This window comes from Eschscholzia californica, unplaced genomic scaffold (assembly GCF_041429995.1).
Source record: "Eschscholzia californica isolate CP2 unplaced genomic scaffold, dmEscCali1.0.p SCAF_3, whole genome shotgun sequence".
NCBI lineage: Eukaryota > Viridiplantae > Streptophyta > Magnoliopsida > Ranunculales > Papaveraceae > Eschscholzia > Eschscholzia californica.
This window is the reverse complement of record NW_028238420.1, coordinates 1,724,886-1,846,781: the sequence shown is the minus strand read 5'-3', so window position 1 is coordinate 1,846,781 and position 121,896 is coordinate 1,724,886. Positions and strand designations below refer to the sequence as shown.

General features: G+C 37.4%; 15 protein-coding genes, 3 non-coding genes and 1 pseudogene across 23 annotated transcripts in view; 9 read left to right on the top strand and 10 right to left on the bottom strand.

Moving 5' to 3' along the window:
• Positions 1-311: 311 nt before the first annotated feature.
• LOC147547583 (small nucleolar RNA snoR137) lies at positions 312-456 on the bottom strand. Its single transcript, XR_015239078.1, has one exon. It is a non-coding gene; the product is annotated as a small nucleolar RNA snoR137 (small nucleolar RNA).
• A 591-nt stretch (positions 457-1,047) lies between these two features.
• On the top strand, positions 1,048-1,119 carry TRNAT-UGU (transfer RNA threonine (anticodon UGU)). The gene has a single exon. It is a non-coding gene; the product is annotated as a tRNA-Thr (tRNA).
• An 11,437-nt stretch (positions 1,120-12,556) lies between these two features.
• Positions 12,557-15,454, top strand: LOC147547581 (uncharacterized). The gene is made up of 5 exons (XM_086670572.1): positions 12,557-13,211; positions 14,073-14,109; positions 14,210-14,446; positions 14,610-14,657; positions 14,749-15,454. Exons 1-5 carry the CDS (start codon positions 12,910-12,912, stop codon positions 15,274-15,276), a joined length of 1,152 nt encoding a protein of 383 aa, XP_086526698.1. The 5' UTR covers positions 12,557-12,909; the 3' UTR covers positions 15,277-15,454.
• Positions 15,455-16,685: 1,231 nt separating this feature from the next.
• LOC147547580 (S-adenosyl-L-methionine-dependent methyltransferases superfamily protein) lies at positions 16,686-18,436 on the top strand. Its single transcript, XM_086670570.1, has one exon. It carries the CDS (start codon positions 17,072-17,074, stop codon positions 18,212-18,214), a length of 1,143 nt encoding a protein of 380 aa, XP_086526696.1. The 5' UTR covers positions 16,686-17,071; the 3' UTR covers positions 18,215-18,436.
• Positions 18,437-18,492: 56 nt separating this feature from the next.
• LOC147547579 (glycerol-3-phosphate dehydrogenase [NAD(+)]-like) lies at positions 18,493-22,038 on the bottom strand. Its single transcript, XM_086670571.1, has 11 exons — positions 21,570-22,038; positions 21,245-21,321; positions 21,098-21,170; positions 20,769-20,986; positions 20,566-20,673; positions 19,934-19,997; positions 19,818-19,855; positions 19,605-19,725; positions 19,446-19,500; positions 19,078-19,126; positions 18,493-18,957 (listed from the first exon to the last, which is right to left on the bottom strand). Exons 1-11 carry the CDS (start codon positions 21,745-21,747, stop codon positions 18,787-18,789), a joined length of 1,152 nt encoding a protein of 383 aa, XP_086526697.1. The 5' UTR covers positions 21,748-22,038; the 3' UTR covers positions 18,493-18,786.
• Positions 22,039-31,867: 9,829 nt separating this feature from the next.
• On the bottom strand, positions 31,868-34,046 carry LOC147547578 (uncharacterized). Its single transcript, XM_086671031.1, has 4 exons — positions 32,903-34,046; positions 32,669-32,794; positions 32,447-32,588; positions 31,868-32,328 (listed from the first exon to the last, which is right to left on the bottom strand). The coding sequence occupies exons 1-4, from the start codon at positions 33,784-33,786 to the stop codon at positions 32,143-32,145; spliced, it is 1,338 nt and encodes a 445-aa protein (XP_086527157.1). The 5' UTR covers positions 33,787-34,046; the 3' UTR covers positions 31,868-32,142.
• A 2,039-nt stretch (positions 34,047-36,085) lies between these two features.
• Positions 36,086-36,781, top strand: LOC147547577 (GDSL esterase/lipase At1g28600-like). The gene has a single exon (XM_086665756.1). It carries the CDS (start codon positions 36,086-36,088, stop codon positions 36,779-36,781), a length of 696 nt encoding a protein of 231 aa, XP_086521882.1.
• Positions 36,782-37,650: 869 nt separating this feature from the next.
• LOC147547576 (peptide methionine sulfoxide reductase-like) lies at positions 37,651-38,810 on the bottom strand. Its single transcript, XM_086670241.1, has 2 exons — positions 38,236-38,810; positions 37,651-38,133 (listed from the first exon to the last, which is right to left on the bottom strand). Exons 1-2 carry the CDS (start codon positions 38,542-38,544, stop codon positions 37,870-37,872), a joined length of 573 nt encoding a protein of 190 aa, XP_086526367.1. The 5' UTR covers positions 38,545-38,810; the 3' UTR covers positions 37,651-37,869.
• A 2,602-nt stretch (positions 38,811-41,412) lies between these two features.
• On the bottom strand, positions 41,413-59,166 carry LOC147547575 (uncharacterized). Its single transcript, XM_086667573.1, has 3 exons — positions 59,045-59,166; positions 57,417-57,512; positions 41,413-45,233 (listed from the first exon to the last, which is right to left on the bottom strand). The coding sequence occupies exons 1-3, from the start codon at positions 59,052-59,054 to the stop codon at positions 44,509-44,511; spliced, it is 831 nt and encodes a 276-aa protein (XP_086523699.1). The 5' UTR covers positions 59,055-59,166; the 3' UTR covers positions 41,413-44,508.
• A 2,035-nt stretch (positions 59,167-61,201) lies between these two features.
• LOC147547574 (BTB/POZ and TAZ domain-containing protein 1-like) lies at positions 61,202-65,748 on the bottom strand. Its single transcript, XM_086667572.1, has 5 exons — positions 63,690-65,748; positions 63,457-63,590; positions 62,774-63,077; positions 62,303-62,622; positions 61,202-61,529 (listed from the first exon to the last, which is right to left on the bottom strand). The coding sequence occupies exons 1-5, from the start codon at positions 63,873-63,875 to the stop codon at positions 61,361-61,363; spliced, it is 1,113 nt and encodes a 370-aa protein (XP_086523698.1). The 5' UTR covers positions 63,876-65,748; the 3' UTR covers positions 61,202-61,360.
• A 6,124-nt stretch (positions 65,749-71,872) lies between these two features.
• Positions 71,873-76,664, top strand: LOC147547573 (T-complex protein 1 subunit epsilon). Its single transcript, XM_086670569.1, has 9 exons — positions 71,873-72,471; positions 73,321-73,639; positions 74,034-74,382; positions 74,727-74,859; positions 74,957-75,009; positions 75,128-75,230; positions 75,478-75,644; positions 76,017-76,130; positions 76,245-76,664. Exons 1-9 carry the CDS (start codon positions 72,273-72,275, stop codon positions 76,413-76,415), a joined length of 1,608 nt encoding a protein of 535 aa, XP_086526695.1. The 5' UTR covers positions 71,873-72,272; the 3' UTR covers positions 76,416-76,664.
• Positions 76,665-76,991: 327 nt separating this feature from the next.
• LOC147547572 (ultraviolet-B receptor UVR8-like) lies at positions 76,992-81,060 on the bottom strand. Of its 5 annotated transcripts, XM_086670567.1 has the most exons (8): positions 80,765-81,054; positions 80,374-80,444; positions 79,925-80,002; positions 79,548-79,836; positions 79,091-79,440; positions 78,617-79,018; positions 78,126-78,510; positions 76,992-77,546 (listed from the first exon to the last, which is right to left on the bottom strand). In XM_086670567.1, exons 4-8 carry the CDS (start codon positions 79,776-79,778, stop codon positions 77,304-77,306), a joined length of 1,611 nt encoding a protein of 536 aa, XP_086526693.1. In that variant the 5' UTR covers positions 79,779-79,836; positions 79,925-80,002; positions 80,374-80,444; positions 80,765-81,054; the 3' UTR covers positions 76,992-77,303. The 5 variants fall into 5 exon arrangements, with proteins under 5 accessions (XP_086526693.1, XP_086526691.1, XP_086526694.1 ...); XM_086670565.1 differs by lacking the exon at positions 80,374-80,444 and having other exon boundaries at positions 80,765-81,060; XM_086670568.1 differs by having other exon boundaries at positions 79,548-80,002; positions 80,374-81,033.
• A 2,134-nt stretch (positions 81,061-83,194) lies between these two features.
• On the bottom strand, positions 83,195-83,752 carry LOC147547571 (uncharacterized; annotated as a pseudogene).
• A 3,125-nt stretch (positions 83,753-86,877) lies between these two features.
• Positions 86,878-92,096, bottom strand: LOC147547570 (ALBINO3-like protein 1, chloroplastic). Its single transcript, XM_086667280.1, has 11 exons — positions 91,326-92,096; positions 91,128-91,238; positions 90,621-90,695; positions 90,408-90,468; positions 89,637-89,710; positions 89,444-89,548; positions 89,010-89,117; positions 88,276-88,379; positions 87,859-88,068; positions 87,447-87,786; positions 86,878-87,276 (listed from the first exon to the last, which is right to left on the bottom strand). Exons 1-11 carry the CDS (start codon positions 91,692-91,694, stop codon positions 87,166-87,168), a joined length of 1,668 nt encoding a protein of 555 aa, XP_086523406.1. The 5' UTR covers positions 91,695-92,096; the 3' UTR covers positions 86,878-87,165.
• Positions 92,097-93,045: 949 nt separating this feature from the next.
• Positions 93,046-99,290, top strand: LOC147547569 (tetratricopeptide repeat (TPR)-containing protein). 2 transcript variants are annotated; one of them, XM_086665986.1, is made up of 11 exons: positions 93,046-93,519; positions 93,784-94,003; positions 94,492-94,584; positions 94,701-94,802; positions 95,187-95,354; positions 95,472-95,560; positions 96,290-96,411; positions 97,605-97,786; positions 97,891-98,175; positions 98,525-98,672; positions 98,777-99,290. In XM_086665986.1, exons 1-11 carry the CDS (start codon positions 93,293-93,295, stop codon positions 99,160-99,162), a joined length of 2,022 nt encoding a protein of 673 aa, XP_086522112.1. In that variant the 5' UTR covers positions 93,046-93,292; the 3' UTR covers positions 99,163-99,290. The 2 variants fall into 2 exon arrangements, with proteins under 2 accessions (XP_086522112.1, XP_086522113.1); XM_086665987.1 differs by having other exon boundaries at positions 93,091-93,519; positions 93,787-94,003.
• Positions 99,291-99,724: 434 nt separating this feature from the next.
• PSBY (photosystem II BY) lies at positions 99,725-100,629 on the top strand. Its single transcript, XM_086665985.1, has one exon. It carries the CDS (start codon positions 99,864-99,866, stop codon positions 100,455-100,457), a length of 594 nt encoding a protein of 197 aa, XP_086522111.1. The 5' UTR covers positions 99,725-99,863; the 3' UTR covers positions 100,458-100,629.
• Positions 100,630-106,096: 5,467 nt separating this feature from the next.
• LOC147547567 (uncharacterized) lies at positions 106,097-107,089 on the top strand. Its single transcript, XM_086672626.1, has one exon. The coding sequence runs from the start codon at positions 106,307-106,309 to the stop codon at positions 107,066-107,068; it is 762 nt and encodes a 253-aa protein (XP_086528752.1). The 5' UTR covers positions 106,097-106,306; the 3' UTR covers positions 107,069-107,089.
• A 12,843-nt stretch (positions 107,090-119,932) lies between these two features.
• TRNAI-AAU (transfer RNA isoleucine (anticodon AAU)) lies at positions 119,933-120,005 on the top strand. The gene has a single exon. It is a non-coding gene; the product is annotated as a tRNA-Ile (tRNA).
• A 305-nt stretch (positions 120,006-120,310) lies between these two features.
• Positions 120,311-121,896, bottom strand: part of LOC147547565 (uncharacterized) — a 5,721-nt gene continuing 4,135 nt past the window's right edge. The window contains exons 3-5 of the mRNA XM_086671126.1: positions 121,670-121,896; positions 121,302-121,356; positions 120,311-120,737 (exon numbers count right to left, since the gene is read on the bottom strand). The exon at positions 121,670-121,896 is cut by the window's right edge and continues 3,002 nt beyond it. Coding sequence (XP_086527252.1) covers positions 120,608-120,737; positions 121,302-121,356; positions 121,670-121,896 — 412 coding nt within the window. The 3' untranslated portion in view covers positions 120,311-120,607. The remainder of the gene's footprint in view (positions 120,738-121,301; positions 121,357-121,669) is intronic.

Genomic DNA, 121,896 nt, shown 5'->3' with positions numbered 1-121,896 from the left:
CCCCACCTCACAGCCCATCAGTGCCCTAGTCACTCTATTGGCCATATCTTGCTCCACCACCATTTTTTTCTCCATTCCGGTAAAGACTATTCTGGCCCAATTCTGTCAGAGATATGTGCCCTGCCAGGATTTTAAGAACCAAAGTAAACAACATTGCTAAATCACCCTTAGTTTAATCTCTACACATCTTATCTTATAACATAATTTAAGATCAAAACAAATTCAAAATCAAAAAGTCAAATACCAAAATTGAGTAAATCGAATAGAAAAAAATAACAAAATTGTGTGGGATAAAATGTGAAAGAAAAGAGAGATATGCCAGGAGACAGGTAACATGATGAAGATAAAATAAAACATCATGCTGTTTAATACTGACTTTATTTTTTTAATCTATGCTTCTGAAACTTGAAATTTCCTTCATTCATTTTTTAAAGGACTTCACCAGTAAGAAGCAACATTATCCTTAATCAATCAAATTGAAACCCTAAAATCAAATTGAATCCCTAAAATCAAATTGAAACCCTAAAATCAAAAACACTTAACAAAAACGAAATTGATTAGAAAAACAAATGACAGAAAGCAGATCATTAATGACTATTGAAAGATAAAAGTCATTAATTGATTCAATGGAAATGAATCAAAAAATTGGGGAGGGGGAAATTTAGATCTGCTTTTCTTCTCTTCTTTGAAGAAGAGATTGATTTACGCTTTCCGTGACACGTCCATTGGTTATTTATAAAAATCTAATGAACGCAACGCCTATAGAAAGCGATAATACTATCTTTATCAATCAAACCCTACTTGACTCTTCATCAGAAAATAAAAGAACAAAAAAAAAAGAAACCCTAATTTTGAAGAGAGAAAAAGGAAGCAGAAAACATCCCTAGCCATAATTCATAAACCCTAATACAAGTTCGGCGTTCTTTGATTCTTGACAGATAGTATTTATAGACGAGAATGAAGAGATAGCCTAGGGTTTCAATTTGACCTAATTTTGTACATCAAAAAAATTAAAATAGGTTTCTAAAGGAAGAAATAAACGTGAAGGCCCCTATAGCTCAGTGGTAGAGCGCCAGTCTTGTAAACTGGAGGTCTGTAGTTCGATCCTGCATGGGGGCATTCATTCCTTATTTTATTTTTTTAAATTGAAGTTTTTGGTGGATTTTTTTTTTTTGTCTTTCTCCCTCAAGCTCCCCACAACCACAATTTCTTCTCTACTCCGATAAGGGTTGTCAGCCGGTGGTTAGAAGTGGTGGAAGGAGAAGAAGAAGTGTCGGATTTTTCCATTAAAGAATTTGTCTCTCAAAAAATATTTTTATTCCTTCGAACTCCAACCTTTTTCATTTTCAAATCGAACATTCTTTTTCAGAGAATTAATCTTTAAAGAGCCTGGGCCTTGTAGTCTATGACAATGAATCTTAATGGGCAATTGGGCATTGTCATGTTGTGACAAAGTTGAGGAGTGAGAGGTCTAAGGTAGTGTTCGTTTGTCAAGTCATTTATCCCCACGGTCACCACTGCCACCACCACATCTTCTCTGCAAGGGTTGTCGTTGCCCGTTTGTACGAGTGGTGGTTGAAGATGGACGGAGATGATACAGAAGGGATAATGTTTGATTTATCCACCAGAAAGTCTCTAATCTCAAAAAAATATTTTTATTTCTTCAAAATATCAACCTTTTCTTCAAATTAAACATTTTTTTAGAGAACTAATCTTTAACGAATATGTTCGGATTTGTAGTTCATGAGAATGAATCTTAATGTGTTTTCCCATCGTTAAGTTTGTGGCCATCCAACTCAAAACTAATTCTTTCAACAAAAAAAACTCAAAACTAATTGGTAATGAGTGGAGAGAACCTATGCTTTATATTCTTGGTTGCGAGTTACCCATTTTCTTATGTGAGACTATTCTCACACGCCCCCTCACGTGTGGCGAGATTAGCCTAACACATGTGTTTTTTTTTGTTTCGGGTGACGTGGAGCACGTGTGGGTTTTAAGCCTATCACGTGTGGACCTAGTTCTGATACGTTATATTCTTAGTTTGCTAGTTACCTATTCAACTATGTGGGACTATTCTCACACCCATATTGTGACGGTGTTGATAGAATTGAGGAGAGAGAGAGAGACAAATATTGTTTTTGTTTGTCAAGTAATATTTGAAATTGTCACTTCAACTTAAAATTCAAATGAGGGGTGATTTAATGAGCTCGAGCTCATACCCTGATGTATGAGCTCGAGTTTGTAGCCGTGGATTTCGAGAGATCAACGGTCATCGAAAAGATACCGCTGGCCTCCTCCTTAAGTTAAGGGAGAATGAAAACCAACAGAAATTGGGCCTTTACTTGTATATAATTACAAAATTACCATTGCTTCTCTCCACTGCCGTCTTTTTAATTGTCCAATTCCACAAACCACAATCATCAGTTTTCCATTTCTATATCTTAGAAAGGATCCTCACAGTTGCTTCTCATATTTACCAAATCTTGCAACTCATCCCTCTCACTAACCCTCATCTCCCCTTCCATCTTTTATGTATCAAACCCTCTCTCTTCTCTGTCTCTCGGTTGACTACTCAACTTCTCCAAGATATCATTAATACATATTTCTTCAATTAGGTTCCTTAATCCTACTCAATCTAAAACCCAAAATTCCAGTAGATCAAAGATAAATCTCAATTTCTTTTTCTAATTAGAGGTTACATTTCTTCATACAAACAATTACTACTACCAGTAGTAGAATTACTAAACCATTATGAGAGAAATTTGATTATTAAACCCCAAAACCAAATATCTAGAAGGCTATGAGATTTATTAAGGCAAATTATAAATCCTCTCATAAACATCTGTCAATTGAATAAACCCCATCAAGTATACAAAATCTACCAAAATAAATCAAGAATTTATTTTCAAGGTAGAGAGAGAAAGAGAAAAACAAAAAGAGAGAAAACTCATTAGGAAAATTGAAGGTTTTGGTAGAGTGAAGCAATGGCAATGTTGTAAATAAATGTAACTAAATGACTCAATTTCTGTTGTTTTTAATTTCTCCTTAACACAAGGAGGAAGACAGCTGTACTTTTTTGGATGAGAAGAAATCAACGTCCACACAGCTAGAGCTCATACCGTGCGGAATGAGCTCAAGCTCATTAAATCACCCCTCAATTCAAATTTTATTTTAGTTTCCTAATTGGTCCGAATGACTGAGTAAACTGATTTTTTAATCCACTTAAATTAGATTATTCAATTTCAGCCAACTAAATAAAAACAAACATCACCGCGAATAATTAGTGATTGGAGTGTTGAGTTGCTCTCACATAATAACTGATATACCATTAAAAATCTAGATGAATCGGAAGTCATTGAGTAGTCAACATGGGGGAATGATGAAAGAGGGCATGACTTGTAATGGGTATGAGTATGGACTTGGTAGGACCCTGACCCACCCCAAATTTCCCCATGGATGAGGATCTCAGTCTTACCCCATGAATGGCTGAAAATAATCAAGTAGTAATTTCTCAAGTCCCTTTGGTTAACATGATACCATCTAAATAAGGAAATTAACTTTATTTCCACATGAGAAAACGAAATTTTTGTTGTGTGAAAATTAAATGTTAATAGTATTTGATAAGATATGGAATTTAAAAGAAAAACAAATAGAAAGAAATTATGAGAATGGAGAGAAGAAAACAAGTATAAAAATTGGAGAAAAGAAGAACAAGAAAATGAGAGTAAGAGAAACAACAATTACAAAGACGATTCAAAAAGACTACAAAAGAGTTACATAGACGAACAAATGACGAAGAGTTAGGAGAAAGGGTTTCTGTGTGTATTATTGAATATGAAACTTTAGTGAGTTTAGAGTTGTAGAGATATGGAAAAATTTGTGATAATGTATATTTAACTTCGGGATTTTCGTGACAAAGGCGAAGACGACTATTCTACAAGATGCAGTTCGTTAATTCAGGACTATTTTTTACTAACCACAATAGATTGTTTCTTCACACACAACATGGTCTTAGTCTTCTATTGCCATATTTTTTTTAGACGGTTGATATAGTTTTGACAGAAAACTAACAAATTGTGAATCTTACCCAACGTTATAATAGATAAATGTTACAACCCTATCAAAAAGGCATTTATCGCCTAGTATCATATTCAGTGGACCTTGATCAGTCGGTGGAACGCAGATAGTCAAGATGTTTTGAATCTTCAATATTTGTGACCCACTCCAATTATTAGAAGGCCGACAACTTAAACTGTTGAACCAAACATTTATGAATGTGGCTTTGGCCCTTACTACTAGGTTGGATTAATATGTTAGCCCTAGAAAATGAGTGGTAGATAGTAGTATAGTACCAAATATAATAGGTTTGTTTGAAGACTGGGGTTGTCATATCATACTCTTTTATACTACCTTATTGAGTATCAACTAGTACTGCTAGTATCTTATTTGGATCATTGATTAAACTTTCACTAGTTATAGCAATTTTTTATATGGATCATGGATGAAAGATTGGTGAAGAACTCCAATGAGACTTAGAGATGGGCAATCTATTCTTCCTCATCAACCCTCAGCCCAGGAACTACCGCACTGTTTACCCTTTAAAGTGAATTGGACCAACCTAAATCTGTTCTAGAGAGAGAGAGAAATGAATTTTTTTTTAAAAAGAGAGAGAAAAAAAATGTTCTTTTTTTTTTCTAGTTTGAAGGTCGCCGGCCAGACAATTTCCGGCCGGCGACCTCTGCCGGAGAAGGTGATGAGGTGGCATAACAGATGATGTGTGATAGGCCTAAAAATAGGTCTATTCCCGCAAGTATACGGGGTCAAGTTATAGTATTGAAAATAAGATCGAGTATCGTCCCAAGGGATAAGTAGGAAATTTCGGATATTGACGGCGAGTTTAGCCCAATAATCAAAATGTCAATAGCTAACTTAGACTAACACACACACACTACACTCATAAATTTGATGATTGATTTGTAAAATAAAGAAACAAATAAAACTAAATAAACTAACTAAGAGAGAGGTAAAATGATATCTAAGGTTATAAAATCCACCGCATAATTTCACTTTATAAAACAAGCACTTAATTACTTAAATCTCTTTTGTATTTACTCGGGATCCAATATAATGAACTATTTGGGTTCCGGATGATATTCTAGATGAAACAATTTTATAATTAAGAATGTATGATTGACTACCATATAAAACTAATTTCCTACACTATCATTCAAGATCTAAAAGGCATATCTCATCTAATAAATCAATAAAAGCATGAAATATCTAATTATAATACATGAATGACAATAAGGTTATAGAATCAACATGAAATGACAATCAATAGGCATTAAAGCACATCAAAGGATTTAATTAATCAAGAACAAGTATTATAAAGATCCAAAATGGGTTTCATTTACAACCTTAGATTGCTAAATTAACTATACATGGAATCTAGAATAACATTCATTGACATTGTAAAATAAATGAAAATACTAAGAAATTAATGGAAAGAAATCACCAAGAATGCTCAAATTCCATATTCCCATGTATCTCCATTTTGATGTCCAAGATTTGCTCCATTTATGTTCAAGAATTGTACTCCAAGAAATCCAAGTAATAGCTATTTTATTGCAACCCAAATAAGAAAAAGAAAGGGAGAAGAAGAAGACTATTAATGGAAGAAAGAATAGTGGTAGAGAAGAAGATAGAAAAAGATGGGTTTCATAGAAGAGGGATTGAGTAAGAAGAGGTTTATTAATGGTAGAAGAGGTAGATAAGAAGAAGGAGTACAAGTCTAGGGTTTAATGGAGGAGAAAGGGACTTATTTATAGGTGGGTTTTGGCTTTGGTTGGGTTAAATGGTAAAAAGTGGGAGAATGGGGGTTAGTTTTGGAATTTTAGGGGTTAAAAGCACAATCTGGTCGGCGGCTAGGGTTTGGTTGGGGTTTCGGATGATTTGGTGTACCTGGTTATAAGATAATAGGGTGAGACGGAGCAGAAGCCGTTGGATCGTTACGCGCGCGGATCTGGACGGACAAGAGATAGACACGCGTCTGGGAGCAAGGTAATAACACACTTCGGGTAACACGGGATAACCAATAAAGGAGCAAATGTACAGCAGCCGTCCGATCTCAAAAACGCGGAAGGGAGAGGCTGAGATTAAAACGTGAGATCGGGGCTACGGAACTAAGTTGCAACGGGCTACACAGAAGCATCAACCGTCGATCTAGGACACGCGGATAAGAACGGTCAAGATTAAGACGTTGAAGTGGGGCTACGGATTCTAAGTTGCTACGGGTACACTGGATCAAGGTCATAAGAGCCACTTCGCTGCGGAGCGTGAATACGGGAATTGGATACACCGGTCCCTAGAGCGCGCCACGTGTCTTCTTGTATCACGCGTGCCCGAATTTGCACCGATTGTATCCCACCTGGTCAACAGAACATGACCCATCTTTGACTTTGAATATTTCACTCGTCCGGACTCCGATTTGACTTCCGTTTTCTCCTACGAACTCGTCTCGACCTCTACTTTTCAACCACGCACTGACCTTGGCCAAATTTCCAGAATGTCCTTGACTCCAAATAACCAAAATACCCTTTATGCATTTTTTCCTCGTTTTTAACCATTTTTTACACCTAACTGCACAAAACACACCTAATCAAGAAAATCAACCATTTTATTATAATAAAGACCCGAAACGAACTAACTCGACTAAATTAAACGACTTAGATGGGACATTTTCATGACCCATCAATGTGGCGTGAGTTGGCAGAGAGAGAAAACATGATGGGGGAGAGAGAGTGACGGTGTTATAACGGAAGTGGGCCATATGGATATTTCTCGTAAAGTATGGGGCCAGGCGGGAAGCTGGTCACAAAGTTGGGGGCCATTAGGGAAATAACCTTTTTTTTTGTTGAGATAACAAAGATAAGTTGGGCTTGCAACGAAAAAAAAACAAATATAGGTTGGGCAAACCTCTTCAATATTTAAGCAATATATGTTAGGGACTTTAGACAATGCATACTAAGATTTAAGCAACACTTTCGTATTTTGGAAATTCATAGATTCACCACTTTGAAATCTATATGTAAGAAAAGCTGTAGAATCTCCTTAAAAGAGAACCGAACACTTTCTCCATCTCCTCCACCCAATATAGAATTAATATACAACACATTTTCGGAAAAGTAAAGTTTTATAGGTGTCTCCCAATTGTGTCATTGGAGCCTTTGCACCCCGTTCGACTAGGTAAATTTAGTTTGACTGCATTTGGTTAGAAGCAACCCCAAATCTGTAAGCCCAGATTGAATTTTGTAACAAAACTTGGCTCTCGGTCAATCAAAGTTAACTTCAATGTTCTAGAGTTGAAACTATTGGACTTGAGGTAAATTTGTAACAAAATGCGGCCCAAATCCATTGATTTTTGTCGTATACAGTAGCGGTGGTAAGGTTCGACTACAAAACCGGTTCGAACCTACTAAATTTAGAATTTGAAGACTTGAGCCGATTTTGTTACCAAATTCGCTCGAGTCCACCGATTTTAAATCAAAAGGAAAATTAAGGGGAGTGCATGTTTGAGACGGAGCGGTTTTAACCATTTTCTTAAATATGAAGGACACCGATAATGAGGAGGTGCCATAACACTATTGAGAGATGCCTTTAACTCCCTCCCCAAATTACATCACAACAGGAGTTACCGTGTTGATTGTGTTAAAATTGTGTGAACCAACTTGCTAGGTTGCTAGTGTTAATGTCATGTTTGGCATTTCAATAGCTCATGTAAAACGCGCCACTAAGAAAGGATGTTGAGTATCTTATAGACGATATTTCACTTCTTTTCTTATCGATACATTCTTTAGATTACAATTGTTGAGCCAAATATTGATCAACTTTGACCAGTCAAGCAGTCTGATGAGCCTAGAAAGTTTCTTAAATATGTCACCACCCGCAAGTATACGGGTGTCAAGTAGTAAACCCGGTAAGACCAGAATCGATCCGCGGAGACTAAGTCAAACTCACTCTTAAACCTAAGACTAACTTGAATTTATTTTTTTTCGATTTTGATTTTGTGATGAAATAATAAAGTTACTAAACTACTTAAATAATGAATAAGTAAATAATCAAGAAACTTGTAGAGGAAACAACCTAGAGTTTCGGAATCCCACTTAATATGTAGATATTATGACCTAATAACTGAAATCATTTTTATAACTCAAGAATTGGTGACCACTTGCTCCAACCTCGGAATATCATATTTGTTAAAACCCAATAAGCAACTTGTACGTTAAATCTAACACATTCACGCAAGAAACTTAACTATTAGCTATCAAACCCTAAGCATGAACCATTAAAGACTTTAAGTCTAAATATGAAACATCAAAATGTAAGAATAACTAATGAAAGAGATATCATGAGTCAAGTGTGAGGAATTTAAACTTGGTAACATTAAAACTCATTCAAGATGTTGTGTTAAAGAGGCCACATACTCATACATAATCAAGAGTTCATCCTAACTCTAAGTGATAAGATTAGCTACACATAATTAAAGAGATCATACTCATGGTAGGAGAAATAAAAATCAATCAAATAAGAGAGGGAGAAAAGAATCGGCAAGGAAACAACCTTTTTCTCGCGTATTTTTCTCTGGCAGCCAAACAGAGCCTTAGGGAAGTGTATTTTCCTTCTGTTTTTGCTATTTTCCAGAGAAACAGGCCAAACAGACCCTAAAAGAAATCAAATTTCTCGTCTTCTTGGAAATGATTTCTCTGTGGAAAAATTATTTTCCCACTGTTTTTCTCGTCTTCCCCAACTCTTTTTCTTTCTCTAACTTTCTGTTTCCTTCTTTATCTCTTCCTGTAATCTCTCTCTCTCACTAAAAAAAAGAATACAAAGGTAAATAGCGTAAAAGTTTACTCAATCCGAGTGATGGTTGAAGATGATGAACAATACATTTTCCCTCTCTCTCTCTACAATTTTTTTTCTCTCTTTCTGTAATCTCCCTCTCTCTCACAAAGAAGAAGGAACAAAAACTCAAGAAAAAAAATAGTTTGAGATGATAATGGTGGTATTTCTGTTTCTTTAACCGTGAAGAGCTAATAATCCTAGTTGCCTCCTGCTCTTTGTTTTATATCTCTTTCTTTCTAAGCCGAGATTTCTGATCCCTCCCAAAATCTCCCTCAATTGCTCCTTTTTCGGTAACTCCAGCCAACCTTCCGTTTTTACTCCCCTCTCTCTTCTTCTGTTTTCTTATGTTTAGAAAGAAAGAAATTTGCACCTCTCTTTCTTTCCTTCTCTTTGTTGCCTTCCTGTTTTTGAAAGAAAGAAAAAATATACTCTCCCTCTTTACTTACCGTAAAGAAATGGCTGTTAAGATAAGGGAGGAACAGGAAATATGTGATAGCTGGTCTTGGTTTGATCAAGTGCTTCTCGGCATAAGTTGGATGCTTGCGCCAGAGAGTCAAAACCGTGGGATCCACTAGACAGTTCCGCAACCGTCAGATTTGAGAGGTAACGACTCGGGTGTATGGTAATAGCTTGTCCGCGGTTGTAATGAATCTAAAGTCCCTGGAATCCCTAAAGTACAACCGTGTCTGACCGAAACTAATCCGAGCTCTATCCGAGCCGTTCAGATTGAGCGGGGCCACTGAAAATTTCTGCTCCATGAAGTACCAGATCATCTGCCTAGTACTCTGCTGTCTTGGTCAAATTGACTCTACTCCCAACTTTGACTTGCTCCAATTTGATCTCTCGGACTCCGATTTGACTTATGTTTTCACCGTTGGGTTCATATTTGATCCCGTTTCTCACCCGAACACCAATGTTGGCCAAAATTACCAGAATTCACAAATGACCATAGTACCCCTAACAGTTATTTCTCTCGATTTCATCCGTTTTTCACACTAAACCCTGTAAAGACACCTGAAACAGAAAAACAAGCAATTTGTTAGAGTAACGGCTCGAATTGGACTAACTAATCCGTGTTAGATGACTCAAGTGGGACATTTTCATGTCTCATCACAGTCAACAGATGAGTTGGGTCATACATGCCCGTGCTCACATGCACACAAATAAACTCTCGATGGAGTTACCTGTAGCGCCCCAAATCCTAAATCTCAAGCTAACCGCCTTGAAATCGAAGATTTGAGACCTTCAAACTGGATCCACGAGCAACACCTACCATGAGTGCACAATCAATACTTGAAAAACAAAATAGCTGGGCTAAAACCCAACTGCAGTAGATTTCCTCAAACCTAAGTCTCGGGTAGGCAAGCTCAATCCCCAATCAAGGAAGCATTGCATTTATATTCATTATTGGCATTATCTGAAATTTAACGGTAAATACTAACATAATATATCACATTTATCAAATCCCTCTCGAAACTAATAATTTATGTCCTTTGATTAATTATTAGGTTTTCAGGTTCTCGTATTTCAATCTAATACTAACCTTGATAATGCAACAATCTTTCCTCCTTTTTCTAGTAGATATAAATATCATGCCTTTAACTAAGGTAAACCTTTATAGCACCAAACTTGACATATACGTCGACAAACATATTATGTCAAAAGACACAAATCATCAAGCCCTTGTTCCGGTATCTCAGACCAATACATAACAAACATTAACCCTTATCAAGAATGACAAACAAGTTCACCAAACAATCCAAGTCAACAACACATGACAAGTTAGAAGGGATGATGCGCACAGTAGATCCTCACGTGGATCGCAACCTCAAACAAGCAAATAACAATAATAATTAACAATCATAGACTCAACACTAGAAGGTATCTACCTAGAAGATACATTGCCTAAAGAACAGAAACCATGTGAATTATCTCAATAAACTCGTCCATTGGAGACTGTCTTGACACCTTACACAAAAACTATCACAACTTTCCATTCCGAACTCTGATTAACGCACCGTTTAAACTACTAGAAAGTAGATAAAGATACCTTTCCAACCATATAAGAATAACGACGAGATTCATCATATATCAATACCAGATTCAATTTTAATATAGACCTACGTATAATAGAGACTGTTCTGACACCTTGTACGAAAACAGTCATAACTGCTCACTCGAAACTCGGATTAGTAAAACGTTTGAACTAATAGAAAGTAGACAAAGATACCTTTCCAACCATATATGAATCACGACGAGATTCATCATATATCAATACCAGATTCAATTTTAATATAGACCTAAGTACAGTAGAGACTGTTCTGACACCTTGTATTAAAACAGTCATAACTCCTCACCCGAAACTCGGATTAGTAAACCGTTTGAACTACTAGAAGGTAGACAAAGACACCTTTCCAAAAATTTTAGATTCACAAGGAGATTAATCATATATCAATACCAGATTCAATTTTTATATAGACCTACGTACAGTAGAGACTGTTCTGACACCTAGTACGAAAACAGTCATAACTCCTCACTGGAAACTCGGATTAATAAACCGTTTGAACTACTAGAAAGTAGACGAACAAAAATTTCCAACCATATAAGAATCACGATGAGATTCTTCATGTATCGATACCGGATTTAAGTTTAATCTAGACCGAAATACTGTCCTCTATAGATGTTTTATGGGATTCTAGATAAAACTAATGTTTAAACCATTTAATCGTTCTTTAGTGTGATTAATAATTCTAAACCTATGATGGAATAAATTGAAAGAGGTTACAAAAAAAATTAGGAGATAGGAAATCTACCTCTTTTCGCCTTAGATGACTTTAAGACCACAATCATGTCTTGTCTCTCTAGAGAACTCTATAGCTATTTCTTTTCTTCTTTATTCTTCCTTCTTTCACTAAGGAGTGGCTGCACCATCTCTCTTTTCCATATAGTTTTTTTCAAAAGTGAAGAGGATTAGGATTTTTGTAAACCTACTAGTATTTTATCCAACCTAAACTAACCTAAAGTTTGTTATTTCCACCCAATTTGATATATAAAAAAAATAGAGGTGTTACATTACCAGGGAGTGGATCCGGCAGAGCTCTAACACCTTAGTCTAACTCTAATCAGAGAGATTGTTGAGAGCTCAACATGAGTTTGTTAGGCACCTTAAACTCTCCGCTAACCAGAGGCAAGCGAAGAGGTGGATCTGTGCCAAAACAAAGTAGAAGATATGTAAACAGAGAGGTGGATCTGAGTCAACTTTCCCTTGAGCCATGCTTTAGTCAGATAGTCAAATCATCAGCTTTGCGCGAAACAACCGGTCGTTTCGTGAAGGGTCAGACAACGACAAATATCCGCTTTCATAAACGAATCGTTATGTCAGAGGATTTGCCATTGTTAGAAGATACACACCCAAGTTAGTGTCTTCAGACCACAACATTTCAGTCGTGTCTTGCCATCACTTGCCAAACCTATATAAGCATATGTAGTTTGTCTTAAAAAAATGATTCTTCTACGGCCTCACTGAATTACTTCATTTAACCATGAAAATAACATTATTTGTTCTATTGGTTCAGTTAATTTTTTTTTGTAGTGAAAAGAATAATTTGTCTCATTTTTGATGTCATAAATAATAGCCTAATTTGGTAACCCCATTATAGAAGAAAAACACGTTAGGAATGAAAACGACATAAAATTGAGAAGACAATTTATCAAACTTTCATTCTCTATCATCATCTTCTTCCAAAAAAAGAAAAAGTTAACCCTTTTTCACCCTTCCCCCCCCCCCCCCCCTCTCTCTCTCTCTACTTTCTTTCCCAAGTCTCTCTTTCTGTGATGAGTAATCTCAGACGTGTGAAGACAACAGCAACCAGATCAAGAAGATGATGTCTTCTTCTTTAAGTTTCTCCTGAGTGAGTAACAAAGGTAGAAAGAAAAAGAAAAAGGAATGTTCATCTGGTTCTGATTTAAACAGAGGAACAAAGTTAGAGAGAGAAAGTAGAGAGAGAGATGGGTGGAGTGACTTCATCCATGGCAGCCAAGTTTGCCTTCTTCCCCCCAAACCCACCTTCATATAAAATACTAACAGATGAAATCACTGGTATAATGACTATTACTCCTTACCCACACAGAGAAAACGTTGAAGTTCTTAAATTACCTACTCGTAGAGGAAATCAAATTGTCTCTGTTTATATTAGACATCCAATGGCAACTTCTACTCTTCTTTATTCTCATGGTAATGCAGCAGATCTTGGTCAGATGTATGAACTTTTCATCCAATTGAGTATCAATTTGCGTGTTAATCTCATGGGGTAATCCTCAACTTCTCTCTCTCTCTCTAAAACCCTTTATTTGAGTTCTTCTTGTTTAATGTTTTTTTTTTGTATCTGGTTCTTGCTTGTGGGTTCAAGGAGAAAGTTAAATACTTAATTTATGAGCTAATTAAGCTCTACCCACTTCAAATTTCATACCCAATTTGTCTTTCCTTACCCCAATTTCTAGGGGAAAATGATATGTGTGAGTTGATTGAAGTTTGATTAACTAGTTCAAGAATTGCATTTTGATGGGTTTTAATGAAATTAATTGGTTGATGTTACTGAATTCAGTCTTCCACATTTAGGTATGGGTTTCTGCAATTAGATTGTTATATGAACTAGATTTGATTCAGGATGATGATTTCATAGTAGTTTGTTTAAAAAATCAGGTGAAATTTATAAGCATTTATTGCTAAATAAGTTGATCTGATTCAAAGTAGGAAAAGTTACAGGTTTTAGGTCAGTCATTTGGAGTCTTATCCTTGCTAAGATTTTACTTTCTACTTTTGATAACATTTTGGATCTGAACTTAATTTGGTGAAAGATGCTATTTTGATTTCTCTCCACCAAACATGGAAGTTCGATAGAAATCGTTGTGCCAAATATGGTTAGAACTTGGCATCTAGCTCTTTAATGAAATACTTTGGCTAGTCACTTGGCAATGATAGTTAAGTTTCTATAATTACTCGTACACTATAGATAGTATCTAAGACAACGAACGTGGAGATAAAGGACTAGACTATAAATCATATTCGCCTAACCGTTATCTTGACCTTCGTATATTAGTCTTAAAAGTTTAAGTTATACCTTGAAGCATATTATGATTTAGTAACTAGATATTTGACATATGCCTTGTAGGTATGATTATTCGGGGTATGGGCAGTCATCTGGGAAGGTAAGTTTCCGGCCGATTTTTTTCTTGAGTTGATATTCTATACAATATCCGATGCATAATGACATTATGTCCTAATTTCATTTATGTCTTGGGTATACAGCCAAGTGAGCACAACACTTATGCGGATATTGAAGCTATATATAAATGTCTTGAAGAAAACTACGGTGCTAAACAAGAAAACATCATTCTTTATGGTCAATCTGTTGGAAGTGGCCCTACTTTAGATCTAGCCAGTCGCTTACCTCGATTAAGAGCCGTTGTTCTTCATAGTCCTATACTCTCTGGTTTAAGAGTCATGTATCCTGTGAAGAGGACATACTGGTTCGATATCTATAAGGTTTTAACCTATATTCTCAAGAAATATTATTATATTATTTTCTTTAAGGTTTTATTTGATTTGTCTAAATGGCTGACTCGTACTAATTTTGAGGCCACTTAGTGAGACATAAAGTAAGTCGAGCCTATTGTCAAAAATAACATTTTATTTCCTCTTGTTTCAGAACATCGAGAAGATCCTGCTAGTTAGTTGTCCTGTACTGATCATTCATGTAAGTATTTATCGATTCTAATTACCTTCCATACTGTATAACTGTTCAAAGTGATCATGAACCTGAATCTCTCTTCTACGTCACTATGCAGGGAACATCGGACGAAGTTGTGAATTGTTCACATGGGAAGCAACTTTGGGAATTATGCAAAGAGAAGTACGAACCTTTATGGATTAAAGGAGGAAATCACTGCAACCTGGAGCTATACCCTGAATATATTACGCACCTCAAGAAGTTTATTCATACAGTTGAGAAATCAACTTCACGTAGAAGCAGCTGCAGAAAGAGCACAGATAGGTTAGACCACAGTAGAAAGAGCACAGATTGTTTCGAAGCTTCAAGGAAGAGCACTGACAGCAGAGAGATTAATGTGAGGCAAAGCACGGATAGGCCTGAAAAGCTGAAAGGTCTTCAATACAAGTCGGGTTATGTAGATAAACTAGCAAAGTTTAGAATGTCTTTTGATCAAATGGAGAGGTCTCGGAGAAGTATTGACTATATTGAACCATCACGGAAGAGTATAGATCACCAGCCAGAAAAAGCGCGGAAAAGCATAGACCACCAGCTAGAAAGAGGGCGGAAGAGCATTGACCAGTTGGATAGAGTATGGACCGGGTAAATTATCTCACTTAATGTATTAATAATAAGAATTCGGTTTGTGAAAATGATAAAAAGAAAATCATTCAGCATTTTATTTTATAGTTTCGTGCTGTGTAGTTTGCCTGTCAACGGTTCCTTACAATTATGGCATGAAATCAGAAATGGTTTGCAGTTATTAATCTCATTCTTTTTGTACATTTCATGCTTAACGATTTATTTCAAAACTTGTACGAATCTTCATTGCAGAATGGTTATCCTTTGTTCTGTGATTTTATTTTCATTGACAAATGGGACATGTAATCTTAGGATTCTAAGCTTGTAGACTTTTTTTTATCAATCTCTATGAACCCTTTCATGGGTCGTAAAATCTCTCAATCAGGGCAATTATGGTAGATCTCCCTGCACTACTGTCGCCGACGAGTGCCATCCTCTTTACCTGCTTCAATCTTAAGATTTAGACCATCGAAGCTCTGTCGAGTCTTTCTGGGTAAGAGAAGGAAACATTTTTCAGCTCAATATGTCCTTTAAGCATCTTCTGATCTTCATAAGTTGAAATCTCTCCAAAGTCCAAATCCTCAGGTTCAATTGCAGTTTTCCTATCTAGGATAGCAAAGACTGATCTAATGGCATAGGAACCCTTGGCTATATCTGAAGTTATTCTTACTACACCTGCTATGTTCTTACTCTTTTTTCGCGACTCCGGAACCTGGGGTAGCTTGAAATGACTATTGTGCCCTTGACAGAAACAGGTTTCGTGACTCAAATACAGACAAGTCAGGCTCAAGCGAGTCTCTGCTTCATTGAAGCTCCTTCTTTTCCAAGCAATATATTCCTTAATTATATTGCCCACCCCTCTGAACTATAACTTGATTGTGGTCTTGTTACTTCCTTAATTGTATTGCCCAACTAAGACACCACCACTTAGTGGTACTTATTGGGGCGGGCCGGTACAATAAAGACTTGTTTTAGGGTGGCCCGACCCCGTACAGTAGACGGGCCAAGCTAGCCCGGGAATATCCATGTACCGGGCTTGCTTTTGATCTCGGTGGGCCAATCTGGTCCAACCCGACAGTAAGCCAGGTTGGGGCAAAGCACGTGGGCCCGATTAAATCGCCCCCTCTCCCGATACTTGTAACCATTCGTCACGAATCTAATCATTTATATACTTACCATTTAACCATAACGTGTCTCTTTATTTTTTCTGGACAGTGATGATTTATGCACTTAAAAGTATTTATGTTTTTTCGAACCGACTTGATAAACACCACCATAAGTATTTATGCCTCTTTGTTTTCTTTTTCAATTTAGATAAGATGTTTCTAATGAATTTCAATGATTTCTAAACAAACTTCTCTTGTAAATGATTGTTTGCGAAAGAGTTTTTTGATCATTTCTTTTCGATGATTTTCAGAAACAAACTTCGATGATTTTCAAGTTGAAGCCCCAGACGGCCCGGCCCGTTCAGTTTTGTGTCGGGCCGGCCTGGACCGATTAGAACCACTACCAAGTACCACCTCTGGAGAAGAGAATCTGGTTCACAAACAAACACCGACCTTGACTTTGAAGCCTCATACTCTTCACACTCTCACAGTGGCTTTAATGGCTTTATGCTCTCTATTTGCTCCATAAAAAAAAAAAAACTTAAAGTTTATAAATCAACAAAGCAAAGATCTAAAGAAAAAAGAGATAGATCCCCTCCCCCCAATCAGCCCCCTCCTTAACAAGGAGTGACAGACAGATCTAGAGAGAGAAACAGAGAGAGATCTTAGAGAGAGAGAAAGAGAGTGAGTGAGGTTAGAGGGGAATTTGATAGAATGGGTTTAGGAATGGGGTTGAATTTTCTACTTCTTTTGGCTATGGTAGCTACTAATATCCTCTCTCTCTACCATCTCTCTACTTCTCTCTCTAACAATTCATCTCCTTCTTCATCATCTTCTTCTTCTGCTTCTACACCCATTCCTGATCATCTTCTTCACCAGTTAAACACCATACGAGCTACCATTAATCACCTAAACCACCTCCGTTCCACCACCACCGACGACACCACCACCAACAACAAACCCACCGCCCCTTCAGATCTCCTTCTCTACGCTCAAATCTCTCCCATTGCTTCAGCTTGTCATGAACACCCTGAACTTCTCCACCGTTTCATGAACTACACCCCTTTCTCTCTCTGCCCTCATGACTCTCATCTCTCTGAATCTCTTATCCTCCGTGGCTGTCATCCTCTTCCTCGCCGGCGTTGTTTCTCTCCAACCCCTTCAAAACCCACTTCTTCTTTACCCACTGACCCTTTCCCTTCTTCTCTCCCTGATTCTGCTCTCTCTTCTTCTTCTTACTCCTGTAAGAATTTTCAATGTCTTGCTTCTAAATTCCCTGGGTTTGATATGAAAATTGAATCAACTAAGTTTTTGAAATCTTCAAAATCTGATCTTGACCTACCCATTCCTCAATTACTTCAGATCTCTAAATCTTCTTCATCAATTCTTCGTCTTGGACTTGATGTGGGTGCTGGAACTGGTACATTTGCAGCAAGAATGAAACTTTATAATGTCACTGTTCTTTCAACCACCATGAACCTTGGTGCTCCTTATAATGAAGCTATTGCATTAAGAGGTTTGATTCCACTTCATGTTCCTTTACAACAACGATTTCCGATCTTCGATGGAGTTCTCGATATCGTTCGATGTAGTCATGCTGTAAATCGTTGGATTCCTATTACATCAATGGAATTCTTGTTTTATGATATTGATAGAGTTTTAAGGAGTGGTGGGTATTTTTGGTTAGATCATTTCTTCTGTAAAGGAACTGATCTTGATAACATTTATAAACCAATGATTGGGAAATTAGGTTATAAGATTGTTAAATGGGCAACTGGTAATAAGACTGATACTAGTGGATTGAAGTTTGGAGAAGTTTATTTGACTGCTCTTCTTCAAAAACCCACAGTGAAGTAAGAAGAAGAAGATAGAGATTGAGAGAGAAACCAGGTGTGAAAATATCGATTCCTTTTCTCTTCCTTCAGTGCTAGTCTCTCATATTATTAGTTTTAGGTTACTACTATGTATTGTTCTTGAGGCACTATGATTCCTTTGTAATTTATGTTTTAGCTAAATCTGTTTGTTTTTGTAATGTAGAACAATTCCATGAAAAAAAATCTCTTTTTTAGTTTGAAGTAATCTTCGAAGCAATATAGCCATATTTTGATGTAGTTTTGATTACCTTGTTAAAACCATTGATACGAGAAGTACGAACTGTAAATTAGTTGGCATTTGTTCATGAACAAAAGAAATCTTAAATGTAAAATGGTAGCATTGATAGTGACAGGGTTAGACTCAAGTAATTTTATTTCGGTCGTATAGCCTAATCTATTTCCATTTCCGATAATAAAAGACCCAATTCGTCTGCTCGAAGTTTGGGATATAGGCTATCCCGGGTTTGACGCAGATTGAGTTTTGCTCCATGGGGGCCCCGATCAACAATTCAATTTCTCCGAGAATGTAGGTCTCTCAATGTTATATCTTGTTGCTCAAAGCCTTCCACCGATAGGAATTTTGTTTTCAGTCCTGGGATGCTGTACTATGGCAGAAGGAGGAAGACTGCCGATGCAAATTTCGTGAACCGTCCTGAAAAGTGGGAATAACTCTAGCCATCCACGTTGACTTAAGACCTCGTAGAGTTCTCTAGCTGTTGATACACCCTTCAAACAAACAATAGCAAAGTTCAATTAGATCAGACTACGCTGAAAAAATATCTGGGGATATAGGGTTAGTTGAATAAGTCCTGGTAAATGAATGAAATAAGGCTCTTGTTATCTAACCTGAAGTTTCTGACCTTGCAACAATTCTGCTTCAAGGGCGATGAACGACCTGATTATGGGACAACGAAGAAAAGTTAGTGAGTGATCATCAGCTTTCTGAAGATGACTTTTACTGTGTTAGAGTATATGATTGCATTTACAAGCTCCGTAACTGAAGCTAAGGTATTAGGGGCAGAGAAGGGGCCGGCTCCAAAGGTGGGGAATTGTGATGTGAGTCCCACATCGCTTGGGAGAGCATCTAGAGCTTGGGCTATAGGTGGGTGTCTGAGGTCTTTTAGGTAGGCTCCTGGATCACTAGACGCCATACGCATGTTGGACGGGACAATATCGATAACTGCCAATGCTTGGGTCATTACAAATGGTATTACCTCTTTCCTCCTGCCCTAGCAAAAGCCTCTGCTACTTTTCTGTTTCTTCCTCCTACTGCCACAAAAAATAGAATAACCTTTTAGTACCAGATCTTAAAGGACTTCACTAACATTTTCAGAAATCAGAACAAATCACTGAAAGAATATCTGTTTACTTACAGCATGTTGTGATGAGATCAGCTACACCACAGCTCTCGAAGAAGGTGCTGTCCTGAACAGATGGGAACATAAGTTTTGAGAAGGATTTCATCTCTTTCAGACCTATTCTCATTATTGCTGCCTGTTGTTTCATACCATATAACAAGAATCAGAGATCTTTAGTATGTACACGTATAGAATATATCGACATGGAAGACTAAATAAATTTCGTACCTTTGTATTATTCCCCATATCCAAACCATCGACAAGACCTGGGACATTTTAGAATTAGTTTTAGTATTTCGGTTGTTTGTCGTGGAACATTAAGAAGATTTAGAGTATGAATTAACCTGCTGCCACAGCCACAACATTTTTCAGTGTTCCACATAATTCAACTCCTTCGACATCTTGTACCTGCACTTAAGCTTTTATAGTTAATTCATGGAATCTATCATATGTTCGTGGTATTAAGCAATGTTTTAAAACATGTTCTTAAGCCTCAAGGCTATTTGCTCTCACTAGGCGAGCTAACGCCTCGATTCGTAGGCGTAAATTTTATATATTTGTAAGGAAAATGATATAAATTACGTTAAAACATAACATAGTTCTTCTACTTTACTTGCGTAACATAATCCTAAGTGTTTAATAAAAATACCAATACTTTTGTGTTGCTCAACTACTCAAAAATAACATGTGACTTTCAGATGCATACGTTTATTCTCGAGTTCATATACGTACACCTCGAGGCATGAAAGTGTTTTGAACATCGATATTAGGTATATTTTATCAAGAATATATTCGTTACCCATTTTTAGCGCTGTTACTAATTATATCTTTACAGCTATGTCTATAGTTACACTAATGCAGTTTGTCATAATTAGGCTTCTGTTGTCTGCAGTCTCTCTCTACACGCGCGCGCACACACACACTGGTATACATATGATGTAGAATCTCTTCGAATTAAACAATTTAGAGGACTCACAGGCGACACAAGGAAGTAGGAAGTAGTGAACAACCGAACCCATCTTTGTGCAACCTCTTTATTTTCTCTGTATCCAACTGTTGCTTCGCTGAACTTTTCCAAGGCAATCTACATAACCATACCGAACAAATGAACTAATTTTACTTATGAGTTATGGATTTATACTTATGATATGTATTAGATTAGAAACTCTATTGTATAACCTCGTTAGCGATATTTGCTCCCATTAGAACACAACAGTTAACACCAAGTTGTTCACTAATCATAGTCGAAATCATTCGTGGGCCTTCCGTCTTGACTTCCATTCCTTTGATAAGCGAAATTGCTTCTACGTCGCCTTTTATCTTGCCAACTAGTCTTTTGCATATACCCTCCATGAACTGATGGGGAGTTACAAACACCAACATATTTGCATCTTTTACTGCCATATTCAAATACAACATAAGACTGCCTTTTTTTCAAGTCTGAACTTTTGATTCTCATGATTTAGTCTGTCATCCTGAAAGGGGAATGAAGTAGGAAAGGAAATTACCTGCATTTTCTAGATCAGGATCTGCAACCACATTCTTCCCTAGCTTGATTCCAGGAAGGTACTTGACATTTTCCTGTTACAGGGGTAAGTTAGAGAGAGAGAGAGAGAGAGAGAGAGAGAGAGAGAGTTTGGTAATGGGATCTTTACATTTGACAGGTTGATGATATCTGTGAGTTTATCACCAGTAGGCAAGGTTTCCTCAAAGACCCACATCCTGACTTCATCTGCAGTTTCAAATTTCAACAAATTTAACATGGTATCAGACCTAAGCCCATACGTAATCGCCACAAAACAGCGCCACACGTGGGGGTGCGTGTGAAAATAGTCTGAAATGGAGAAGGGCGATCTATCAACCAATAATATAATGATGTCTTGGTCCTCTGAACTTATTGTCAATTGGTTTTGAGTTAGATGACCACAAGAAACGGAACCAGAAACAAAGAGAAGGGTAATTGAAGATGAAATGACTAACCATGAAAAGAGCTTAGCTTTAAAGTATTTGAAGCTATTAGCTTAGCAGCAACACTACCCCAATTACCACTACCAACAATGGTTACTCTGTATTTCTTCTCCATCATTTCCCTGCAGGAACCATTATCATGACCTAATAATAGTTGATTCTGTGAAGAACCCATTAGAGATGGGGACATGAATTGAGCAAAGAACAGAAAGAAAGAAAATTGTTGATGTAATAAGGTTAGGTAAGAAAAGGGGTTCTTTAGAAGAATGAGAAGAAAGGGTTTTCATGGTGAAATGGGGAGAAAGATTATATGGAGAAGATGGTATTGAAAGACACGACACGTTTCCTGGTGTGTCTGAAATTAGGAAATGTGAAAGCAGATGAGCTGAACCAGCTGTTAATAAAAAGTTTCCATGGGAAATATTATGAATTCTATTTTTGACTGTTTCAAAAGTCAAAAACAGTTTCCATATTTTTTGGCAATTTATTGTTGAATGGTTTCATATGATTATTCATTAAATAACAGTCACGTGAGAAATAATATAATTGTCATTTTTGGAGTTATTTTTTTTTTCGTTTTGGAAATGTACTAGAAAAGTCATTGTTACAAGACATTTATACATCATGAAGAGATGATACGTAATACATCGAATTTCATGAATTGATAATGCACAATAACTGTCTGATTTGAGCTCTACAAGTATATACATTTGTCCTTAAACGCCACCCTAAAGCCTAAAGCCTAGGATTGTACATTTAGTATCCGAACCGACCAAATCAATCTGATCCAAACGGATTTGGACGGTTTGGAAACTGATCGAATAGTTATTTGGATTGGTTCGGATACTAAAAAGTCAAAATTGAGGGTTTTGGTTCAGACATGGATTTGCTTGACGGATAACCGAAAAACTGAACCAAACCCTTTATTATTATCTTTTATACTCCCTCCGTCCCAAATTAAGAGTCCCATACAGGGAATCTAACATATTTTCATGTTTTCTCTCATTCCATGTTTGACCTTATTTATTTGGTAACTTTTCTTGAAGTAATCCAAAGAATGCAATTTTCATTCTAGAAATACATGTAACCATATTAATTTCTCACCCGATTAATCCAAAAGAATGGATTTGTTCATTCGAAAAACAAGATTTGTATTTGAAATAATCAAATGTCTTAATTAACTTAATTAATGACCATGTATTAGAAACATATAAGAAAGGGTATTTATGGAAAAATAAGGATTTTTATGTGATAAGGAATGTGACTCTTAATTTGGGACATCTAAAAAAGGAATAGTGGATTCTTAGTTTAGGACGGAGGGAGTATATATATATATATATATATGGGCATGACAAATGTCGGAGATTCAATTGTTTATACTCTCTCCGTCCCAAATTAAGAGTCCCATATTGGAAATCCAACTTATTTTCATATTTTCTCTTCTTTCAAGTTTGTCCTTATTTATTTAATAACTTTTCTTGAAGTAATTCAATGATTACAATTTTCATTCTACAAATACATGTAATTATATTAATTCTCACTTGATTAATCTAAAAGAATGGATTTGTTCGTTGGAAAAACAAGTTTTTGTGTTGGAATTAATCAAATGTCTTAATTAGCTTAATTAATGCACCATATATTGGAAACATATAAGAAAGGGTATGTATGAAAAAGTAAGGGGTTTTGTGTGATGACTGTGATGAGAAATGCTACACTTACAACTAAAAATCTGGAAATAAAATCCAGATCCTATGTGGCAACTTTGAAAATGAAATTCCATTTAACACCACATTCTTCCTTCCTAAAATACCCTTTCTTTCTTCTCTTCTTTCTTTCTCTCTAAACCTTTCTCTCTCTTAATTTATAGAATTGTTTCTAAAACTTCATCTCTTCCTAATCTCCTCTTTGCCCTCCAATAATCCTGAACATCTTGACGATAATTGTGATTGAGCTCTCAATTGGGCGGAGAGAAGGAACCATTTTAGTTGGGGAAGAACATCGTAATTTTTCTTTTGATTATGAAGTGTTTTATTTATAATACTCAATTTTTCTAATAAAACTTAACTGATTTTCCATACTCGTTAGCTTTTATGTACCCTAAAATTTCCCATTAATGAAATATCTTCTAACCCACCTTGAGATTTATGTTTTCTGAAATTTAATTCAAAAAATAAAACAGGAAAGATGAATAAGTGATCATCACACAAATCATACTTGGTTGGATTCACTTTTCATGTTCTACAAAATAAATGAAAGAAGGAGAAACATTTAGAGAGAAAAACAAGAGGAAGGTAGTGGTAATTAACACCAAATCACCAGAAAAAGAGAGAAAAAATTAGATATAGAAACATTCCCACATAAAAAAGTTAGTGAGAGAAAGGACGATCGGAGATGAGGGTATTTTAGGAATGGAGGATCCCGTGATAAATGCAATTAAATTTCCAAGACTCGCCACGTAGGATCTGGATATATTTTCTAGATTTTTGTTGTAAGAGTAGCATTTCTCTTGTGTGATATATAAGGAATGAGACTCTTAATTTGGAGCATCTAAAAAAAGAATAGTGGACTTTTACTTTAATACGGAGGGAGTAGCTTTTTTTTATCTTCCTCGAATGTTGATAAACTATGTCAGATTATAATAACCGAATATAGATAGGTCCAAAAATATCGAATACTGAACCAATGTTCACCCCTAGTAAAGCCTATCAAACCTACCTCTATTTTAAACCATATGATTGTAGCCAGGCAGAGACGGAATCAGGATCAAAGATCAAGGGGGGCCAATGTAGGCTAATCGATAACCTTGGTTAAAATGTTAGAGAAAATAGATTGTATATCCTTTCTAAACACATCTAGAGAACTCTTGAAATACAAAAAAAAAAGAAATATGCTATCATGTGGGGTCAAACCCAGGTCACTTGAGTTATAACAACTAAGTCTTACTAAGAAGCTACTAAGAGTTCTCAACAAAAAAAAAAAAAAAAGAAGAAGCTACTAAGAGTTGATGTCATGTTTTCAGTATTATATGTATTAATAGGTTATTTTTTTGTGAATCATGGTTTTTGTAGTTGATCATGGAGGTCACTACAGCTAGGTCGAGGGGGGCATGGCCCCCTTCGGCCTAGCTGTAGTTTCGTCCCTGTAGCCAGGGGTGGCATTGGCCCATGGGTAGGAATGGTATACGCCGACTTTGGTCTTTATTTTCATACACGATAAGGATTTAGAAGATTTGACACATATTATATGATTGAACCTGATAAGATAAGACGGCGCCAATTTGGTATATCTCATCCAATTTTAGTAGGTGATTAAGTCATTATTTTACAAATTCGAAGGTCTATGTTAATTGTGTTTATGTGAGTATAACATTCTGATAATCAAAATATATTTAATTATAAAATTTATATTAGTATCATATCTCTTGGTAAATAGGTCTAATAAAATAATTGGGTTTTTGAATAAAATATAACTTTCATAATTAGCGGTAAGATTGAATTGGCAACTCTAGGGAAGTTCTGGTGAAGCAATAGTGGCGGTTGCGTCTTCGACTAAGCGTTAATCAGTTATCTTGCATGAACTTCAAGATGTATCGTTAGGCTTACGACTAGCAAGGTGATATGACCAATGTAAGATTATATTGGCGGCTGACTCGACAATGATAGCAGCAATTCTTTTCTTTCTAATGTTAATTTTCCACCTCCATGAAAAACAATACGAGTATGGAATGAGATACGTTATTTGTCGGATTTGTTTAAAGAGTGTCGGATAATCCATATATATAGAGAGTTAAATCAAGCATTAGATTACCTATCGAAGATGAAACCGAATAACAGTGTCCTAGTTTTAGAGGGTAATGAGTTCCCACAAACAATAGTAGATATTATAGAGGCAGATAGAAGCAAAACTCTTAGACTCTGGAGGACTTGGTGTATTTCTTTCAGTGTTTTTTTTGTTTAAGGGGCAGGGACCTTTAATCCGCTGACCAATGCAAAAAAACAAAAACAAAAAAAATAGTAAGTCTTGAAAAGAACTGATAATTAATTACCCGATATTCGAAGTGTATGGGTGACAATGGTCGCCCAAATCGACTAGGTCAAAGTTGGTTGAACCGGACCAAATGATTTGTAGGTGAACCGAACACTGTTTGGCTCAACTTGACTGAAAAACCAATCAACCATTCTCAATTTGGATCCCAATTTGGTTTGACTTCGGCTTTTGAAAATATAGTTCAAAGGTTGAATTTAAATGTATATTCTTACTATTTTAATAGATTTTCTTTTCGGTCGAACGTCCAATCGAACCCAGTCAAGTCTAAGTAAACTGCACCGAAAGGGGCGGTTGACAGGTTTAATTGGTTTAACTTTGGCCGAAGATTTAGTCAAATCGCCATTGATTGTTTTGACTTTGGTTTGATCTTAAAAGTCGGCAACAACCCATTGCTCACCCCTTAAGGACAACCACCCCTATAGGTAACTATTGAGAGTTGAGACCCCTAGCCAATTGGAATATGCCATGCCCATAAACATTTGACGAAGTATGAAACTTGTATATATAGTTGAATGACGTGCTATTGCATTTATATTTGGCTTTCTCTTTACGTCCGTTCTTATTTTTTTAGCTTGCAACACACTTTTTTTTTAGAGAGGAAAATTATAAGGCCCAAAATTCGGGTCAAAATAGCAAATGAAACCCAACCCGGAATAATAATGCAAAAAAAACCCAAAATTTGAAATTACAAAACATTTATGAAAATTTCTGAACAAAACACAATTTGCTCTCAACAATTTTGTATTTGCTCTCAACAATTTTGTAAATGTATGAACAAATTTGTTTTTGTTCACACATAATTATATATGTTGTCACAGTTTCAAAAGTGTTGTAATAGTTTCAAAAGTGTTGCCAACAGTTTAAAAATTGGGTTTTTTTTACATTATTATTCCCGAGTGGGTTTTTTTTCGTATTTGGGCCCAAATCTTGGGCTTTTCTTACATAGTTTCTTCTTTTTAATTCCATTAGAGTTCGTATAAATGGCAATGTGCAAAGAGAAATTTTAAAGTTTAGTGGTAAAAATGGTCATTCCAAAAGCCCAAAATCATCTACGTATTACAACCCACCTAAAAAGTAATAGTTCAGAGGACATCCAAAGTTTTGTATCAGCCATGTTGAAAGCAGGGGCGTGCAGGGCCGGTCCTGAGATTTCGGTGGCCCGAAGCGAGTTTAAAGAATGTGGCCCACATGTGTTTCACAATATAAAAAAAAAATTATACGTTGGAATTTCTTCGTTTTCCTTACCTCTAATGTCGAGTTTAAACATGAAACTTACGTTAATTACTATGCAGTATGACTCAAACGGTCTAATCGAGGTACTTGAAAATTCGCTCGGATTCGAAGTCAGTCCTTAATCGAACTTCTGATTCAATGGTTCAACAAGACTTGTAGGGAAAAAAATTGAGGCATAAGTGTTGTGGTAATGGAGGTTTGATAGTTGTTTAGCAGAGACTAGACCAAGACAAGAAAATTTAGTCATAACTAAATAGCCTATTTTTTTTTGTAAAAATTAATTGTGCTCGTAATGCAACTTTCTTGTAGTGATAGCTTTGTCATAATAAGTTAATACTATATAAATTCGAGTCGTTCAGATTACTTAAGAAAATAGTTCGTGTATTGTTATATAAAAGTTATTTTGAGTCTATTACTAAATTTACGAAATAAAAATTTATAACCAAGAACTAATAGCTAAGTTGGTAAATATTCTAAAACTCTGGAGCTCCCAAATTCGATTCTCAGATGTGGAATATATGGTTCATCGAACTGGAGTTACTAAAGTACAAATAAAGTAGTTTGATGACCTTTGTAATGATTGTGTAACTAAAATAAAATTTATATTTATGATAATATCAATAATGATGGTTTTTTTTTTGTTGAAATTCTATAATGATAGTTTTTTGGTTAAAAGCTCTATAATGATAGTTAGTATGAATGTATGATGATAGTGATAACAATTATAATTCCTTGAATATGTGTCAATAAATCAAAATAACAAGCCAAAAAAAATAAAATTAATTAAAATATATATAATATAACTAGAGGGAATGTGAGAGAAAGGTGGGAGAGAGAAATAGTATGAGACTGATGAGAGGAGAGGAGAGGAGAGGGGAGGAGAGATTAGCAAGAGTATAAATACACTGCTGTGGGGACCATATATGGTTACTTTGCATTGGATTTAATTAAAACAACATTGTTGTGGGCTTGTGGCCCTACTTTCCAAGAAAATACATTATTGTAGCCCTTTCATCTACAAAGTTGTGAGTATGACGGAAGATTTTAAAGGCACCTCAAAGTTGAATTCCTCCTAAATGTGGCCCCTAAATTTGGGGGCCCAAAGCGACGCTTTGTTCGCTTTGGGCCCAGGGCCGGCCCTGGGGGCGTGGGTGAGGGGGTGCGAGCGGTGCGACGACACCGGCCCCCCTCTCCCTGAGGACCTCTTTTCTGAAAAATTTATACAAAGATAATATAATAATTTAAACGCCACTCTAAAACATATCAACAAAACAGCTCAGTTGGAGCTGGTTTGTTACATGGCTCACGCAACAGAGGTCGCAGTTTCAAATCCGACCAGGAGCATCCGAATTTTTTTTTAGAGCACGGAGACTTCATGTTATTTTCTTTGTAGGCACTCTAAGGCCCAATGTAATTATTTTCGCACCGGACCCCTGAATTCTCAGCCACGCCACTGGTTGAAAGACAATTACTAAACAAAATAACATTGTCAACGTCTCAACGAGATTAGGGAAAACTAACATAGGCCAACGGTGTTTTTCGATATAGCTCTGAACACGGCTCATTTATTGTGCTAACTCAAGGCTCGAGGAACCACAAAAACCACTCAAGAAAATCACGAACATATTAAGTTAGAAAACTTATTATTGATCTTGCAACAAAAAAGGGTTATTTCCTTAATAGTCCCCAACTTTGTGACCGGTTTCCTGCCTAGTCCCCTACTTTGTCAAAAATACTCAGATGGCCTCCTTTTTCAGATTAACACCGTTAACTAGTCATCACCTCTCTCTCATCCAACTCATCGCCTCTCTCTGCCACCTCATATTCTCGCCACTTCATCATCTTCTCTAGCGAAGGTTGGTGGCCGGTCAATTTTCCGGCCGGCGACCTTCAAACATAAAAAAAAAATTCCTTTTTTTTTTCTCTCTCTAAATTTTTTTTTCCTCTCCCTAAATCTGGTTCATGGTGAACCAGATCTAGGTCTGTTGCAACTTACTCCTTCAACTAGGAAAAAAAAGGAACTTTGTCATCAAAAGTTACTATCTTGCAACTATATATCTAGAAAAAGAACAATCATGGATAAAGAATTGAACAGTAGAAACCTATATTTACACAAAAGTAGGGGAAAAAAATCCTAAAATCAAATTCTTGTAGAAACTTACTCCAATTTAGAGTTGTACGTGAAATCAAAACCAGTATGATAACTAGTAATTAGAGAGAGAAAGAGAAAAGGGTTTTAATGACAAGTAAGTAAAGGCATCAATTTCCATCATCAATTAACCCAATCACATGTAAAATCATTCCCAAAAATATGAAAAATGTTTCATCCTAACATAAACAAGAACTAATTGAATCATTATAACAAAAAGACCATAAAAAATGTTACCTTTAACAATCAATCAGAAGCCTTTTTCTTCAACCAAGAAACCCACAAATGGTTCAGATTATACCGAGATATTTATTAACAAGAAATTAAAAACAAATCTCGACCCTTTTCTGCAATTAAACATCAAAATTCATAGTTATAAACCAGAAAACTTTGATTGATTACCCCAAAAGCTCGAAACTCAAAATCCTCAAACCTTTCTTAATTAGTCAAAATTTAATCTTCAAAAAGAAACGAAACCCTTGAAGAATTGGAAACGATGAAACAAACCCAGGTTAGGAAAACTTACCTTTCTTAATTACCCAAATTTAATCTCGGCCAATTTTTTTCTCTCCTTCAAGAAGGTCAGCAACAGACCTTCCAGAAGGTCAGACCTTTCTTTGAAGGTCTGGTTCATGGTGATCCTGAAAATTGGCCGGCCGGCAACCTTCGCCGGTGAAGATGATGAGGTGTTAAGAAGGTGAGGTGGCAGAGAGAGGTGATGAGATGGAGGAGAGAAAGTGATGACTAGTTAACGGTGTTATAACGGTAACTCAAAAGGGGGGGCCATCTGGGTATTTTTGACAAAGTAGGGGGCTAGGCAAGAAACCGATCACAAAGTTGGGGGCTATTTGAAAAATAACCCCAAAAAAAGAAATCTTATGATTGATACCATCATTCAAACTTTAATTCGTTAGATTTATAGTTGAATTTACAGGTGAGTTGGAGAGAGAGAGAGGTGACGTGGAGAGAGATGTGTGGTGGAGAGGGAAATGAGGTGGAATTAAGGTTTTATTTTTAATTTTATTTTGAAAAAATATTTAAAGGAAGGGTTGTTAGGACATTTACATAAAAAATGAGTCATATTTGAATTTACAGAAAATAGGAGACCATAAAGGAAGCTGGTCACAAAGTAGGGGGCCAAATAGGAATTAACTCTTATTCTTTTGTTCATTTCTAAAAATAAATTTCAATAGTTTATTTTATAGGTTGTCAACTCATATAAATATATTTATCATCAATCAAGTCTTCAAAAATGGAAGAAGAGAACGTCGAATTAATTATGTTACATGATATAAACATGACATATCTTTTAAGTTTTAATCAAGTATGTTGAGAGGGCCACAAAAATTTAGCTCAATTTGGGCCGCCAAAAACTTAGGACTGTACCTGTCTACATTGTTAATCGACCGAAAAAGAGATAATTTGTTTGCAACTGAAAAATAGATGCACTTTCGCCGATATTGACCGAAAACTATCATCTTTTACGTTGTTGATCAATCGAAAAAGAAATAATTTTTGGCAATATAAACCAAAATGTATCATCTTCTACAACGTTTATCAACCGAAAAACTATCACCTTACTTAAAAGATTAATTATGCTTAAGATCTTCCCTTTGATTTTCTTACTCGAATCCATGAAATTCGTAAGTAACAACAAAAAGTCTGTAATCATACAAAGTAGACTTTATTTCAAATTTAGAACAATTAACGTATCAACTAAGATCAAAGAGCCAATTATTTTCTTTACTAGTTACTGAAACTTATCTTGATAGGGCAAAGCCCCATGAAAATGAAGATTGAGAGATAAAGAGAATTAAAGTCGAAGAGATAAAGAGAATTAAAGTCGAAGAGAAGAAGAAGAAAATGGAACAAGAGAGAAGAAAAAAAGAATTATTCTTTCTACTGGTTAAAAATGAGGTCCTTATCTAATTAATATCCAATTCTAGAACACATAAACTTTTCTCTTTAAATAACAAAAGAGTGCTCTCTAAACAACCAGCTCTGTAAATAGTTCTCGGAAGCTCTATAAATACCAACAACCAAAAGAAAGAAGAGAGAGACTACACACAAAACATTGTGCATGAAGCAACAATGATATAATGTAAAGAGAGGATGAGAATAAAAGGGCATTGAGCAAAGAGTGAAGAACACCACTGGGTTGACTACAAGTGCAGGAAACTGTCATACAAGTACACACTCATCCTAGCTAGTATTCCAACTTGCATGTTAGCAGCCAACAAGACGAATCTGGTACACAGACTAGTTTTTCTTTTCTTTTTTTGTTGAAGGGTACACAGACTAGTTAGTAAACCCTTCTTATTCTTTACGGTTGTTTTTTGCCTATTTTGGCTGATCTCACAAGAAGCAAATTTGTTTTTTTTTTTTTTTTTTTAAGAATGGGCAATTTTATATTTTCACACCGTTTGGAAGGCCGAAGGTGTAGAATAATAAACTTATCCTTTTGTTATGTTGTTCTCGTGTTCACCAGCGTTTACACAGGAGTTTGCCCAAACGTTTTCTTTTCCACATTTGCACTTTGTTTTTCTGATCATAGAATAAAAAAAAACACACACAGGAGATAGCCCCAAACGTTTTCCTTTTTCATTTGCACTTTGTTTTTCTAATCGTAGAAAAAAGAAAGACAAGTTTGTCATATTCACTTTAGTTGAGTATTCGCATATGAATCTTCACTGGAGACGTATACGTACCAAATGATACTATATGGTTAGAAAATTATGCCCAAACATAGTCCGAGGGCTGAAGTGACATTGACATACTAGAGTGTCAAGTTAATACTCGAACCGCGTCCAAGTACATTTTCGAGCTATGTAATTTGTAAAAATAAATAGCAATAACTAAAGAGAATTTCTCATCAAAAAAAAAAACTAAAGAGAATTTCTTTGCTTGTATAGTATTGAGCAAATAATGCATATTTTTGGTGGTTTCTTGTTTCTATTTTTCCTACCTTTTCGGTTGAGACATACATGCCCTTGTTCTAAAGAAAGAAAGTGAAGAATAAAAGTAAGAGAATGGGGGTTGGTTGTTGTAATTTGATTACTACTTCATCACATTGAGCTGATCTTTTCACACTCAATCTCTATAAACACCCATTGATGAGCATTTCAGCAACCACTCTTGTCATCCTGACCGTCCATCTTACTGATCTCTTTCTTTTCCATCACACAAACCACCACCACCCCCACCACTATGAACATTACCAATGGTGATTGGATTAGTAACCTGGTTTCCATCCCTAGCTGGAGAGAACATAACTGGAAGATACTCATCTGTTTCACACCCAAACCATGACTTCTTGAAATACTCCTTCAATGCTACTAAACCCTAAGGGAATAAACCCCCAATAAACAAAAACCCATAAATTATTATTAGTTCTTCATCAAAACCCTAAAATATAGTATAATTTAATAATAGTGAAAACCCATTAAAGATATGAAATTACCTGCAACCTAGCATAAGTAACTTGACAAATTTTTCTAGAACCAAAAACCTCCCATGACTGTAAATTGAAATCTTTATAAAATCTCAGAGCTGCTTGAGGAGAAGTAAAATTCACAAACCCATAACCCATATTGCATTTGTTTCTGCATTTAGATCAAAACCCACAAAAGATTATGAAAAAAAAAGATACCCAAAGAACAAAAACTGATCAAAGATTTCTTACTTGAAGTCAATAGGGAGATAAACAAAGTCATATGAAGACAAGGGTTGATCATAATCATCACTGTCTGTTATCTGTTTGTTACAGAGAATACAGTGATTGTCTAGCATATTTATCAACAGCTTTTGACTGCAAAAAAATCACACCATTAATGCATTTTTTTATCCATATTAGAGTAACAGAGATAATGAAGAGAGAGAAAGAGATGAAAAATTAAATTACTCCATTAATGGGTACCTGTACTTGTTAGGGATGTTCTTTATCATCACAGTGGTTCTAGCTGATACTGTTTCTTCATTAATCAAGAAACAATTTGAGTTGTTTTCACTACTTGTTGATATAAAATGGGTATTTCTTGAATTAGTGTGGTGATTTGATCTCCTGTGATTTCTCCAAGTATTTAATCTTCTACCCACTTCTGGTTTATTTAGATTTTGTTGGTATTCTGAAGATTGATTAGGGTTTCTAAGTAGTTGTCCAACTGAAACTGATGTTGGGTTTGGAGGTGGACAATCTGAAACTGTTCTTCTCGCCGGAAATGTATATTGTGCCCATACTGCCTGGCCGGATATAAGCCCACCACAACTCGGTGGAGGAATCGGTGGTGAACCCAGATTTTCTCTGACTAAAACCCAACGATTCCCCATGAAAATGGGGTGATTGAAGTTGAAGTAGTACTGTCTTAACCTTCTCTGTTGATGAAAATATTGTTCTTGAATTTTAATCATGGCGGTTTGTGCATGTCTAAGATCATAAAAATGAACAATCACAATTCCATCTTGTAATAATCTCTCCATTTCAATTTCTCTTACTTCTCCAAAAACTTGTAAATCTCTTCTAATGGTTTCCTCGGTCGCTTCTCTTGGAACTGAGCTAAGTAGCAACGAACTCGTCGCCGCCGCTGCTGGTGGTGGTAATGGTGGTGCAACACCACTTGGACTATAATAATACGCCGGCATCATTAAATGATGTTGGGAAGTAGAAGTAGGAATGAAAGGGTAGTTATAAATCTGAGGTTGAAGAAGAAGGGTATGATAGTTAATGATATTTCTGCTTGGCCGGAACTCCGGCGCTTGAGGATCTAAGTTAGCCGGAAACCTAATGAGTCCGGTTTCTTCCATATGCTTGTTTGATCTTCTTCTTGTGTGTTAGGGTTGGGTGGAAGAAAGATGGTTATTACTAGTAGTAGAGAGGCCGGAAGAGTGGTTTATGGGGCAACCGGGAATAAAGCTTTTTTTTGTCAGAAAAAGGTGATCAATATCTGAAGCATCTAATAATGGTGGTAAGACTGATTTGCCGGCGCAAGATAAAGTCGACCTTTTACCTCCGAAAACTCTCTCACAGCTGATAGAGGGACTCTCTCCCCTCGGTACTCCCTCTAATAGGGTAAGGGGTACTTTAGTCTTTTCGCAATGTAGAAAGATTACGGAAAAAATAAAATATCTCTCGACTTATTAGCTACCTAAGTAATGGAGAGTGCGAGAGAGTACACCGAGGAGTGTACGGGGGAGACCCCTATCAGCTCTGAACTCGCAATAGTACCTCTTTGATTACTACATTCTAATAAGACAAGAGATATTTTGGTTTTTTTCGTTTCGGAGAAAGACCAAATTACCTCTTTAATTCACTCGGTTCGTATAGCAGTATAGGGGCATCAAAAGTATATGGACATAAAGTAAAAAAAAGTGTTATTTGGTCTGAAAATTAGGACCTACAAAAGGTCGAAAGCTAATGCAGCCGCCTTCTGTTGGCCAGGTCATTTCTCTCTCTCATGACCCGATCAATAGGAACTGGCCACATCAATCTTCGACATATGATCCCCACACTTTTCGGCCAAATTGCATTCCTCTGTCAAAAAATTGGAAATCAGGATGTCTCCATCCCAGTAACCTAAAAGGTCACGTTGTATGGTTTTTTAACACACCCACAATGGGAATTGAAGTTATCAAGTGAAGGTCCTCAAAGAAAAAGAGGGCAGATAAGGAAAGTTGAAGAAGACGAGACAGATATTCAGATTGCAAAAGAACAAAGGGTTTTTGTTTTTTCAAAAGAATGTTGACGACAATGAAAGATTGTGGGAGGGGGCATCCTGGTATTTCAAGAGAGATTGGGACCAAACGAGAAACTGGTCAAAACTAGGGGCCACACGAGAAATAACTCTAAATAACATTAAACTTGAATTATGAGAAGATAATCCCTTGGTTATTGCTTGTAACTTGGAAGTGGAGGTAATGGCTGAGTTAAAGGATTAACTTTCTAAACTAACCCAACTTCCAACTCTTCTACAACTCTGGAGGGAAAAGAAACTCTCTTCATACAAATAGGAACTTATCACAACTAATATCTTCATCTCTTCTGTTAAGCTTACAATGGCTTCTGCTTCATGCTGGTAGTGCTTCTACCTTCATATTCACCTTCTTCTCCTCTTGATCCCGCCGCCACCACCACCACCACCGACGAAGATGTTGATTTAAGCAAGTTGATAAAGGGCTGTCCTTTCGATTCCATCTACAGTTTTGGAGGTTTTCCAGTGACAATGGAAATCTTTACGAAGAAGCGATATTCTACGCCATGGCTAGTCGTGGACATGTTGATGGTGTTAATCCACAATCTCATCATCATCTTCACCGCAACTCCGACGGTTTACTCATCCTAGACTACTTAGCTTCTGCTTTTCATCTGCCATCACCAAGGTCGTACTTGAAGAAAGACGCCAAATTCAAGTACGGAGCTAACTTTGCCGTAGATGGAGCAACAACACTTGAAGTTCACTTGATCAAAGACAGGTTGGGTATTAAGATGATGCCATGGTCGACTACCAACAGTTTTTTGAAAAATTTGAATTAATAAAATGGAAACAGTACATCAGGGGAGGACCATAATGGACTTGTTACTTCATTATGTCCTCCCAATTAGAAATAAAATCAAAATACGACAAATTATTTGCCCAACCTAGGTTCCTACTCCAATGAAATAAAAGACCTAGTACATCCTCAACCTCCACCACCAAGTCCCTTGGAGAGTCCTTATAGATTCCGACATTCCTCGCTTTCCAGATAGACCAGCAGATGGCGAAAGGGATTAACCTCCAAAGAGCTCTTCTCGGTTTTCTAATTTCTCTACCCTCCCATTGCGAAAAAATATTGGAAAGAGATACGGGACAACACCAGTGGATATTAGCTGTACGGATAAAGAAGAGCCATAGCTTCCAGGCCTCATCACAGTGTATGAACAGGTGATCTATGGACTCCTCATACGACTTACATCTCGCGCACCAGTTGGTAATGAGCATACCCCTCTTTCTTAGAACATCCAGCGTGGGTAACTTCCCCAGAACTGCCGCCCACATAGTAAAGCTAACTCTAGGGGGGATAAGCTTAGACTACCAACAGTTCGCTTAGCGTTCAAGTCGACTGGTTCATGACCCACCTAAACTCTATCTGTTCCAACCCTGACGAGTGCCGAAGGAAGCTTGGAAGGGCTATGTTCTTGGTGGGAGGCATCGGTAGCAGTGATTACTACTTCGCTTTCTCCGAACACAAAACCATAGAGGAAGTCTCGGCTACTTTGATACCTTACGTCGTTCAATCCATAAAAGACGCCTTAACGAGGTTAATCAATGCTGGTGTCGTAACCCTAATAGTACCTGGAATTCTCCGGGTCGGATGTGAACCAAGCTACCTTAATATGTTTCATAGTGATGATCCAATGAATTATGGTCACTCATCTTTCAACAAGCACTGTCTAAAACCATTTAATGCCTTCTCTGAGACTCATAACGATCTTCTAAGACGAGTACTCAGAGAACTAAATATCGAATATCCTCATGTTCAAACCGTATATGCTGATTACTATAAGTCATACATGGCTCTCCTCCGAAATCATCTTCTTCTAGGATTCAAACAGGATAAGTTGGGGAACGCTTGCTGCCACATTACTGAGTATCATTATAGTTGGAATACAGTTTGTTGTTCAGAACCGAACAAGCATATTCATTGGGACGACGGAGTTCATCTTACAAAAGAAGCTAATAAAGCTACTGTTTATGGGATTATTGAAGGGAGCTTCCTCCGTCCGAAACTCAATCTTCCTGATATCAGGCGATGCGTAATGTAGATGGTGCCCACAGTTGCTGAACCAAAGAAACTAAAGAACATTTGAAGTCAATCAAGTATATCTTATCAGAAATCAAAAGCATAATTGTATCTGTGGATTCAAGCGAACAAGTTATCCTGCATAAGAAATGAAACTGCTAGTAGTTCTACATAATTACCATTGTACTTTTTAACTATATGATTCATTAATGTTAACTTCTGATTTCTTCAAAAAATGAATGTCTTTTATTGGATAGCGAGCATTTCGACCAAATCCTAAACCTAGGTTGCTCAAGTCAGGGATGTCAACTTATAATCAATCGGACCTAGGTTGCTCAAGTCAGGGACTTCCAAGACATGCTATAGGGATGTTTAGACCAAATCCTAAACCCTAAACCCAACACATGCAACGACCCAACACATGCAACGACCGAGGCCAAGGGAGCCCACGACATGGGGCGAGGTTGCTCTACTTAGGGTGCCGAGACATATGTCAGTTGGACCGAGATTGCTAAGTCAGGGACGTCCGATACATGCTATAGTGACGTGTCGACCAAATCCTAAACCCTATACCCAACACATGCAACGACTGAGGCCAAGGGAGCCCACAGCATGGGGCGAGGTTGCTTTAGTTAGGGGGTCGTGACATAATTCAGTTGGACCGAGGTTGCTAAGTCAGGGACGTCCGATACCTGCTATAGTGACGTCTCGACCAAATCTTAAACCCTAAACCCAACACATGCAATGACCAAGGCCAAGGAAGCCCACAGCTCGGGGCGAGGTTGCTCAAGTTAAGGATGCCAAGACACAATTCAATCGGACCGAGGTTGCTAAAGTCGGGGGTGTTCGGACATGCTAGCCACCCGAGAGAGTTAACCAAGAAAAAAATCATAAACAAGCAACATATTTTATTTCAATTCCTCATTTTCTTGATCTCCAAATAAAACACCCAAGTTTGGAACTACAGATTTTATTCATGATTGATTCATTATAATAACTCAACAAGAAATCTCATTTCATATACCATTCCTCCAAATGAAGTTCATTATTTTTCACTCATACCCAAACAAGAACAAGAAAACACAGAGAGCAAGGGGTTGATTATGATTACTAACCATAACATCTAATTGGATCATTACAACCCTTACTTGCAGATTGTTTCAAACCTTGTCTTCCACCTTTCTCCAAATATTGTTGATGATATTCCTCTGCTCTATAAAATTTCTTAGCTGGAAGAATCTCAGTTACTATCTTCTTTCCATCTACTTCACCCAATTCTTTCTCTTTCTTCTCTTTTGATTCCTTAGCCAATCTCTCTTGTTCTTCACTGTAATAATAAATCCCTGACCTATATTGTGTTCCCACATCTCCACCCTAAACAAAAAAAACCCCATTTCTGATTTGATCAATTTATGAACCAATAACAAAATTGAAAAGAAACCCAAACTAAATTAGTAAAAAAGAAATTGAGGGTACCTGACGATTGAGGGTGGTAGGATCATGGCGAGACCAGAAGAGAGATAGAAGATTAGGGTAAGGGCAAAGATTAGGGTCGTAATGGATTCTGACAACCTCAGAATGATTAGTTTTTCCAGTACAGACTAATTTGTAAGTTGGATCAGGAATGTTTCCTTGAGAATAACCAACTTCAGTTTTGATTACTCCTTCTAATCTTTGAAAAGCTAATTCAACTCCCCAGAAACATCCTGCTCCAAATTGAGCTAATTCTAGACCTGGTTGATCTGGTTTGTCTAGATCTGGTTCTTGGGCTGGATTGTTAGCCATTGGGTTTGTTTCTCTTTCTCTCTAGGTTTGACTTATTGGTGTGTTTTGAAGGAGATGAGAGAATGAGTTGAAGGTTTATAGGGAGAGGGAATGGCTGATTTGTGTGCACGTAGTCATTTGGAGTAAGAAGGTTGGGAGGATATTTTGGATTCGGTCAGAAGGTTTTTCAGTGTATCTAGCCGGGTTTTATGATCGGGTTCGTGTTTTTTTATTTAGCTAGTTTCCCCATTGGGTGCGCGCCTCACCGTACTAGTGGCGTGGCCGACATTTTGGAGGTCCAGTGCGAGAGATTAACACTAAATAGCCTGACTTTCGAGGCCGACTACGACCCCAAAAGGTGATGTGGTCGGACCAATGACTTTCGAGGTCGACCACGACCCAAAAAGTGATGTGAGCGTCTCATATTGGTCTTGTCGTGAAGAGTGAGAAATAGTCAGACTAATCGAGGCTAGCCACTTCACACTTCTGTCGGTAGTCAGCCTCGAAAGTTGGGCCATTTAGCCACGGAACCTTCACATGATGATGTGATAACTATTTACGTGTGATATAATGGATAAATATTCAAATAATTTGTATGAGAAATATTTTTTATAAAATATCATGAAAAACATATATTTTCTTATCTAAAAGACAAAGTACTATTGCATGCAGTGAATATCTAACTAACTCCATCAACAATATATAACCTATACTCGATGTAATTGTATAAGTCTAAGAACCCGCATTAACTGAATTTTCAAAAGTTGTAATTACATAATTACAACAAATATTTGTATACCAAGTGATGGATAATGTTGATAGCAACACTCATGACTCACGGATTCCCATTCTGCTCCGAGCTCTCACCCGATACATGGGTGTGATGCGCACAATATCTTATCACCAACGAATAGGCTCCTTTCAAACTTGTGGTTGCATCATGCCTCCTTCCCGAGGCCGAAGGTAAGGAAGGGATTCTTAGTCGGCTGTGTCACTTTTTTTTCCCCTCTGTGTCATCTATTTAGGCATGGATTGCTTGACATTAACCTTTTTCCCTATGACCGACAAAATTCACTTCTAGGTCAATATTAAGTAAGTCTTCGACAAACTCAAACCATCAAACGGTAGCTTATCCATTCGCAGACACTTCTGTTGGAATCGGTACCTAGCTCAAAAGTAGCTGGACCGGTTTTTGGTTAATTTGATGTACCTATATTCATTAGAATATCGAGCAAGACGTCTCGTTGGATTCGTCTCGTCGAGCTCTTGAATTTAGACCCAAATTTTGTCCAAATCCGATTCCGTATGAGTGAGTTATTACAAAATTCGTTTGGTATGGGTACCATTAACTCAAAACCGGGATTTTGAGTTAGTACCACATTTATGAAAGATGAAATGGTTTATTTCCTTTTATAGAACCTTCCATATATTTATGGTATGTTCTTTAGAATAGAAAGGTGACTCACGTGGTTTGCACCACGCAAACCACGCACGCGCGGCGTGGGCGTTTAGGGCGCATTGGGCGCTTTAGAGACGCCCGCACGCACTTTGCACTTCGCACGTACGCATAGAAATGATCTGACGATTGGAGCCTTGGATTTTACGATCATAGATATGATCTGACGGTCAGGATATTTGGCGCTCTTTAAGATAGATCCGTTGATGATCTAACGGTGGGCGTTCAATGCGCGAGATCTTAATAGATCCGTTAAGATCTGACGGTCAACATGGCACCCGAAAATCAACAGACAAATATGACTGTTGGGAAGCATCCATTCTTTTCTAAGGCACCTGTCTGAAGTGTCACCAATACTTCTATAAATACCAAACAAAATCCAGCAAACAAAACACGAAAGTTTTAGCATTCAAAGTTACAAGAGCATTTAGAGTTTAAGAAGTCAATTCATCTGTCATTCTTACTGCTTGTTCTAAGTTCGCATGCTTTCAGAAAAACGAAGTACTCTTAGTCGTCACACTGAAAGGTACAGCCGTTGTATCCTGGGAGACAAACACCTCACTGGTTTAAGTACTAATACCAGGGTGTTCACTGTCTTAAAGAAAGAGACAACTCGACTCGGCTTTCTCTCTCTAACCTTTTAATTTATCATTGTTTTAAATTATATTAGTTTTTTTTTCCTTCCCTGTTTAATCTGTTAGAATACAGTAATAATTTGAGAATTAAAGTTATCTCTGAATTTATTTCAGAAAGACACTCTAAAGTGTATCCCTGTTTTTTATTAAAACAGGAAGACCAGATTCTTGGTTTTTCATAATACCAGTACAACAACAACTTCTGCATTCGCGAACACCTCTGCATCCGAAGACACTGTTTCTCGGAGGAACTACGAAGTATGTGACTGCTACTCGGATCTTTCTAAAAGTGGACTATTCAGAAAACACAAATTCAACAAGCATGATGACATCCGGCCAGAGATATTGGCCTCATGTCAAGTGTACCTTTATGACCTTTGAAAGCTCAATTAGATATTTAGTTAGCCTTTTGTTTAACTGATAAATGTGTGCTACCAGGATTTAGAGTGGTAACGTGTTTTATTTTGCATCCCTGATCATGACAAGACACATAGTTTGGCTAGGATATTTGTATGTATGTAAAAGATACTTGGTTTATACTAACACGCCTAATACTCAAATATATCAAGTTATACATCCTTGTTGGAATCACGATTATATTATAATCGGACATGTGACCAGAATATAATCGGACAGATGAATATAAAGTAAAGACACAATATTTAACGAGGTTCAGTCGGATAGTCACGATCTATATCCTCAAAGAAAGCCACAATGGCTACATAATGTATTCCTCACTATTGTGGTGATTCGTTACGATAATAACAATTCTAATTGAATGTAATCAAATGCTTAAACTGTTAGTAAATATATTTAACCTTACATGCTTAAACTAATCATGTTATAAGATGATTATGATGAAATCAAATAACATGAACAAGCATACTTACATAAACTCCAAAAGATTCATAGAGATGAAACTTAATCACGGAAGCGTACCTTGATCCATAGCTTGAAGATGGTTGGGTAGGGTTGATCTTCCACTTAGTTCTTCTTCCTTTAGAACCTCTCTTGTGATGAAGGGATTTCACACTTTAACCAAACTTGTAGAGATTAGGGAAGAAGCCCAAATGGGGACCATAACCCCTATTTATAGACTTTTATTTCTAATTTGGCCCCTCATCAAATTAGAAATCACTTAATGGTCTCTACACGTTTATTCCATGACACTTTGATACCTACTAGTCAAGTCAATCCATATTAGACCACTTTACGACTTGACAATTTACTGAGATAGCCATACACATGTCTATACATATGTGAGCCCACACATATTGGAATTTCTTCCAACAATCTCCCACTTGGGCCACATATGTTATCTAGAAATGTGTACATCCTTATGAGCTCAAAATGTGCTATCAAATATTAGGTATCCCAAACAATCTGGTCCATCAGTTGTGCTAGTATGGGATTAAAGGGACTTTCGTAACATTCAATCGTCACTAAATCCATCAGTAGTCACACATACCAGCATAACCAAATGACATAGATCAATCATGGACACGTAGCATGGAAATTACATGCAATGTGATCTTACCATGTTTATTTCCAACTGGTCCTACCGAAACTTTATTGAGATCAACCTTAACATAATATCACAGAGTGTAAAATAACTGAATACCTTATTTCTGCAGAAAATATCCAAAACATAGAGCAATGTCTAAATGACACCAAACTATATGTGTACAAACTCCCACTAAACCTTATTACCATATACTGATATAACACCAATGAGAACAATGTTCTCATTAAACACCTTCGATGTTAATCCCTCAGTTAGCGGATCCGTAATAATGGAGTTTGTCTTAATATGCTCTATAAGAAACCCACTCTATGTTCTTTTATTCACAACCGAGAACTTTAAATTTTAGTTCTCATTGTTGTTAATATGAATCAGATGCAAAATAATTGTCACAATATGACTTTAATGGTATTTTAATACCCTTAGAATGACATTTTTAGTGACAAAATACTGCAATCCTAATCCAAAATTGGATGTCTTAAAACTGCTACAAGTTCTATTACATGATCCAAAAGAAGCTATGAGTGTTTAATTAACACTCTTCCTAACATAGCTCTTTCAGTAAATAGACGAATGTAGCCTTGTACTGATTTTGTAATTATTTGCATCCACTATGGTCGGAATCAAATGCTTTATGATCTCCCAGAGGATCCGACTTCTTGTATGTGAGCATATAATCTTTATTTCTCTGTTAGTATCTGAAAACCCTTTTGGCTGCTTTCCAGTGATCCATTCCAGGATTACTTACATATTTGCCTAACATAACGACAATGAATGCTATATCTGAACGTGTACAAACTTGAGCATACATCAGACTCCCAACTGCTGAAGCATAAGGAATCTGTTGCATTTCTTTAATTTCCAGATTGGTTTGAGGCAGTAGTTTAGACTAAATTTGTCTCCTTTAGCGACTGGGGGGTCTCCTGGTTTCGACATATAAAACCAGGAATACCAAGTTACTCCCACTGAACTTGTGATACACACAATCCTCAACAATATTTGTCTCAAAACCAAATGAGACTACGACTTGATGAAATTTGTAGTACCACTGTCAGGAAGCCTGCTTGAGCCCATAGATGGATTTCTTTAATTTGCAAACCATATTCTTTGGATCACCAGATACAAAGTTTTCGGGTTGCACCATATATATTGTTTCATCAATGTCTCCATTGAGAAAAGCCGTTTTGACATCCATCTGATGTAGCTCAAGATCAAAATGTGTTGCAAGTGCCATAATTATCCTAAAAGAGTCTTTCAAAGAAACTGGAGAGAAAGTCTCTTTATAATCTACGCCTTCCTTTTGAGTGAAGCCTTTAGCCACAAGACGAGCCTTATATCTCTCCACATTACCTTTCGAATCCCTTTTAGTTTTAAAAATCCATTTGCAACCAATGGGTTTCTTACCTTCAGGTAATGGGACAAGATCCCAAACTTGATTGTCTTGCATTGATTTGTATTCTTCATTCATGGCGTTGATCCATTTTTCAGAGTTAGAATCCTGCATGGCTTGACGAAAGTTGATTGGATCATCTTCTGTCAATCCACCAGTGTCCTCATGTTCTTGGAGATATACTACGTAATCATCCGAAATAGCACTTCTCCTCTCTCTGTTGTATCTCCTTAATGACACTTCCTCTTGAGGTTGTTGAGTTTGTTCTTCAGGAACAACTTCCGGAACTGGAGTAGGGAGTTGTTCAACATTGTCTTCTAAGTGTTCCAAATCTCCTTCTTCGACAATCGTACGCATGAAGATTGGTACATTGTCAGAAGTAGTAGTAGGGATCACAATCGGTTCCTCCTCAAAGACAATGTCTCTGACCTTATTTCTCCCCCCAAACTCAACATCCTCAAAAAATACTGCAGTTCCCGTCTCAAAAATAGACTTTCTTGTGGGATCATAAAGTTTGTAGCCCCTAGATCGCTCCGAGTATCCAATAAAGTAGCTGCTTATTGTTTTGGAGTCCAACTTCTTTTCATTCGGCCTATAAAGCCTTGCCTCAGATGGAAATGCTTTAGACTTGGCTTTCGTTCAGTCCAAAGTTCATAAGGTGTTTTAGCAACTGCTTTAGATGGTACTCTATTAAGGATGTAAGCTGCTGTCTTTAAGGATGTATAGCTTATCATAAGCACTTAGGGAACCAGTACCACACTTATTTGAATTTAAAGAAAGACTAAACTGATTGTTTCCAAATGAACAATGATAACCAAATTTGTCCAAAACAGAAACTGAAACCAAATTTCGTCTGAATGACGGTACAACAAAAGTGTCTTTCAAATCCAAATAAAAACCAGTTCCTAATAATATCCTGAAATGACCCGTTGTCTTGACCTCTACCACCTGCCTGTCTCCCACATAGATGTATCTTTCACCATCAATTGGCTTTCGGTAGCTCAGACAACCCCTTCTTGGCACGCCAAGTAGCATACTCGGTACATTCTTTCTTCATATGCCCAGGTTTTCCACAAAAGAAACAACCATTTTCTTCCTTAGGTTTCTTTTGTTCTGGACCCTTAGCACCTTCATTATCCTTATTCCTTTTCTTGCCCTTACCTTTTGAGGTACTGGCCAAATGAGCACTTTCAGAGTTCTCATGCTTCACTCTTTCCTCTTCTTGCACACAGTTTGAAATGAGCTCATTAAGAGTCCACTTCTCCTTCTGACAGTTGTAACTGACCTTAAATTGACCAAATTGTGCAGGAAGAGAATTCATTACCAAATGCACGAGTAAGTCCTCAGACAGCTCGAGCTTCAGTGCCTTAAGTTTGGAAGCAATATGAGACATCTTCATGATGTACTCCCTTATGTTTCCCTTGCCTTTATACCTCATAGAAGTCAGGTTCGCCAAAAGCGTTCCTGTTTCTGCCTTATCGTTCTTTTCATACCTTTTTTCGATTTCGGCAAGGAAATCAATGGCCTTAGTTACCTCAGCAGAGATTGCGCCTCGAAAAGCTTCTGGAATGCCGCGCTTAATGATCATGAGACTCGTGCGATTTGAGCGATCCCACCTCTCATAGTGTCTCCTTTCATCAGGAGAACTTTCATCCGTAAGAGGGGCGGGTTGCTCCACCCTAAGTGCAAGATCCAGATCCATGCAGCCTGTAGACGGTGAGAAGTCTACGGGTCGGAAGACAGAAGGTCGGTAGCCGAAACGTCTTCTGGAATTCCAAACGTCGAGTTCTTGATTGATGGGCACCAGCAACGTGTGAAAGAAACCTGCGAAAGAAGATGAACAGACACAAACAAACCCGTGAAGGCTTGGGGGGACACCGGGATGGTGCCTGCCAAGGGCCCTCCGACGGTCAAGTCAGCAAAGTATTATAATGGATAATAAACGAAAAGCCGAGGGTATAACCGTTGATGTATTATCGGAGAGTGGCTAGGCTCGTAGAATGACCGGAGTTCGAATCTACGGGAGTGAAATGATCAGAAGTACGAGAGTAGATGTTACCAGTAGCGTCGAGCAAGAAGAAGGTTGTGATCTCCTCGAAGACGTCTGGAAGCGTCGAGCAGGAAGCGTCGAGCCGGAAGCGTCGAGCAGGAAGCGTCGAGCAGGAAGCGTCGAGCCGGAAGCGTCGAGCAGGAAGCGTGGAGCAAAGATAAGCTATAACACCTTTGAGGCGTCTAGTAGTGTCCACGACCAGAACCAGGTGAACTTGTATGCAAACCTCTCAAGAATAATCGAAGAACAGAGAGCGAGTGGAGAAGAAGAAGTAGTATGGGTTGCTTTGCTCTGTATTCGATCATCTGAGAAATGAAAGTGCTCCTCTTTATATAGGCTTGAGGAGTGATCCGTTGGGAGGAGTAAAGGCTGACCGTTACGGAGTAAATGCATGGTAAGATACCTGAGATATGGTGACGTGTACACTGGCTGTACATGCACAACGGTTGTGCATGTTCTCTGGCAACTACTCTGATTGTGCATGTGCATGGTCTCACATTTATGTGAGACGTTACCATGTTATGCATGTCATTGATGGGGGATAATTGTCTCTGGAGTTACGTTGACCAAGTTTGAGATCTATGTCATTATGGGCATATGTTGTCATGTCGAGGATCTCATCGTCAAATGATCTTTAACACGTGGTGCATGGAGATCTAGACGTGTCAAGCGCCAGGCGTGTGGAGACTCAGGCGTGTGGAGACTCAAGCGTGTGGAGTTCTGTGCACGTGGAGACTCTTTGCACGTGGTTGGGCTCGACACGAGTTTTAGGGTCTAGGCGACGATGGCCCATTAAGAGACTTCTGGGCTGGGCCCGAGAGTGTTGCGCTGGGCTTGACGTCTTAATGGGCGCTTTTAGTGCCGAGGGCCCTGGTGTGGAATTTGGTCAACACAGTTTGTCCCCCACTCTCTAAGTAAATATTTTATTTTCTTAGAGAGTAGATGCGTATCCGAAGAGGTGGCCTCGTAAGTCGGATAGATCCCGTGTTAGTCGCATGGGCTCAGATAACAATATGGAACTGCTTTGTGCGGGTCAGTCAGGAACTTTGCCCGGAGTTAGCGAACGCGGTGTGGGTCCTCTGTGCGACGAACTGGGATTGAAGACTTCTCCATACTGTTGGGTAGTGTGGAGGGTATTTTTGCGCTGCCGGACAGCGTGGGGGACGTCTCCACGCTGCATGGCGGCGTGGAGGATACGCCCACGCTTTCTGGCAGCGTGGAGGATTTTACTTCGTCGGTGGCACGTGGCCGAATCTCGTTGTCTCATGGCGCGGCGTCGTCCGCGCCGAGTGGCATCGTCCGCGCCGAGTGGCATCTGAGCCGACCGCGTCCGGATGCATGGGAGATTGTTTTCTGCTATGGCGTAGAAATTGTAATTGTTATAGCACGCAGGGTGTCTCCTCTGTTATTCCTTGGCGCAGAAAGTTCTTTGAATTTGGCGAATTGTAAAGTTGCGACATGTGGATGCCCATGAACCTGTTATTTCGTGTTTGTCTTTCCGCTTAATATGTTTGTTGATACTAAGACTTGTAGATCTTGACATGTATACTACTTTTCTTATGCATGTGAACATGTAAACTTGTAGTACACGTAGGTGCACACGTGAACTTGGAGTACATGTAGGTGTACAAGTAGACTGGTAATGCGCGTACATGTACACGTAGACTTGGAGTACACGTAGGTGTACGCGTAAACTTGGAGTACACGTAAGTGTACGCATATACTTATAATGCGCGTAGATGTACACGTAGACTTGAAGTACACGTAAGTGTATGTGTAGACTTTGTAATGCGCATAGAGGTGTACACGTACTCGTAAGGAGGATGCGTGTATGATGTCTGGCGTATATCTGTTCATAAATGAGAAAAAATTATTCAACCTTTAAGTAGTATAGAAAATACCTCAAGTTAATGTGGTTCGTCTGTACGTGCTCTTGTTTTGTAAAGAGGGATGGTGTGTTTACTCCACGCGAGTACGGGAATGTTCCGTTCAAATGGCGGGATGCTAGTGAGTGTTGTTTGTATGATCAGTTCGTCTTCACATGTTTCACATGTTTGTATGATCAGTTCGTCTTCACATGTTTCACATGTTCGTCTCCACATGTTTTGTTCCACATGTTTTGTTCCACATGTTTTGTTTCGCATGTTTTGTTTTCACACGTTTTGTTTCGCATGTGTTTCGCATGTTTTGTTTCACATGTTTTGTTCCACGTGTTTTGCTCCACGTGTTTTGCTCCACGTGTTTTGCTCCACGTGTTTTGTTTCACGTGTTTTGCTCCACGTGTTTTGTTTCACATGTTTTGCTCCACGTGTTTTGTTTCACATGTTTTGCTCCACCTGTTTTGTTTCACATGTTTTGCTCCACGTGTTTTGCTCCACATGTTTTATTTCACATGTTTTGCTCCACGTGTTTTGTTTCACATGTTTTGTTTCACATGTTTTGCTCCACATGTTTTGTTTCACATGTTTTGCTCCACGTGTTTTGCTCCACGTGTTTTGTTTCACATGTTTTGCTCCACGTGTTTTGTTTCACATGTTTTGCTCCACATGTTTTGCTCCACGTGTTTTGTTTCACATGTTTTGCTCCACGTGTTTTATTTCACATGTTTTGCTCCACGTGTTTTGCTCCACGTGTTTTGCTCCACGTGTTTTGTTTCACGTGTTTTGCTCCACGTGTTTTGTTTCACATGTTTTGCTCCACGTGTTTGGTTTCACATGTTTTGCTCCACGTGTTTGGTTTCACATGTTTTGTTTCACGTGTTTTGTTTCACATGTTTTGCTCCACGTGTTTTGCTCCACATGTTTTGTTTCACATGTTTTGCTCCACGTATTTTGTTTCACATGTTTTGCTCCACGTGTTTTGCTCCACGTGTTTTGTTTCACATGTTTTGTTTCACATGTTTTGCTCCACATGTTTTGCTCCACGTGTTTTACTCTGACATCTGCTCTGTGTAATGTAGAATTAGCAGACGGGAATTTGCACGGATTTTCTCGTGACGATCAGATAGTCAGGCTCCAGAAATTCTGGGAGGAGCCCGCATTGAGGAGGAGTTGGAAAAGGTAGGTTTTCGGAGAGACTGAGTCTAGACGCGCACAGGGTACGTGTTCTTCTTTCAGCTTTCTGCAGGCGTTTGACTTTTACCTGTTTCCTTCGTGCGCGTAGACGTTTTCTTCAGCTGTTTCCTTTGTTTCTTACAGGTGGAAACATGGCTCCAAGACAGAGTTTTAAGGTACCATCAGCTAAGGAGGTGGCCTCCAAGAAGAAAATTCTAACGAAGAAGGCGAGAGTCGAAACGTCTCCCGAGTGTGTGTTCGTTCATCCTCCTACTTCTGGTGTTGGGCCCTCTTCCTCGAGAGTTAATACGCATGAGGCAGACTCTGAAGCGATGCACGTGGATTTTTCCTCCTCGATGTCGGTGTTCGAGGATCCATCCTCCCTCCGACGTGTTCCTAGCTCCTTAACTTCTGAGAGTGATAAGGCCTATCTTAGGAAGATAGGTGTTCAGAAGTCGTTGGAGCAGACGGCGCTTAGCGGTTACCAGGTTTGTAGTTCATAAAGTGTTAGAGCAGACGTCTGTTACATCATCGGCTTCCCGACTTGTATGTGTTAACGTCCATATTCTTTGTTGTAGGCGATGATGAGTGCGAACTACGCCCAGGAACATATTAGTTCTTTGAACGCGCAGATCGAAGCGGAGAGTAGTCGCCACGCAGAGTCGGAGAGATCCATGCAAGGGCGCTATGAGGAGTTAGAGGCCAAGTACTCCAAGCTGAAGATCTCGCATAAGAAGTGTGCGGGAGTGCTTAAAGAGATGACTTACAATACTGTGGCAGTAGCTCGAGGCGAGATGATGAAGCAGTACGTTGCAAACGAGCATACAGGATGGGACCTCGAAGGAGAGATTGAGCGTTATGAGGCCCTGAAGGATATTGATTACAGCTTGGATCCTTGCTCTGACTAGAGATGTCTTTCGAGTCGTGGACTCTATTTCCTTCTTTGCTTGTCTGTTTTTGTTTTAGTACTGGTTTGATAAACTTCGTGAATGGGTGTGTTTTTGCCCCATTCTTTTTAAGTATTTCACCTCGAACTTGGTGAGACGTTGATTCTCACTTGTTATGTTATGTTATGAATGAAGTATTTTGTTTACGCTTATACTGTGCACACAAGGTGTGAACGTTCTTTGTATGAGCAAGCAGGTTGCCTTTTATAAGTCGTGTTGACTTATGTTTTATAGATGTGGAGCATGCCGAATCTGTGCAAGTATTTTGTGCATGTAAAAAGACAAGCAGAAGTAAGAGACTTAGATTTTAAGTGAATAATACCTCAGGAAATTCTTTATTGATACATGTGAAAATTTCGTGCGTTAGTACGAGTACAAGACAATCGGGTTGTCGTATGTAACCCTTTTATAGGAGGGGTAGCAATCGGGTTGCCGAGTACATGTAAAACAGATGAGCAATCGGGTTGCTAAGTACATGTAAAGAAAATGAGCAATCGGGTTGCCACTTTGTCGATGCTTGCGAATGTGGACAGACAAACAGATTGTCTTGTAGTTGAGTTTGTTGTACATTCACACTTGGTTTGTGTTGTCTTTTCATGCGTTTTTATTGGTTCTTCATCTGTTGCTTCTTCATATGTCTTTACGTGCAATGTTGCTTCTTCACATGTCTGTATGTGCATTTTATTTCTTCTTCAACTGTTGCTTCTTCATACGTCTTTACATGCATTTTATTGCTTCTTCGTTCATGCTTATTTTTTCCCACATCTCTCTCTTTGTCTTGTGAAAATACATCATGAGTGTGCTCCCCCCAGCCTAAGTGTAGTACTGAACTTTGTGCTGGATTTAGGCTGTGTTAACCCTCCGACGCTCAAGTTAGTCAAGTACTAAAAGAGAAGCGAAAGATGGAATATTTGAGGTTAGAGTGCGAAAACTACTTCCCATTTCCTCTCGACATGTTCTTGTGAGCGTGAAACGTGTACTGGCGTGAAGATGTTTTTACCTGCACAATTTCCGTTGAGGGGCTATAGTCGGTGGAAATCCCACCGACTCTCCGATGCCTAAGTCAGTACATGTACAAGTAGGAGAGAAAACAAAGAAGTAACAATAGAGTTTAGAAATGATACAATTTGAGATGCACGGCATTCCAACTGTTGTTTATGTCACGTCCATCTTGTGCTTGAATTTTATACGCGCCTTGTCCTACCACTTTAGTGATCTGATATGGGCCTTCCCAAGTAGGTGCAAGTTTTCCAGCGCCGCTTTCTTTGGTGTTCTGGAACACCTTTCGAAGTACCCAATCTCCTACCTTAAACGTTCGAGCTCGTATGTTTCTGTTGTAATGACGTGCTACTTTCTGTTGGTAAGCTGCATTTCTAATGGCTGCCATATCACGAATTTCATCGAGCGTGTCGAGATTGTGATTGAGTTGTTGCCAGTTACTTTCTTCTTCTGTCCATTGGTAACGGGTAGAAGGAAGTCCTGCTTCTGCTGGTACGACGGCTTCTGAGCCATAAGCGAGTGAGAAAGGAGTTTCTCCTGTCGGAGTTCGAACAGTGGTTCTGTACGCCCATAAGACTCCTGGTAGTTCATCTGCCCAGGCGCCTTTGGCTTTCTTCAATCGTTTTTTTATTGTGTTCATGATTGTTTTGTTGGAAGATTCAGCTTGTCCATTTGCTTGGGGGTATCTCGGAGTTGAGAAGTTTAGTTTGATCCCCCATTCTTTGCAAAAATCTTGAAAGTCGAAACTAATGAATTGCGAACCGTTATCGGTCACAATTTCTTTTGGAACGCCAAACCTGCAAATGACATTCTTCCAAATAAAACTTTTTACCTCTCTATCTCGGACTTGGTGGAATGCTTCTGCTTCAATCCATTTGGTGAAGTAGTCCGTCACAGCTAACATGTACACCCGTTGTCCGGGTGCTGTAGGAAGTTTTCCTACTATGTCCATCCCCCATTTCATGAATGGCCAAGGAGATAGTATTGAGTTGAGACGTTCTGGGGGGAGATGAGATGTGGGTGCGAAGCGCTGACAACTATCACACTTTTTTACGAAGTCAATGCAATCTGACCTCATAGTTGGCCAATAGTACCCGGCAGTGAGTACTCTAGTTGTTAGACTGCGTCCTCCGGAATGATTCCCACATTCTCCTGCATGTAATTCAGTGAGGACGTACCTGGCTTCTTGTGGGGTGATACACTTGAGATAAGGTCCTGAGTATGACCTCTTGAGTAGTTGTCCATCTAGGATGGTGTATCGGGCAGCTTTAGCACGAATCTTTCTCGCTTCTCCTTTGTCTTCTGGTAACTCGTCATTTTCTAAGTATCGAATCAAGGGATCCATCCAGCTATCGATTTGATCCGTAGCGGCTACCTCTGAAGTAGGATTTTTCCACACTGCTGGCCACTCGAGCAAAACTAGAGGAATATTTTGAGTTACCTTTGTTTGAATTGAAGAACCGAGGTTAGCGAGCGCATCAGCGTGTCCATTCTCTAGACGAGGTATCTGTGTTATGTTCATTTCTTTGAAGGAAGTTTGTAACTCTTTTACGTGAGCAAGGTATGCAGTCATTTTGGCGTCACGTGCTTGATAAGTTCCCTGTAATTGGTTGACAATGAGTTGGGAGTCTGACTTAACGTCTACTCTCTGGATTCCCATTTCTTTTGCAAGTGTAAGTCCGGCTATAAGTGCCTCGTACTCAGCTTCATTGTTTGTTGCTTTGAACGCACAACGGATAGCTCGTTGTATTAGATCTCCTTCGGGAGAAGTCAGAGCTATCCCCAACCCTACACCGTTCATGTTGTTTGAACCATCTACTGATAGGTTCCACTTCTGCTCGCTTTTGTCGGTTAAGCACAACAATTCTTTTTTCAACTCTACTGCCCATTTGGTAAGGCGTCCAGAGAGTTCTGGTTTATGGAGAATGTTCTTCAGCGGGAATTCTGTAACCACTACCATTGAGTGACATTGGAAGTAAGGTCTGAGTTTACGAGCAGCGTGGACCAGTGCAAGTGCAAGCTTCTCCAACTGGCTATAACGCGTCTCTGCGTCTAGAAGTGACTTGCTCACATAGTAAACTGGAAGTTGTTTTTTATCTTCCTCTCGCACTAGCACGGCGCTTACTGCCGTTTCTGCAACAGCCAAGTAAACATAAAGTTTCTCACCTTCTTTGGGTTTTGAGAGTAGAGGTGGAGAGGTCAGGTACGCTTTGAGTTGTTGAAGTGCGTCTTCGCATGCTGGCGTCCACTCAAAGTTTTTTGACTTGCATAGGGTGGCAAAGAAAAGGTAGCACTTTTCAGAAGATTTTGATATGAAGCGACTAAGTGCGGCGACTCTCCCTGCTAACTTCTGTACGTCTTTTATGCAAGTGGGAGATGGAATGTTCATGACTGCTTGTATCTGTTCTGGATTGGCTTCGATTCCTCTTTGTGTCACCATGTAACCTAAGAATTTTCCAGAGGAAACACCAAATGAACATTTAGCAGGGTTTAGTTTCATGTTATACCTTTTAAGGACGTCGAAGGCCTGGCGGAGATGATCCAAATGTTGTTCAGCCTCCAAAGACTTGACTAACATGTCGTCAATATATACTTCCATGGTACCGCCTATCATTTCGGCAAACATTCTGTTGACGAGTCTTTGATAAGTGGCTCCTGCATTCTTTAACCCAAAGGGCATCACCTTATAACAGAAGATACCTCGTTCCGTCACAAAAGCCGTTTTCTCTTGATCTTCAGGGTGCATCAAGATTTGGTTGTATCCGGAGAAGGCGTCCATAAAACTCAAAAGTTCATGGCCAGAGGTAGCGTCGACCAGCATGTCAATATGTGGCAATGGAAAAGAATCTTTTGGACATGCTTTGTTGAGGTCGGTGAAATCGATGCAGACTCTCCACTTACCATTCTTCTTTCTTACCACTACTACATTAGCGAGCCAGTCAGGATAGTTGACTTCGCGTACTGACCCGATATCGATCAATTTCTGAACTTCTTCATTGATAACTCTATTTCTCTCTGGAGAAAACTTCCTCCTTTTTTGCTTGACAGGAGAAAAACTTGGGTCGACCTGCAATTTGTGAACTATGATTTGAGGATCAATACCTGTCATGTCAGCGTGTGACCATGCGAAGCAGTCATGGTGAAGCGTGAGGAATTCTACTAGCTTTTCTCTGAGCGTAGGATTTAGTCTTGAACCGATCTGTATTTTATGATCAGGTAGCTCTGGGTGAATCTGTACTTCATCCAACTCCTCCATAGTTGGCTTGTCTGGGTCACTATGGAGTAGTTGTTCTGTCTGTAATTGCTATAAGGGAGCTTTGGGCGTCTTCAAGGTGTTTTTGTAGCAGTTTCGAGACGTGCTCTGTTCGCCTTTGACTTCTCGTACCCCCCACGGAGTAGGGAACCTTATAACTTGGTGGAAGGTTGATGGGACCGCCCTCATGTTATGGATCCAAGGACGTCCAAGTATGATGTTGTAGGCAGAGGGACTGTCGAGTACTACGAAGGTTGTACTCATGTTGATTCCACCTGCAAATACAGGTAAAGAAATTTCGCCGAGCGTGTACTTTTGTTCGCCGCTGAAACCGATGAGAATGGTGGGTCGGCGACATATACTCGTTTCTTCCAGTCCCATTCCTCGCAATGCATGTAAAAACAACACGTTAGTAGACGAACCATTATCGACAAGTATTCTTTTAACAAGAACATTAGAAATAGTAAGTGAGATAACGAGAGCGTCATGATGAGGGTTGACGAGCCCTGATGCTTCATTGTCTGGGAAGCTGAGAACTTGGTCTGTGAAGACAGGTGGAGATGTTTTAGATGAGTGAGCGTCTGGGTTGGCTGCTACACGTGCACTTCTTTTGGCGGCTGAATGACTGACTCCGCTTACTTCTGATCCTCCTGTGATAACCAAACATGTTTTTGTTGGAGTTGGTTCCTCTGGTTCCTTTGGATGAACATCTCTTTGGGCTATAGTATTTTTCCCTTTATCTGTCAATAGGTCAGTGAGGTGACCTCTCTTCAAGAGTTCAGCTACTTCTAGTCGAAGGGCTATGCAATCAGCGGTCATGTGCCCGTGGTCAGCGTGGAACTCACACCACTTGGTATTGTCTCTCTTATCACTAGGAGTTTTTGTCTTGGCGGGCCATCTTACTACATTGCCCATTCCTTTCATTACAGCGACTACTTCGACAGGTTCAATGTTGAGATTGTATTCTGGAATTTTGGAGCGAACAGGCGCTTGATTCTTATCACTTGGACGTCCAGAGGGGGTGTTGAATGGTTTCCTGTTCTCTCGGGACAGGGGTCCTCTGGATGTTGGATATGGTTCTGCATGTCGACGATCGGTCCTTCTGTCGGACTGTCTAGAACGTCGATCACTGTTTCTTCCTTCATACGAGTATGACCTGTTCCGGTGGGCTTCGTCTTCTTCCCAACGAATTTCTACCCACGCCCTTGCCAACACGTCTTCCATCGTAGTGCAGTTGAACTTTGTGAGTTCTTTGTAAAGCTCTCCATCTGGTAGAAGACCTTTTCTGAAGGCGTCTACAGCAGTTTCCTGGTTACAATAAGGGATAGATACCTTCTCCCTGTTAAATCTTCCCACGTAGTCACGTAGTGGTTCTCCTCTTCTTTGGTGGACTCGGTACAAGTCACCAGAAAGTTTCTCCAACTTTTTGCTGCTGGCGAATTGTTCGACAAAAGTGTCCGTCAACTGGGCAAACGACGCAATCGAGTTATTTGGGAGGTTTGTGTACCACTGCAATGCTGGTCCAATGAGACTAGACCCAAAACTTTTGCACATGCAGGCTTCACGTAGGTCTCTTGGAATAGCTGCTGTGAACATCCTCTGTTTGTAAGAGGCAATGTGGTCTTCTGGGTCAGATGTACCATCATACATCTTCATGTTCGGGAAAGAAAACTTCTTTGGCATCTCCACCAACGCAATAGCATCGACGAAGGGCGAGTCAGCGTAACTGTGAGGAAGACTCTTTTTGAAAGGAGTGGGCATTCCTGGAATACGCGTAATCAATGCTTCCATCTCTGCCAATTTCTTTGCCATTGCCTGTTCTAGAGGAGTACCTGTAAACGCAAACGGAAGTGAATCAGAAGACACATTAACCTGAGTTGATCCGTTTGTCATAGGATACACAGTAGGTAAAGTATATGGGAGAGAAGAGTAAAAGGGGGTAGTAGTTGGAAGAGTTTGATGCGTGTACTGGGAGACACGTAATGGTGTGACAGGAGTAGCGGTAGGGACTGGAGTCGATCCTCCAGCTGTTACAGGAACTTCTTGACTCGAGGGGCCTGCTCCTTCTATGTTTGTAGAAGATGGTCTAACATTTGTTGAGGTGCGAATTCTGGAGCCCCCTGGAGTCGTCATAGAAATTTCCGTAATTTTTTCTTGGAGTAACTGGTTCTCTGCTCTGACCAGTTGATTTTCTTCCTCTAACGCCTTGACACGTTCAGCGTTCTCTCGCATTTGGGCGTTAAGTAGAGCAAGTTGAGCAGAAACGTCAAGAGGAGCAGATGTCATGTTCTCTTCCATTTGGCTGATTGTCTTCGTTGTTAGTTGCCGAGGCCCCACGGTGGGCGCCAAACTGTAGACGGTGAGAAGTCTACGGGTCGGAAGTCAGAAGGTCGGTAGCCGAAACGTCTTCTGGAATTCCAAACGTCGAGTTCTTGATTGATGGGCACCAGCAACGTGTGAAAGAAACCTGCGAAAGAAGATGAACAGACACAAACAAACCCGTGAAGGCTTGGGGGGACACCGGGATGGTGCCTGCCAAGGGCCCTCCGACGGTCAAGTCAGCAAAGTATTATAATGGATAATAAACGAAAAGCCGAGGGTATAACCGTTGATGTATTATCGGAGAGTGGCTAGGCTCGTAGAATGACCGGAGTTCGAATCTACGGGAGTGAAATGATCAGAAGTACGAGAGTAGATGTTACCAGTAGCGTCGAGCAAGAAGAAGGTTGTGATCTCCTCGAAGACGTCTGGAAGCGTCGAGCAGGAAGCGTCGAGCCGGAAGCGTCGAGCAGGAAGCGTCGAGCAGGAAGCGTCGAGCCGGAAGCGTCGAGCAGGAAGCGTGGAGCAAAGATAAGCTATAACACCTTTGAGGCGTCTAGTAGTGTCCACGACCAGAACCAGGTGAACTTGTATGCAAACCTCTCAAGAATAATCGAAGAACAGAGAGCGAGTGGAGAAGAAGAAGTAGTATGGGTTGCTTTGCTCTGTATTCGATCATCTGAGAAATGAAAGTGCTCCTCTTTATATAGGCTTGAGGAGTGATCCGTTGGGAGGAGTAAAGGCTGACCGTTACGGAGTAAATGCATGGTAAGATACCTGGGATATGGTGACGTGTACACTGGCTGTACATGCACAACGGTTGTGCATGTTCTCTGGCAACTACTCTGATTGTGCATGTGCATGGTCTCACATTTATGTGAGACGTTACCATGTTATGCATGTCATTGATGGGGGATAATTGTCTCTGGAGTTACGTTGACCAAGTTTGAGATCTATGTCATTATGGGCATATGTTGTCATGTCGAGGATCTCATCGTCAAATGATCTTTAACACGTGGTGCATGGAGATCTAGACGTGTCAAGCGCCAGGCGTGTGGAGACTCAGGCGTGTGGAGACTCAAGCGTGTGGAGTTCTGTGCACGTGGAGACTCTTTGCACGTGGTTGGGCTCGACACGAGTTTTAGGGTCTAGGCGACGATGGCCCATTAAGAGACTTCTGGGCTGGGCCCGAGAGTGTTGCGCTGGGCTTGACGTCTTAATGGGCGCTTTTAGTGCCGAGGGCCCTGGTGTGGAATTTGGTCAACACACAGCCCAGAACGATCAGTACGCTCTCTTTCCAGTCCTTAAAGTTATTCCCATTGAGAATGGGAATGTTGTTAGCATTCATTGGTATATTTGCAGCGACTACACAGAGAATAGACATAATAAATTTACATGTTCACATCATAACTAAAGTGAGATTTAAAATTTAAACAATAACTAGATACAAAGCAGAATACCGAGCACAACATTAGCATCAAGTCTTTGGACAGTAATACTAATTTGTAAGTGGTATCTCTGTTGCAGTAATCAAACATAGACGATAAATCCTGTCAAACAATAAGTCTATCTTTGGACCGACTCATTATTCACATGGACACCTTACAATCATCTCACATTTATCACCGCAGGTGTATATGTAGTTCGGCCAAATATTAAACTACCTTTGGGTCGACTTAATATCCGCATGAATTTACATACACACAACCTACTCCAACATTGTCATGGAACTAATCTACATAAAAGAGGTCACTTTGGCGACATTTTACTTCAATTAGTTCTATCGAATGTCGGATATTATTTGAGGGATGTATCAGTTATTAGTTGTTTAAATTTTACAAAATAAATGTTCAAAAAAGAACCTTTAATTTGGTCTGTAATTGACCCAGTCAGATCTGTCTAACACACTAAATGATCTGTCTGACTGAGACCAATCAAACATGTCTGACTCAACCGAGTCAGACCATTCAGAACTGTTTGACTCAGCCGAGTCAGATCTGTCTGACTCGGCCCGAGTCAGATCTGAGTCAGATCTGTCTGACTCGACCCGAGTCAGATCTGAGTCAGGTCTGTCTGACTCGGTCCGAGTCAGATCTGAGTCAGGTCTGTCTGACTCGGTCCGAGTCAGATCTGAGTCAGGTCTGTCTGACTCAGTCCGAGTCAGATCTGAGTCAGATCTGAGTCAGGTCTGTCTGACTCAGTCCGTTGGACTGCCCACGTTCCAATATGGAACGTGGGCACTAATTGTCCCCACTTTAATGTGGGGATGTTACTGAATTAGTAACCCCACATTAAAGTGGGGTTGGGTAACGCTGCGGTTTCATTCCCCACTTTAAGTGGGGAATTAATTCCATCCCCTTTTTTTGTTTTTTTTTTTTTTTTTTTTTTCTTGAAAAAAAAAAACAGTAATTTAACCAAAATAAAAAAAATAAAAATTTAGTCTCAAACTCTTACTAACATATCCATCAAATCTATAATGTTAATTTAATCCAAATATGTAATATCAATATGATTCAATTTTGTATCCAAACTTTCATTCTTAAACATTGAAATGAAACCAAATCACATGATATAAATATTTATATGTCAAGATAACCTATCTAGAAATTATCCGGACTTAATTTTCATGGAAGATCATGATAACCTTAATTTTTATACATAACAAAACCTTGATATTTGTTCATAAGATAAATCAAATACCATAAACTCCTAAATCTCTCAATGAACCTTAAAATTGGAGTGGCTCTGATACCAATTGTTAGTAAATATATTTAACCTTACATGCTTAAACTAATCATGTTATAAGATGATTATGATGAAATCAAATAACATGAACAAGCATACTTACATAAACTCCAAAAGATTCATAGAGATGAAACTTAATCACGGAAGCGTACCTTGATCCATAGCTTGAAGATGGTTGGGTAGGGTTGATCTTCCACTTAGTTCTTCTTCCTTTAGAACCTCTCTTGTGATGAAGGGATTTCACACTTTAACCAAACTTGTAGAGATTAGGGAAGAAGCCCAAATGGGGACCATAACCCCTATTTATAGACTTTTATTTCTAATTTGGCCCCTCATCAAATTAGAAATCACTTAATGGTCTCTACACGTTTATTCCATGACACTTTGATACCTACTAGTCAAGTCAATCCATATTAGACCACTTTATGACTTGACAATTTACTGAGATAGCCATACACATGTCTATACATATGTGAGCCCACACATATTGGAATTTCTTCCAACATAAACTCCTAGAACTCATCTCTTATTTAATGTTGTTGGTTTTAAGTGCATCAACCCAATCCAACCAGCATAATATATTTGACTTATAATACAATTAGTTAATCCCTCGTAAACCCAAATGTCTTTCTGCCCGACTAGAGTATGTATATGGACAAAATATAGAGAAATTAATCTTTTGAAATCATGATCGAACAAATACCCCAGCCGAGATAGTTGTACGGTTTGTTGTAAAAACAAAAAAAAAATTGAGGGGTTGGGCAAAAGGCCCAATTCTTGACCCAAAACAAGAAGCAGGTCCACTGCAGGAAAAAATAAAGGGCAGGTCCAATGGTCAGGAGGTGGGGTGAAATTTCCGAAACACCCTTCTTCTTTTCGAAATTTACGAAACGGTCATCGAAAAATTTCCGGGAAACTCGAAAATTTCTAAGAAATAATCTGACACGCCTCCCATCATACTGTGTACTTTCCATAAATTTACAAAATTGCCACCGAAAAATTCTCGGGAAATGCGAATTTTTTTGAAAAATAGCCTGACGCACCTGACATTAAACCTTGTACAGTCCACGAATTTACAGAATTGCCATTACAAAATTTACCAACTTGCCATTTTCGTTCTTTTTTCCAGATTTATTTCTTTTTTATTTTCTCCCCCACATATTTCTCTCTCCAATCTTTTTAAATTTGTCTCTCCAATCTCAATAAATTTCGTTCTTTTATCCAGATTTATTTCTTATCTCCTTCCAATCTCAACAAATTTCTTCATTTTTGGTAGTTTTTCTTGAATTTGCACATGAAAATTTTCTTGTGTACCGGGAATTATTTAGAGTATTGGCCATTTTTTGGATATGTACCACACATTTTTGTACTGGGAATTTTCTTGTGTACCGGGAATTGTTCTGTGTGCAGGCCATTTGGTTATGTACTAGACATTTCTGTTCTGGGAATTTTCTTGTGTACATGGAATTGTTCTGTGTACAAGTCATTTGGTTATGTACTAGACATTCTTGTACTGGAAATTTTCTTGTGTACCGGAAATTATTCCGTGTACTGGCCATTTGGTTCAGTACTGGACACTTTTGAACTGGAAATTTTCTTCTGTACCGGGAATGGTTCTGTGCACTGGTCATTTGGTTATGTACTTTGATATTTTTAGAGATGAAGAAGATAAAATGTGAAACAAATAAGAATGATGAAGAAGAAAAATAAGAACATAAAACTTTTAGAGAGAGAAAGACAAAACTTTGATGTTTTTAAAGATTGAAAGAGATGAAGAAGATAAAATGTGAAACAAAATAAGAATGATGAACATCCAAAAATAAGAACATAAAACTTTTAGAGAGAGAAAGAACAGAAAATTTATGTTCTTAGAGATTGAAAGAGATGAAGAAGATAAAATGTGAAACAAAATAAGAATGGTGAAGAAGATTTTTGGATGTATAAATAAGAAGAAAGAAGGAGTTGAAACAAAATATAATGGGCGGGATCCAAAAAAATGGCCTGAAATTTCGTCAAAAGATGGCGCCATTTTTTAATTTTAAAAAAATCTGAATGTTTCTCTGACATTACGTCATGTACGCGGAATTAATTGCTTCGCTGTCATTCGTCAGATTGTCAGAAAACACGGAAATTTTCAGTGAAGGGGTAAAAGAGAGATAAATAAAATAAAAACCAGAAAAGTGTGAGTTGTCTTGACAATTTGGACTGGGTTCTCATTTTTGTTTTGGGCCGGGAGTAATACTTATTTACCCTCCATTTTTTGGGCCTCTCACAAAAATCCAAAAAAGTTGTACATGTAATACTTCTCGTACAAGAAAATGAAAATTTATGATTTTCATTTACATTTTTGGCTTACATAAGAGAATAATGTGATAACTACACTATTTTCTCCAACATAATATTTCCTACTCAACTTCCCACCACAAAACACATCTTACTTTTAACTACTACAACAACTATTCTAAGCCCTAGGAAGAAATAAGCATACCCCTTCCTATGTTAATTTCATCTTCTCTCTTTCTCTTTGGTAGGGAAGACAAAGAAGATATAACTTTAGCAGACACTACTTTCTTTACAAGTAGTCTCCATCTTCCATCTTCACTCTTTTTCTGCAATTGGGTCCTCAACTTGAATTGTCTGTCAACAACAACAACCATAAAAAAAACATGAGAAGATAATAATAATATCAGATTCAATTCAATGATTCATGCTCCTAATCAAGTATTGACAGAGTCTTACTTTGGTTTTGATTCATGTTTGCTAATAATAAGTATTTGGGTCTTAACCAACAACTACTTTAGCGTATTCTGATTTGACCCCACTTTTGATTAACCTTTTCTTAAAAAACAGGTCATATCTAGGGTTGGAAAAGCAAATCACTTTTCCATCAAGTTGTAAAAGACCCCACTTTTGTTTTGTTGCAAAAGACCCCACTTTAAAGTTGATTTTGCTAGATATTTAAAACAAGAAATGATAGAAAGTGTCAAAATTAACCCAAGCCCCACTTGGTGTTTGATTCTGTCTTGTAGAAATCAAAAGGCATGATAGCTAGTCCCAACCTTATAATTTTACAAGTGGAGATAGGTAGTGATGGGTTCCTAGACGACATGATTTGGACCTATTTGGTACTTTCAAACAACAAATATCGTATGAATATCTTGAAGCGTATAGCTGTAAAATCCTGACCGACGTTTAAGCCTGTAAAAAAATACTAGTACATTCTTTCTATGAATATTCTGTAAGTGTCATCCAGGTATGCAAAATTTGATAAGTTATGAGAAGATTAAATTTCGGTAAGTCTCACTAGTCCATAATTTTTATTTGTAAGTATAGTCACACATATATTAACGAAAAATCTCATGACAAAGAATATAACGAGTTCAAAGGTTAAAACTTGAAAGGTAGTTTACCTGCATAAGGGAACTTTGCAGCCATGGTCGCTTTGATCACACATAGAAGAGTGAAGTTTCAATAACTGCCACATCCGCTTGCAATGGCAACATCCACCGTTAACCCTCTTTTTACACGTAGCAAAGTGTTTGATCAAACACTGGAGACCTTGACACGTGGAGGATTTTTTACATGGTCCAACTTTCTTAGTTGGACCTTTGTCGTGCGGTCCAACAGTTGTACACCCTTCCGTACAGATATGCTCTAAACATTCCATCGCTTCGCTTAGTTGTAAATACAGATTTTGTTCTTCTCTCTTCTTGTTTGTTCGTTTCTTTCTCTGTTAAATCAGTCATTCAGACAAGTTAGATACTATCCAACGAATAATATGAAATTTGACTCGAGTAAATTCAAACCTCCAGTTAGATTTTGGGACTGACTTAGAGGAAGAAAAAAAATACTAACTAGTTTGTGTTTGATAAGTTACTTACCAATTCGAATTCATCAAGGAATTGTAATATTTCGAGTTCAAGCCAAGCATCATTTTCTTGTAAAAACTTCCAACCTTCTGTTTTCTTAACAGATTTGAAGTTATTTGATAAGAATTTCATGCATTTTATGTATAAATCCGGTGCATCACAAAGTCTCGCGAGTTGAAGAACATCTACTACGTTTTCCACCATTAATCTTTTAGCTAAACCTCTTGTGCATCTTTGTTTCAGATTAGATATTGAGAAAACATGTGATAATGCCAGTAAGTGGATTCCATATTTATCCATCTCTTCTTCTATGCATCTGAAATCAAAAACCCAAATTAACATAAGTTCGATAGTGTATAAATTTTTCTAAGTTACTTCTAAAATCTAACGACATGTCTCTTTAACTCGAGTCAGATTTCAGGATGTTTGTCTTTGTCTGACTCGTGTCTGATACGGCTAATTTTAGGTCCAAATACCACCAACAGAGTTTAGATGTGTCCTATTCCAACCGAGTCGGGTGAGTCAGATTCAGACAATTAAATTAAAACATCCTTCACCTTCATATTAGAAAATTAAAACCGATTTGAAAAATTTAACATCAAAATGACATCTGTAGAAATCTCTCTGTTGTGATTAGGAAATTAGGGCGTATAATCTGAAATCTTGAGAATCGGTAAGAAGGTGAGTTAGCTAACCTTGATGAATAGAGAAATCTGATAAAAGCGACGACAGAATCGGAAGGAACGCCGAGAATCGGAATAACTTTCTCAGAACTTCGTCGTTTAAGAGGCCGATCTAAGATATTCTCCAAAACTGTAGAACTTGAAGCCTTCAAATACAAAGAAATCAAAACAGAAGATCAGAATTAATTCGTTCAATCAATCAAATTCGAAACTTAATTGAATGAAAAAGGAAAAGAGAGGATTACCAGAATGTTAGAGTTTGCTAGGATTGTTAATCCATCAGAAGTTAAAATCCGAACATCAGATGAAACTACCGGACAATCGCCGGAATCTTGATCAGATCTGGTTGGTTTACGAAGGAATCCGTCTAGATCGACGGATGAGATTAAAGAAGACATGTCCATAGTTTTTTTAGAGTGATTTGCTTCCATTGGTGAGAGTTTGTTGGTGCTTTTTGAATGAATGAATGAGGGTTGTCAAGGGGAGGCCGTATTTATAGAGAAGAAGAAGTCGGGTTGGGGGGAAATTTAGTTAATCAAATTGCCTCCTCCCACTTTCTGATTTTTTGTTGGTAGAGAGATAAAGAATAATATTTTACTACTATTTCTTTTCCTTGCACTTTCCCGTTTTTTCGGTTAAATAAAATATAGACTGTATGAATTATGATAAGATATTCCCTGTGTTAGCATAACTAGTAGTAGTATCAATTTTGGTCTAGTGCTCTTTGGTGGAGTAGTCAGTACAAATTTAGTTAACACTTTAGTAGTTCCAATTTTCGTTTACAGATCTTTGGTGCAGTAGTCGGACACCTCCGTATCAGTCTGTGATAAAATAGACGAACTTTCAGATCTCTAGGATGGTCTTAATGATCTTTATATGATTTTTAAATTACAAAATATTTTAACTGACAATTATAGTGTTCGTTCGATTCATGATGTAATCCATATTATATTTATGAAATTAACAAGTATTGTTTCCTTCAAATTGGTTGAAAATCCGTCAATAGGAAAAAAAACACTATAGCGTTACGACATCTTTTCTTTTAAGACTTTGGGTGGTTATGGGAGGAGATGTGAGTTGGGAAGGAGAAAAGGAAAGAAAGATGATTTTGGTGATAGTAGTTGTGATGGTGAAAGAGATGAAGATAAAGAGATGATTAGAGTTGTAGGTTGTTAAGTTCATTTACTTCATCTGACATATTCCATTTTATGGTAGTCAAAATTGGAGGGCTTAAACACAATAAATTATTATTTTGGAGTGTGGATGGATTCTTGATCATTATTATCATGGGGTAAGTAAAAAAAACATTTTGATTTTTTGGAATATAATGGTTAAAGTGCACAATGTATTGTGCACACACGTCAATGTCACATAAAATATCCCGGGTACTTTTTTGAAAAAAATTGGTGGTTAAAATCTTTTAGTAGATGATAATGATAAGAAATGAACGGAATACCGACTGAAACAGAAGAAAACAAACAATTTCCTTTCCGTACTAAAACTTCTCTAGTGAGAACACTTAAGGTTGTAAACATTATTGAAAAGTAAAATTCATAGATATTTTGGCTCATCACAAAGATATTTTGAGTCACAAGAAAGATATTTATGCGTAAGCATCAACTCGATTTAAAATCTTTATCATATTATAATTGTTTTCCCTAGACGCTTAAACACATAAATATTTAAAACAATTAATGGTGGAAGAGGATGGCAACAAATTAGTTTCGATATAAGATTCAAGAAGTTTGTTTATTGTTCAACAAAAAAAAAGAAATTTGTTTATTTATTTAGTGTAAAGATTAACATAACACAATCACAAAAGTTTGGGCCCTTATATTTTAATCGATCCTTATATTTAAATTTTATTCTCTTATCATCTAAAACATATGTTTTCTCTGTTTCATGCCTATTGAAACTACAATGAGTGGAGTATAAAATCTGCACTAGCCTTGCTCTTTAAAAAGGCTCGCGAGACTAGATTTGTTCATGAATCACCTAAGCCCGATGTGGCGTGGACGCCCGGCATCCGAGACGGACATTAATCGTTCGGACCGCCAAGTTTAGTTGAACGGGCACGAACAAAGGCTCTAACCAGCCTTTCATCCGAGTCCGACCGATAAGTCCGACTGATTGATCAGTCTATATAAACCCTAAAATGAACATCAACCCCATTCCTTCAAACCCTGAACGGCTGAACCTAAACAACCTCCACTGCTCCCAGGGGCGTGGAAAAGGGAGTGCCATAGGTGCGGCGGCATCGTGCCTCCCACAAACGACAAGAAAAATCGAAAAAATTAGGGACCCACGAATAACTTATCTTGGTGTAAATATTTGAAGGACTAAACCATTACCATAATTTGGTTGTAGCTCAATTGGTAACATGTTTGTAAAGGTCAAGAGTTCAAATCTCACCCCTTTCATTTTTTTTTTCTTTTCTACATATCAATTACAAATATATGCATCTAGGCTAATGGTTCAAAGAAAATTAATAAGTAGTGTTTCAAAATGATTCTTGAAAATTTATATCGAATTAAAATTAATGTTTTTTCTCTTGAAAAAAAATGATTAGTTGGCAAGTTATATTGTTCTAAATTTTTTTTTTAAATTGTCCTAAATAGTTTGAAGCATCAAACACAGTCAATAATTATATTCATTCACATTCATCTAAAATATATCAAAAATAGATCTAGTAACCAAAATTAAATTTTTTTTTGTTTACTACGATACGCGTAAGAAATTATTTTCGTCTTATATTATCAAAGAGCCCGAATAAAACTTCGCACCGGGTCTCGTTTTTCTCAGCCACGCCACTAACTGCTCCCCACCGTTCTCCACCTTCATCCTCCACCACTCCACACCACTACTCCACACCACCACTCCACAACACCACCACACCACCACACCACCACTCCATCTCAAAACTTAAATCTCTTCGACGGTTTCTATCTCTTCGAGACTTCGACGACTTCTAATCTCTTTGTTTTAGTTGTAAGTTTTAGATCTAATTTATGTGATGTTGGTGATAGTTTATGTGATATAATTTTAAGTTTATGTTTCAGAGATGATATATAGATGTAATTTTTGGTTTACGTTTAGTTTTGGATTTCAAAGATGATAGTTTATGTGATGAAAATTTGGGTTTAGGTTTCAGAGACGTTTTCTTTTTTTGATGTTGATGATCGTTTATGGGATGGATGTTGATGATAGTTTATGTCATGAAAGTTAATATTAATAAAAGTTGTAGATCCTAACTTAAGGATCTGTTTTATTTATATTATTTTTTACATATAATATTTTAATTTTTATTATTTTTAATTTATATTATTTTTTAAATAAAAAGCCTGTGACCCGTCCGTCCGAGCCCGATCGAACTCTCGGGCAAAATCGGGCTGCGGGCACAGAAATACTCATATGTGTCTGACCCGATTTGCCCGATAGCCCGATCGAACAGTACACCCTCGAGACCGATCCGCCCATACCCGATCCTCCCGTATCCGCGAAAATAAGAGCCCGAGCCCAACCGAACCTGCCCGATTCCCACCCCTACCTAGCTTTACATGACCCAAAACTTATACCTAAGCATGGCCCTGATGTTGCACACTCATTTGTATTCTTGGTTTACCCCATTAGTCTTGGGGCCACGCTCAGTCACTCAGATATGATTTTCTAACCATATATCATTTTTCTAAAATTATAAACCAAACGTTCTTTAAATCTCTTTAAATTTGTATACAAATCCTAAAAATCATATAAACATAGTATCAAACAAAAATACAACTAGGTATATTGTCAAATAAAATTTCAACAAATGGATTCAATTTTGAAAATAAAATTGAAGTGGTGGTAGAAAATTAAGTTGATTCAAGTTTAGAAGATTTATAAATAGGTTGGTGGGTGAGGGACTGAGGGGCAAAGGCCATGAAGAAATATACGGCTTTTGGGGAAGAGAAGAAACGTTTTTTGAGTTCAGTCCAATCTTGACGTGGAATTCATTCTAATCCACTTAGATTTGTGTGGTGTCCACATGTACCCAAAAAGTGTTAATAACCAAAACTCATCTCGACTCTAACCCCACCAAAAAAAATACTCCTACACAAAAATTAAAATAATATGTCTATCGAATAGATAATCAATCAAGGGATGAGAACGAAATCCATTTTCCACATCACTTGCACGGTTGTACTAGAAATCTAGAATTTTCTATAATTATAAACATTTTATTAAACATTTTGTTTAATTGATATAAAGAACGATATTGAATTTTAAAATGTTGAATTAGTCTTCTAAATAGAACATATAAAAGAACGAGTTGATAACACGACAACGAGGCACAACATATTCATATTGAATTTTATTCATGACCCAACTTGCTTCTTTTAATACTTGTTTGAAGTTTTGGATAAGATCCGACTATTGCATTGTCAATAAATAATATCATATGGTGTCGTTGTGAGTGTAGGTTTTATCTATTGAAATATATTTATTAAATGTTTATAAACTGTTTTTGAATGTTGGTTTCTTCATGATTTGTGTTGGATTATTATCGACATTATTTTCAACATGTTCTTTATGACAAATTGCATGTGAGTATATGATCATTTTTTTATACATTACCATGATTTCTCCAAAATAGAAAGTTATAAAACTATTCATTTGATTTTATCCCCTTAAAAAATGGAAGTATAACAACCTGAGAAAACAAGTGTTGGATAAAAAATATAAGAAAACCATTTGGAGTATCTTATCTTCAATCTTCACTAATGCATATATATATAATCTTTATTTTCGGCAATGTGTCGCTTCTCTTTCTCTATTGGTTGTGACGAAATCAATTAACCAAAAAAAGAAGAAGTAAACAATCATACACAACACAAAGAAATTTATGTGGTTCAACTGGTGAGACTTACTTCACAACTTAACGACACGAAAATTTTCATTATGATAAGAAAATAACTGGTGAGACTTACTTCACAACTTAACGACACATATCCTGTCTACTGATCAGTTTCTTGTAACAGCTCCCACCGAAAGCTTAAAATGTGTTGCCAATAGAGTACTGTCAGGTTTTGCCTCTTGCATTCACCTCTTAACTGGCCCTTCAACATGTGGATTTCAAACATATCCTTGCAAGCTATCAACATGTCAGCCACATACATACAAGAGTGGATAAACATAAGAACCAACTGATAGTTTCCTAAGATACACACAATTGTTATATTTGCTACTATCAGACCCGTTTTTTTGCCATAAAGGTATCAAAACGTTAATACCACTGCCTAGGATTTGTTTGAATGCATACAAAGATTTCTTTAGCAAACACACAGGGTCTTCCTTTCCAAGAATCTCAAACCCCTTTAGTTGATACATGTAGATTTGTTCCTCCAAATCACTACGTAAGAATGTAGTAACATTAAGTTTTTCTAATTCTAAATCATAAAAATATTAGTTAACTATTTCGAGTATCTTATCTTTGATCTTCGCTAATATATATAATCTTTATTTTTTGCAATGTGTCACTACTTCTCTTTTTACCAATAAAAGAACATCCCAACTTGCAGAAAAAACTTAAATTAAATTCATACATATAATGGTTTTCATCTTTTTCATCTTTAATGACAGGGATGTCAAAAAGAAAAATCAAATCTTAAAAGAAATATTGTTTGATAGGAACATAAGCTTGATACTAAGAAAAGGGTTCGGCCGCCTGAGTTGTCCCCGGCCTCCACGACCCTATCTGTATTATAATACTATGATCTTCCCTTTCACTCTCTTGGTTCAACTCACTAGAAAATATATTTAGAGCTAAGAGATGCAACTATTGTGTTGGATAAGTTCTTGTTGTATAGTATATGATATCTCCCATTCCAAACACTAACTCAAGGTAATATATTTGTCTCACACAAATAAATTTATCATTTCTATCTTCCACAACTAATGTGACCTTATTATTGTATACCCACTCTTAACTTCAGTTGACTCTAAGGCCGACACTTGACCCGTTTATCTAAGACAATAATAAGCGTAACGGGAATCTCTCACCCCAAAAGTTGGCTCAACATTCAGTGGATTGAAGTTTGAGAAATTTTATACATACCATATTTATCTGTAACACTACGATTTCCTTTGACTAAAACAAAAAAATGTCTTAGATGTAAATATATATCTAAAGTAATAAAACATACATTCAGTAATAGTATGAAAATGTATAAGAGTCCATGTCAACTTGTGACGATCTTTTGGAGGTAAGGAAATCTGAATAGTAAGATGCAGTTTGTAATGGTTTTATAAAGATTATTTGCATCTAACAAATTTGTTGTATTTTTAGAACATGGATTCCTATCACCCATAGCACGAGGCCTTCTTTGTGATAAAGGAGATCCGTTTATAAACGACATTAATAAAAAAAAAATGGTTTGGCTAGGTTGATCTGTCGATGCGAGGTCAAATTTGCCAAGTAGCTTGTTGTTGACCGGTTTTTTAAGAGACTTTGAGTTTGAATGAAAAAACAAGTCTACTTTGAATTTGATTATCAAACAAACATTCAACCTCATTTCGAAAGAGGTTTGATAAGTGACTCAAATCAATTGGAGTTAGTCGTTCAGATAAATTATATAAAAGACAATGTAAAATCTTACTCGAATTTACTAGATCTGGATTATGATAACATTGTGTCTTTTAAAAATGAGTAAGATCTACTATTCTATGTAAGGAAATCTTAAATGCACTCACCATTTTTGTTATATACACTTGCATCTCGTCAAATCAAATTTGAATAAAAAATACCTCAGATGTGAGTGCATATAACAAAAATGATGAGTGCATTTAAATTTTTCCTTCTAGGTATTCCCATAGTTGGATCTACCCAAACGGTCCTTTAGCAAGGCCCAAGGCCCACCAATACGTATGGGGCATTGACATTGACCACAAAATGGGAGTTTGACCCAGTCAATAAATCTATAATTAGTCCCTATTAAAAGACAAACCATAAGTTTAACTGAAATAACGGCCAATTCATATCCTAATTTACAGGGAAACCACTTATTTTCCCATTTCTCAACCTTATATAAACCCTAATCCCCTCATTCTATCTTCACCATCTTTCATTTCCTTCTCCAATATTACTTCTTATTAATTTCTCTCTCTCTAGACAATAACATTATTTTCTACCAAAGAGAGAGAGAACCCGAAAAAGTCACTAAAAACAAACAAAAAGAAAAGCAATGGCAGCACAAAAGATCATCATCGTCGCTCTTATCATGGTTGTTGCAGTAGTTGGGCCTGTTTGGGCCACAACTGAGGCACCAACCAAATCCGTCCCTGCTACTGAAGCAGCCGAAGGACCAGCTGCGGCCGGAGAAGTTGCCACCGCTGCCGGGTTGTCACCAACAGAAGGTGTGTCTTCTTCTAACACTGATGATATTTCATCACTTATGGGACCAAGTGCAGGTGGGCCAAGTGGAGCAATGGGGCCTAGTGCTGGTTTGGGTGCAAGCAGCTCTTCAACCATGAAGGCTTCTGTGGTTGCTGGTGTTGCTGGTGCTTCTTTTGTTGGTTTCTTCCTCTTCTAAATGTTCTAACTTATAAATTTATATTCTAGCTATACTTTATGATTGATGGAACATGTAATTCTCATAAAAGGGTTTTATTTCCCTTGATTTTATCATAAATAAAGGAGTTTTAGTATTACAATTTCTCGTATATATATCAAATTTACGTGGTGTTGTTTTCTTCTCTTATTGTTTGAATATTCGTCTGATTCGCCTTAATCTAAACCGTCTTGATCAGAATGGATCTAAAATCAATCTAAATTAGTAATTCAAACTAAAGATATACTATCAAAAATTAGATTTTAGTCCTCACTAAAAAAACACAATACCTAAATGCACTTTTAAGGCTAAATGTACATTTTTCTCCTTTCACCCACATAGGCACTTAAATCATTTACATGTGAATCCTATAAACCCTGACAAGAGAAACTTGAGAAGTTATAGAAGGACTGCCCCATCTTTGTTAATAGTACTGCCGCCCTCTAGTGGGGTGTCTCCAGTTTTAGAAAGCCGCATCTTTCTCAAACACAAGCATTCTCACAATCTCACTCTTGTATTTGACCTAAATTGATCTGTTCGAATCGATTTTGGTTCACGAAAGCGATTCAAACTTACCAATTTCAAAGGGGTGCGAAACACTTTTTTTTTCTTCTTCTTCTTATAATGCTTTAACTCTTATCGCTAATATCCTAAATTCACAAACCTTATTTCTCTCTAAAGTCAATCTCTGTATGCGATAAATCTTTGAAGCCTCTGAAATGGGGATAATCTCTAAATAATCTCTTTCTCTCTCTAAACTCGTCAAGGGTTAAAAGAAGAAATTACAGTTGGCTCAAACAATTTTCGAACCAAAATCTCATAGATTTCAAAGGTGTGAGGAGTGCAAACTGGAGCGGAAATTGGTACATACCAATAGATATTGTGAACTAAAATCATTTCAAAGGCATGAGTGCTAAAAGAGTAGGGTGACCCAAACAAATCGACCAAAGTCAAAGGGCGAGGGAGGCGCTATCAACAAAGGCGGAGTCCCCACTTGAGGCGCTATTAACAATAGGCTTAGGCCTAACAGCTTTAGTAAAACTGGCCCATTTTTAAACTACCAGGCCCAACTACCAGCCCAGTCCATTGCCCGCTCCTGCTGCGTATTGAACAAAAACCGGGAAAGTTCAGATTTTTAGGTTTTCCTTCTCTCTCCCTCTCTCTCTCTCTCTCTCTCTCTCTCTCTCTACTTTCTCTCTCTAAAAACTCTGGTATACTGAGAGTGGATTTGGAAGAGAAACAATGGCGTTAGCCTTCGACGAATATGGAAGGCCGTTCATAATACTAAGGGAACAAGAAAAGACGAGCAGATTGAAAGGTTTGGATGCACAGAAAGCCAACATTTCTGCCGGAAAGGCAGTTGCTCGAATCCTCCGAACTTCACTTGGTCCCAAAGGAATGGACAAGATCCTTCAAAGTCCCGATGGCGATGTCACAATCAGTAATCTCTCTCTCTCTCTATACTTTTTTCTGATCATGTTATATTATACAGCTTTCATTTGATCTTAGATCTGTTAATATTAGATCAAACAAGGAAAAACTTGCTCTTTTTATTAGGTATACAGATTCACTTGTTAGACATGATGCATTTGTTATGATTATTGTTTTGATTAGTTTGAAATGAAGAAACAACATTGGTTAGTTGATCCTGAGTAGTTCTTAACTGGATTTGAAGTTTGAATCCAGGTTTAACTGAAACTACAATCTTTTTTAGTGGCAAAAACCTAATTTTTAGGCAGTGCTTTTTTTTTTAAGTTAGATCTGAAATCTGGCTAGAAGTCTGAATTGATTCAAGTTAGATTTCAGAATGTTTGTTTTTGTCTGATTCAACGTAATAGCTAATTTGGGTTGATTTGGGGTCCATTTGAGTCAGGCAATTCAGAGTTGAACAAGTCAGATGAGTTAGATTCAGACAATGAGAAAAGAACAAACACCACCTTAATGACAATGACAATGAGTTAGATTCGGATGAGTTAGATTTAGTGTTGTTTATTTTTGTTAAATCTGAAATAAATAATGTTTACTTGTATCGTTTGAGTATTTGTATTTGCACGTGGTTACTTTTCTAATCAATTCAGACCTTAAAACAAGCCTTCTTTTCAAAATCAGACTTGTTTCGATAGCTGAAAACATATGCATTGGATATAATTATATAAAAGACTTGTTTCAATATCTTAAGATAAAAAGCATGCAAAATAACTAAAAAATTACGTATAAAATCATTACAGATTTCATATCTACAAAAACAAACGGCACCTTAGTCTTACAAACTTTTTTTTTCTTGTTTCAGCAAATGATGGTGCAACAATCTTGGAGTTGATGGATGTTGATAATCAAATTGCAAAGCTTATGGTTGATTTATCCCAAAGTCAAGACTATGAAATCGGTGATGGCACAACTGGAGTTGTTGTTATGGCCGGTGCGCTTCTAGAACAGGCTGAGCATCTACTAGAACGTGGTATTCATCCTGTACGGGTGGCCGAGGGATATGAGATGGCTTCTAGAGTTGCCGTCGATCATTTGGAACATATTTCTAATAAGTTCAATTTTAGTGCTACGGATATTGAACCTTTGGTTCAGACCTGCATGACTACTTTATCTTCAAAGATGTAAGTTCATTATATTGATGAAAAATATACAACTACTTTGTCGGGTTTGTAGTATAATGTTTATCAACTAGACAACTAGTACTCCATTTGTGTGCCAGTTGCTTGGGTTTTTCGTCTGAAAATTTGGTCTATTGAGTTTTTGTTTCATTTTAATAGATGGAGCTGTTGATTGTCTTGGTAGAGATTCTGTTAATCTCATCTATGTAGTTGGTTGGATTATAATAAGTAGAAAATGAATCCTTAGAAATGCATATTAATGAATAATGATCATATACTGCATGATGTAATGTCTAAATATTATTACCTAAGTTTATGAAACTATGAAAGGGTTTCTTTTGCATCACTAGTGTAATTGAGTGTGCACTCTGAAACGTGATTCATTGTTTTCTTACAGTGTGAATCGATGCAAGCGCAGCTTAGCCGAAATTGCTGTTAAGGCAGTTCTGGCTGTTGCAGATTTAGAAAGGAAGGATGTCAATCTAGACTTGATTAAAGTCGAGGGGAAAGTAGGGGGTAAATTGGAAGACACTGAGCTTATCAATGGAATTATTGTTGACAAGGATATGAGCCATCCCCAAATGCCAAAGCAAATTCAAGATGCAAAAATTGCTATATTGACTTGCCCATTTGAGCCACCGAAACCCAAGACTAAGCATAAGGTTGACATTGACACGGTAGAGAAATTTCAAACTCTACGTCTGCAAGAGCGGAAGTACTTCGATGATATGGTTAAACAATGCAAGGTAATAGACTGAGTTATTAATACTTTTAGTTCACCATTTGGAAATTTCAGCTGTTAAGCGACAATCAAAAAGTATTTTGATCTTCAGTCTATCTATATATTCCTTTAAATTTGTGCGGGCTACTTCACTTACAATACTTCATGAGTTCCAATGAAACTTCTCTGTCCGATCAGGTGATAGGATGTTATAAGTTTTTGGTAATAGTATTAATTTTATGTTTTCTCTCTAAATTTGATGCATTCTCTTACCATAGGCGTCTTCACTCCATTGGATATTATCTTGATCAAGAGAATGGAATACTCTAATGTCCTTTTCTTCTAACACCTGCTTTAACTAAATTGCAGGATGTTGGCGCAACCCTAGTTATTTGTCAATGGGGTTTTGATGATGAAGCAAATCATTTGTTGATGAATCACAATTTGCCCGCTGTAAGATGGGTTGGTGGAGTAGAACTAGAGCTTATCGCGATAGCTACAGGTTTACATCAACTCATCTCTATATAGTTATGGCCTGTGAGAAATTTTGGAGTCATTCAATCTTTTTTACCTAAACATTTGGGTATGTTGTCTCCTAGGTGGAAGAATTGTGCCAAGATTCCAAGAGTTGACACCAGAGAAGCTGGGGAAGGTATTTTATTTAATCTTACTCTGATTATATAATAAAGGTTTTACACTCGTTTTCTACATTTTCTTGCGTTTATATGGTTCCAAATAAGAATTTATCCCTTCTTTCTTTATCCATACAGGCTGGTTTAGTTAGAGAAAAGTCATTTGGGACAACCAAAGATCGAATGCTATACATTGAGAAGTGTGCAAATTCAAGGGCCGTAACTATATTTATCCGTGGTGGTAGGTTTATAATTTACCCAATCCATTTTTCCTTGTTTCGTCTCATTAAACTGTTACTAGATTTATACATGTGAAAGAACCGTTGATTTCCTGTTAAGCTTTGATGGCTATCTACTCTATTGAAAGTTCAGTTGGGTTTCTGTAAAACATCACCCACAACACACAAACACAACACACACGGGAGAAGAGGAAGAGTTAACGATTAATGCGTGGTAAAGTGATATTCAATGTTTTATTATGCTCTTAGGTAACAAAATGATGATAGAGGAGACAAAGCGTAGTCTTCACGATGCTCTCTGTGTAGCAAGAAATCTAATACGAAACAACTCTATCGTATATGGTGGTGGATCAGCTGAGATTTCTTGCTCCATTGCTGTAGAGGCAGCTGCAGATAAGTATCCTGGAGTTGAACAGGTACTTTATTAATGATACCTTCTTTCATCTTCACTACTTGCAATGAAGTTTTTTTTCTCTGCTACCGCCTAGTGCCACAAATATCAAACCAACACTTCTCCGGAAGTTTAGAATTCAGAAATGGAACCGTTTTTTGCTTCACCCATTTGGAGTTCATATTATCTTTGCTATGGGTGAGAACAAGTGAACAACGACCACCCTAAGGTTGTCCAACGATCAACTAGGCCACCTGATGGACTATTTGACACCCCATGGCCATGGTTTTGTGGTTTTATTGACTAAATGGATGAAAATATTGATCCTAAATCACTCCGATCAGAAGAAAACTAAAACTAAATACAGTAATATATTGGTTTATGTTTCTTTTTGCAGTATGCTATAAGGGCTTTCGCAGATGCTTTGGATTCTATTCCAATGGCACTAGCAGAAAACAGTGGACTCCAACCCATTGAAACTCTTTCCGCTGTCAAATCTCAGCAGATCAAGGTAAATTTCTGTTCTATGGATCTCTTTTTGTACGTGCCGACGAAGTAAGTTGAAGATAGAAGAACATGATTTACATTTCTCATATATGAATCATGGAATTGTGTTTTGCTGCAGGAGAGCAACCCGTGCTGCGGAATCGACTGCAATGATGTTGGAACAAATGATATGCGTGAACAGAATGTTTTCGAGACCTTGATTGGGAAGCAACAACAAATTTTACTCGCCACACAGGTTGTCAAAATGATTCTCAAGATTGATGATGTTATTAGCCCATCAGAATACTGATTAATCACTTCGGAAGAAATGTCATTCTGTTACTAGAGTTTAAGCGATCGTTCACTTTGTTCTTGTTTTCTCACCGTGCTTAGGTTAGTCGGTAGGACGGGCTTTGCGGTGGGCGGTGTTATTTTTTGTATGATCTTTATCTTTCATGATGCATTAGACGATTTCTCAATTATCTATGGTCTGGTTAAGATTTCAATTAAAATGTTGGGTTTTTGTTAATTATTGAGATTTCCACTTTTTGCCTTGAAACCATCCTCTTTCTCTCTCTACACTATCCAAAATTTTCCAATTTTTTTAATATACTCTTTCTAGGTCTAAATTGAGTCAAGTCAAAATTAGATTTTCTTTTATCAGATTCAAAAGGGTAATCGAAATTGATTTTACCCGCTAATTACACGCCCTCTAACTTGAAGCATAATGATGTTTCAAGTGTGGGTGTCTTTTGCTTTATTTTGAAGTTTTTTTCAAACGCGATTATGAAATTCGAGTAGAAGTTTGCAATAAGGTAAGATGAGATTATGAGAAGATAATCATCATCTTTGTTAATTTCAGCGTCTCAGTTAGATGAGCAAAATAGAAGATAAAGCCTTAAAATTAATCAGCGAATCAATTCGAAACCACAAACTAAGTTAAACCAAACCTTAGCAAAGTGTATCAACTAGCTAGAGCTCTCCAAGAGCTACCCTTTTTTACCTCCATTCTTTTACATCTTTTTTGCTTCAAAGAAACCCTAATAAATAATGCAATTCTTGGCTGATTTCTCCTCCTAGCTTGATCACTGAAACCTTCATCCTTCTTTTTTTCTTATGTACAAAATAAACATGGAGGAAACCTAAAAACCAAATGAGAAATCAAAAGAAACTATTTAAACTGACTGCTTTGATCTCACTAACTGAGATCAATATTAACCAGCTCCGGGTTCCCCCTTTCGCTTTGGTTCTCGACGAGTTCTATACCAAGCTGTCCTTTATCACCTGCACCGAAAGCATAGAGCTTCCCCGATTCTGTCAGTGCAAATGTGTGGGCATTCCAGTATATCGAATTTGTCAGACTTATTTGTACTACCCTTTCTTTTACTTGCTTCAACGATGTTACTATCTCCGGGTTTAACACATTTGTATGCCTGTTTCCCTGCACATAACAAGAAAAAATTATTTAAGTTCTTTCATGAGAACACATTTCTGCCTTATAGGCCGAGCGCAATGTCCCACATTGCTTGGGAGAGCATCTAGAGAGTGGCGAATAGGCATGAACTCGAGCTTAGTAATTGTGGAGGCCTTCTCTATGGGCTAGTGGTGCCTTCGCCGGAAACAAAACCATGCGTCGGTTGGGTTAGGGCATCAAAGGCAAAGGGGGAACAATAATCTCGATAACTGCTAAGGGTTGGGTCTTTGGAGTAAGAAACTCCACTCCCCATCTGTGGTTCACTATATTTGAGTTTTTGTGGTTTCAGATGCGAAAAAAGAGAACATGACCGAAAATCAGTACACGTTCGTCAAGTAAATGATAACTAGTCTCCCGGGTAAGTCATACCCGTATTTGTGTCTAGGTTTTCTGTGAAGAAACGAGTGATAGAACCTGCCTTTCTGAACATAATCTATATGGGCTCTGAGTTATGGCCTTGTAGGAAAAGGAAACTCATTGAACTAACAACATTGTCGAAAACTAAGTTTTGAACACATTATGTAGGTTAAGAGTAGAATAACATACTTGGCCATCTGCTGCAGTATTATGTCCAAGGCTAGATGATTCTCCACAACCGAATGAATAGACATCACCTTCTTCCGAAACGACAAAGGTCGTATAATCCCCTGTTGCAACATGAACTGCTTTGATATTGCTCAAGGATTCAATCACCTTTGGAATTGATTCGCATTCTTCGTTTCCATGACCAAGGCATCCATAACGTCCCCATCCCCACGTGCATACACGACCATCTCGCCCCACCACAGCTGCATGCCAAGCACCTGCTGCCACCACCATAGGCTGAAGATTCAAGGTTTTGAATTGCTGGATCAATCGAGGATACTTCTCATCAGTTCTCGAACCGTGTCCAAGCTTTCCTCCAAGACCACACCCAACTGAGTACACAGACCTGATATAGATCGAAGCAATCATTACGGGTTACAACGCGAAGTTCAAATTGAACGAACATTAGACCTTTGGAGACAATATTGTAAATGGGAGAAACAAGCACTTACATGCCATCAGGTTGACACGCCAAGGCTAGAAGGTAGCAATAACCAGCTGCTATTTGAACCACTGGTATGTTTTCTAGTGGACCTAAGAGAGGATAAGGCTCAAGATCATCGGGTTGAGTTTGATGACCGAGTCTAGCATCACTTCCCCAAGAGAAAGTGTAAACGATTCCCTCTCTAGAAAGAACACCTGTGAAGAAATTTCCAATTGCCGCTTGAACTACAAATATTTTCTTCAAGGACTCTACCGGCTGTGGGGTTGTAACAAGCTTAGCCCCTTCGCCCCCATACTCAGCTTCTCCAAATGAATCCTTCCCGAAGGCATAAACTCGACCAGAATCACTGATCAGCATTGTCCTACCGGCACCAGCAGCAGCTTGGATAATTCGAATTCCGTGCAGTGATCTGCACCATATAAATCGAATTTGTTGTTTAGTTTCTCATTTCCTCTTGGTGAGAGCTTGAGAAATAGCTAACCTTATTTGGGTAGGACGCCAGTTTTCTTCTAAGGTGCCATGACCAAGCTGGCCTGAGCTATTAGAACCAAAGGAATAAACAGACCCTTTTGAAGTCACAGCAATACTATGACCAGGACCTGCTATTGCCTGTGATTTCTCTCTCCTACAACAAGCTTCCCCTGCCAACAAAAACCTAAGTACCAACTTCCATGAACCCCCACACCTTTGTTTTAATGCCTCTCGTTGATCAGCCTTCATCGGCTTAAATATGGCTCGTTTCTCGCACATATCAAGAGCGGCAAGCTCTGATATCGAAAGTTCGTGGTCAGGGGCAAAGTTGGCCGGTCGCCTAAAGAAAGAACATGTCGCCTACCAAAAAACAACAACCCATAGTAATCCAATCAACAACATTATCAGTTCTAACATAACGAACCATGTTTTATCATTGTAAAATGTAGCATAATTTAAGAACTTGCCTCGAGTTTAGCGAGGTCTTCCGGATCCAAATCACATCCAGTCAGGACATGAAGAACAATGGAAGGGTTGGCAGCTAATGGGAACTCCCCAGGGGTCGAATCACCGAAGCAATGTCGTTGTTGGCGTTGAAATGTTGGCAAAGGAGAGACAACAACAAGAGAAGCAATCGATTGGTCTACAATATTATGGTATTGAATAGATGGGGTTCCACTTGATGTGGTGGTATCCATAGGCACTGCCCTAAACTTCACAATGCCAAGCTCGATAATGGAGTCGAAGAATTCTTAACTGCATAGTATTATCAAACAAAACTATATCACCCTTTACCACTAATTCCCTAAGAACTAACTCAACAAAATTTCGAACTTTTTCTTACTTAGTAACTATAGTCCTGGGTAGAAGTATCATCCACTTTATGATATATTGGTTGATCAACTAGTTTCCATTCTTTAACCTATACATATAACACAAGTTACAACAACATTGTCATCAAAATTCACCTGATACATATAAAAGGTCTCCAAAATCTAAAACCACCCAAGTTTCAAAAATTATGTTTTACATGTGAAAAAACCCTAACCCTAATAACCCAAAGTTATGGTCTTATATGGTAAGTTTTAACATGAAATGTTAATGATTAATCCCAAGCATGTAATCTATCTGGTAGAAACAGAAGAAAACCAAGTCAAAAGTAAGCAAATCAGAACAAGCAAGAAAACCCAAGATCACCAAAATCCCTAAAATCAGACACAAAAGAAGTAAAGGAGAAAACAGAGTATATTCTTGAAACAAAAGAGAAGTTGAAAGAAAAGAATTTTTTCATACCAAAAAGAGGATGATTTTCTTGAATAATTCAGTCAGATTCAGAAGTCACCGATTAACCCAACATGGATAATCTAATATTAAACAAAGATATAAAATTAAAACAAGTAATTAGTCAAAAAAATTAAAAGAAAAAAAATTGAAGGTTGGGGATTACTAAATTAACTCATTTTACAAAAAAATCAAACAAGAACAAACAAACCCAGATCAAAAATTGTTTTTTTAGATCATCTAAGGTCAAAACATCACAAAACAAAGAGATTTTCATCATCAAGTTTCAATCAGACAATCAAAAGAAAACCCTCAAAAAATGAAAGATAAAAAAAAGGTAGAAATTAGTCTATGTATTTCGATCGAAATAGATCGAAAACAAAAAGGGTAGATATCAAATTACATCTTGAAATTCAATGGCATCTGGAAAAAATTATATCTTGAAATTCTCGAAATTGGCTTCTTCTTTAAGGGAAATAAACGATTCTTGTTTCAGATAAAGAATGATTAAATTAGTTTGAATGAGAATTTGGGTATTGATTTGTAAACATGAATTTCTTTGTGTTGTTTAATTAAGAGGAAGAGGAAACTTCTAGGGGAGGAAGAATTTAAGAAGAAGAAGAAGGGGAAATGAAGTGAGAGCCTTTTTCCTCTTTGGTTTCTTCTCTCTGTGTCTTGTCTTGTTTCCTATACGTTTTTAAAGGGATTAGGTGTCATCCTATAGATGAAGAAAGGGTCAGGCTAAAGGCGCCCCCAATAATTGCTCTTTGTCCCAGGTAGTAGATTGATTGTAATTATAGTTAATATACTTCCACTTCAAACAACTATTGGCGCCCTTTTCGGACTGACCAGTCCGAGAGTTAAAGCAAGACTTCAGACTCGAGCCAATTCGAAGGTATCAGACCCTTTTGAGTGATTATGTTCATAAGCAAGACCCTTTCCTCAGAGACTATGTTCCAACTTCGAAAGTCTTTATCGTTTATAAGCAAATCGTTCAAGAGGTTTGTTGCTTTCAATATTGGGAAGTTTTATAGGGTCTCCCCATTTTTGTTAAAAGGCCTCCCCATGAACCATTTCACTTGAGAAATAATCATTGAGGGGAGGCCTTATAACAAAAATGAGGGAGCCATATTTGGATGAACTTGGGTTGCTTTCAATATTTGGATAAACTTGCAATTCTAGGGCAATTAGAAAAATGTCTAGGATCATCATAAGCAAGCAATGGGATGGAACCCTTTTTATAAGAATAAGATTTTCATAAGCAAGCTCGCGACATCGAACCCTTCGTACGCAAGCTCGGGTCTTCTCAAGTAAGGGCATCAGTTCTTCGCAAGCGAGTTCGAATCTAGGGTTTATTGTTGATTGATTGCATGGTGTATAAGAAGAAGATTTATTGTTATTCGGAGAATGCTTGGGAAGTCAGGGCATTGAAGCTGGTTTTTAGTCTAGAGGAAGACAACGATCGAAAAGAACGAAACCGAGAGAGATGATAGAGAGGGCATTAGGGGTGCTTTTTGCAGAAACATATGGGGCGCGAGGAGCAATTATAAAGGGTGCCTTTAGCCCTAACAACATCGTTCCTTGTTACCACTGGAGTACAACAGTCATTACATGGTATCTATACATCACGAAATTTTTTGACATAAAGATATATCAAGATTCATGAATTGAATAAGTACAGTAATTTTAATACATCTTGAGTCCTTAGAGCCCATATATCAGTCTTCTTAAGGATCTTAAAGTTCATCTCCTGAAAGGCCCCCTACTTTGTTACCAGCTCCCGCATAGCCCCTTACTTTATCAAAAATACCCAGAAGGCCTCCTTTTTCCCGTTACCGTTAAATGTCTTCTACCCTCTCTCCTCCATTTCATCACCTCTCTCTGCCACGTCATTTATCACGCCACATCATCATCTTCTCCGATAAGGTCGTCGGTCGGCCTAAAATTCTAGTGACCTTCATACATAATTTTTTTTTCTCTCTCCGACAGATGTGTGAAAAACTTTCCGGTCGGCGACCTTCAAATATTAAAAAAAAAAAATTTCTCCTCTCTCTATCTCTTTAGACACTTTAGTGAAGGGGTTTTCCTTCGCCGGAGGTCTGAGTCACCAGATCTGTTCGAACATACCTTAAAGGTCGCCGGAGAAGAGAGAGGTGAGGTGGAGAGAGAGAAAAAAAAAGAATGGGTTATTTCCCAAAGAGCCCCAACTTTATGACCAGCTTCCTGCCTAGCCCCATACTTTATCGAAAATACCCAGATGACCCACTTTTTCAGTTACCGTTATATGTCCGTTAACTAGTCATTACTTTTCTCTCCTCCACCTCATCACCTCTCTCTACCACCTCATTCTTTCGCCACCTCATCCTCTTCATTGGTGAAGGTCACCGGCCGGAGCCGGCGACCTTCAAACATAAAAAAAAAAAAAAAACTTTTTTTCTTTCTTCTTCCTCTCTCTCTAACTAATCTCTCTCTCTCTAACTAATATCTCTCTCTCTATAACTAATATCTCTCTCTCTATAACTAATATCTCTCACTCTCTAACTAATATCTCTCTATAACTAATCTCTCTCTCTCTGTAATCTGTTTATCTCTCATCTCTCTCTATGACTCCGACAAAGGGGAGGAGTCCCTTCGCTGGAAAAACCAGACTTTCAAGGTCTGGTTTGATACCAGACTCGGTACGTTGATACAATTGAAAAAAGGGAGAGAGAAAATAAGAAATTGAGAAATCTTAAACCCAATTCAGGGGAAATCATAGAAGACCCAAATTCCAAAATACCCAAAAAGATTATCGATTTAAAGGGAGAAAACAGCTAAATTTTTTTTACCAAATTTAATCATCCCCTGTTGGGAAAAGGGTAAGAATTCTTCTTCCTCCTCCATTGCCTGATTCTAAATTCTCTGCAAACCCTTGACTTTGAGCTTGAACGGATCCTCCCATCCTGTGAATAGGTTGTGCCCGAGATAAAAACCCAGGTTCAAATTGACCACCTGACGACAACCCGAATTGACCAACCTGCCGGTGATGAAATTGCTGGTGGTGCTCCTATTGTTGTCCAGCGGCGGCAGCGGTGATCTGTTGGTGGTGCTGCTGTAACGCCGTCATCGGAACATAAGGTAAGGCAGGGTGTAAGAAATGGCGGGGTACATGGGAACTTGCAAATAAATGATCAGTGTATGTATCAACCCCCGATAAAGGAGCACCACCACCACCAGGAGAAAGTTTTAGCACTCGTTTCAGATAGAGTCGACATTTCTGTATGTGACTCGCTACGTTTTCTCGAGTCTACCTGTCAACACTCATCAATTGCATAATAGTTTTAGGAACAACATTTTTTATCCCCAGATGAGCAACTGGATCAACGAACCGTTTATGGAGTTGAGGAGTCCAAATAGAGAGAGAGAGATTAGTTAAAGTGAGAGAAAGATAGTTAGAGAGATATTAGTTAGAGAGAGAGATATATTAGTTAGAGATTAGAGAGAAGAGAGAGGAAGCTGGTCACAAAGTAGGGGGCCTTTCGAAAAATAACCCTTTATTTTACTTATGCCTGAGTTCAATAAATCCTAGATTTTAACTCTATAGAATGAAACTTGAGACCTCCGGATTGCGGGGTGAGTGTCCAACCACTATAACGAAAGGTGCCAAGAGATGGTAGGCTAGTTATCATATTAAAGATGTAGTAATATCTAAGCAAAAACAATTGATTTATCAGTTGGTTCTAGATCTATTTGGGGATTACATATTCAATTCATACTTGCTGATTTGTATGATATGATATCGCTAAAGTAAATGTATGAATAAATGGATTTTAGACCCTATAAGACACTCTCAAAGATCTTTATATGACTTTTAGGATGCAAAATATCTTCCGTGATGACTGTAAAAAGTTATTAAATCATGATGTATCTTCATATAAATATATTCACAATATGTTTATGTCATATGTCATATGAATGAAGAACTTTCAGAGTGACATGTCACAACAAAATGTTTATGTAATATCTACTCTTAGTTACTTGGTTTTATATTGGATGTCCATGTAACAAACCCAACCATCCAAGGAAAAATGATAGACATTTTAACAAAAGAAAAAAAAGGAAAAATGATAGACATTATAATCAAAAAGTACGTCACATGTGAAGAATTATGTTTTTTTTGTTGAAAATGTGAAGAATTATGTTGAGAATAGTCCCACGTGAAAATCATATGGTCCTGTAATCAAGAATATAATAAAAGTATTTTATACATAGCTCACATTTCCTTAACCATTGTTGCACTCGTCAAAACTTTTTACATCATTTTCTTTGGGCAAATAAAATTAAACAAAATCTAGTACGCTTCATTTCTCCATATAGAATTACACATATTTGCACAAATTTGCACTCATTATACAAAGATTTGAAATTTGATAAAATAACATGTTTTTGAAGTTACAAAAAATTGGACCGGTAGCCAAACATTATGATAAGAACTTATACCTCCCACAAACGTCTCTTGACACACATAATGGTGCCTTCATCTTCTTGTGCAATTTGAAGGTTCAGATGACGTTTATTTTTTTTCCAAATCTGACGCGAAATTTTGACTCAAATATGTGATTTAACTCGGAGTTAGATTTGAATATTTGTTTTCTTCAACGCATTAGTTGAGTCAGACTTTTGTTAATAATACCAAAAATTTGGATGTAACATCCCTTATTTATTTGTGGAATTCACAAAACTTTTAAGTCCTTTGAATCAGTATCTTGTTAAACTCATAAATTACTAAAATAGTGATCATACTATAAAAAAAGAAAAAAACAATCTACTAGTTGTTTTTTTTTTTTTTTTTGTTGAAAGATCTACTAGTTGTTGTTATCATTGCAAGCATATTATCCGCATCAAAAAAATATTTCCAATCTTATATAACAACTAACTTTCTAATGGGTGCATTTTGGGTATAACGTTGGTTTCAACTTTCAATCAAATGTTTTTTAATAAGGTTAGAAATGCCATCGGTTGAACGGTAAGCAGAAAAAAATATGAGCTTCAAATAATTTTTGTTAAATCTTGTTTGACCACATGATGGTGTAATATCAGAATTGTTCACTTCATACTGATTAGGTCAGTATTTCACAATTTGGCATGGTGGGTGGATCTTTATCAAACCAGTTCATGCTTGTTGACATAAGAGAATAGAGAGAAAGAGAGATTGTCTTTCACAAGGCAATCAAGCACTTTCTAAATGTCACATTCAGAAGACAATTTGGCACATGGTTGTATATTGTATGATGACACTTTCTTGTATGATGGCATTTACATGATGACACTAGTTAAATTGTACTCACCATTTTAGTAGTAGACCGTCAGACATCTTAATGTGGCCGCACTGCTACAATTTTGAAGGACATTGATACAGGGACTTTTTCGTACACTCCGTCTAATATGACAAAGGATATTCTACTCTTTTTCACAGTGTGAAAAGATTGAGTCGCTCTTTGTCTTATTCGTCACCTAAGCAAGGGAGTGTAAATATGAAGAAGGTAATATGTCATTTTCCAATTTTGAATCCCTTCTTTACCCACCACACTTTCCTCACATATTAACAATGGTGGTGATTTTGGTGTTTTTTTTGGTATTGTCTGAATCTAAATCGCGTGACTGAAGTGGTCTTCGAATCAATCCAAAACAGTCATTTCAGACACATACCAATTGAGACATGATGAACTTACCATAAATAAATATTTTGGATTGTAACTCTGAGTCAAATTTCAACAAAACGTCTTTCTTTCTTGTCTCTAACCACCACCATCGACCGCGATCATCATCTCTAACCACCACCTTCGACCACGATCATCATTTCTCACCCTCCTTTCTTTCTCTCTCTACTTGTTCCGACGAAAAGGAGAGTCAACCTCAACCAAAACGCTGATATGGTTTCCACGATCATCATCTCTAACCACCACCTTCGACCATGATCATCATTTCTCACCCTCCTTTCTTTCTCTCTCTACTTGTTCCGACGAAAAGGAGAGCCAACCTCACCAAAACGCTGATATGGTTTGTTCACCAAACAAGATCGACTTGAAACCAGCTGGTTTGAGTGATTCTGTCAAACCAGAATGCGCTCTGGTTTCAGGGGTTGGTTCAAACCAGAACACACTAGTTTGGGAAAAATACACCAAGCCAATGCGAGGTTCCAGCAAAGAGGGTTGGTTCAAACCAGAACACACTAGTTTGGGGAAAATACCCCAAACCAATGCCACGTTCCAGCAAAGAAGACCTCCCCCTCGTCAGAACAGATAGAGAGACGAAAGAGGTGAGAAAAATTATTTGGACAATAATTTGTTGGCGATCCTTACTGGCGTGGAGAATAAATGGTGTTGCATACTTGCGGGAACCAAAAGGGAATCAAAAATTATTTGGACAATTTTCGACCCAAAATTTTGTAGTGGAAAAACTTTCTTGTCTACAAACACGAGGTCCAAAATCATCAGAAAATGAAAATATAAAGAAAACTTCCATAAGAAATATGTATGGTAGGTGATAATCGAAACCCTCTTTATTGAATACCATATTCTATACTCAGATTACAAATGTTACATGTCACAGGGTTCGTTACAGACATACCATATCGAACATAATCCATTTCGAAGATTCTTTTTCAGTGTATCGGAAGGAAATGGTTAATTATATCCATGACAGCCATCAGCGAGGCTAAGGGGAGCGATGTTTTACACCTCCCCTAAGCTACAGTTCTAGCTAGCGGACTAGGGCATTGACAGACTTACCTATTTAAGAATGCAAATATTGAACCAGATGGATCTAAGCTTCATCGCTCCTGCTCGGTTGTTGGTCTGTTCTGTCTTCTTCTTCCTCTTTGTCCGAAACTACGTTCATTGTTGTAGTTGTGTTAGTACGTACTTCAATTTCTTCCTGAAATGTTTCAAGTTTTTATCAGAAAATCAATCTACTTATCTGGTAAAGATTTCAACAAGTGACTTCAACCCGTTATGAATGAAGAAATATTTACTCGTAAAGAGCATGAACGAGTAAGCAAGAAACAGAGAATACAACAGGGCAAGAAACCAATAGGCGGAAGCTACCTTTTCCAAATTATTAGAGGTCGGCTGATCACCCTTCCCATCGGCCCCACTGTTACCATTGAGTCCAATTTCAGTTGAGTTATGACTAGAGTTGTCACCATTAACACGTAAAACTCCAGTTTTAGAAGAGTCATGCTTCACAGACATTGCTTGAAGTCTTTGATCACCAGCATCAACGAACTTAGCTTCACTTGTTTCATCTTTAGTAATGACAACATTCAATTCCTTAGTATCGATTTCCTCATCTTTTCCTTTCCGATTAACTATCTCTTGTACTTTCTTGTTTTCTTCTTCCTTTTGTTTTTTTCTCCTTGCTTCTTGCTCCTTTAGCTGTCTAAATCTGAAAAAGCAACAAGCTTAAAAACAATTGGTGCCAACAACATAGAAATCACATCTCGCTATGAACGCTAACCTTTCACCAGGACGTGGACCCTCTGAAGTCAATTGATCTCTTTGTTTAGATTCTACCGGTTTTATTGAGTTAACTTCGAGGACAGGTTTCGCAATTTTCTGTTTCTCTACTTTGATTGACTCCTCGCTAAACTGTTTCACTATATCTTTGGCACCACCTAATTTTTGAAGCCATATCTGTTGTGTCGTGCTCAAAATGTTATTCGTGAGCCTGAGTAACATACAACGAAGACAGTAGACATATTGCATCTTTAATTGACATATGGAAGAAAGATAAGGATGGAAACCTTTTCAAAAATAAAAATAAAAGTGGAGTTTAGAGGGCCCCTCGATTTGCCACATTACTAAGTGATTACATTCATTGTAGTAAAATCAAATATCGATAGACTTAGAGACAGCAAGGATAAAATCAACTTACCAGTAAAGACTTAAACCGGATGGAACAGAAAGAGCAAAATAACCGATCATTAGGGGGAGAAACTTAGTTAAAACTTGAGAACTCTTCATGTTTGGATCATTAGCCTGAAAGTCAGACATGCAATTAGGTTAAGACAACCAACTTTACAAGTAATAAAGTAGCTTTTCTTGTTAGGATTTTGTGATTCATATTTTTTGTAAAGCATTGTAATTAATAACAGCGTTGGTAACAGCGCAAATCGCAAGCACGGAAGGGGACCGATGCACATAAATATAGAGAGTGAGCAAATAATAATAAAAAGCTTCAAATTAAAAAAGAAAAGAAAAGACAAAACTTGTGCAAGTTCATTACAACCAGGCGAAATGACCTAATTAAGTTCGGAGCTTTTCAACTAGAACTGAAAATGATGATCATGTTCCAAGTAAAGGGCCACAACTTCACAGTCCTATGCCAGCAAGGTTTTCACAATACTAACATTTTCCATAGAGAAGAGAATTTAAGGCTGTGAATACAATCGGGTTTAACACTTTAAAAAACACATTATAAAGGAAAAGATGACGGAATCAGAAGAAACATACCCCCTAGAGGGTGTGAATACTGTGTAAAAACAAGCATGCTAAAGAATCACACATCTTTTTGTTCAATGTAGAACGAGTGAATAACAAAAGGTTGTCATCCAAAAAGATAACTATTACAGATCAGTCAAAGAATTTGCAACAGAAGAAAGGGCAAACCTGTGATGCCTGCATAATTTGGACTGATACATATTGCGAGACAACCAGCAACACAGGCAAAACAAGATAAGCAAAAGTATCAGACCACCCAAGGGGTGGATGACCATCCTGCAATCAAATAAGGTATTTAGATGAGAACTAATTACAGGAAATCCAAAATGAAATAGTAGGAACAACTAACTTTTAGTCATACTATGTCATATCATATGCAGCATACATGAGAAACCATAAGCAACATCTTCTTCCCTATGCGAAAAAAAAGGATTTCTGAATTTATTACCCTGGTTCGGGTCAAAGCAAACCAAGGTTTCAGCTGAAGACTTATACAGCTCTAATTAAGATTGCAGACTCTACCAAGACTGCCCCACAACTTCACCAGAAAACGGTTTGATTGAAGGTTGGACGCATTATATTGAACTGTTTAGTGCACTTACCACAAATGGGAAAAGCCAAGAGATTCCACTTCCATTTTGTCGAGCAGCAATTGAAGTTGGACCAGCCAGAGAAGGTATCCAGAAAAAACCCTCTGTTAGGAGACCCTTAAAAATAGAAGCAAATATAGATATTTCAGTAGATTGATTAGAGTTGTATAGTGCCACTGAACAAGTACCAAACTTAAGATTATACCTCATCTGCTACATTTGTAAGTGCTCTGTACAAACCAATCCAAATTGGAATTGTGGCAAGAGTTGGTAGGCATCCTGTCACAGAGAATAAACTCGTAAGGTTGCAAAATGCAGGTATAGAAAAGGTGATGAAAAACTAAAACATATACAACAACTGAACGAGGGAAAAGAAATAACATGGGTGAACTGATAACATCTAACCATCAAACTAACCAATTGAATACCAAGCTCACCAATGCTTGGCACTTAACACCGAAGTTTGACAACTGTTTTGCTAGTGATTTTTACTTTCTGTATGCCTTTGATGCATGATGCATACGCTAGAGAGATGACTAATTCAATTAAATAAGTACTTTTATGTGGAGTAAGGCAAGGATGATGAGACAGTTAGGCCTTTAAGAACCTTTATGTTTGTTGTGGGTCGTAAATATGTAAATCCAATTGACAATTGATTAGCAGGCAGGAAACATGTCAAGTTTGTGTACTACCGCAAACAGTATTCAAATCAGCATTTAACGCTTGCATCTAGCTAGAAGTATTCCCAGGTATAAAAATCTAGGACGCGGAGAAGCAAAGCAGTATAGCTCCTTAGGTTGGGAGAACTGGACCCGGAACAAACAAATGCTAGATATAATTGCAGAAAAAGCAAAGTTGCGTACACACAAGTCACAACAACAATAATAGAAACCAGGGCTACAATAAATCATATCCATGTAAATGGGAAGTTAATAGTTTGACTTGATGGTATAATAACATGAACCTAGAAAAGTACCTGCCAGTGGGTTTACACCCGCTAATTTATACAAACGAGCTGTCTCAAGTTGTATTTTCTCCTACAACAGAGAAACAGACTCTGTGATTAAAAATCCATTTTGTAATCATTTGAATTCTCAGAAAGCAAAAAAGCTTTCGTCCTAGTTAATAAAAACAGTGAACTGCAAAAAGTTTTATAAAGGAATTGATTAGCAAGTGTCAGCTTAAGTACTGGATCTCCAGCATACTGTTGTTGGATTGCTTTTATTTGAGGTTGCAAAGACCGCATCGCCATGGCCGACTCAACCTGAAAAATACCAATTCTAAGAAATGAGTAAGTTGACTCGATGAATTGAATATGAGGAGAAACAAAAAAAACATAAAATAGGGTACTCTAATAACAACGAATATATTGTCACGACATCTCCAATCATTGCCAATTGGTTTTGAGTAAACGGCCGAAAACTTAACATGGTATTAGAGTTGGGGTTGCAGGTGATAGGTCCAATGACAGCATATGCTCCACGTTACCCAACAAAAAGACACATGCTAGACTCAACAAACATCATAATGTAAAGGGGCGTGCGAGAATAGTCCCACGTGGAAAAAGGTACTCTGGTAACCGAGAATGTAACATCGACCCTCAATGCCAATTGGTTTTGAGTTGGATGTTCACAAATTTAACAAATGAAAATACTAAATTAAACAATGTTGAATGGGGAATCTTTAAAATCATTACCTGCTTCTTTGTCAATGGAAAAGTGGCTGCTTTAACAAGAACAGTAAGGAGGATAATAGCGAAACCATAAGCATAAGGAACATGTAAAGTCGAAATCCCATCATTCAAAACCTACAAATTAATGAAATTTATAATCAAACTAACTAAACCCATATCGAAAAAAAGCTCAAATTTCTTAATTACTAACTTAATTTATACCTTGAGAACACTTTCCATTAAATTAGTAATCCCAGAAAGCCAATCTCCTTTCTGTTTGGAAACATCAGTAGTAGAATCCGAAACAGTTAAAGAAGCATCAGCAATTGTATATAGAAGACCTTCAACTCTACCAAACATATGTTGAATCAAACCATCCGTACTATCTGAATCGAGAAAAGAAAACGGTGGTTTAAACCCAAATCGAACTACTCCAACAGAGCCATGAACGAAAGGTTTGTGATTTGAGAAACCAAAGTAATAACTTCGATGATGTAGTGAGAGAGAATTTGAAGAGGGTTTAGTAGAAAGGTTGGTGATTTGAGGAGGAAGAAGAAGAGGGTTTGGTCGAAATGACATAAAAGTTGTCATTTTTATTGATTTCTGGTTAAACTGACAGTGGAAAGTAAACCCTAGAGAGAGAGAGAGGTCTGGTTTGGAGTAGTTGAGAGCTAGAGAGAGAGAGAGAAGTGCTAGTGGTGATTAGCTACTGTTTTGTTGGAGAATTGGACCGGACGGGTTGGAAGAGAAAATTCCCCCCTCTGCTAGTTTCGGCTGTGAAAATGGAAATTGCAACAAATGCTGCTCTGTTCCGGTTTAGGATCAACCCGGTTCGAAACTCGAGACCGGATCCCCGGAATGCCCGAGTCCGGTGGTGCTCGCGAGCACTGAGATCCGACTCGAGTATATCTAAGCCCGATTGACAACTAGACAGTGGTCGGCCTAAGCCCTCGGGTACTACTTACTGGTGTTTAATGAGTCGGGGCGGACTTTAACACTGGGTTACCAAGCTGGGGGTTGAAATAGTGATGGGTCGAGACGGCCCGTTAAGCTATATGCGCGGTCCAACTTTACACTGGGTCGGAATGGTTTGGCCTATTGGGCGAGATCAACGTGTTGCCCGTGGCGGGACAAGTCCTGATCAGTACGTTAAAAAAACACGAAACTTCTATAATCCATCTCATAAAAAAAAAAACTTCTATAATTCATTTTTGTACATAAAGCTTTTAAATTTACTAACGAACCCTAGTTGTCTCCAAATTTATCCTCCTCTTTTTCCTAAAGCAATTAACGTTGTTTCCTTGCTTTCTTTAACTTAGCCAATTGTGGTTTTCACCGCATCAAAGAAGAAGTTATCCTTCGATCAAGGTGACAGTTCATTCAATTTGTCGGATATGACAAATGATGAAGATCATTAGGCACGATCGTTTTAGGGATCGTAATGTTTAACTAGAAACCAACTACGATTTGAATCTTACAACGGATTACACCTAAGAGTGTCGACTCGATCGTAAGATCTGACTAGAGGGAATGTTGCAAAAAGGGTAAGGACTGGGTCCACCTTAAAAGTATCCTAAATGATCAGAGAAAAGGTCGAACAAAGATAACACAAGATGAAGCCAAATTGCCAAAAGTTGGGCGGGTTATGGCTGAAGCCATGCTAAAGCCTGGAGCAAAATAGGACTAGCCAGAAACAAAAGATGGGACAAAATTTCATCAGGTAATTCTTCACAGATTGGAACTCTTATGAAATCATAATTTATTTACCTTTTCTATTTGGAGGGTCATAGATGATGAATCGACCAACGATCATTTATAGCGCGTGAAAAGAAGAAGTTGTCGGGAGGGCTCGGAAAAGATTAAATTTTCACGCAAAATATTTTTAAAGTCCAAGTTTATTTTGCTTCATCTTTCAACACACACAAAAAAAAGAAAAAATTTCATAAAAAGGCCCTCTTATCTTTAACAAAAAAATAAATAAAAATAAAAATAAAAATAAAATGGTCCTCTTGGGACTCCGTCCGGTACATTTCCCACCTATATATAGAGGCTAATGGGGGCAATAGCAGCCAATTGCCGCCGGAACCAGAATAATCGGTTCGGCAACAACTATCAGTAGAAATTTAGTAGACAAGTTTCAACTTCAAAGCTCGAAGCTTTCGACAAGAAATTTCTTCCCTTATTCAAATATGTCGAAACCTCAACAACAAACCCTAACTCAGTTCAGTAACAAGCAACAAACAGTTCCCATTAAATCAGAATTACCCGGTGAACTCGACAACTCCATAGCTGAGACATCATCAAAGATGAAGAACAATAACTTCAATAAAGTCATGATAGCTGATTTGAACATCGATCCACCTGAAAGTGATGGAGATGATTGTTCTTTTATTCCCCCTCTCACTGATTCCATCAGGTTTCTTCTCCCCCTCTCTCTATCTCTCTCTAAAAATGTTATCGTTTGGTTCTGTGTATCTTGAAAATGCTCGAATTGGGCATTTTTGAGTGATTTCAAACACCAAAATTGGATCTTTTTGTAGAAAATTTTATACCCAAGTTGTGCATTTGGGTACAATGGTTTAAGTGTAACCCTAATTGATACTAGAAGTAGTTTAAATTAGTGATAAATGATAAAACCCAAGTTTGTTTTAGTATCTTAAGGTTGTAATAATTGATATAGCAGGATCATTAATGATGAGAGCAGTAAGAAGGAGAAGATCATTTCAATGTGTAAAGAAGTTGATATCACAGAAGAAGGTAAAAAACTAAATAAGCTGGCGAGAAGTAGGTCGAGGATCAAAGGAGAATTTCCACTTGAATGTGGACCTGATATAGATGCTGATCAACAGTCTCAAGGGGTTCCTTCGTCTCGCGAAGAGAAAGTCAGCAGCCTTAAGACTGTGAGTATCTAAGTAGACTCTTAATAAGTTTACGGAATATTGGAATAATCATCTACTAAGATAAGTTTTTTTTTTTATTTCTTGCCGTTTATGTTTGATGTTTCTATGCACAGAGTAGCTATATCCATGAATATCTAATAGGTAGAAATGGTTTCGGACCAATAGTTGCTTCTTTATACACTCGTCCCTATAGGAATATGTACAACTTAGAATAGAAGGTAGACTAGTGGAAGTGTATCGTCCTATACTTTTTTTGAGAAGATTTAGAAGGCGGGACGGACAGAAATGTTTGTTGTGCAATTGAAAAGGCTTCCGGAACACAGATAGTGTAAAACTTGTGTTTCTCTTAAGGTTGTTATTCTATCGAACACTTCATCGAACACTTCATTTTAAGCAATGTCGTATAAATTTTGGCAATGAAGTATCAGACACAAATTATGGGTGTCTGCGTCCGTCAAGGACTTGACTGACTTTTTGCGTTCTTATAGGGCTTGATACATGTTGCAAGAAAGATGCCGAAGAATGTTCATGCTCATTTTATCCTTGGCTTAATGTATCAGAGGATGGGTCAACCACAAAAGGTAGTGATTGAATTCTTCCAACTATAAATCTCAAATATAATTCACCCAACTACTTATTTAGGGATCTTTAAGGTGAACAGTGTCACTTTTATTAATCCACTGCCGAACCTTTTCAGGCAGTATCGGCATATGAAAATGCAGAAGAGATCTTATTACGGGATGAAGAAGAGATTGACAGGCCCGAGCTACTCTCCTTGGTTCAGGTTCACCACGCACAGGTATAATTCTACCCATTGTGTGCATAGGGTGGTCAATCTTTTCTGAAATTTTACCAACCTATCTCTTGAAGAACTTGTCATAACATTGAAATTTTAAATTGTTAAAAATATCTGTGTGATACAGAGTCATTTCTCTGAAAATTGCTATTATGTTCTATGGCTTATACTTTATATGAATTATGAATAAAACTTTCTTCACATGCTTCCATTTTTTGATTTGTTAATAAGATCTTTATTTATATTGCGTAGGAGGCCTTTTACTCAAAAATGTTATTGTCGAGTCAGGAAAATATCCTAGCTTTTGATATTAGCATAGACCACCGGTAGAATTAGATATTCTAATGGTTGACAATCCTTAGTATATATGCTCCATCATCTGTGTAGTGCCTTCTGCTAGGGGGTACAGGGGATTATAACTCAGAGAAAGAACTTGCACCTGCAGAACTTGAAGAGATCCTTTCCAAGTTGAAGAAGTCAGTGCAAGCAGATAATAGACGAGCTTCCATCTGGAACACGCTTGGCTTGATACTCCTTAAAACTGGTCGGCTGCAGGTAGAAGCACAGTACATTTTCCTTTCTCTGCTTTCAATTGTTTTCTTCTCTCTCTCTCTCTGAGACAGTTTAGTTGGTTCTCCCGAGTACTGATGTTGCCAATTCGATTTTCATTAGAGTGCTATTTCAGTTTTGTCGTCATTGTTGGATGTTGCCCCAGATTACTTGGACACACTCGCAAACCTTGGAATTGCATACCTTCAAAGGTAAGATATGTCACCGAACTTTCATTCCATTGATGTCGGTTTCAAGCTTTGATTTTGATATATTTTCCATATCCTTATTTTAGTTCAGTTTCATTTGGAAAGAAAAAACAAAAACTTGAGTATTTCCAAACTATATTTTCTTTTTTTGTTTTCTATGTAAAATTTTAAAGCGCTGATACTTGAGGAATATGCATGGCACATCTTCTTTTCTTTTCCCTAAAAGGGCAGATATAAACGAATCAGGAAATAGTACTAAAGGAATGTGCATCATGCATGGTACTTACTCGATGAAGCTTGAACTGGCACGAGTAGTTGGACTAACCTCGATCCCTTTCTATTTCTGTTTGAAGCCTTTTTTGAAAGCTAAACTTTGTTTCATTGGTTTCTGTTGAATCTGTTCTTAGGGGGTTGCTTTTAAACTTTTTAAGTCAAGTTCTATTCACTTGAATCTTTTCAATATACCAATTTTTCTTCTTTTCCTTCAAAAGAAACACTTGAATCTGTTCTTTGGGGGTTGCTTTTGAACTTCTTACTCAAGTTCTATACACTTGATTCTTTTCAGTATACCAATTTCCCTTTTTTCCCCTCAAAAGAAACACGTGATATAATCATTTACCTTTCTGCATAAATGTTTCTACTACTAAAAGAACATCTTACTTGTTTTCCTCCGCTGTTGATTCTAAGATGCTAACTTTTTCGTTTTGAATTGCTATCAAATTCATTTTTCAGCGGTAATTTGGATCTTGCAGCAAAACATTCTCAAAACTTGGTTCTAAAAGATCAAAATCATCCTGCTGCTCTTGTCAATTACGCGGCTCTTCTTATGTGTAAATATGGTTCAATTATTGCAGGTATAAAACTGATGCTCCTAAGACCATTCTTCTTTTGACTTTATGCATATACTTGTCATATAAGCGGTATGAACGTTCTTGTTTGGGTTGACATTAAAGTATAACAATTATACATGCAGCGGAAGGTGATGTTTATGTTCACAAATATTCCAGAGACCTATTACTATATGACACGATTATAATGATGGTATAAAGAAGAAGAAGAATTTGTTAACTTACCTTATGCAATAGCTAAATAAATTCCCCTTAAAATCCCTTAAAAGAAAGCTCTTTCTGCTTGATTTCTGTAATCTCCTTGGCAACAAATTGAATCACCAATATAATAAGACTAATAAAAACATTTCTTTAATTTTCCTTTAGTAACTAACTTGATTGCTTATCCCTTTCAAGTAGTTCAACTAGCAAGGAAAGTAAGTCTCACAATATCTAAGTGCCACCCAGCCTCTTATTCTTTTACACCTCTCACTTTTCTCCCGAAAATAAAACTTAATATCCTTTTACTCCTTAGTTTCGACTTGTCTGCCAATTGCAATAAAAAAAAAACTTGGGTGTTGTCGAACGTCTTCAGGTGTAAATAGACTCACAATTATATTGTCTCTACTAAACTAATAGGAAACCTCAATTAAGTCCTCGGGTTCTTCATTACGAAGCTCCTTGTTACAGACTATGTCAGTTTCATAAACTCTTATGCGCTGATAAACCTGTCTTAACATGCTACTAAGAAAAGTCCTTAGCTGAGTACTCCACAAAATGTAGGAATTGCCACAAATCTTCTACTCACTGTTGAAAGCGTCTTGCTGTGGGTCGATATTTAACCCGGTTTGCGAGCCGCCAACCCGCTTAGAAAGTTTGGACCCGTTAGCAGGGCTGATCTCCGAGGCAAGGCTGGTATTGAAGCAAGGCTTGTGTTAAGGCGGTTACTAATGTTAGCGGTACCACGATCTCCGAGACTCGTTCCATTACTAATTGATCGTCCTTGTATGTCATGGTTTGAAACTGTACTAGTCGACACCACGAGCTATAGGTAGAGTAACATGGGGTCACCATTGTATAACTCATATACAAGATCACATGACTCTTTGTCGGTTATCCCTAAGTAATTGCTAGAGATTTATTGAACATGAATTACTTACAATGTCTAGTAGGACATAACTCCCAGCAGTGCTTTTATGGACAAATGTGTGTTATTTCAGGTGCTGGAGCAAAGGCAGGTAAAGAGGCACATAAAGATCTAGATCTAGCTGCAAATGTTGCCAAGGAGTGCTTGTTAGCAGCCATTAAAGCTGATCCAAAAGCTGCAGATGTTTGGGTGAATCTCGCCAATGCATATAATGTTACTGGTGATCACAGAAGTGCTGGCAAATGCTTGGAGAAGGTGCGAACCCAAGCTACATATTGCGTTATGGAATGGGTTCTAAGTGTACTTACCGTTATATATTTTTGTTTATGGATGTAACAGTATTGCTTATTCTCCTCCAGGCAGCAAGATTGGATCCTAGTTGCATGTCAACTCGATATGCTATTGCACTTCACCGAATAAAGGATGCAGAAAGATATCAAGATCCTACTGAGCAACTATTGTGGGCTGGAAATGAAATGGCTTCAATACTTAGAGAAGGTGATTCTGCAATAATCGAGCCTCAAATAGCTTGGTCCGGGCTAGCCATGGTTCATAAGGTGCAGCATGAGATTGCTGCATCTTTTGAAACTGGACAGAAGGATTTGAAAGAAGTAGAAGAACTTGCACTTTACACTTTAAAACAGGTAGACATTCTGACAAGTAACTATTACAAGATTATGTTATTTATATTTTCCCGTCCCGTCCGGGCCCCCAGAGGCTTAATGGCTAAGACTTCAACCTAAAATCTGAATGTAGTTAGGGATGTAAGGTCTAAGCTTATCGGGTCGGGAACTAAGACAAGCCCTAAATTCCAAGCTCGGACCAATAAACGGCTAGTAGGTTGTGCCTGTGATGGATTCGGCTAACAAATTGGGTTGCAGGCTCTAGGGCTAAAATCCCACCCCATGCTTAGCAATATTCAAATATGTCATATATTACTGTTTGCACCGAAGTTTGTTTAAACAACGAGTAACCGGGCTACCCATGTTTTAGGCAATAGAAGAAAACCCTGATGATGCTGTTCAATGGCATCAGCTTGGCCTTCACAAACTTTGCACCCTGAAGTTCAAGGAGTCGCAGAAGTTACTTAAATGTGCCGTTGCCCGGAACAAAGAATGCAACTATACTTGGTCGAATCTAGGTCAGTGTATTTTCTTTTGATTTTTTCTTTTTCCATCTGTTAAAGACGTCTTTAGTCCAAATTGTCCTACTTCTGTTTCTCTCTCTAAACCTAAACATCTATAGGTGTCTCACTCCAACTATGTGAGGATCCTTTGCAAGCTGAAGAAGTATATAAACGGGCCTTATCACTAGCCACACCTCAACAAGCCCACACCACATTTTCCAACCTCGGAAATCTATATCGACAGCAGAAACAATATCAACGAGCAAAGGCAATGCTTGCTAAGTCACTTGAACTGCAACCTGGATATGCACCAGCATACAACAATCTAGGTCTTGTGTTTGTTGCAGAGTCTAGGTGGGACGATGCTAAGATCTGTTTTCAGAAAGCCCTTGAAGCAGATTCTCTGTTAGATGCTGCCAAATCCAACATGATGAAAGCAATGGCAATGTCCCGAGTTTATGCTGCTCTCTCAGCATCTCTACTTCAAGATCCTTGTACCAATTAATTTGTATCACCACGTTTGGAGCAGTTTAGTTATCTCAAATTGTATGTTAAAGAAGAAAATCAAAAGGCATTCATCTGTACATTCATTAGTTTTCAAAGTATCAAATGTGCTCCCAAATCATAATTCAAGTATTCTCTTTTGGGCATGCGAATATAATCCATGTCAATCTAACCTGTTAAATGTAGAGCTTAGATCATTTTTTTTCTCTTTCATTCTTTCTTTTGTGTGCTGAAAACAATGTTTAAGCAAACGGTCTAGAAATGAATACTGCAACACATGCCGCGTAAATGGTCTAGAAATGAATACCACAATATATGCACGTTTGAGAATACACATGACCCCGATCTACACGTACAACTGGTACATGCTCCACCACATGTGTGTAGCTATACCACATATTGTATATATAAAATATTGGCCAAATTTTCAAGGGAAGTGATAAGAAAAAGGTTGTGGAATGGATATGGAGGATTGTGAGGCTCATATTACAGCAATGAGATAAGAATAGAATCTAAACACATAATCCCATTGGATACCACTCAACTTAGCCTCAAATTTCAGTCCCAATTTTCCATCACAAACAACCAACCCTCCCAACCCTTTCAATCCTCATCTATACTACTTGTGAATTCTCTCTTTTTTTTTTCATTTTCTAACTTTCAGTCTCACATTCAAAATCACTAGAACAACAACACCATCAAATGGCAACAACAGTAGCAACAATGGCAATGCTAAATGCAAAATGTTTGAACATCAACTCACCAAACAAAATCAACCTCTCAAAAGCACAAACTACAAAACCCATCTCTCTCTTCTCTCTTCAAAACCTGCCAAAAGGTCTCACCATCTCAAACTTATCAACATCTCTAACGGGAACTGCCATTGCCGGTGCCGTCTTTTCCACCTTGGGTAATTGTGATGCAGCTTTTGCAGCACAACAGATAGCTCAGATAGCCGAAGGCGATAACCGTGGAACTGCACTTTTACTACCCATAATTCCTGCTATCCTTTGGGTTCTTTACAATATTCTTCAACCAGCACTTAACCAACTTAACAGAATGAGGAGTTCAAATGGAGTTATTATAGGACTTGGACTTAGTGGGTTGGCTGCTTCTAGCTTTCTCTCTACACCTTCTGCATCAGCAATCGAAATCGCCTCCATAGCTGAAGCTACGGCTTCGACTGATAACAGGGGATCACTTCTTTTGTTTGTTCTTGCTCCTGCTGTTCTTTGGGTTCTTTACAACATTCTTCAACCAGCTCTGAACCAGCTCAATAGGATGAGGTCTGACTAAGTAAGAAGACCAAAAAATTGTTGAATCTTCTCTTTTTGTTGCTCATTTTACTTATTATGTTGTTTGTTCTTGAATGGCTTATTACTTCATAGATGGGTTATGATCATTAGGTTTCATGTATAATATAGCCCATGGTAACTGTTATATGAATATAATATGGTGTCTCAATTTATACTCTTTTTGGTTATATGGCTTATATATCATATACTTAGCTTCAAATTCAGATCTGGCTAAAATTTGAGCAAGTGAGGGAAAGATTTGATAGTTCTAGAGGTGAATCTGAGATGCCTAGTTCATTAATGTCCTTATACTCTGTCATTTTTCTCATTCATTATCTGTACTCTGTCTGAATCTGACTTATGTTATAATAAGGGTAAAAGTGGTACTCTAGTCACATATTCCTACCCAAGATACAAATCAAAGAAATATTCTCATATATATATATCTCCAAGATATTGACACACTAGAATTAGGATTATTTCTATGTTTACGTTAATTATTTTCAATCACTGTATTGCTCTTCTATTATAAATAAACATGGAGGTATATGGTTTTCCTCACCCAAAATCTAGGGGGGGGGGGGGGGGGGGTAGTGGTTCAGGACTAGGGGTGTCAACGGGTCGGTTCCGGTTCGGGTAGTTAACTATCCAGAACCGGAACCTATAAATCGTAACGGTTTCGGTTCTTGACGGTTCCGGTACCGGTACCTCAATCAAAGGATCCAGAACCGGAACCTTTAAAATTCTCGGGTACCCATCGGGTATCGGGTACCCATTGGGTATTCACAAAAGTATATCAAATATTTCTTAAAGTAGAAGAATTTGCATGAATCTAGTGAAAAGAAATATCATAAACGACATAGATCCTTAAATAAGCAAATATCTCGGGTACAATAGTTGATGAGTATAAGAGATTAGAGATTAGGGGAATCAAGAAAGAAGAAATGAACCTTTATGTTATATTAACTCGCTCACTTTTGTGTTTTATAAATTAGTTTTCAACCAAGGAAAAGAGGATTTGAGAAATTTCATAACTTGGTGAGTTGGTAACTTGGTGAGAAAAACCCTGACGTACAAGAATACTATATAATCTAGGGTATTTTTTCTTATTATCTCGGGTACCCATTACCCGTCGGGTACCCGGCGGATATACCCGATAAGGACCCGCCTCCTAGTCGGGTCCTTTCGGGTATACCCATTTAAGACCCGATTTCCTTAATGGATCTAAAACCTATACCCAGTACCTACCCATTAAGACTCGGGGTCGGTTCGGTTCTCGGGTAAACGGGTACCCATTGCCACCCCTATTCAGGACATTGGAGGACACTCAGAGACAAAATGTTCCAGAGACATTTCAAGACATTTCGGGACATTTGTCCGTAGACAAAATGTCTTTATGGACATTTCAGGACATTTGATTCATAGACAAAATGTCTCAGAGACATTTCAAGACATTTGGTTCATGGACAAAATGTCCTGGGGACATTTCAACATATTGAATCCATGGACAAAATGTGTAGTGGATATTATTATTATTATTATTATTATTATTATTATTATTATTATTATTATTATTATTATTATTATTATTATTATTATTATTATTATTATTATTATTATTATTATTATTATTATCTCATCATTGAAGGATAATTGGTAGACATTTATTATTTTAATATTATCATTATTGTCAAACCATATGAAATAATATATTTGTACTCATGTTTCAATAATATATTTTTCGACTTTTGTGGACATCTGTGGATATCTGAGGACATTGATGGCAGTTGGTAGACATTTATTATTAATGTAATCATTATTGTCTAATCATACGAAATAAATTTGCCCTACTACTTTGAAAATATATTTTTCGACTTTCGTAGACATCCGTGAATATCTGTGGACATTGATAGATATTTAGTTGATATTTATTATTTTTAATATTATTACTGTCTTACCATATGAAATAAAAAAAATTAATTAATATTTCCAAATATATATTTTTCGACTTTCGTAGACATCTGTAGATATCTGTGGACATTGATGGACAATTGGTAAATATTTATTATTTAATATATTTAAATATTAATATAATAATAATTATAATAATATAATATAATATAATATAATATAATATAATATAATAATAATATAATAATAATATAATAATAATATAATATAATATAATATAATATAATATAATATAATATAATATAATATAATATAATATAATATAATATAATATAATAATATAATATAATATAATATAATATAATATAATATAATATTATATAATATAATATAATGTAATATAATATAATAATAATGCAATAACATAGTAATATAATAATAAGATAATATTATAATAATATGATTTGATAATAATAATTATTTTTATTACCTTCTTTACTCAAATGTATAATAACAAAAATAATATAATAATAATAATAATAATAATAATAATAATAATAATAATAATAATAATAATAATAATAATAATAATAATAATACAATAATGTAGTAATATAATAATAAGATAATATTATTATAATATGATTTGGTAATAATAATTATTTTTATTATCTTCCTTACTCAAATGTCCCCAAGTGTCTTCCATATTTTGAGAGACATTTTCTCTCCAAAAGCTCTCCAAATTTACACTAAAATGTCTCCAAATGTCCCCAAAAATAATTTGTCTTGAAATGTCCCTAATTTCGTGTCCCGAACGAATAACACAGACATTTGGGGACATTTGAAATGTCTCCAACCAATAACACGGACATTTGGGGACATTTCAAATGTCCCCAACCAATAACACGGACATTGGGGGACATGAAAATGTCCCCCAATGTCCCCAACCACTACCCCCCCTAAATCTTTCATGTTAGTTGGAGATAAATAGTCTTTTGAGGTTATTTTAGACATGGGGTTCTTAATTCAGACTAATTTGATGTTTGAACAAATTAATCCAAAATCATCCCTAGTTAGGCATCCAGAGTAGTCAGACAATATGTAGTCTAGTGGATGCTCATCTCACTTGATGCCAACACAGAATGAAACCAAAGACGCGCTAGGGTGCGGTTAACCCAAAGTCAAAGACATTCAGAGGGGTGAGGGCCTAGGGGTGGGAACGGAACAGACGGGCGGGAAACAGACACTAACTCAACTGGTCCAAGCGGAACTCGAACAAGACCTTAGTGTCCACTTGGATAAACGGACAAACGGACGGGCATTTCAGTTTTTTCTCCAACAAAGTGCCTGCCCGTGACAGTTTAATGAGGCCTGGCAAACCGGTTAACGGTTGATTGGGAACCGATCACTAATCAACAAATGAAGAAATTTTTATTCGAAGTTAAAACTGTTAGTAGCTAAATACAACTTTAGAACCTCCCACCTTACAATTTCAAAAAAGTACATGAATAAAAAATTAGAAGATCATCATTTGATAGATACTTCGATAATTACAAACATACGGTGTCGATTATTAGATTCAAAATCTTGATATGCCATTATATTGCCCAACCATCAACCATCATAGGCTTCAAGATAAAATCTGTTCATTCCAAAATATTAAAACCATCAGAATAATTAAAAGATCTAGTAGACTTTTTTTTTTTGATGAAAGAAAAGATCTAGTAGACTAGCACAGCTAGTTCTCCATAATGGCCCCCTAAACAATAAACTAAATTGGTATGTCACCTTTTTCAAGTAGCCAAACTCAAGTTATAGGAATATGAGCAGAAGGTGGAGGCTAACCCAAGAGTTTACCTTCAAATTTTCAGATTAAAGATAAAACAAAACCAAACCAAAAAAACCAAGTGTGTATGCAAGTATTGTTGTCTCTTAAAGTTGACCTGCAAAATATGAAAAATAGTTAGAAAACATGAGAGACCTGAGGTCCCCAGCACAAATAAAATCCGAATATGAAAATAGTTAAAACCTAACACAAGAGAAACCAAAAACAACCAATAAGATAAACTCAAAAAATGAACACAAATAAACATGAAAATAGTTAGAAGAAAGAACCAAATCAAATAACTTACTGTTGTCTATGGATGGGGTTATTCGAGTATCTCGAGATGTCGAGGGGGTCATCGACTCATAGTGGTTCCGACCATTCCCCACAAGTAGATAACCAAAAAGTTCAAAAATGGAACAAGTAAGATAATCGAAAGAGTCGAAACCAAAAAACTCTCGAATGAGAGAGAAAGTTAGTTAAGATTAAGGATACTTGCAACTTTACAAGTTACAAGTTACAATCAGAGAGAGAAATTCGAAACGAAGAGAAGGAATAAAGGATTCAAGCAAGATAAAAGGGGTTTCACTTTCAGGCCGACTAACAAGGAGAAGATAGTTGGTTCGGTGGACGACGACTCGTGGATTGTGGTGACCGACGAGTAAAGGGCAAGGCTTTCACTGATCTGATGAGATTCTAAAGGATAAAGAGACTAGACAGGCGAAGGAAAGAAGAAGAAAAGTAAGTTTCTTCTGATATACCCTTGAAATCTAACGGTTGTAGTTAACTCTACCCTAGAGATATAAAGACTTAAAATTAATCAAGCTATCGGGCGGGAATAACCTGTAGGGTAAACGAACGGGTATGAACGGGTTTGGACGGGCAGGCGACACAATCAGGCGGACTTGGGTGGATCACGGGGTAACCACCTGTACCCGCGTTCGTCCGCTTAAGCTCTTTTTTGCGGTCGGTGTTGATCGAATCGGGCATTGAACGCCCACAGACCCTTCGAACGCGGGCAGTCGTGAGTGGGTTTCGAGTTTCCGAACTAAAATCCCACTTTTATGAGGGCCTATAAGCAAACTAACTGGAATCCTATTTGACTCAATTATCTTTGACATCGTTAGAATTAATATAACTAAGTTAAAACTAACTTAACATTGTTAAAGTTGACTAAGACAACTATCTATTTTAACACATTTAGTTGCTGTTAAATTTACGATTATATAATAATCGGAGATATGATAAAGTCACGATTATGTAGGAATCAGATATATAAACATAAATGTAAGACACAATATTTAACGTGGTTCGGTCGGATACTCAAGACCTACATCCACGGACAAATTATTCTTTATTACTAATCACCACATACAATTTTGTATGTGGGGTTGATCGGTTACACAACTCAATAACTCGATGATTTCAACTCTGTAACCCAACTCATATTTATAGAGTGATTCAGGTTATCTAGTTTCCTAAGTTTCCTAACTAAACTTAGGAAAAAATATAATATAAGAGATATCTTGAATATATGAATATATCTTGGTCTCTTCTTTTATTGTCGGATCTCTTCATCTCGATCCGTCTCATATATTTTGTATCTTCCGATATCTTCCATATCTTGTATATTAGTAGTCACCATAATCCTCAAGATCACATTACCTCTAACCAGTTATAGAATTATCTTTAGCAAGATTGTCTTTAACAACTTGTCAACTTTGAACATATTAAACAAAAAATTTCAATCAAAATATGTAGTACATATGTAGCACATGTTAATATATTAATCAAAATGACATAATCTTCTTATTTTAACAAAATATGCATTTGAGACAAAAGCCATTGGGTTTGTAACCCGTTAGAATTGACCCATCAATGCATGTACAAATAACAAGCTTCTCTTCTATTGGCAAATCAACCAAAACCTTCTTACTCACAAACAAAACCAACAATTTGTCCTCAAACCACAACTTTCAGATTCATGCTCTCTTCCACATGTACAACATTTCTAGTGAGAGAAGAAAAAACGAAAACTTTCTTTTCCATAGAGAGAGAAACAGAAAACCACTTCCTTCCTCTGTTTTCTGATTTTCCATTTAACACCATTAATCATGAAAATCATCCCTACCCAAACAAAACCACTTATCCTCAAATCATTCTTCATATTTCTCTTTCTCTCTCTATCTTTATTCTTCTTCATTTTCTCATCCAATCCTCAACAAAATACCACCTCTGTTTCAAAACCACTTTCACAATACCACCACCAAAACCATGATCTTCGAATTCGTAGTGGTTTCAATTCATACGAAACTTACATACAACACCAACTCAACAAAACCCTAAATCCGAAACTCAGAAAATTATGGTTAACAAGAGATTGGAATCGAAAAATTGAAGTTTTCTCAAAATTCTTCAAAAAACTTCAAAACGAGAATCTTCTCTTTAACGATTCCAAATCGCTTTGTATCGGTGCCCGAGTCGGACAGGAAGTCGCCGCTTTAAAACGAATCGGTGTAAGTAACTCTGTCGGTATAGATTTAGTGCCTTATCCACCGTTGGTTGTCAAAGGAGATTTTCATCATCAACCGTTCGATGATAATACTTTTGACTTTGAATTTTCAAATGTGTTTGACCATGCTTTATATCCGTCAAAGTTTGTTGATGAAATCGAACGGACATTAAAGCCTGGTGGAATTTGTACTTTACACGTGGCGTTATCTGGACGAGGTGATAAATATTCTGCTAATGATTTGTATAATTCGGGTGTGTTGATTGGGTTGTTTAGGGTTTCAGAAATGGTTCATGTAAGGAAAGTTGATGGGTTTGGGTTGGATACTGAAATTGTTTTCAGGAAGAAGTTGATCAAACAATAATGGACGGTTCTTATTCATCAATGACCAACTACACAATTTTTAAGGCAACAATTTATCAAATAAAAAAAAGGTTAATTCTGTTTTGGGTTCTAATTTGTGAACATTTGGTCCGGTAATTGTCTGATAGTTCGATTTAGTCCCTAAAGAGTAAAGACTAAAGGCCAAAGAGTTTTCAAGTTTGTCTGGAAATAGGCCAGCGCTTTGGGGAAAGCTAAATAGTTTCCGGGGTGTGAAGTTTTGGGTGAAAACAAAAAAAATTAGATTTTTTTATTTCCCCCAAACAACCAAATCCTTTTCAGCTTCTTCTTCCTTTCTCCGGCGACTCCACCATCTTCGACGACTATACCATTTCCGGCGAACTTTTTTTTTTCTCCATCTCCGGCGAAGGGGAGGAGCCCCTTCGCCGAAAGTCTGGTTTGAAGAACAAACCAGATCTCGTCTGCTTTGTTCTTCAACCAGACGAGCTCCGGCGAAGGGGCTCCTCCCCTTCGCCGGAGACATTGAGAAGAAAGAGAGGGAGAAGAGTCTGCTTTGTTCTTCAACCAGACGAGCTCCGGCGAAGGGGCTCCTCCCCTTCGCCGGAGACATTGAGAAGAAAGAGAGGGAGAAGAGAGAGAAGAAAGAGAAAGAGAAGAAAGAGAAAGAGAAGAGAGAGAAAGAGAAGAGAGAGAAGATGATGAAGTCGCCGGCAACATCCGGTCGGCGACTTTTTTCCGGCGACTTTAAAGGGGTGCTTGGTTTAACTTTTTTTTTGTTTTCCACCGTCTTTCCCGGAAACTTTAATGCTTTCCCCAAAACAGCTGCCCGGGAAATACTCTTAGGGGTCAAAACAGAATTACACCTACAAAAATCTCAATATTCATTTGCACACCTACAAAAATCTCAATATTCATTTGCACCTCATCTCTCATTTGTCCACCACCCTTTGGTGTAACGGTTGGACACCCCTGTTAAGCTCATGAAGTCGTGGGATCGAGTCTCGGTGGAAGCAGTTTGCCATCAAGATTTATTCATGTAATTTAACTATAATGTAATAATTTGTCGGGCTTTAAGCCTATTTCATTCATGGTTTAAAATTAGGCGGTTATCGTGCTAATCACTTCATGATGTATCAACGCCTTGTAACGACTAACGTAGATCGTAGTCGACTTCTCAAAAAAAAAACTCATCTCTCGTTCTCTCCTTCATTTCATCACTTCTCTTCACTTTTCCCTGTATTCACCTCACCCTTATTTTCCGCTAAAAGGTCGTCGACCAACAACCTTCAACCCAAAAAAAAGTTCAAAATTTTCGAAAAAGGTTGAAATTTTTTTAATTCTTAATTTTTTTAATTCCAGGAAACTAAATCGATCTGTCAGACAATTATGAAGATCAAAACGGTTTATTTGTCACAAATTGGAGGTCAAAATAGAAATAACCGAGAAATACTAATTTTGGAAATTTTTATTATTTTTAATAAAAACATAAGGAGAGGAGGGTTCATACCCAACAAAAATTACTAATATAATTTTTTATATAAAAATTTCTCGCCATATTCTCCACGAAATCAGCCTTAACACACTCGTATCTACAATGTTGGTATGTATGTTGACAGTAATTATGCATCCTATCGCTTTATAAGTTAGAGCATCTCCAATGCAAAACTCAAAAAAATCTCTATTCATCCTATGTGTCAAGTTTCAATTGAGATTCTCACTCCTAGGTGGCGTCAATAGAGATCCTCAAATTTTTTGTGTCTCCAATGCAAAACTCGAAACTTATCTTATTTACTTATGTGTCATAGTTATTTTTGTAAATAAATAATTAGTTATTTTAGAAAATATAGAAGACTCGATTTCTATTGGTTGAAAATCAAATATTGATGAGGTGGACAATTAGAGATATCTCAAGAGGACACTCTAGAAATAGAGTGTCCTCTTGAGATATCTCTATTCCACCCTCGACACGTCATCTTAGAGATCGAAATAGAGTGTTGCATTGGAGATGGTTTTTAAGAAAAAACTCTAAAAATCCTAAGTGGCACTCGGAGTTTCTAAGATTGAGTGTTGCATTGGAGATGCTCTTAGGATTTCAAAGGTTTTAGTTGATCCTGTAAAAGTATAAATCAAACAGGTGTTTGATTTCGACAACAAATCGTAAACACAAGTTTAACGGGCATAAATATGAAAGAACCTATTGAGGGTCATGCCCATCTTCCTATTCCTCCGACAAAGGGTCGCCATTCGGCTACCTTCGGCCAACCACCCTCAACCTACCATTTAGTCAAATGGGAAAACTACCCACCCTTCCAAATACTAAATCCTAGCTAAATAATCATAAAAAAAATCTCAATAAAAACCCTAATGAAGAAGGAACTGAAGATGGCAGAGAATGATCCCTTCAACCTTCAGGATGATCTAATCCTCGAAGTGTTAAATTAGTAACCAGACCCAAATCTGTAAGAGTTGGTTTAACTTAATCATCAACAACCATTATTCATCTCTTCCCACTTTCTTCATTCTCTAAGAAACCCAACCCAACCCTTTGTACTACTCCATTGTTTCCCATCTACCAAAAAAAACTAAAGTAACAATTCAAGCTTTTCCCTAAGAAACCCAACCCTTGGTACTACTCCCATTGTTTCTCATCTACCAAAAAACTAAAGTAACAATTCAAGATTTTTGTTTTGGGTTTGATTCTCTTAACAATGAATATAAGTTGTTTCTAGTTTCAGAATTTCAGTGTATGATCTTCACATTTGGAAGTAATCTGTGGTGAGAGATATCCCATGTCCAATCTCTCTTAATTCAGTTTTTTGTTTCAAGTTGAAGGGATTGAATTTTCTATTGAAGTCCATTATATATTGAGCCTTCCATGGGGTGGTTAGTTTCTCCCAGCCGAAGGGTTTCTTCGTCTAGGATCTGAATCTAGGTTACAACCCCTAGATCCAGACCACATTCTGGGGAAGGGGAAAACCACTTCGCTGGAATAGAAGGAGGAAATGAAGAGAGTAAAGAGAAAAGAAGAAGGGAGAAGAAGAATGAGAAGAGAAAGAAGAAGAGAGAGAAGGAAAAAGAAGAACAATAAGAGAAAGTGAAGAAGGAAGAAAAATGCTTGAGTTATTTTGTTTTTGGCCCCTACTTTGTGACCAGCTTCCTTTATGACCCCCTGTTTTTTGTGAATTCAAATTTGACCCCCTTTTGTTAGCACCGTCAGTTAACTTTAATGGTTAACTTTTTTGTTTCCATAATTTCCCTTATTATAAAATTGATTTTGTAGATTCAAAATTGGCCCCCTATTAAATATGGGTTGATTCCCCAAAAAATTCAATTTATCTAGAACAAACTAGGAGGACAAAATGAAATTTGTTTTAAAAAGATTAAAGACACGTCATCACTCCTCCATTTAATCACCTCTCTCCTCCACGTCATGTAACTCGCCACCTCACCATCTTCTCTGATGAACGTCGTCGACCGACCAAAATTTCTGACGACCTTCAAATTTTTTTTTTTTATAATCTCTCTCTAATCTCTCTGTAGCTCCGACGAAGGGGGGAGCCCTTCGCCGGAGAAACCAGATACGGATTGATTGGTTTTAACCATACCGGTCTGGTTGGTTAAAACTAGATCCCGATCTGGTTTCAGACCAGAACCTGAAGATCTAGTTTTTCAGATGAAGGGCTCTCCCTTCGTTAGAGCTATAGAGAGAGAGAGAGAGAGAGAGGGAGAGTAGAGAGAAAGGGGGAGATGAGAGAGAGAGAGAGATTTGAGAGAGGGAGATTAGAGAGAAAGAAAGAATAAAGAGAGGGAGATTAGAGATAAAGCTTAAAAAAAATAATAATAAGTTTGAAGGGTGCCGGAAATTTTGGTTGGTCGACGACCTTCATCGAAGAAGATGATGAGGTGGCGAGATACATTTTTTTTTTGTTGAACTAGTGGCGAGATACTTGACGTGAAAGAGAGAAGTGATGAAATGGAGGAGTGATGAGGTGTCTTTAATCTTTTTTTAAAAAAATTCATTTTGACCACCTAGTTTGTTCTAAATAATTTTTTTTAAGTTAACCCATATCTAAGAGGGGGCAAAATTTCAATTTTAAAAATCAATTTTATAGCGCAATTATGGAAACAAAAAGTTAACCATTAAAGTCAACTGACGGTGTTAACAAAAGGGGGTCAAATTGGAATGTACAAAAAAGAGGAGCTCATAAAAGAAACTGATCACAAAGTAGGGGGTCAAAAAAGAAATAACTCAAAAATGTTTTTGAGTTAAGGTCGCGGGCAGAGTTTGTTGGACGATAATTTGTTGTCGGAGAAGAAGGAAGATGGGTGTTTCCTCTAACCATACTAGGTCAACTTGTTTTGATCAAGTCTTAATTAAAAACACATTGCCTCTAACAACTTTCGGCATTGCCTTTAAAATCTCTCATTTCAAAATAGTAGTTGGTACAAGGAATGATTCCAGTCCCGAGACAAATCTCGAACCACGGGTTGGAGTGAGATTTGTTTTGTCTGAAATTGTTGAATCAAATAATCTACTGATAAAATCGATATGTATTTTCATTTTAGGTGTAAGTCCTCGTCAGAGTTTTCAACAAAAAAAGTCCTTTTGATATTTTAACTCTATCATACACGATGTCGCCGGAGAAAACCGATTAAACTGGATTCTCAATTTCATATAGTATGCAGTGCAGTGGCGAAGCCAGGAGTTTTTTTAATGTGGGGGCACATCTAAGTAAAAAAAAAAATAACGAATTCATATGATGTAATAAAATGTCTTTTATTGTTTTTATGGATATCTTTTTCGCAGATCGAAAAAATTGAAACACATTAAAAATAATACTAACAAACACCAATCATAAGCATATATCGACATAAAGTTAACTATTTTAAAACTAATGATAAATCAAAATTACTATTGATGCAGGCGCATACGGGTCAAGGCCGCAAACCCACGCGCCCATGCCCTAGTCGGCTACGTTAGTGGTCCTAGTTAGTTTAGGATTAGGAAATTACCTTATGTTAGTATTTCTATTATTTAGGAGTTTCTATGTTTTAAGTATCTTTAATATTTAGGAATCCTAGTTTGAGTCTATCTAGGAAAGTCTATTATCCTATAAAAGGAGGTCTAGTCTATTTTGATATTATATTGAAGAGAAAAACCCCTTGAAGTTTAATAAAGTTTAGTTTATTTACAGTTATTTACCGTTCTTCGTTTATTTATATTGTTCTTCTTTTAATTCCGCTGCAACTACATCAAGTGGTATTCAGAGCCATCAAAATTCTAGAATTTTTTTTTATTTCTCAAAAAAAAAAATATATATCTATGGATACATCTCCTCTTGAATGTTGGAAAAATTTTCCACGTTTATGTTGGGATCCTATTAGAGATACAACTCAATTTTATATTGATCGGAAAGATGAAAGAAAAATTCATCAAGTTTCTAAAATTCTACCCTTCGAAGGTCAATTCCATATAAATTTCTGGATTCAACACATGGAAGATTGGTTCAGAAATCAAGAAGTTCATGACAATGATAAAGTTTTTTTGGTTGAACAACATATGTCCGAAAGAATTTATGAACAATTCAATGCAATGCAATGGAGACTCATTGACGAAGGAAAACAAATCATAGACGATTGGACGACGTTGAAAAGCATCCTCAGGTATGGTTTTCTTCCTCTCGATGAGTATTTGTCATGTGTCGAAACGAAAATTGAATCAAGAAGACGGTTCTCCGAAATTACTTCAATCACTAAGATCGAAGATATTGAAGGAGAAGTTCTGGAAAAAAGAAACAAAATTCAGTCAATAACGGAGGAGGAAGAAAAAAGTAATTTTCCTTCGTTAGACCTACACGCTAGTTGTGATAGGAAGCATCCATGTCTAGCCGAATTATTTGCGATTCCGGAAGAAGACACCCTCGTTTCGAATCATAAAATTTTTCCACATCAATTATGTCCCACATCACCTCTTTCACCATCACCTCCATCTTATTACTATCAAACACCAGAAACAACACCACCACCACCACCACCGCCCGTACTATTATTATTCACAACCTCTTATACCATCTTCGGCACCTCCACCACCAATACCACCATCTTCTCTTTACTATTCTACACCACCAACACAACCAACTCTCCATCAACATCAAATTGATGCACTCCAGTTGGATACAAGTAATCCAAACGGTTTACCTCCATACCTGATTAACCTCTCATCTCAATACTTGGACAATGATGATTGGATGCTTCAATCTAGTCAATCTCTAGCTGGATTAGAGAAGCCTCTTATTTCCATCAACCATGAAGAAGTAATAAAAGAAGACAAAAAGAAAAAGTAGTCAAAAGGTGATGTTGAATAATGAACAAGATTTTAACTCTCAATTTAGTGATCACTGTTGTTTAGATGATAATGACTACATCTTTCTTAAGTATGGAAATTATGGTACAAAACAACCCCCTGGTTCACAGTGTTATGAAAGTTCTTTCATTGAAAAATTGGAAATTGATGAAGATGGGTTAAGTACCCTAATTCTACATGGATTAGAGAAGCCACTGTTTACTAATTCACAGCCTTCTAATTCAGATGTTATGGATGATTCGATTGATACAACTACTAGGACTGACGATATGAATTGGTCGGCTAGTGTATTAACTCAAGAAGATGAATGTGGAATAACCCATGCCCCTTCAATGGCTACCAACATGAGGAATACAATTAAGGATGAGAAGATTGGTTTTAAACTTGGAGCAGATAATAAGAAGGAATTTGAAGATGCCATTGAAGAAGCAATTCAGTGGTTGGATTGTAATCAGTTAATGGAAGCCGATGAATTTGATGATATGATGAAGGAGATTTATTTAGAAAACGATATTTGGCGAGGGCTTATTACAACTACGTTGGAGGAATCCTTAGTGAATACAAAATCGGCCCTAAGCTTCCATACATAGATTTGTCAACTTTGGTTCGTCCACAGTATGATGTATTTACTCGGAGCTTTCATAAGTTGACATACTATGATAGAATTATATTCTATAAACTTCATGAAGATGAACGTGGGAAGGAAGATTTTGAGTGTCATATCAACACTACACGTTTCAACCTCGATAAACTAATTGAAGTTGGTTATGCTTCTACTTTGGCTCTTGACGAAGAATTTTGGAAATTAGCTACTATTACTCTTACTTCAGATTTGCTCGAATTACACATCACTTTCTTGCAAATTATTAAATGGTTACGTCTATCGTGGGAAGATGGCGAGATGATTGTTTTTAATTCCCTAAAGTTAATATTGAGAGAATCAGTGACATATGAGATTGGAATTGAAGTTGGCGATTTCTGGCAAATTGGTATCCTTCAGATTCAATGCAAAATTCGTTCAAAGTGGGAATTACGGATCGCCATGACAGATTTCATCGTATGCCGGTGTATCAACTTGTTTTCTTCATCGAAATCGGTTCGGGACGAACCTTATGGGGAAAGGGGAGCTGATGCAGGCGCATACGGGTCAAGGCCGCAAACCCACGCGCCCTTGCCCTAGTCGGCTACGTTAGTGGTCCTAGTTAGTTTAGGATTAGAAAATTACCTTATGTTAGTATTTCTATTATTTAGGAGTTTCTATGTTTTAAGTATCTTTAATATTTAGGAATCCTAGTTTGAGTCTATCTAGGAAAGTTTATTATCCTATAAAAGGAGGTCTAGTCTATTTTGATATTATATTGAAGAGAAAAACCCCTTGAAGTTTAATAATGTTTAGTTTATTTACAGTTATTTACCGTTCTTTGTTTATTTTTATTGTTCTTCTTTTAATTCTGCTGCGACTACATCAACTATGAATGCTAATCTATAAGATGTTGAAATATCTTTCTATATATTAAGATATCCCATATAATAGATATTAGGAAATATCAAATATTAGAAACTAGTAAGAATTAGGAACTAGTAAATATATTAGTATAAACTATTAAGAAACTAGTAAAATATTAGAAACTAGTAAAGTTAGAAACTAGTAGTATTGTAACTCTATAAATAGAGTCTTATATTTCTTTTGTAATCCATCAAGGAATAAAACAATTTCTTTGATCAATTTCAACTTGGTACCAGAGCCAAAAGTCTTAAATTTGTGTTTGGGAATTTATATTGATTGAAAGAGAAGAGCCTTTCATCTTCATCTTGTTTTTCCGGTTTAGCTAAAGTGAAGGGCAACTGATGCTTCCGCAATAATGACTCTCAATAAGGCAAATTCAAATTTTGCTAAAGTTGTTGGTCAATCTGACAAAATTACTTATAAGTGTACACACTGCAACAAAATTGGTCATACCAAAAGTCATTGTTATGAACTATTAGGCTATCCAGAATGGTGGGATCATAATCGAAAGAAAAACTCTAAGAAGACCCTTGTAGATCCAACTGTTAAGCAAGCTTCATCGACGATAGCCACTATAGGTAATGTAGGCAAGACTTTAAATATGTCTACACAATTTTCGAATAGTACTTGGATAATTGATTCTGGTGCTACAGATCATATGACTTTTGATTCTAGACAGGTCTCAACCATAAACGAATCTTCACATAAATATGTCTCTACTGCCAATGGCACCTCAGCCCCCGTTGTAGGGGAAGGACCTATAACTCTAACGAACACATTGAACTTAGACTCTGTTTTGGTTGTCCCATCTTTAGATCATAATTTGTTATCAGTGTCTCAAATAACCACCACTCTATTTTGTGTTGTCATCTTTTGGCCTGAATTTTGTGTCTTTAAGGACATCCGGACAAGGCAAACAATTGGTTATGGTGTTAGGCGAGGAAAGTTGTATTACTTGGATTTAGTATCTTAAAGCTCTAATAAATTGCGTCAGGCATTAGTAGTGAACAATTCTGAAATAAAAAATAAAGATGAAATATGGTTATGGCATCGCTGTCTGGGGCACGCCTCCTTTGGTTACCTTAAGAAGTTATTTCCATCGCTATTTATTAAATGCGATGTTTCAAGTTTTCAATGTGATGTTTGTGCACTTGCAAAAAGTCATCGTGCATCGTTTCCGTTAAATTTAAATAATAGTCCAACTCCTTTTATGATCTTACATTCCGATGTCTGGGGTCCATCTAAGGTTCCTACTTTGGGTGGGGCTCGGTGGTTTGTTACCTTTATTGATGATTGTACTAGGATGACTTGGGTGTGTTTGATGAAATCTAAAAGTGAGGTAAAATTATTGTTTCAGAAGGTTCATAAACTGTTTAGTACTCAGTACAACGCAAATGTTCAGATACTTCGTAGTGACAACGGAGGAGAGTATATGGATCATGAACTTCAAACTTATTTGGTTTCTCATGGTATTGTTCATCAAACTACTTGCCCAAATACCCCTCAACAAAATGGGGTCGCTGAAAGAAAGAATCGTCACTTGTTAGAAGTTATCAGGGCTATGTTGATCGAAGCACATATGCCATTATCTTATTAGGGAGAAGCACTTCTTGCTGCAACCTATTTAATTAATAGAGTACCATCTAGTACTATTGAATTTTAAGACTCCTTTTCAAGCTCTATCGGATGCTACAACTTCTCCGACAGTTTCAAATTTACCTCCCCGTGTCTTTGGGTGTGTAGCATTTGTTCATCTTCATGAGCACCAACGCACAAAATTAACTCCAAGGGCATTAAGATGTGTATTTGTAGGGTACGGTGCAAATCAGAAAGGGTACAGATGTTATCATCCTCCAACTAAACGAATGTTTGTTACATCGGATGTTATCTTTCATGAAGATTCTAAGTATTTTTCACCTGAGTCTGAACTTCAGGGGGAGAAAACTAAGCAGGAAGTTCTGACTCTTGATTATGAAGAAACGGATAATCATGTAGAAGAGAACAAAATTGGATCTAATATTGAAGTAAATTTGATTCCTGAAGAAATAAGTAGAGCTGAAATTGAAATTCCAGAATTACCAACACCTGAATCGGTAATGGAAGAAAGTGTTAGTGAAATCGTTGAACAAATTGTGGATTCACCTCCAACTGAAGCCGTTGAACCAAGGGTTAGTAATACACCAAACCAATCAGTTGTCGAGGATGTTTCTGAAACACCTTCCGAACCACCTAGGAAAATATTACCGTCGCGTCAAACCAAAGGTATTCCTAAACCGACATATGAACCTGAGCTGTCTAGTAGAGTCAAATATCCTATGAGTCAGTATGTGTCAGATCATCGGTTGTCAGAATCAAATAAGTCGTTTGTAAATCAATTATCTACTGTATATATTCCTAACAATGTACAGGAAGCCTTATCTGATTCAAAATGGAAAGCAGCTATGAATGAGGAGATGAAATCCTTACAAAAGAATGACACTTGGGAGCTAGTTGATCGTCCAGAAGATAAAAATCCAGTGGGATGTCGGTGGATTTATTCAGTGAAGTATAAAGCAGATGGTACAATTGAACGTTACAAAGCGAGATTAGTGGCAAAAGGCTACACTCAAACTTATGGAGTCGATTACACAGAGACATTCGCCCCAGTTGCAAAAATCAACACTGTTCGTGTCTTGTTATCGTTAGCAGCAAATTTAGATTGGCCACTACAACAATTTGATGTAAAGAATGCTTTTTTGCATGGGGAACTATTAGAAGAAGTCTATATGGACCTTCCACCGGGATGCAAGATACCACAAATACATAGCCAGAAGGTATGTAGATTAAAAAAGTCATTGTATGGATTAAAACAATCACCAAGGGCGTGGTTTGGAAGGTTTACAAAGGCTATGAAGGAATTCGGTTATCACCAAAGCAATTCTGACCATACCTTATTTACAAAAAGGCAGAAAGGAAAACTCACAACACTTATTGTATATGTTGATGACATGGTGGTTATTGGGGATGATCCTGAAGAACGAAAGGCTTTACAGAATTACTTATCTAAAGAGTTTGAGATGAAAGACCTTGGTCCATTGAAATACTTTCTTGGAATTGAAGTATCTCGATCTAGTAATGGAATTTTCTTATCCCAAAGAAAGTATACTTTAGATTTGTTACATGAGGTGGGTATGTCAGCGTGTGAGCCGATTGATACACCTGTCGAAGAAGGATTAAAGTTATCAGTGGAGCCTAATGAGATACCGGTTGATAAAGGAAGATATCAACGACTGGTTAGAAGGTTGATGTACTTGGCGCACACGAGACCAGATCTTGCATATGCGTTAAGTATTGTTAGTCAATTTATGCACAATCCCGGTGAAAAACACATGAATGCTGATTTACGCATTTTGAGATATTTGAAGGTTGCTCCTGAAAAAGGTATTTTGTTTACTAAAAATTCGAGTTGTCGAACTATTGAAGTATATACTGATGCAGATTGGGCCGGTGAAGTAAATGGTAGGCGATCAACTGCAGGATATTTTACCTTTGTTGGTGGAAATCTTGTTACATGGAGAAGTAAAAAACAGAATGTTGTTGCACGTTCAAGTGCAGAGTCTGAATTTAGAGTAATGGCTGATGGCATATGTGAAGCGTTATGGTTAAGACTCCTATTGGATGATTTAGGATATCCTTCTGAAAGACCAATTCAATTATATTGTGACAATAAAGCAGCATGTGATATTGCTCACAATCCAGCCCAGCACGACCGCACAAACCATTTTGAGGTGGATCGATGTTTTATTAAAGAAAAGTTGGAAGACAACATTGTAGAGTTACCAAAGGTCCGATCTGAAGATCAGTTGGCTGATGTTCTTACCAAAGCAGTTTCAAGTCGAATATTTTCGAAAATGGTAGACAAGTTGGGCATGTGCGATATCTATGCACCAACTTGAGGGGGAGTGTTGAAATATCTTTCTATATATTAAGATATCCCATATAATAGATATTAGGAAATATCAAATATTAGAAACTAGTAAGAATTAGGAACTAGTAAATATATTAGTATAAACTATTAAGAAACTAGTAAAATATTAGAAACTAGTAAAGTTAGAAACTAGTAGTATTGTAACTCTATAAATAGAGTCTTATATTTCTTTTGTAATCCATCAAGGAATAAAACAATTTCTTTGATCAATTTCAACTTAAGATACTACTAATCATCAAGATATTTTCCAGAGAAAGCAAGAAAGATATTTTAATTTTGCATGAAGTGAAAATCATCTGATGCCTCTATTTAATTTAACTAAGATGAACAGAAAAGAAAAATCATTTATCTAGCTATTTTATCTTGATGTCATGGTTAAGAAAAAAATTTGATTGTATCTTCATAAAACGATATAGTTGTATCTTTGTAAAATATTGGATTGTATATTCGTAAAAAAAATATTGCTACCAAAATATTTAACTTTTTTTATCTTTGTTTGTTTTCTATTCGAATAGAAATCTAGTTTTAAATTGTAAATTATGGTGGAGTGAAAAATTAATAACTCAAATTAATGGGATGTTACATTTTAATGATTAAGGTGGGGTCGTTGAGCCTTGAGTTATGGGCAGTTGGTAAATTAATGTACCGTCATAAATCAAAAGTGGTGGGCCATTTGAGTTTCAAAGTTTTTAGTTTTATGGGCCTGTGCTTTATGGGTTAATGGGTTTGGCACATTAAAGAACTAATTTAGACATGAGCACACTAAAGGCGCCAATCTGAAACTAAGGGAACTCACATTTGGGCATGTGGGGCCTGCGCCCCTGATGCAGTGAGTTTGAATTGACCCGAATCTCATAGCTAAAAGATTCCTTTCGCTACTATCATTAAATTCAACCAACCGTTGGTTTGCTTTAACAAGATATCACTTCATCCAACCGATGCGAAGTTGGTGAAACATGAGCCACGCGACTTCCTTGTTCTCCTTTCTCTAAACATTCTCACATACAATATTATATGAAATAAAGTATCGGCAGACATATTCACAAGCGGCCCATTAGCTCAGTTGGTTAGAGCGTCGTGCTAATAACGCGAAGGTCGCAGGTTCAGACCTGCATGGGCCATTTTTTGTGGTTTCCACTATTCTTCTCAACCCATCCCTCGTTCTCCTTTGATCTTTCAGTCTCTTAAGACCTTTTCACTTTAACTCCCCTGGATTTCTATTTAATGTCTGTTTCTTTTTAGTTTGCGAATTTCTCATGAACCTCCTCTTAGTTGATCAAAGATTTAGAAAAAAAAATGGCTCCAATTTCTCAAGAACCACACTCCTCTAAAAGATTGAAAATAGTGACTTTGATTCCTCATAAACCTTAGTTTCCTTATCTATAAAACTACAAAGACTAATTCAATGAAGAGAATAAAATCCAAATCTCCAAACAAAAATTTTCATATCATAAGATCACACTTCCATCACAATAATCTCGTCTATAACATAAGTTGCCTATAGAGAAACACTCTAGTAACCCGAAATGAGAAGGACTAAACTTCTGAGAATCAAAGATTTCTCCTGTTAAAAAATAATACATCCTGATGAGAATATGAGAGAATCAAAGGGCATGGTAGCGTGCTCCAGGAAAAATGACTCCTTGGCTAACAGGAGGGCCTACTGAACAAGTCTCTGCAGAAAATAGTGTTCCCCACGCTTCATTGAAATTTGAGGGAAGGCTCAGTCCAGAAAAAAATCAATAGGTTCGCTTTCAATGTCATCCTGTTGGGATTGAGAAGCTGTCAACTTTGCTTTCTTGTAGCTCTGTGAGCTTTTAAGGAGTGCATTCAGGCTCATGTTCTTATTCAACCTGTTTAATAGTGAACCAAAATACATTGTTTCAACTATTTAAACAAAAGCAGAGAAATCAAAAGAACAATACTTATACTACATAATGTGAGCTCTTGGTTAAAGATATCTCAAACCCTTTTTAGGCCAGGACTTCCTGCGTAAACCTATGCAAACCCGTGCAAACAATATGAGGAATAGGTGCTAACTTGTGCAAACCGGAAGACAATTGATGAACTTTTTTGGCAGAAGAAAATTTGGCCTGAGAAGTTTTGGCCGATTTCCCACCAAACTATAGAGGTGTATCATAGAAAGGAAATGTTTGTCTCTACATTGAAGGTATTTCTATTGAACCAATCAGGAAAGATTTTCATACAAAGAAAAAGGAAATTTAGTGTGTCGACTTCCTTCGCATGGGCTTCTAATACGGCTTATAGATAATTCAAACTAGAAATACACTAAATTTAAACGCATCCGGACACATCATAAAAAAAACTCTGTAAAAAAAAGACTATGAAATAGAAAATAGAGGGGAAAATGGAGAGACAAACCAAAGGTAGACAAAGAACAGAAAAAATCTACTTACATTGATACACTTGCAGCTTTGCCACTATTATCCTTCCTTTTAGTGTGGTACGATCCTGTGACAAATTTTAACATAATAACATAATCTTTACTAAATATTCGATGGAAGTAAGATAGCAATTGGTAATTTACAGATTCTCAATATATAATAATAACTAAAAAAACGGGTATACTATGATGCTACATGCTATAGAAAATATATAAGCAAGCTCTTGAAAGTACTTCGCTGGGACAGTTTAGTTGTGGCAGCAATTCTTAATTAGTTCATATGATGAGATACCATAATCTTTTTTCAAAAGATAAAACGCATTCGTTGACAAATAGGCAGGTCTTACTAAGCTCAAATTTTATGAAGGAATTAAGAATTACCAGTTCCTGGTGAACTAAGATCCACACTATCGTCTTCCTGTGAAAATTCAGATGAGGATGAACTAGATGGACTTCGGGTGCTAGCTTCTGAATTGTTTACCTCACGCTCATCTTCAGAACTTTCAGAGCTGCTATCGTCAAAAATTGTATTTGAGGTGGCTAACAAACTCTTCTTCGGGTCGGAACTGTTCAGATTTTCCGCAATTTGATTACCTTTGGCTTTCTTA

Bases quoted from the DNA above. Each gene is read 5' to 3' on its own strand.
- LOC147547581 (XM_086670572.1), top strand. From the start codon at position 12,910: ATGGGTGGAGTGACTTCATCCATGGCAGCCAAGTTTGCCTTCTTCCCC. The intron at 14,110-14,209 runs GTAAGTTTCCGG...TTGGGTATACAG, and splicing joins ATGGGCAGTCATCTGGGAAG to CCAAGTGAGCACAACACTTA. The intron at 14,658-14,748 runs GTAAGTATTTAT...GTCACTATGCAG, and splicing joins GTCCTGTACTGATCATTCAT to GGAACATCGGACGAAGTTGT.
- LOC147547580 (XM_086670570.1), top strand. From the start codon at position 17,072: ATGGGTTTAGGAATGGGGTTGAATTTTCTACTTCTTTTGGCTATGGTA.
- LOC147547579 (XM_086670571.1), bottom strand. From the start codon at position 21,747: ATGTCCCCATCTCTAATGGGTTCTTCACAGAATCAACTATTATTAGGT. The intron at 21,171-21,244 runs GTAAAGATCCCA...CCCCTGTAACAG, and splicing joins ATATCATCAACCTGTCAAAT to GAAAATGTCAAGTACCTTCC. The intron at 19,998-20,565 runs GTGAGTCCTCTA...GCTTAAGTGCAG, and splicing joins CCTACTTCCTTGTGTCGCCT to GTACAAGATGTCGAAGGAGT.
- LOC147547578 (XM_086671031.1), bottom strand. From the start codon at position 33,786: ATGGAAGAAACCGGACTCATTAGGTTTCCGGCTAACTTAGATCCTCAA. The intron at 32,589-32,668 runs GTAAGAAATCTT...ATCTAAATGCAG, and splicing joins TATCTCCCTATTGACTTCAA to AAACAAATGCAATATGGGTT. The intron at 32,329-32,446 runs GTAATTTCATAT...TTATTCCCTTAG, and splicing joins TTACTTATGCTAGGTTGCAG to GGTTTAGTAGCATTGAAGGA.
- LOC147547577 (XM_086665756.1), top strand. From the start codon at position 36,086: ATGACCCACCTAAACTCTATCTGTTCCAACCCTGACGAGTGCCGAAGG.
- LOC147547576 (XM_086670241.1), bottom strand. From the start codon at position 38,544: ATGGCTAACAATCCAGCCCAAGAACCAGATCTAGACAAACCAGATCAA. The intron at 38,134-38,235 runs GTACCCTCAATT...TTTTTTGTTTAG, and splicing joins CTACCACCCTCAATCGTCAG to GGTGGAGATGTGGGAACACA.
- LOC147547575 (XM_086667573.1), bottom strand. The intron at 45,234-57,416 runs GTGTGTTGACCA...CACCGTCTACAG, and splicing joins CGTACTGATCGTTCTGGGCT to GCTGCATGGATCTGGATCTT.
- LOC147547574 (XM_086667572.1), bottom strand. From the start codon at position 63,875: ATGGAAGCAAATCACTCTAAAAAAACTATGGACATGTCTTCTTTAATC. The intron at 62,623-62,773 runs GTAAGTAACTTA...CTGATTTAACAG, and splicing joins TCCTTGATGAATTCGAATTG to AGAAAGAAACGAACAAACAA. The intron at 61,530-62,302 runs GTAAACTACCTT...TGTTGTTGACAG, and splicing joins TGCAAAGTTCCCTTATGCAG to ACAATTCAAGTTGAGGACCC.
- LOC147547573 (XM_086670569.1), top strand. From the start codon at position 72,273: ATGGCGTTAGCCTTCGACGAATATGGAAGGCCGTTCATAATACTAAGG. The intron at 75,231-75,477 runs GTAGGTTTATAA...TTATGCTCTTAG, and splicing joins AACTATATTTATCCGTGGTG to GTAACAAAATGATGATAGAG. The intron at 76,131-76,244 runs GTAAATTTCTGT...GTTTTGCTGCAG, and splicing joins TCAAATCTCAGCAGATCAAG to GAGAGCAACCCGTGCTGCGG.
- LOC147547572 (XM_086670565.1), bottom strand. From the start codon at position 79,778: ATGGATACCACCACATCAAGTGGAACCCCATCTATTCAATACCATAAT. The intron at 79,019-79,090 runs GTTAGCTATTTC...TATATGGTGCAG, and splicing joins TGGCGTCCTACCCAAATAAG to ATCACTGCACGGAATTCGAA. The intron at 77,547-78,125 runs GTATGTTATTCT...TGTTATGTGCAG, and splicing joins ATACTGCAGCAGATGGCCAA to GGAAACAGGCATACAAATGT.
- LOC147547570 (XM_086667280.1), bottom strand. From the start codon at position 91,694: ATGACAACTTTTATGTCATTTCGACCAAACCCTCTTCTTCTTCCTCCT. The intron at 91,239-91,325 runs GTATAAATTAAG...ATTAATTTGTAG, and splicing joins TAATGGAAAGTGTTCTCAAG to GTTTTGAATGATGGGATTTC. The intron at 90,469-90,620 runs GTACTTAAGCTG...TCTCTGTTGTAG, and splicing joins AACAGTATGCTGGAGATCCA to GAGAAAATACAACTTGAGAC.
- LOC147547569 (XM_086665986.1), top strand. From the start codon at position 93,293: ATGTCGAAACCTCAACAACAAACCCTAACTCAGTTCAGTAACAAGCAA. The intron at 94,585-94,700 runs GTAGTGATTGAA...GAACCTTTTCAG, and splicing joins GGATGGGTCAACCACAAAAG to GCAGTATCGGCATATGAAAA. The intron at 95,561-96,289 runs GTAAGATATGTC...TTCATTTTTCAG, and splicing joins GGAATTGCATACCTTCAAAG to CGGTAATTTGGATCTTGCAG.
- PSBY (XM_086665985.1), top strand. From the start codon at position 99,864: ATGGCAACAACAGTAGCAACAATGGCAATGCTAAATGCAAAATGTTTG.
- LOC147547567 (XM_086672626.1), top strand. From the start codon at position 106,307: ATGAAAATCATCCCTACCCAAACAAAACCACTTATCCTCAAATCATTC.